This window comes from Delphinapterus leucas, chromosome 14 (genome assembly GCF_059928025.1).
Source record: "Delphinapterus leucas isolate spDelLeu-1000000601 "Yukka" chromosome 14, BTC_Dleu_Yukka2, whole genome shotgun sequence".
Classification (NCBI taxonomy): Eukaryota; Metazoa; Chordata; class Mammalia; order Artiodactyla; family Monodontidae; genus Delphinapterus; species Delphinapterus leucas.
In genome coordinates, this window is record NC_143142.1 from 79,414,028 (window position 1) to 79,558,206 (window position 144,179).

Consider the following 144,179-nt stretch of genomic DNA (forward strand, 5'->3'; position numbering starts at 1 on the left):
CATGCCGCGGAACGGCTGGGCCCATGGGCCATGGCCGCTGGGCCTGCACGTCTGGAGCCTGTGCTCCGCAGCGGAAGAGGCCACAGCAGTGAGAGGCCTGCTTACCGCAAAATAAAATAAAATAAAATAAAATAAAAAAAGTTCAGAATTCCCAAGAAGTTTCCTTTCATCTATTATTAGAATTTTTCTGCCCAGTATACCATATATTGCATATGAAGCCCATTTAGTTGACAATTTATTGGGCAATAATCTAAAAATTATTTGTTTACCATATTTCATCAACTCCATGTTACCACTCACTGTAATTTGTGTTAATATGTCATATACAAGATCGGATTATAATTATAATTCTAAGCTGTTGATTGTGAGACATTTCTTGATTACTGACATGCAAATTTGTGAAAAATATGTATGTTAATTAACATCAATATAAAATTTTTTGAGCCACCAGTCAGACAGGCGCGCTGTTCTTCAATGAAATAATGGAAAGAATTGATTTTGCGACAGATTTTTCATCATTAATTTATTGTGAATATTATATGAAATCTAAAGCTATAAGTTCAGCTGCATACTGTCATGTATCATACAGCTGGGGCTCAGGGGACCAGATTTCCAGCTGGACCTGTTGATTGGCTCTTTGGGCAATACTGTAACAATAAATACCCAGACTTCAGAGAGTTCAACTGGGCATGTAGGTTTTTTTTTTTTTATTTTTTGGCCACACCATGCAGCTTACGGAGTTTTTATTTCCCGGACCAGGGATCGAACCTGGGCCCTCAGCAGTGACAGCACGGAGTCCTAACCGCTGGACCGTCGGGGAATTCCCTGTAGGTTCATTAGCTGTGCCTCCACAATTAACTGGTCTGTAATCTCATATAGTAAATGTCCACTGCTGGCAAAAATGGATTATCAACATTTTTTTAGGAACTTCAAGTACACATTCAAAGAAAGCTAAGGAGAAGTTAACAGTACGATGTGCTTCCACTTTGATGGATGGTCCTTAGTGTAAGATACTACCTCCAAAGTGCCATGTGATTCTCTTTAAATAAAAGTTTATAAATTTGCCTGGTTTATTTGTCTTGTGCATTCAGTCACATGTAACAATAGAGTTACTCAGGGAAATCTTGGGACAATAGAGTTCCAAGGGACAGTAAAATATTTATTTACGGGCCACTGAGAAATAGCATATTTCAGTGCTATTTTTAGGGTTGGTAAGCAATCAAGTCAATATGTAATTGCTTTTAAACCCTTATGTCTGGAAGTAGAAAAACTCCAGAGTAGGGATCAGTCCATGATGAGGTGTTACCAATAAAAGTGTATTTGGGTGTAAAGTAAACATTTTTTCTGCAGAAAATGACTTCAAGTTAAAAAAGGAAATTCAAATTATTTAATTTGAATTAAACTATATAAATAAAAAATACACAAAATGTAGAATAAATCTCAAGACATTACAGTTCTGTGTAAGGGGATACCAACAAACTTTCAAACCTTAGTCAGTCTCCTGAAACATTCTCCCAGGCCCATCTGTGCACTTCCTTGTTAAATCCAGTTTTAGCAAGAACACTGCTGTCAGTTTAACCACAGCCCTCCTTACCCTGGATGTTTCCTCCTAGTAATTTTCCAACCACTTACCCCACCCTGCTCCTTGGCTATAAACTCTCACTTGCCTAGGCTCTATTTGGAATTGAACCCAGTCTTTCTCCTGCACTGTAAAACCCCACTGCACTGGTCCCTACATCTATCGCGATGGTCCTGAATAAAATCTGCCTTACCATCTTTAATAAGTAGCACTGAATTTTTTTTCTACAATACCTGCTGAGTTCTTATAGAGATATAGAAAAAAATACATATAAATGCTATCAAAAATGTAATACCTGGGATAACGAAAAGAAAAGCAAACAGTTGTTTGTCCTCATTGGCACACTTGATTTAAGTCACCGTACTCCCTCTGAGGCTCTGTGAAAGCCATGGGTATAAACCTTTGGTTGGATCATGTTCAGGTAAGAGATGCTCAGTGAAAGACACACAGAATCCCAGTTTAGAGATGTTAAAGATTCATAAACAATAATACCCTGGAGTTCTTATACCTGAAATGCGCTTGTTAGCATCTAGTAGCCAGAATCGCTCGCTCTATCTTTCTTAAATCTTAAACTAAAAATCAAAGCCCTAGACCTTTCAGAAGAACTGTACACTGAGCCAAGCCTCAACCCCATGTGCACAGCCTTCTCATCACAGCTTTCAGTGTGGTAAGTCACAGGATTCTGTTCCAGATTCATCCCTGCACACATAGACTCTTTGAGAAATAGGAGACCGAATTCTAGTTTCAGTGTAGACATGAACACACAGTATAATATGGGAGCATGGGGCATGTTTCAGCCACAGCTTCACAGATGGGCATGAATTACTTAAGTAAAAACTGTCAGAAGCCACAGTTCAGATGCCTCTTCAGTAGGAACAGTCACGGTGATTCTTTGCTTGTTCTCTATACCTATTACTGTTATAAATGTGATTGGCAAGACTTCAATCAGATATTCAGGCTGTACTGCTGGCAGATGAACACCATAAAATGCATGCACAGGCCTACTGCACATACAGGTTGATGGCACAGATAAACCAAGTGGTACAGAAAATAGGAATTTGTAAAGTCAGTTGGAGAGAAATTGGTAGCGGCAGTTTTTGCATCCTGCCCCAGAAGGTCAGACTGAACAAGAATAAACATTTGTAAACTGAGCAAAAGTGAAGGAGTAGGTGAGGACCTTGGGAGAATGACTAACATATTTGAATGCCATTTGGGAATCAAAGCCACAGAAATGCTCTTCGGGGCCATATTTGTCCATGGCCTCCACTCCAAAGTTCAAAAGCAGTTTTCAATCACTTTACTGAGCAGAGCTGAGATGCAGAGATTCTGCACAGACTGAGATGAATGACTGATCACCGTGGAGGCTGTTGGTCAAAAAAATGGAGAAGAGACAGAGTCAAAATTGATGGCCCTCAATGTGGCATTCCTAAATTATAAAGAAAAAGAATGTGGGACCAGCAGGATCAAGGAAGGAGTGTCAGATACGAGAAAGTCAATAAAACTGAAAAAATGCTTCATGAGACCTTGTTCTTCCTGGTGTCTAATACTGCAGTAGCCAGTAAAGACACCAGAAAACCCATTGTTTTAATTGATTTTATCAAGCACTCTCAAAAGATCTTCTGGAAATAAAAACTGTCAAGTTTAAATACTTTGACAATAGTGTGTGAATCAGAATCCATCTTATAACTCACTTCCACTTGTATTTCTAGAACTCAGAGCTCCTTGTTCCAGTGAGAAAATATGTATCAGCAAATGGACACTAGGCCAACTATGTTGTGAAAAATAATATTTGTTTTCAGGTCCACTCTACCTCCCTGAAATTGTCCAGGCTCTTTGTAGAAAGGGAACATACCTCTATACAAAGCAATATAGACACTCATTTCAATGTAAAGTTTGTAAAGGAATCACAAATATCTTCTGGATTCAACCCTGTTCATTCCTTCTACCATTACAGAGTACAGATACAGTACGAATAAGAAATTAAATTATAAAATATATGTTAGGTAAAAATGTGCCATTCTGTAACCTGAGGCAGTCTCCTTTGCCCTAATGAGTATGAGGGCAAACTCCCAAAAGGAAATACTCATCTGAGCTGTACAGAATCATGAGCAGGATAACACAGCAGATTATCCTTATCAATTCTCATTCTAGATAATATCCTAAGTTATCTCTCTCATAACTATGTTGCAAATTCTTGTGTAACTTGTGCATAATGTAAAATCTTATCATTCATATAGTCTGAAAAATATTTCCAGACCTCTAACTAACCTTGACTATTAGCTACGTCTTGCCAGGTGGGCCGAGTTTACACATGTCAAGGAGATGGTGGGTTATGGAATTAAACAAAACTGAACTAAAAAGATTCTTCTAGTAAGTAGTGACTTTCTGTTCAACTATATTTTTTGAGACTCTGAGCTCCAGATTGGCAGGCTCATTCTTTCCTGATGAAATCAGAATTTGCTGAATTATTTCTCTGTGCTGTATCAGCTGCCCTTATAAACATATTTGTTTAACAGCTTCTTGCTGCTTATAATTTTCCCCCAAAGCTCTATTTTCCTAGGTACAGATACCTCTAGTCAAGTAATGTGCTGACTGGCACCAAATACTGTGGGTGGCCAGACTGAGATTGCCAAAAACCAATGTTTTACATATATCATAGCGCAGAGATTGTAAGTACCAAGAATGTTAGCTTGCCCAGCCTGCCTTAAGCAGTTTCATTTTGCCTTATCATCTACCAACTTAATGAGTTCCCTAAAATCTTACTGGGTACAAATTTACTAAATTAGGCCATCTACCCTTCTGAAGATGTCCACTCACTGAGAAAAGTGTACACTGCCTTGTATTCACATATTGAATTTTCTATGTGAACTTGATCAGAACATACAGAAATCCCTGCTAGAAAAATAATCAAGCAAATAAATCAGATCCAATTGTAAATCTTCCAGGAATGTTTCTCAGCTTGACCTGGACCATTTCCAATTTAAAATACAAATAAAATTTTTGCATTTTTGCTGACAAACTAGCCCTTATCAAAAAAAAGACAGTTTTTCACCCTTATTCTCACCAGTCTATCTCTTTGGGACTAAGGTCATTTTTTTTTGCTGGATAGTCTAGTTTTTGAACAAACCAAGATCCCATGAAATAGCAGAAGATTACCAATGATAAGAAGAAAGTCCTGGTTAGTGCATAATCTTTGTGTGCATAAAATCACTTGCCAAGGGATAAAGTTGTGGGAACGTGACCCAATCATATTGACAAAATGATTGTGTTTTTGAACAACTTTCTTTCAAATGACATTTCCTACAACTTATGCCACTGAGACTTACTATTTCTCAAATAATAACTACTTCTAATATACCTTCAACATAGATATTAAGCTATTTATAATCACATTAAGTGTCGAATTGCATCCAGAAAGGTTATTCCTGTCTAAATTTCCTTTTAATGTGAAGAACCAATATGACATGATTTTGCTTACCTAACTCTATTACTCAGTTTTTGTTAAAATAACATTGCATTGAAAAGCAGCCTAAAAGTGTTCTCTCTTTTTCATTTGTCTGTGGATTGGGTAGAGAAGCTCTGTTTCAGGCCCACAGTCAGTTGGCTTTGGCTTCAGGTTCTGAGTTCCATTCAGATATGCTCCATACTTCTTTACATTATCTTTAGATCAGCAGCTAGTTAGCGTACACCCTTCTCATGGTGGGTCACCGAAGTTCAAGAGAATAGGCAGAAACAAGCGGAGCCTCTTGAAATCTTGACTCTGAACTAGTATGACTATAGTTTCTTTACCAAGTCCGCTGATCAAACAAAACCCATTGCTGAGCCAAACATCCATGCATGGGGAAATATACCGTGCACAAATCTTACCTTGCATGGTACCATGCTAGGAGGGAATAAGTAAAGAACTATAATCTGATCTGCCATAGCAAATGTAAATACTGGAAACTAGGCTTATGAAGCCTCCCTTGAACTTGCAAAGGACTCTGTACTGTGGAAAATATAGCAGAAGAAAATATCTAGTGTGGCTTCATGTGAAATCTAGGGATATGCTCTAATAGAAAAAAGAGAGGAATAACAGTCATGGTAATTAAAACGCAAACTCCCATGAGGCAAAGAGAATCATGATTCAGAATCAAGAATAAGTGAATTGAAAAAATCGACTTCACCTAAAGAACGTTTGAAGAGTAGAATCATTTCATTGCAGATTGCATGGGGAGGCTTCAACATGTTATTCATTGGAAGGAACGATCACAAAAGTTGAAAAGAAGCATGTATTATAATCAACCAAAGGAGCATTTGTTATAATCAATTCCTTGTTTCTTCATATATAAACACAAACATATTCAAAGCAATATAAACAAAATCAGTCTGCTAGAACATGTGTGAGTGTGATACGAGTCAGTTGCCAAGACTGAAACCCATGGACCCAGTAGGTAATAGAATCTCAAGTTATTGTATTTGAGAAGGAAAGGATATTTCACAGAAATGAATACTGTGATTAATGACATCTTGTGACTTTCCTTTGGGGAAGCATTGGAATTTGTTTTTCATTTATTTGCTTGTTTTTTATTAAATGGTTAGTTGTTTTATATTAGGTGAAGTTATGATATTACTCTACTTCAGAAGTTTAAATATGGCATGCTTTTGTTAATCAGTATTAACTAGTTAAAGGGTAGGTGAGAGCACATAATAATTATTGGTTTTTTCAACTCCAACTCAACCCCCTTCTCTCTGGCAGTCTAGCTCAAGGTTTGTGTTAGGCATGTCTAAATATATTTTTTCATAAGCAAACTAGAAAGCTTTTTGTTACGTGAAGCCCAATTGATGCATGTAGCAAATCATTCTGATAGATTTTCTGATATTGAGTTGTTCTTTCCTTCTATAATGTACTTTACTTGCTTATGATGACTTAATTTGTAAATACACATATATATTCACTGATCTACTATTTTCTTAAGGATATCATGTTAAAACTTAAGGTTAAAACAGCTATATATTTTATTCTCCTACACTGTTGTCATTCTTTCTTGAAATCAGTGTATCAGTCAGGGTTCTCCAGAGAAAGAGACCAATAGGATGTATATGTATATATAAAAGGAGATTTATTATGAGGAATTGGCTCACACAATTATGGAGGCTGAGAAGCCCCATGGTCTTCATTTGCAAGCTGAAGACCCAGGATAGCAGATGGAATAATTCAGTCTGAATCTAAAGGCCTGGGGATCAGGGGAGCTGATGGTATAGATTTTATGCAGATCTGAATCCCTGACAACCAGTAACATGAAGAGAAGAAAATGGATGTCCTAGCCCAAGCAATCATGGTAAATTCTTCCTTTCTCAGACATTTTATTCTATTTAGGCCCTCAATGGATTGGATGATGCCCACCCATACAGAAGAGGGCAAACTGCTTCACTGAATCCACTCATTCAAATGCTAATTTCATCTGAAAATATCTTCACAGACATGCCCAGAAATAATATGTAGCCAAATATCTGGGCACCCCGTCACACAGCGTTGACACACAAAATTAACCATCACAACAGGATTATTTTTTAACACACAAAATGACTTGGGCATCTCACTCCCTTTTTATTATTTTGAAAAAAAAATCAAAAAACAAAAAACCTTTCCTAAAAGAGAGTATCTTGGTTTCTTGACATATTTTCATTACTTCCCCATAAAGCTATCTGTCATACACACACACACACACACACACACACACACAGTATATTTAATATGGTTTAGTTAACAGTACTTCCATTTTAATGTTTATATGTTTATTAAGATTTTTCATTGATATCCAACAATTCTGAATTTTCCAAAAATCTATGACTTTCATTTAAATTTCCTAATTTATTAGTAAATAGTGGTTCATGATGGTCATTTCTACATACCTGTTTTATATATTATTACTAATCTTTCATTTTATATATTCAGACTTTTCTCCCTTTTTCTCATCAGTTTTTTCCTTTCTTTATTTATCTAAATAGATAAAATCAGTCATCACATTTATCATGTTCTAAATTCCTGTATATGTGAGTCTTTTTATTGTTTATTCTTTTTGCTGCCTATTTTTGATTTGATATTACATTGTTTTAATTATTAAAGTTTTAGAGTAGTTTTTACCTGATGGTCTAGACTCAAATGCTCTGGCTAGAATGTTCCGAGTTAAAACTCTTCATTAATATTTATTTTTAAATTTCAGAAACTTCTTGTATAATTCCAGAGGAAAAAACTCAGATGGTACTTTTATTCAAATTGCTTTAAATTTATATGTTAACTTGGAAATATTTTTATTATGTTGAGTTTCTCACTTCAGGAACACAGCATAATTTCTCATTTGTTCACACTTACATTTGAGCCTTTCACAAGTGCTTTGAGATTTCTTATTCTATTTTGGACATTTATTAAAGTAATATTTTGGAGCTCTATGTATTCTGTCTTTTATTAATATATATAAAGTCTATGTCTATATATTCATATCATAGCTTGCTATTTAGGACTTTTCTTATTGCTTACAATAGTTTTTCAGCTGATTATTTTATCTGCCACTCAACAGATACATCCAATTAAATATTAAATACTCATGATGATTATAAGCATGGCTTCTTGTTCCTGATCATACAAAGAACATGTTTACTATATTTCCAATACAGGGAAGATGGTGGATTGGGGATGTTTATGTGTATTTATAACCATAAAAAACTTGTTAAAGAGGCATCCATTCATCCTTTCCTCTATTATTCATTGTTCTCATCATATATGGAGAAATATTTCCCCTTAAAAAAGGAAGTAATTTATTAATATTTTCCCAAGTTTTGTAATATATGTACATTCTTAAATAATTTCACTTAAGTTTGATGTATTACTTTTTGATTATGACATTGGATTCTGTTTGCAAATATTTTCTTAGGAGTTCTGCAACAATATTCATGTGAGTATCTTTGATGTTTCCTTAAAGTCTGTAAGTATGACTTGTTAGAGACTTCTTTTGGTCCAAACCAAAATTTTAGTATTTATGTTATATTTACTTAATTGAAATTACATTTTTTGAAAAAAACTTTTGTATGTTATGAAATAATTCAGTTAGTTTTGAAATATTCTTTTTATTTAAGGTTTTGGAAAATTTTCCCTGTGGAACTGTCTGAGCATGGTATTTTGGGAAATGTTAGAAAACCTTCTCTATTTCATAAAGGGAAATTGATCTATTTAGACTTCTATTTTATCAGAGGATAGTTTGGTAAGTTTTATTTTAAGTAAGGTTTTTATATGCATTAGAATAGAGCTGTGCAAGGTTGAAATTTGTTATTATTTCAAAGTTTCATCTATTTTAATGTTTTTTTTTTCTCCCTTGCTATTTTTTTACTTTGTGTGTCTGTACTTTATTCCTGTGTCTCCAGATTAGATATTGAGAAATGTATTGCTTTCACTGGTTTTTGCCTATGGGCAAATTTTTACATTTACATTTATGGTCTACAGTTTTTCTGTTTTCTAACTCATTAATTATCTTTTTTTAATTTTTGTTTATTTACTTATTTACTTCTTTCTGAAACATTTTCTAGCTTCAGATGAATAATTCATGTATTCTTATAAAAAAGTATTTAAAGCTATTAATATATATGTATATACATAATGACATAAGTGTTTCAAGATGCTCATTTCTGAGCATTGCTTTAGCTCTACCCATAGAGTCTAATATGAGATATTTTCATTATTATTATTTTTTGGAAATCATGCTTCTCAGTTTGTAGTTCCCCAAGGACCTGAGGTTTTTCTCCTTGGTTTTCTGTTTGTTTTATGCAGAGCCTTCAAATTTCAAAATGAAATTAACTGTTGCTTCTAAATTTATGCTTTTTAAAATAATACAGGATAGTTTTGTATGGGGCATTTCTAGTTTGAGGGACTTACTGACAACAACAACTTACAAGGTAACAACTTACTGTTGCCTTGTGTGACATTAGCATTCCATATACCACTTGAGATGATTCTCCTAGCCACATGGGAGTGAGCGGACTAATCTCAGAGTCCAGCCACAGTGCAGACCAGATACCATGGAAAAGAAAGTAGGATGAAGATGCAGAAGTAATGACCTCTGTTATGTCTCCATTTAATTAATCATTTGGGTCCTGCATAATTTGGATAGGTCCTGAAGGATGACTGTAATCTACCTCAAGTTCAACCAAGTAGTAGGAACAACTGAAGCTATAGTATTTAACGTAGAACCTTTGTTAGAACAGATTAATATGGCCTCAGGTCCATGACTTGTGATCACTTGATTGGGCAAATGTATTTTTTTCCCTATTCTAATCAGAAAAGAGAAGCAGAAACAGATTGCACTCATATGGAACAGAAAAAACAAACACAGTTTTGCCTGATAATACTCTAACTCTCCAGCTCTGTCATAATTGTCAGAAGAGGTCATGACCATCAGGGTATCACTTGCAACACTCCATTGATTCATTATATTGAGAGCATCTTTTTGATTGAGCAGGGTGACTAAGAGGTAGCTAGCAATCTGGAGGCCTTGTTAAAAAATATATGCCCCAGAAGCTGGGAATAGCCCCTACAAACATCTAGGGACCATCCACTATGGGAATGTTTTTAGGATTCTAGTGGTCAAGTGAATGCTGGGATATCTCCCCAGCCTTTGGCTTCCCTTTCCACAAAGAAGGAAGTATGATACCACCTTAGGCTTCTTCTGTTATAAAAGTAACACACTTCACACCTAAGAATAGAGCTTCTGCCTGTACCCAAGGTGACAAGAAAACTAACCACCTTTGAGAATGACCTGGATTAGGAAAGGTCTCCACAGTAGGTCCAGGCTACATTGCAAGCAGGCCTGTTGTTTGGGATTTCTATTCTATTAGAATCATCATGTATGGGAGAAGAGGCAATGTGGAGTTTATGGCAATTCTCAGGAGGAGGCTCACAGTACAAACCTTGGGCTCTGAAGCAAGGCCATGATATCTGAAGAGGAGAATCACATGTCAGTTGATTTGTGTTATCAAAAAATGGTGGATTAGAATGCTTTTCCATGAGGCAACAAGAGATGATGTATCTAGATAGTCCATTGCAAGCTGGATTCTCTCAGTTACCCTGAATCATAAAGTCAAGTGGTCCCAGAAGCTGTCCAACATAAGATGGAAATATTCTTAGCAGGACCAGTGGGCATGAATAAGTTAAGCAGGTAGCCAAAACCCTTGAAAATTAAGCCAAAACTTCACATTTGGACTACAGCACTTCACTTAGATTATACCTAGTTTTTATGGAGGGACCTATATGACCAACTAAAATGATAGGGAGGTGCCAAGTTTTTTTTTTTTATTGAATGGATCAGCTCAACATTTGGGTGCAATCCAAAGTGGATGGTGATTTCTTTATAGATACACTAAGCAGTAGCTTTGAAAGACAGAGGGGAAAAAAATAACTTCCCAATTGGCAGAAATCTGAGCTATGCACTTTGTCATCCACTTAGTGTGGAAGGAGAAACAGCCCTAGATTAGAATATGCGTGGACTCGTAGATGGTGGAGAACAGCCTGCTTGGCTGGCTAGAGGCTGAAAAGAAGGCTGAAAGCCGCAGGCTCACCCCGCATCCGTACCCCTCCATCTCCCCGGCCTGAGTGAGCCAGAGCGCCCGAATCAGCCCCTCCTTTAACCCCATCCTGTCTGAGCAAAGAACAGATGCCCTCAGGCGACCTACACAAAGAGGCGGGGCCAAATCCAAACCTGAACCCCGGGAGCTGTGCGAACAAGGAAGAGAAATGGAAATCTCTCCCAGCAGCCTCAGGAGCAGCGGATTAAATCTCCACAACCAATTTGATGTACCCTGCAACTGTGGAATACCTGACTAGACAACAAATCATCCCAAATTGAGGAGGTGGACTTTGGGAGGAACTGTAACCTTGGGGTTTGCTTTCTGCATCTAATTTGTTTCTGGTTTTATGTTTAACTTAGTTTAGCATTTAGAGTTTATTATCACTGGTAGATTTGATTGGGTTGCTCTCTTTTTATTGGGTTGCTCTCTTTTTATTTATTGATTGGGTTGCTCTCTTCCTTTTTTTATATATATACATATATAATTTTTTTTCACTTTTCCTCTTTTTGTGAGTGTGTATGTGTATGCTTCTTTATGTGATTTTGTCTGTATAGCTTTGCTTTTACCATTTGTCCTAGGGTTCTGTCTGTCTGTTTTTTCTTTTACTATAATTTCTAGCGCTTGTTATCATTGGTTGATTTCTTTTTTGGTTTGGTTGCTCTCTTCTTTCTTTATTAGTTTTTAATTTCTTTTAATTTTCAATAATAAATTTTTTTTTATTTTAATAACTTTATTTTATTTTATTTGTTTCTTTCTTTCTATTTTTATCTCCCTTTTCTTCTGAGCCGTGTGGCTGACAGGGTTTTGGTGCTCCGGCTGGGTGTCAGGCCTGTACCTTTCAGGTGGGAGAGCCGACTTCAGGACATTGGTCCACCAGAGACCTCCCAGCTCCATGTAATATCAAACGGCGAAAGCTCTCACAGAGATCTCCATCTCAGTGCTAAGGCCCAGCTCCATTCAACAACCAGCAAGCTACAGGGCTAGATACCCTATGCCAAACGACGAGCAAGACAGGAACACAACCTCACCTATTAGCAGAGAGGCTGCCTAAAATCATAATAAGGTCACAGACACCCCAAAACACACCACCGGACGTGGTCTTGCCCACCAGAAAGATAAGATCCAGCATCATCCACCAGGACACAGGCACCAGTCCCCTCCATCAGGAAGCCTACACAAACCACTGAACCAACCTTACCCACTGGGGACAGACACCAAAAACTACAGGAACTACAAACCTGCAGCCTGTGAAAAGGAGAGCCCAAACACAGTAAGTTAAGGAAAATGAGAAGACAGAGAAACATACAGCAGATGAAGGAGCAACGCAAAAACCCACTAGACCAAACAAATGAAGAGGAAGTAGGCAGTCTACCTGAAAAAGAATTCAGAGTAATGATAGTAAAGATGATGCAAAATCTTGGAAACAGAATGGAGAAAATACAAGAAAAGTTTAACAAGGACCTAGAAGAACTAAAGAGCAAACAAACAATGATGAACACCACAATAAACGAAATTAAAAATTCTCTAGAAGGAATCAATAGCAGAATAACTGAGGCAGAAAAACAGATAAGTGACCTGGAAGATAAAACAGTGGAAATAACTACTGCAGAGCAGAATAAAGAAAAAAGAATGAAAAGAATTGAGACAGGCTTAGACACCTATAGGACAACATGAAACACAACAACATTCGAATTATAGGGGTCCCAGAGAAGAAGAGAAAAAGAAAGGGACTGGGAAAATATTTGAAGAGATTATAGTTGAAAATTTCCCTAATATGGGAAAGGAAATTGTCAAACAAGTCCAGGAACTACAGAGAGTCCCGTATAGGAAAAATGCAAAGAGATACACAACAAGACACATATTAATCAAACTATCAAAAATTAAATACAAAGAAAAAATATTAAAAGCAGCAAGGGAAAAACAACAAATAACACACAAGGAAATCCCCAAAAGGTTAACAGCTGATCTTTCAGCAGAAACTGTGCAAGCCAGAAGGGAGTGGCAGGACATAGTTAAGGTGATGAAAGGGAAAAACTTACAGTGAAGATTACTCTACCAGCAAGGATCTCATTCAGATTTGACAGAGAAATTAAAACATTTAGAGACAAGCAAAACTAAGAGAATTCAGCACCACCAAACCAGCTTTACAACAAATACTAAAGGAACTTCTCTAGGCAAGAAGCACAACAGAAGGAAAAGACCTACAATAACAAACCCAAAACAATTAAGGAAATGGTAATAGGAACATACATATCGAAAACTACCTTAAATGTAAATGGATTAAAGGCTCCAACCAAAAGACATAGACTGGCTGAATGGATACAAAAACAATACCACTATATACGCTGTCTACAACAGACCCACTTCAGATCTAGGGACACATACAGACTGAAAGTGCAGGGATGAAAAAAGATATTCCGTGCAAATGAAAATCAAGAAAAGCTGGTGCAGCAATTCTCATATCAGACAAAATAGACTTTAAAATAAAGACTATTACAAGAGACAAAGAAGGACACTACATAATGATCAAGGGATCAATCCAAAAAGAAGATATAACAATTGTAAATAATTATGCACCCAACATAGGAGCACCTCAATACATAAGGCAAATACTAAGAGCCATAAAAGGGGAATTGACAGTAACACAATCATAGTAGGGGACATTAACACCCCAATTTCACGAATGGACAGATCATCCAAAATGAAAATAAGTGAGGAAACACAAGCTTTAAATGATATATTAAACAAGATGAACTTAACTGATATTTATAGGACATTCTATCCAAAAGCAACAGAATACATTTTCTTCTCAAGTACTCATGGAACATTCTCCAGAACAGATCATATCTTGGGTCACAAATCAAGCCTTGGTAAAGTTAAGAAAATTAAAATCGTATCAAGTATCTTTTCTGACCACAACGCTATGAGACTAGATATCAACTATAGGAAAAAATCTGTAAAAAATACAAACACATGGAAGCTAAACAATACACTACTAAATAACCAAGAGCTCATGGAAGAAATCAAAGAGGAAATCAAAACATACCTAGTAACAAATTACAATGAAAACACGAAGACCCAAAACCTATGGGATGCAGCAAAGGCAGTTTTAAGAGGGAAGTTTATAGCAATACAATCCTACCTCAAGAAACAAGAAACAACTCAGAGAAACAACCTAACCTTACACGTAAAGCAATTAGAGAAAGAAGAAAAAAGAAAACACCCAGAGTTAGCAGAAGGAAAGAAATAATAAATATCAGATCAGAAATAAATGAAAAAGAAATGAAGGAAACAATAGCTAAGATCAATAAAACTAAAAGCTGGTTCTTTGAGAAGATAAACAAAATTGATAAACCATTAGCCAGACTCATCAAGAAAAAAAGGGAGAAGACTCAAATCAATAGAATTAGAAATGAAAAAGAAGTAACAACTGACACTGCAGAAGTACAAAGGATCATGAGAGATTATTACAAGCAACTCTATGCCAATAAAATGGACAACCTGGAAGAAATGGACAAATTCTTAGAAAAGCACAACCTTCAGAGACTGAACCAGGTAGAAATAGAAAATATAAACAGACCAATCATAAGCACTGAATTTGAGGCTGTGATTAAAAGTCTTCCAACAAACAAAAGCCCAGTACCACATGGCATCACAGGTGAATTCTACCAAACATTTGGAGAAGAGTTAACACCTATTCTTCTCAAACTCTTCCAAAATATAGCAGAGAGAGGAACGCCCCCAAACTCATTCTACGAGGCCACCATCACCCTGATACCAAAACCAGACAAAGATGTCACAAAGAAGAAAACTATAGGCCAATATCACTGATGAAAATAGATGCAAAATTCCTCAACAAAATACTACAAACAGAATCCAACAGAACATTAAAAGTATCATACACCATGATCAAGTGGGGTTTATCCCAGGAATGAAAGGACTCTTCAATATATGCAAATCAATCAATGTGATATACCATACTAACAAACTGAAGAATAAAAACCATATGATGATCTCAATAGATGCAGAAAAACCTTTTGACCAAATTCAACACTCATTTATGATAAAAACCCTCCAGAAAGTAGGCATAGAAGGAACTTACCCTCAACATAATAAAGGCCATATATAACAAAGCCACAGCCAACAATGTTCTCAATGGTGAAAACCTAAAACCATTTCTTCTAAGATCAGGAACAGGACAAGGTGGTCCACTCTCACCACTATTATTCAACATAGTTTTGGAAGTTTTAGCCACAGCAATCAGAGGACAAAAAGATGTAAAAGGAATCCAAATCAGAAAAGAAGAAGTAAAATTGTCACTGTTTGCAGATGACATGATACTATAGACATAGAGAATCCTAAAGATGCTACCAGGAAACTACTAGAACTAATCAATGAATTTTGTAAAGTAGCAGGATACAAAATTAATGCACAGAAATTTCTTGCATTCCTATACACTAATGATGAAAACTCTGAAAGAGGAATTAAAGAAACACTCCCATTTACGATTGCAACAAATAGAATAAAATACCTAGGAATAAACGTACTTAAGGAGAGAAAAGACTTGTATGCAGAAAACTATAAGAAACTGATGAAAGAAATTAAAGATGATACAAACAGATGGAGAGCTATACCATGTTCTTGCACTGGAAGAAAAAACATTGTGAAAATGACTACACTACCCAAAGCAATCTACAGATTGAATGCAATCCCTAGCAAACTACCAATGGCATTTTTCACAGAACTAGAACAAAAAATTTCACAATTCGTATGGAAACACAAAAGACCCTAAATGGCCAAAGTAATCTTGAGAGAGAAAACCGGATCTGGAGGAATCAGGCTCCCTGACTTCAGACTATACTACAAAGCTATAGTAATCAAGACAGTACAGTACTGGCACAGAAACACAGATCAATGGAACAGGATAGAAAACCCAGAGATAAACTTATGCACATATGGACACCTTATCTTTGATAAAGGAGGCAAGAATATACAATGGAAAAAAGACAGCCTCTTTAATAAGTGGTGCTGGGAAATCTGGACAGCTACAGGTAAAAGAATGAAATTAGAACACTCCCTAACACCATACACAAAAATAAACTCAAAATGGATTAAAGACGTAAATGTAAGGCCAGACACTATCAAATTCTTAGAGGAAAACATAGGCAGAACACTCCATGACATAAATCACAGCAAGATCCTTTTTAACCCAACTCCTAGAGAAATGGAAATAAAAACAAAAATAAACAAATGGGACCTAATGAAACTTAAAAGCTTTTGCACAGCAAAGGAAACCATAAACAAGATGAAAAGACAACCCTCAGAATGGGAGAAAATATTTGCAAATGAAGCAACTGACAAAGAATTAATCTCCAAAATTTACAAGCAGCTCATGCAGCTCAATATCAAAAAATGAAACAACCCAATCCAAAAATGGGTAGAAGACCTAAGACATTTCTCCAAAGAAGATATACAGACTGGGGCTTCCCTGGTGGTGCAGTGTTTGAGAGTCAGCCTGCCGATGCAGGGGACACGGGTTCGTGCCCTGGTCCCGGAAGATCCCACATGCCACGGAGCGGCTGGGCCTGTGAGCCATGGCCACTGAGCCTGCACGTCTGGAGCCTGTGCTCCGCAACGGGAGAGGCCACAACAGTGAGAGGCCGGCAAACCGCAAAAAAAAAAAAAAAAAAAAGATATACAGATTGCCATCAAACACATGAGAGTATGCTCAATATCACTAATCATTAGAGAAATGCAAATCAAAACTACAATGAGGTATCACCTCATACCAGTCAGAATGGCCATCATCAAAAAATCTACAAACAATAAATGCTAGAGAGGGTGTGTAGAAAAGGGAACCCTCTTGCACTGTTGGTGGGAATGTAAATTGATACAGCCACTATGCAGAACAGTATGGAGGTTCTGTAAAAAACTAAAAATAGAACTACCATACGACCCATCAATCCCACTACAGGGCATATACCCTGAGAAAACCATAATTCAAAAATAGTCATGTACCACAATGTTCATTGCAGCTCTATTTACAATAGCCAGGACATGGAAGCAACCTAAGTGTCCACTGACAGATGAATGGATGAAGAAGATGTAGTACATATATACAATGGAATATTACTCAGCTATAAAAAGAAATGAAATTGTGTTATTCGTAGTGAGGTGGATTGACCTAGAGTCTGTCATACAGAGTGAAGTAAGTCAGAAAGAGAAAAACAAATAACATATGCTAACACATATATACGGAATCTAAAAAAAAAAAAAAAAGCTTCTGAAGATCCTAGGGGCAGGACAGGAAGAAAGACGCAGACGTAGAGAATGGACTTGAGGACACGGGGAGGGGGAAGGGTAAACTGGGACGAAGTGAGAGAGTGGCCTGGACATATATACACTACCAAACGTAAAATAGATAGCTAGTGGGAAGCAGCCACATAGCACAGGGAGATCAGCTCGGTACTTTGTGACCACCTAGAGGGGTGGGATAGGGAGACTGGGAGGGAGGGAGACACAAGAGGTAGGAGATATGGGGATGTGTGTATATGTATAGCTGATTCACTTTGTTAGAAAGCAGAAACTAACACACCATTGTAAAGCAATTATACTCCAATAAAGATGTTAAAAAAATGATATCAAGCTAATTTCCACACACAAAAATTGCCAACTTTAGTACAGCAAACATCATTCGTTCTAGGAGGTATAGCAGATTGCACAGACGTCATGTGTGCTCGCGTGTGTGGCAGCAGGGAGTCCACACAGTCACGTGGAACACCACCAATGAACACATAGGACCTTTACCTACTTCCTATGGTATGTGGTGCACAGAACGTGATATAGAGGAAAATTAATAGTTATTTTTGATTGGTTTGTAAGAGAGAAGTAATAGTCACAGGAAATATCTAGGTTCAATAAGAGAAGAAGGATAGACGCTCACCCTGAGCAAGGTAAAAGAAGAAAAGATAAAGGAGAGTTTGCAAATAAGAGACTGAGTTTGACAGAGAATGGTGGAAGATTTTGGAGGATAGAGAGGCCTCTGAGATGGGGTCCCACTGATGGGTTGCCTGGCAACATGCGCAGAACAAGTCATTTGATGATGATGGACCCAATAGGCTTAGGCTTCTGCCATGACTGAGGTCAGATGATTTGTAGGGCATGATGAGATCACTTGTGAAGATGTCTCAGGGAGAACGTATGGGTGGGATCAATGTTAACTTTATGGGTTCTTTCTCTCCTCTCCACAGGGTTTCATCTTTAGTCAAAATAGAGGTGGTGTGACAGGGACGTGGGGTGCTCAGATGGACTTCCCTGAAGTCGTCCTGTAGGGGGAGTCCTGGCCAGAGACAAGCCCATGTATCCAAGCATCTGAGACCTGCAGGTGTCTTGTATACATTATTACCAGGGGTGATCCTTCTTACCAGACACACAGCTCTGCGTACCATCTTAACACCTTGCTGTTTACCCTCTTACATCTCTCGGTGGTGATATCATCAAGAGTACTAGTATTTCTCTATATTCATTTAAATGATTTTAAAAATGGAATACGGGGCTTCACTGGTGGCGCAGTGGTTGAGAGTCCGCCTGCCGATGCAGGGGACGCGGGTTCGTGCCCCAGTCTGGGAGGATCCTGCGTGCCGCGGAGCGGCTGGGCCCGTGAGCCATGGCCGCTGAGCCTGCGCGTCTGGAGCCTGTGCTCTGCAACGGGAGAGGCCACAACAGTGAGAGGCCCGCGTACCGCAAAAAAAAAAGGAACACGGGGTCTGACTCCATTTTTAGATGTTTGACTGCTGACACTTGTTAAGCCTCACCCTCCTGCTTCCTGTCTACCCCACAGCCGGACAAACTGATAAAGCCTGGGTTCTCCCCTCTTTGGTGTAGGTAAGAAATTCAAATAGAAAGTCCCTGCCTGTATGTGGGACCGCATCCCAACCCTTCCCCTTTACCATAATAAAACCCCAGACAGTGTTCTTGCTCTCAAGCCATCTCAGACGTGCTTTGGAGGCCTGCCCTGCTTTCCCCAGAGACCTCATTTATGTACACAATAACCTTTTACACATTCTCAGTGTGTGTGTCATCAGTCTGAACAGCCAAACCAAATTGTGTGTAGGGATGCTTCTGCTTTTGCAGGGTGAGGTTGACAAGCACAGGCAGACAAAAAAATGTCCTGATGATGGATGGAAAAGAACATCTGTATTTTCAACATTAAAAGGAACCATATTTTCGACTTTCAAAACTGTAATGGCTTCAATATTGATCTCAGATAACATTTCAAAAGAAGATACTTTGTCATAACGTATCAAAGTAAGTATAACAGGATACTGAGAGCGAATGTTTGTGTGGCTTTGGCAATTGGCAAGGGAACACATGGATAAGCTAAAAAAAAAAAAAAATCAATCCTACATTCTAAATAAAGCTGCAAGCACTGGGGGTTAAAAAGTCCTCCAAGGGTTATTAACTGGTAGACCAACTAACTTTGCTGCACTGCCCACAACCCCGGTGCAATATCCACTATGGAGTCTTTCCCCTGGACCCATAATAGCAGTTACTTTACAGAGAGGAGGGACTGGATAAGTAAACAGTCAGAATTAGAGGCATGCGTTATGGAAAAGTTGAGAATATTTCAACTTTTAACCTGTTCACCTGTTAAATGAAAGTGAAATGTTCCAAAAAGCCAGGTTATAAAAGAATCATGTGTAGATATTGAGGCCCTTTCAAGGGAGTTATTTATTGTATACTTATGTCCCGTAAGATATCAGTTTAGGCATTGGATCTGATGTCTCCTGCACTTCTGGGTAAGAGTAGAGACATTGAAGAAAGAAATGTTATACAGACACCAAATGATTTCATACAATTTTTCATGGTAATGATACTTTTCCTGCTTGATTCTATTCAAATCTGGAGTTGGTCACTTCTAAATAAAAACATTCAGTAACAGACAAGTATGTGACAGTCTAGACATGGCGTAGTGACACAAGTCACTTATGGTGTTGAAACAATCTTATTAATAAATCCTTTCCTGTGATCTCGTTGTGTAAATGGGAATTCCTAGATTTTATTTTTTAAATCCTTTTTACTTATTACATACCTCATTGCAAATTTCATGGTAAACTATACACTCCTTAGTGCAGGTACTGGTATTAGATGTATTTATACTTCAATCCCAATTCCTACACTGCATCTCACTAAGCAGATGTTAATTACTTATTAAAATTATTATTGTTAAAATATTTTGTTAAATAAAGGTATACTTAATTTTAAATTCATATTATGCAGCACTGAGACCTACTGAAATGCTCTAAGAAGGAAAGAAACAATTATTTCATTGCTGTTCATTCTTAGGTAAGTTATATTTCTTATTTCAGCCTTAATTTCCTTTTGAGTAAGATGATGGTCTTGTATTAAATGAGTGTGATCTGGGGACACTACCTGTGATAGTGTTTAAACCATGGGCTCAGCAGGCAAATAGCTTGGTTTTGAATTCCGACTCTGTCTTTTAATAACTGTGAATTTGATAAGTTATTTAAACTCTTTGTCATATTTATGACAGGGATACTTGAGTATTAAGTGTTAAATGCTTATGAGTGTACCTGGAATAAAAGTACATCCCTATCTATATTATTTGTTATTATGAATTATTGTGTTAATAATTAGTCCTAAAATTTTAGAAGAAATTACCTGGTAGATCACTTACCAGTTAAAGCACATACAAAATATCTTATTTCAGCATATAACATAGGAAACAGAATCTAGAATATAAAATAAACATGTATTCAACTAAGTTTTTTTTTAAGTGATTTGAAGGCACTGCAGTTACAAAATTGTTACTAAAATCTTTAGCTTTTTAAGTTTTTTCCTTAATAGATGGATTATATCCTGAAAAACTATCCATTTGGTGAAGTCAATTTCCATGCATTTTTTATAAGATCAGAACACATTTTTCTATTTAACAACAGGAAATTGGGGAAGCAGATGAAATATGAAATTGAATCTCATGAGAGACAAAGGCAACAATTACAGTAAAATCACTTTAAGGCAGTTTTAGGAGCCAATCCCTCAAACAGCATTAACAGGAATATACTTGGGAGAAGTATGAAAAGATATATTGACAAGTAACGGATGACCTCGTGTTATAATCAAAAACTTTATCTTAAGAAAGTATTTTGTATCTGTATTTCCTCGTATGAATTTAAATGGTATCCATGTGTTATGTTTCTCTTCCCACGGAGGGCTGTCAGGGCTGCTCATTATAGGTTTGTTGTTGTTGTGGGTTTTTTTTGCGGTACACGGGCCTCTCACTGCTGTGGCGTCTCCCGTTGCGGAGCACAGGTTCCGGACGCGCAGGCTCAGCGGCCATGGCTCACGGGTCCAGCCGCTCCGCGGCATGTGGGGTCTTCCCGGACCGGGGCACGAACCCGTGTCTCCTGCATCGGCAGGCGGACTCTCAACCACCGCGCCACCAGGGAAGCCCTCATTATAGTTTATGTACAAGTATATACTATATATTTTCACTTCAGTTTCCATACAAAATTCTTGTTTTCATTGCTCACTAGGGAATAAATGGGACTCTCCCATGATTTAGTATCCATGGTACTCCTATAGAACATTTTTGGACCATTTACAAAATTAAAATATCAGTGTATGATCAAGTTTGCATAAAGGACTGTGGCCGTGTGCTAGAGAAACTCTTCTTGATGCATGTTTCTGATTAATCAATCCTCTCATCTTACACTAACTTCACTCCCAGGTCTCCTGATCCAGTTTATGCAACTATTGTTTGACATATAATTATATCTTATCATTTGCTGCTTGTTTATCATATCATGTGATTTTTCTGTTGATTAACCAACTATGACATGAGATACTCAAGACAAGTTAGTGGCTTAAGAGTGTATTTCTCTCCCACGTGATGGTTCAGGGCAGATGTTCCAGGTCTGTGTGTAATTCTCCTTCATTTGTTGATTCAGACTTAGGACCCTTCCATCTGCTCACTCCACGCTCTCCAAGGGCTTACTCACCATCTACATGGTGGAGACCTGCTAGCCACGCCTAGGCTGCAGATGGCAAAACGGAAAGGGACGTGTGAAGCTAGTATGCTGCTGACTTAAAAGCCCTTGGTCAGGGCTTCCCTGGTGGCGCAGTGGTTGAGAGTCTGCCTGCCGATACAGGGGACACAGGTTCGTGCCCCGGTCCAGGAAGATCCTACATGCGGTGGAGCGGCTGGGTCCGTGAGCCATGGCCGCTGGGCCTTCGCGTCGGAGCCTGTGCTCCGCAACGGGAGAGGCCACAACAGTGAGAGGCCCGCGTACCGCAAAAAAAAAAAAAAGCCCTAGGTCAGAAACAAAACACTTCTGTCTACATCCTATGCCCTTGCCAAGTGGTCAGACACGAGTGAAAGAGTAACTGAGAAATGACGTCCAACTGTGTGCTCGTGATGAAGGGATGGTGAGGAATTTTTGAGAGACAGCCAACAGTCTCTGTCACCCCATTAATTTCCTTAACTTTTACTAAGACAAATGTTCTCATTTGGTATTTCAGGTATTATTAGGAGTACTTAGGAGGGGAAATAGAACACCCTAACAATATTTCATTACATTATTGCTTGATAACACGTCAAAATGAAGTGATGCAGGTGTTATTCCCTTGTGTATTCAGTCTGTTCTCCTCACCCAGAGGGCAGGGTATGCCTTGTAAACTCAGGATGCAGCACGGGTCTGGAATAGACTATGAATATGTTCAACACCTTGGTTATGGCGTGAAGAAATGTGGCCAGGCAAAATTAAGATGTTCTTACTACTTAAAAAGATGGAAATGCTACTATCAATTAACTGTGCTTTGATCATGACACCAGTGTTTTGTCACATATTTCTGACACTAAGTTTAAATAAGAATATGTGTAAAGAGGGTATCTGTCAACTAAAAGCAACTTACTAAATACTGACTCAGATGAAGTAGTAGTTCACTGCCATGTCATATGAAGAATGATAGCCAAACTAAGACTAATTAGCCTATAGGAAAAAAACAAAACACATGAGAATATGACAGCTGTTTCAAAGAAACATATATTGCTGTTTCCGGAGCTCTGAAGAAAATCTATATTTTTTGGTTAGAAGTTCTTAAGTTCCATTTAAATAAGTAACTTTAAGATATACCAGGAGGAGTCGACCAAGATGGTGACAGAAGGCTCGTGAGCTTCCTTCCTCCCACGAACACATTGAATGTACAACTACAGGAGGAAAAATTGCCTCTGAAAGAGATCCAGAAACTAGCTGGGACACTCCTACAGATGCAAAAAAAAAAACCATCATAGAAAGGAGTAGGAAAGGCCGAGACACAGACCCCAGGGCTGACATGGCACCATACAAATGGGAGGGACCCCCAACTCCTAGCTTCTCTCTGAGAAGTAAAGGGTTTGGACCCCACATCTAGACCCCCAACTTTTAAGACTCCCACTGGAGAGACTGGCTTCCAAAGCATCTAGTTCAACACCAGTAATCAGGGCAATGAAAGTCAAAACCACAGTCAGATCACCTTGCACCAGTTAGAATGTTTATTATCAAAAGCCCAAGAGATAACAAGTGCTGATAAGGTTGTGGGGAAAAGGGGACTTTTTTTCCCTGTTCATGGGAATGTAAATTGAAACAACCACTATGGAAAACAGTACAGAGCTTCCTCAACATTAAAAATATATCTAACATATGATCCAACAATTCTACTTCTGGGTATGTATCCAAAGAAAATGAAATCAGTATCTTTAAGAAATATTGGCATTGTCATATTTATTGCAGCGTTATTCACAACAACCAAGGTAAGCAAACTACCTAAGTATCCACCGGTGGATAAATGGATAAGGACAGGGTGGTTTGTACATGCAATGGAATATTATTCAGCCAGTAAAAAAGAGGGAAATCCTGCCATTTGGAACAACATGGGTAGAGCTTAAGGACATTATGATAAGTGAAATAAGCCAGACAAAGAAAGACAAATGTCTCATAGTATCACATTTATGTGAAATCTTAAAAAAAAGTTGAACTTATAGAAACAAAAAGTAGGAAAATGGTTGCCAGAGGTTGGGTTATAGAGGAAATGAGGAGAGGCTGGTAAAAGGGTACAAAATTTAAGTTATAAGATGAATAAGATCTGCGGATCTAATGTATTATATGGTGATTGTAGTTGATAACACCGTATTATATAATTGAAATTTACTAAGGGAGTAGAACTTAAATGTTACCGCAAAAAAAAAGAAAAATAAAAAATCCCCAGTCACTTGAAGGTGTCATAGGGCAAGTCAGATTCTGAGTGTTTCATACAGATAGCATCTATGCATTCTATTTGTGGTAGGATAACAACATCTATAACTTATGTGGAAATCTTAAAATTCTAGATCAAAGCCAATGTAAAGATTTAAATACTTTTACTCCAAAAGGGAACTTCATGGTAAAGACTGCATCAACCTAAATGTTAAGCTTTCTCAACAAGTTTTGAAAGATAAATGATATTTAAATCATTTCAAAAATATCTTTACTAATTATAATAAAAGGAATACATTGTTATTTAAAAGAACAAATAAGTTTACCTTAGTATATTAACTTCAAATGAACCAATAGCATGTTTTATTAAATATATATATAATTAATTTATTCATGTATATTTTATTGATTCCCTACAAAACATCCACATCATATTGTGGAGACTGTAAAGATAAATCATAATTCCAGAGATCAAGGGACTTATAATCATAAAATTATAGAAAAGTTGCTACAACTCTGGTTCTATTATATACACATAGTCATTTTTATAGATTCATTCCAGATTCTTGATCAAAAATGCAATTATAAAATATAACATTTGGGGAACAAAAACAAAATTTTCCACAAATTTATTTAGGGAATCTGACACATAAAATCATATTTTAATGTACACGTTTATGTTGTCAACTTTATAATATGGAAAATGTTATTTTTATTAAATTTTTATTAAAAGAACTCCATAATGACTGTCTTGGAAATGCCCAACAAAGACAGTCGTTGTGTGTACATTGTTACCAGGCACTGAGGTGCTTCTGGAGCATTCTATGTTATTTTTCTAGTCTTAGTCGTGTAAACAACCCCTTTATAACTTTTCTTCATAAAGTCACACTGTTCCTTAAGACTGAGATGTCATCAAATTTCTGGCTTTGTCCAGCTTGCAACTACCTAATTTTTACGACATGTTCCTAAGTAGCTCAGAGAATCAGATAATAACTGAATTTCCTTAAAAACATAAATATATTTCAGTAAACATTTGAAGGCATTCTCTCTTCAATTAGGTGACACTCAACAAACAGTTTTTGGTTTGCTAAATGACAGAGAAAGTAAAATCATTCAAATAAATAAGCAAAAATCATATTGCAAATGTTTTTGTAACCAGCCTCCATCAATAAATTTAATATAACAAAACTGACAAGCTATTTTGATTTTATTTACTCTTGCCTTGAATTTTAACTCTCTCAAGTTACAACAAGACAATATTAAGAAAGCCAAAATGAGTGAAGATGTATTACTGTATCACATCCATTATTGCAAGAGTTTCCATTCTCCAAAGCAATGGAGGAGTAATGCCCTTTTCAAGTGTATCAAATGATCTCCACATTTGCAGACAAGCATCTGTTAACAACATAAATAAAATGCAAGTAAAAGCATAAAATATGTAGTTACATGGGAGCAACTATAAAAAGCATTCCTCTTTAATTTTCAATAAATTGTCCATGGCTCAGCTACAGAGGGTGTCTATAATAACTCTTTGTGGAAATAAATGCAATTCATTCCACATCTGCAAAATATCTGGAAATATAATAAACATAAACATACTTAAAATATTTTTATCATTATCTTACCAGATGTAACATATTTAATTTTAGTTATCATTTGTGTGTTGATGGATTGATGGAATAGAAATTTATGAGCCTGTATCCATCATGTATCATCAATATCTATCTTAAATTGACTTCATAGCCCATAATGCATTATATTACCACACTTCCCTTCTTACTCTCTGTATTTATGCAGCAACAATTGGCATCTTTAATTTTCAAATAACTGGAAATATTAGTTCCTCTGAAAGTGACTGAATTGAAAAAATATGACACAACCTCCTTGTAAAATTCTAACAGAGTCAGTTGGCTAAGTTTCTGGCCATCTGCCTCTTCTTAGGGTTGGAGTTAAGAAGACAGTGGCTTGTAATTAAAGACTTATCTGTCCATCCTTCTACTCTTATTGCCTCTTCTGCTTGATGTTTTGTGAGACTGTATCTTGCAATTAATCACTTCAAAATGAAGTTTATAAAAATTTCCCACAAACTTTGGTCAATGTTTTCACATTTCATCAATTTCCAATGTTCATTCTAGTATTTTAATTTTCTATATCTTCATGAAAATCTACTGGGAAGCTGGGGGAGACGGTAGCAGAAACATCTAGAGGATCATGATATTGACCTTTCTCTTGGGTGGGCTCCCTAGGAAAAAGACTTGGAGATGGCATGTGCAGGAAGTTTACTGGAAAGTTCCTTTGTGATGAAGGCCTGTGGGGAAGTGAAGGAAGTAGGAGAAGAGAAATTATTGAAAAACCCAGAAGTTGCCGCAAAGACTTCAGATGATCCCACAACATCTTCTAGAACTGGGATAGCCCTTCAGAACTGTCCCACCTAAAGGCAAAGTGGGTGACCACTTATATTCCCTACATTGACTAGTCATTGGCCGCAGGCTGCTCCAAGAAGGGGGCATGAGCTTAGACAAGGCTGAGAGAAACTTCCACAGAGTGATTTGGCTAAGAGCTTGAGATGCCACTGCTTTCAGCTCCTAGAAGAAACAATGCTCTAGTCTTAAAGAAGAAATCTTGATGATGCACCATGGCATCCACAGCTATCGTACATATGACATCACTATTGGTTGAAAATATTCTTAGGGGTTACCTGTTCCTGTCAGAACCATTTATAGTGTCTCTTGAGTGGTGGTTCCAAATTCTTGCTAAGTTTTGATATGGAAAGGTGCAAACCACAGCTCAACATATATATATGTTGAGCTAAAAAATTAAACATATATATTCATTTATATCTAAATAGGTAATTGTATCTAGCCAATTAATATCTGAAATAACAAGTGAAGCTAAGCCTGAACTACATAACTATTTATGGTATACACAACATGTATATGAATGTATTTACATACATAAATACACATGCGTATTTATATATGTACATATGCTTGTGTCTATGCATGTATGTACGTATATAATTGTATATTGACTGGGTGACTCACTATGCATAAGAATGTCTCTATTAGTTCATGACGCAACCTAAAAACCCATATTTATTCTTAATATAATATAGATATTTAAATCTAATCTTTAAAATAGGAGCCAAACATGTTAGGTCTAATAATAAATCACTTTTTACTTATCATCTTTTTAAAAAATTGTAGTAAAATACATAAAATTTACCATTAACCTTTTTTTTAAGTGTACAGTTTAACAGCACTAAGTACATTCACACTGCTGTGCTACCATTACCATCATCTATCTATAGAAGTCTTGTTATCTTGCAAAACTGAAACTCTGTACCTATTCTAAGATACTCCTAATTCCCTCCTACTCCAAGCCCTTGCCAACCATTATTCTACTTTCCGTTTCTATGAATTTAATTACTCTGGGTACTTCATGTAAGTGGAATCATACAGTATTTGTTCTTTTGTGACTGGCATATTTCACGTATCATAATGTCCTTAGGGTTAATCCATCCTATAGCACATGTCAGAATTTTCTCCTTTTTTAAGGTTGAACAATATTCAATTGTATGCATATTGCACATTTTGTTTATCCATTCATCCATCAATAGATACCTGGGTTACTTCCACCTTTTGGCTACTGCAAATAATGCTGCAATAACATGGGTGTACCAAATATCTCCTTAAGATGCTGTCTTCAATTCTTTTGGGTATATACCCAGAAGTGAAATTGCTATGTCATATGGTTATTCTATATTTAATTTTTTGAGGAACTGCCATACTGTTTTTCATAGCAGCTGCACCATTTACATTCCCATCAACAGTGTACAAAATTTCCCATTTCTCCACATCTTTGCCAACACTTCTTATTTCCTATTTTTTGATAGTAGTCATACTTATGAATGTGAGGTGGTATCTCATTGTGGTTTTGATTTGCATTTCCCTAATTATTAGTGATCTTTAGCATCTTTTCTTATGTTTATTAGCCATATATATATTTTCTTTGGAGAAATGTCTATTCAAGTCCTTTTTCTCTTTTTTAAACTGAGTTTGTTCTTTTGCATGTGTTATTAAGATGTAGGAGGTCTTTATATGTTTCTGATATTAATTCCTTTACAGATTTATGATTTGCAGATATTTTCTCCCATTTTATGGGTTTCCCTTTCACTCTGGCAAAATTGTTATGTTGATGCAGTTCTTTATCTGTAGGCCTTATTTTCCTTATCTCCTTGATACATTTTTCCTCAGCAGTTAAGCTTACACACCCCAGGCATGCATCACTAAATTCCTTCAGACAATTTTTCATAAACTGTATAATAATATTCACACCTTATCTTTGCAAGTCGTGATCTACACTGTTATAATAATACTGAGCAATTCCATCAAATGTGTTTATTTTCTCTATCAGATTTGCTCTTCTGTCTTCACTGTAGATTTAATTTTAATATTGGAATGGCAGTAACTCTGTTATACTGCAGTAGGCAATCAAAACAGATATAAGCTTTTCAAGCAAGTAAAATACTTATGTAGTGGTTCTCAAGGAAAAATCTTTAATTCCTTGAAACATTTTCATCTATTCTACGCCTTAGAACACCAAATTTATTAACTTCTGATTACCATTCCATCTTTATAGTAATTATATCCACCTTGTCTCTAAAGGTTAAGTGATACAACTTGACATCTATTTTAGAATTTTATCATGCCTGTTGAAAATAGGGAGCCTAGTTTCACAACATTATCTCTACTATCAGCTGTGACTTACAGAAATGACTCATGCTGACCTAAACAACAAAAGCAGTGTGCATTTCACCAGAAAAATTCTTATGAGCCCAGTGAACAGATAGCTCTTTGGCTTTCTCAAGAAACAAAGTCAAGCAGAAACTAACACACCATTGTAAAACAATTATACCCCAATAAAGATGTTAAAAAAATTTAAAAAAAAAAGAAACAAAGTCATCCTGTGGGTTCTCTTACACATTTTGAGTTATTTGATCATTTTCTCCACACCCTGCAAAGGGATTTATTTTTTTACATTTTTATTTCAGGTGAGCCATCACATTTGCAAGTTTCCAGGATCGCTGGTTTCTGGCGTCATAGAAAAGCACTTAAATTCTAAACCAAAGAAGCGTCTCTCTATCCATAACACATTTTAGTTGATCCAGACTTAATTTCTTATTTCCTGATATTCCGTAAACTCATGGGCCACTCACAAACATGCTCTCAAAGTCTCTCATGATTAATTACTGCATGTTACTTTGATTTACCAAGGTTGCTTTGGTGTACATGCCATTGTGTACACAGCTTGCTAGTCGTACCAGCAGATTCGACCTCACGACTGGACTTATGGCCAGGAGAGGTAAGTATTGTCTTACAACTCATCTGTCTCACAATTTCAGGGTAGACGTGGTATGTCCAGTGAGGAAAACCTGGATAGGAATCAATACTGTAAAATGTCAATCCACAATTCTCCCTGAGTCCCAGTTCTACCACTTAGCAGGCATGGGAATTTTGATCATGTTATGAACCTCTCCAGGTCTCAGATTCTCAGTATGAAATGTGTATATAATACATATATGTATATATATATATATATACATAAAATATAAAATATACATTATATATATAATATATATGAGAGAGAGATAAGAATTAGTTCATTCTTGGAATTTTAGGTTTCAATCTGAATATTAGACTTGAAATAAATGCCAATCTAACATAGAATGTGTCCCAAAGAGTATGAACAGGATCGTGAGGAAAACAAATGTTTATGTATGTGAAATGAACTTTGCCTGTTGAAGGGAAAAATGGTGTGGGGGAGAAGGAGGCATGAAGATTTTCTTTAAATTATCAAAAGGGCACTCTCATAAGAAGAATTAGATGTATAGAATAAAACCCCAGAGGAGAGAAGTAAAAGTAATGGATAGAAATTATGCTGAGGAAGACTCTGTATCAAGATGATAATGTTCTGTAAACAACTACAGAAAAAAAATGGACTAAAATTTCTCTGAAATGGGCTTATTCTCACCTCTGTGGATGTGTTTAAGCAGAGTGGGATGTGCATTTGCACAATATTTTGAACAAATATATGCGCCTCACAGGGGTCAGGACAATATGGTAAGAAATTAATTTTGATTATGAGATCCTAGCCCCATGATAAGTTATAATTAATTCATGATTATATTTAATGGAATATCCACGAACAGGATTAATATACATGAGTATTAATAGACATTAATATGTATAATATGCATTTCTTTGTTATAAAGTTTTGTACCATAATACATATAACACTTTGGTTTAGGAAAAAATAAATAATTACTGACAAATTCAAAACAGCCTAGAGGTATGGATTCATTTATAAAATTATGTATGAAGTGTTGGTGTTTTCTCACACTCAGTAGTGCAGAAAGTCATGGCTAAGATATTTCATTTTATGTTTTATTTATTGTAGGTTTACTTTTCTACTGCTATTAATGTTAATGTAACTTAAATAAACTAAACCATCATTATTCATTTTGTTCTGTTTTTGTGAAACTTGGCTTTGCTAGGTGTAATAGTGATTAAAGTTTTATAGGCAGCCCAATTTCCCCTTGATAATCAAGATCAGTATCCCACCCAGTACATTAACCCCCTTCTTTGCCTAATTTAGAGGCATGAGGAGGTCAAAGTGGACAGTGGCAGTAGTAACTTCTCACCAGTGGAAACATTTTGTCTCTTGAAGGAAGCAATGCTGCCTTTGGAAGTCTCTAAACCACGACAGCCTAAGGTCATGGGGATAGGAAGAAAACGTTTTGCTAATGGATCACTAGGTATCAGTGTGAGTCAGCCACTCCCATTTCCACTCTTGATTCCTGAACTTATAAATCTTGGCTGTGGGAAAAACAGCAACATATTTGGACACTGGTTAAGATCATATACAGAATCTTGATGAGTATATCTTTAGCCCCACAAGGTATTACCACTTAGCTGACACTGAGAATCTTCAAAAGGCTATTCTATCCCTCTTGTCAAGCCAGGTGGACCAGTGAATTGCATGTGCATGGTTCCACTGATGCACTTTATTTACTGTGTAGTGAGTTCCATGATATGTAAAGATTAAGTCTGCCATTTTATTATTTGTTTCTATCTCACCAAAGGAAATAAAAAAGGAAAAGAAGAAAGAAAAAAAAAGTTCATTCTCAAGAAAATAACTCACTCTTGAAATATGTTGAGACTGTTTCAAAGAAATACTCAATAAAAAGTCAAGGGACTTCCCTGGTGGCACAGTGGTTGAGAATCCGCCTGCCAATGCAGGGGACATGGGTTCGGTCCCTGGTCCGGGAAGATCCCACATGACGCAGAACAACTAAGCCCCTGCACCACAACTACTGAGCCTGTGCTCTAGACCCTGTGAGCCACAACTACTGAGCTTGCATGCCACAACTACTGAGCCCACGCACCTAGGGCCCATGCTCCACAACAAAAGAAGCCACTGCAATGAGAAATCCGTGCACTGCAACAAAGAATAGCTCCTGCTCACCGCAACTAGAGAAAGCCCACCAACAATACTGAAGACCCAACACAGCCAAAAATAAATTAAAAAAATCTTTTTTAAAACGTTGAACAACATTCTTACATTCTTTTGTGGAATAATGTAATAATTTTTTTTTAATTCAAGATTAAGAGTATGAATACTCTTTCAAAGAAACCTGAGGTCCAGGTCTCAGATTTTTTTGTGCCTAGCAAAATTTACTTCAAAATGATATTGGAAATTTAACCATAAATTAATTTTTGTGTAAAACCATATTAGAGAAGATGAGTTTGGCTACATACTGAGTGATGTCTCAGAGAGTGCTGTAAAACTGATTTTTTAATGAATATTGTCATTTTGCCAGGCTTTTTAAAATTATAAAAACAATATAAGGTAATGAGTAAGTCCTCAATAAACATTTTTGAATGGCTGACTATATGAATGAATAAGGAGAGATCACAAATTTTATAATAAACATGTTCTTTGATATGCTTATTGACAAAATTACCTATTTTTATCACTATTTTTCATAACTTCTAATAATTGCTTACAAATATATTGAATTATCTATAATAATTTATCTTGGACAATTTTTATAATTTCTGAATAATCTGAACTGGAGAACTTGGCAAATATTAAGGATAACTATTTAGAAATTTTAAAATGTAAAATATTTGCATATGTCATTAATTCACAAAAATATAAAGCACCATAAAAAGTGAATGAAATGATTTGGAAAAAAATGAAATAACAATTACAATATGGAATAATTACCTTTATGCTGAAAATAATTATTTTAAAAATTAAAATAAAGATGAACAAACTGGACACATCCCAGCTGATCTAATACTCAACAAGGGTATTAGATTAGCTAATATCAAAAGTGTACAAATATCAAATTAAGAAAGGTCAAGAGAAACTCATAGAACAAAGACATTTAATAAAGGAGCAACAAAATATATCTCTATATATATCTGGAAACCCAGATGAAATGTATGCTTTGGAGAAAATATGGTATAGAAAAACTGCAACCGGAAGATACAGAGAGTGTAAACAATTTAAAAGAACTTCCCAGTAAAATGCCCAAGAATTGTACTTTTTTTCTGAGGGGAATTTTACCAAATCTTTAAAGATCAGAGAATAAAATCATACCTAAGCTGTTTCAGAGAATAGAAAAAAAAGGACATTTTCCAATTTGTATGGGGGCATACTGAAGTGTAATTAATGTAAATGATAAAACAATACTCTAGGTCAATATCACTTAAGAATATCAATAAAAATTATTATCAAGCAATCCCACAGAATATTAAAGATAATACATTATGACTAATTACATTTTTGAAATTCAATGATTGTATAGATTAAGAAATCCTTTAATATGATACATTCTATTTATAGAACTTAAAAGTAATAATCATTTCCATGCATACAAAAGTATATTTTAAAAAACTGAACTTCTTCAACAAATACCTGAGATAATATCAGTTTTACAAATGAAAAAATTGAGGTTCAGATGGTTTAAAGGATTTTGTTGCAGGTGACAAGCTAGCAAGTAGGGGGTATGGAGATTCCAGCCTTCACCCTCCTGATTCTAAATGTCACTGTAACCCAGCTCTCACCAGTGGGCAAGGCTTTCATTCACATGCTGGGCAATTGCTCTGTGCCAGGCACATGCTTTATTTCCATCATCCTATTTAATCCTCCCAACAGTCATATGAGATAGGTAATATAATTCTCCCTGTTCAACAAAAATGGAAACAAGCCCAGAAGGGTTAAAAAAAAAATCAAACTTCTATTAATTATAAAAAGAAGTAATAAAATAGTATGATGTGACATATGGTTATTACCTCTTTATATTATAAACTCAAGAGTCAGAATCTTATTGGTCAATGGGTACAAACTTGCAGCTATAAGATGATAAAGTTCTGAGGAGTTAATTCACAACATTGTGAATATAGTTGACCATACAGTTTTATATTTTTAAAAGCTGCTAAGAGAGTAGATCTTAAAGGTTCTCACCACAAAAAAGAAACGGCATTATGTGACATGATGGCGGTGTTAGGTAACACTACAGAGGTAATCATATTGCAATATATAAGTGTATCAAATAGACACATTGTACACATTAAACTTACACACTGTTATATGTCAATTATATCTCAGTAAAGCTTGAAAAATTGTATATAAATAGAAATAAAATTATTAAAAAGAGAGAGCTCCCACCAAGCTCTGGAGCCCTTTCTACCATGTGAGTACACAATGAGAAGTTTGTCACCTGGGAGAGGCCCCTCAGCCAACCATGCTGGCATCCTACCTGGGACTTTCAGGCTCCAGAACTGTGAGAAATAAATTTCTGTTGCTTATAAGCTACTCAGTCTGTGGTATTTTGCTATAGCAGCTCGAACGAGCTAAGACAGCACTATAATAAAAATTATTAATGCTACATCTCTGATTTCCATCAGATTTTTTTTGTTAGTCTCCACGATACCATGCATGCATAAGTGTTGTGAGAGCAGGAAAATTCTATAGAATCCATAGAATGAAACTAGAGCAGTTAATAAACCAAACGCTGTGATACACTGTTAATTTGGGTCCATGTAAACTTCAAGTACGAACGGTATTAACATTGTGAGACTGTATTTAAACAATTGTTAATTACTTATGTCTTATTTTTACCCAGATGATAGATGTGTGTATTTTTAAGGAAACAATGCTTTTTGTCTGTTTTTTTTTTTTTTTTTTTGAATAGAAAGCATGCGTTGAGAAAAACCTTTCACTCTTTTACCTGGATTTATAAATCTAGGTCTCAGCATTTGTTTTGGAGGGAAAGTGGGGAATAAGAATATCAGGTCCCAACACTTAGTATGTAATTTTCAGTAATATAACAACATTATACTGCATATTGTATTAATTAAAAATAGGACACCATGTCTACAGGGCAGACAGAGCCTTACGGGTGAAGGGGTAGGGTATAGAATCTTGTCTTAATCTGCTTTGGAAAAATGCTATTAAAAGCTCTATAAAAAGCTACCACAAACTACGTGGTTTATACACAACATTTATTTCTTATAGTTCTAGAGACTGGGAAGTCCAAGATCATGATGCCAGCAGATTCGGCGTGGTGTCGGGTGAGGACCGATTCTTGGTTTGTAGACAGTGCCGTGTGGTGGAAGGGCAAGCAAGCTCTCTGGTCTCCTTTATAAAGGGCATTAATCCCATTCATGAGGGCACTACCCTCATGACCTAATCATCTCCCCAAAGGCCCACCTGCAAATAACATCACCTCAGGACTGAGGATTTCAACACAAGACTTTTGGGAGAACACAAACATTCAGACCATAGCAAATCCCCTATCTCAGCCATTCCTTTTCTCTTCTGCAGGGTACACAGACTTCACACATGTAGGCTGTGCCCTGACAGATACTCACTCACTGCCTTCTGTGAAGTATGGTAACATTGCTCTCATTCAGTCCTGGCAGCCTCCAACCCAGAGATATTGTTTTTTCATTCTGCAAGAAAAACCCTGCTAATCTTCAGATAGGGCACAGAGAAGTGGCTTCAGGGTGCAGAATGGACACTTCCCTTACAGATATTCACCTTATCCCTGATTTATGCCACACTTTCAGCTCACATTTAGGGAAACCTGAAGCCCCTAATTCCTAAGCATTTTGAGAATTTTGTCAGGGAAATCGGGGAGCATCTTGAGTTCTCCATCAGTTTACGATTCTTCTTTCTTGCGTCTGTTAAGTCAGTTATCACCTTTACATTTGCTCTCTAGCTTTTGTACTTTGTTGTTGTTTTCTTCATTTATATTCTCCGTTTTTGTGTGGAATCATCTCTTAAAAGTCCCAGTACTGTCATTTTAGGGGGATTCTCTGAGGCAAGGGAGGTAAATCCATATACTTAGTTCAGTGATTCTATATGAAGTGACCACAGGCTTTTGAAAAGAACATGTTTATAGCATTATCTATCTTTCTGCCTACATCCTTGAGGTGTTCAACACTAAAAGAGAAAAACATAAAAGGGAAATCATGAAAGTGGATAGAAAAGCAGAAAACTGCTAGAAAATATAGGGTGACATTTCAAACACAACCTGGATGATACTACCTGCCTGAAGAAGAGGTTTCTTTCAAAACTATTTGTTTCTCCAGTCATATTCTATTACTCACACATACAAATGTCATAATGTAAATTTTAGCTCAATCCAAACATATTATCAAAGCAAAAAAAAATAGCAGAGCAAAACAAAGTCTAAAATATTTATGCTACACTAATCACCTGCTACTCCCAATATTGTCAATTTTCTCTGCACCGTATGTAGACTGTTCAAAGAAACATTGGTATGGTGTTCTGGACGTATACTAAATAAATAAACCTAATGTAATTGCCTGGCAGTTCTCAAATACATTGAAAATGACTTGCCTTGTTTTAAGATAATATTTTAAAGGGTTTTTTTCCCAGTCATTTTATGAGAAGAGGTGTAAAAGCTGAATCTTCAAGAGGCAAAATATGCTTTTTCCATAATTAATATTATAATTTGAGGGAATGTAAAACTCTGTAAGTCAATGTAGATCATATCATTTGAAGTAGTTATTCTGCTGAATAATGTTAAACTTTGCTTCCAAACAATAAACTCCGTGACTAAAATTTATACAATTTTTTATTAATATATAAACATTTCTTCAGCTTTCCATTTGTTTAGTGTGTGGGATGCAATCAAGTAGGTGTACTGAGGAACTTGTATTAGTAATTGTCTGGTAATTTTCGCGCAATTAGCCAAAGATTTTTGTTAATTTGGAGGAGAGAAGATAATATGAGAGAAAACAGAGGGATATAAGTATTGAACTAAGAATCAGAGAAACTGGCATTAGAATTTTGGGTGAAAGAAATTAACCAAGTGTACATAAAGTACTGTTATTTCACCTTTGTATACCATAAGCTAATAAATTGAAATGTCTGTTTCATGACCTGTAGAAATCAGGAAGCCTTTTTGTCACTACCAAAGGCAAACATAGACTTTGTTTAGGCTATTGGAATGCAATCACCCTGCTTGAGAAGAAAAGTAAAACTTCATAAATGTTTTCCCTTATATAGATTATCAGAAAATAGCAACACACACAAAAACAAAACACAGAATGAGCTTAATTCTGAGGAAGATAAAAAGTTGAAGTACGAAGTCAGGAAGATGAAGAATGAAGAAATATGAAACAGAGAGAGAAAAGGAAAACTCAAATTTCCTCAGTGTACACTGCATATCAATGAAACTAAAGGGATATCAAAACATGGAGAAAAATGTGGTCCTTATGCAGATTTTAAAAATTGGAAGTATATTTACTGTGGCAAGCCCAAATCAAGTGTGATACACACGTACACAGTTTCATTTATACTATTGTACCAAGTTAGATGGTGTTAAGGAACCCAAGGGACTGACTTATTGAACCAAAATCCCAAGATATCAATTTATTTCAAAGAAGATTAATTTATTAATTTAGAATGAGAGATTTTTCTGGTTTAAACTCATTGTACTATTTCCTGGAAGCAAATCCATCATGGAGATGAAAGTATAGACAAGAATTATGCTTAATGAGAAAAAAACTTAGAACAAAAAAAATGAGACCCCCAAAGGATATTTTCATGTGACAGTGATATTATGGATTGTCTTTCTAAACTAAGGCTTAATTATGCATTTAGAATACGAGCAACAACAACAACAAACATGAAGAAACTATTTCCTTTTATTATTTCCTAATAATTTCTGGACGCTACCCAAAATGACACCAACCTTTTTAAAAACATCATTATTTCTGAAAGGTTATGATTTAAAGGAATTATTATGTTAATTTAAATGCTCATTTATAATCAATTTTAGCTGTAAACATAATTGGAATATTGATAACTGTCCCTCCAAATGCTAAATTCTGCAGATGGCTAATCCCATTTCTCACATGATGATCTCTATTTGTAACATTTCAGAGGAAAAAGATGTTCTATTTGGAGTATGTCACCACCTACTCCCTGGCTATCAGTATATAGTGCACTTCCTTAGTACTGTTTAAGAAGATTTTTCTTTAAAGGCTTTAACAATATGAACGAACCACAGACAAACACAAATCATGGTGTTACTCTTCCAGGAGGAAGAGTAACATTTTTTTCAAAGAGAGAGAAAGTTGTATACAATATTAGGAAGGAAGGATAAAGGAAGGAAGGGAGGGAGGGAGGGAGGAAGGAGGGAGGGAGAGAGGAGGGAGGAGGGAGAAGGGAGGGAGGAGGGAGAAGGGAGGGAGGAGGGAAGAAAGGAAGGAACCACCATGTCAAATTGAAAATATATTCTCTTCTTAGATTATGTAATAATATGAGATCAAGCCTTTCAAGATTTACCAAACATACTAATACCTAAAAATTCATCATCGTCAGCAAGTCAAGAAATAATGGACCATGAAGGCACAAAACAACAGTTGATGCAATAAACTTGTCTTCAAAGTACAGAATTCCAAATTCTATTTATGTTTTTTAAAAATTTTGGTAGCCACACATTTTTATATCACTAGCTTGTATCAAAATTAAAATGTATTTTAGGGGGTTCCCTGGTGGCGCAGTGGTTGAGAGTCCGCCTGCCGATGCAGGGGACACGGGTTCGTGCCCCGGTCCGGGAAGATCCCACATGCCGCAGAGCGGCTGGGCCCGTGAGCCATGGCTGCTGAGCCTGGGCGTCCGGACCCTGTGCTCCGCAATGGTAGAGGCCACAGTGGTGAGGGGCCTGCGTACCGCAAAAAAAAAAAAAAAAAAAAAAAAAATGTATTTTATTTTATTAATATATTTATATTGTATTTTATTAGTAAATAATGGAAAGACAATTTGGCTCCTGGATACAAGATCGAAAACATGGTATACATTGCCAGTTGATATCGACTAAATGTTTGTGTCCCCCCAGAATTCATGCATTGAAATTCTAATCCCCAGTGCAGAAGTACATGGAAGTGGGGCCTTTGGGGGGTGATGAGGTCATGAGGGTGGAGCCCTCATGACTGGAGTTATTGCTTATATAAAAGTGGCCCCAGGAAGCTAGTCTCAGTAAGAAGATGGCTATCTAAGAAAGGTGGCTTTCACCAGACATCGAATCTACTGGCCCCTTTATCTTGGGCTTCCTAGCCTCCAGAACTGTGAAAAATACATCTCTGTCCTTTGTAAGCCACACAATCTATAGCATTTTGTTACAGAAGCCTGAACAGATCAAGATACCATTGTATATCTAATATTAATTGTTCTATACATAACATCTTAATATTATTGATCTTTTGACCCATTAACAGGGTATATCTCTTTAAATTATACAGGTCATCTTTAATTTTTCTCAGCACTATTTGTACTTTTCAGTGTGCAAGTGTTCACTCTTGTCAGAATTCTTCCTGCTTTATGTTTTCTATAATATTATACATCACTTTATTTTAATATCAATTTCTGCTTTTTATTCCTATATATATATAGAATATAGTTGATTTTTGTATATTGATCTCATATTCTGTCTTTATCAAACTTATTAGTTCCAGTAGCTTTTTTGTAGATTTCATGGAATTTTCTACATAAACTATTATGCTATTTGCAAATAAAGACAGTTTTATACTGACTGTCCTCCATTTTAACTTCAATGTAAAATCTACTTGAAAAAAGGAAACTTTGTACATTTCCAGAGGACAAGATATCTGGAGGGATTAAAAAGTATATTGATCAAAATGATAAGAAAAGTTTATGTTTAATAAATTAAGAACATTAATAGGAATGGCTCAAACACCCTCTAATTATCACCCTGTGTGGCATGTTTCTTAGGTGTGCTGCCAATAATAATAGAATATAGTGCTTTTACTTGATGTAATGCTCAAAGGAAATTGATAATAAGATCTCACTCACAAAAACTAAAATAATCTTTGTCTTCATTCACATCTTTGTATTGGAATGAAGCTGTTGCTAATTTTCTTTCCACACATGTGAGATTACACATGTGTTATATGTTTAGCTTTGTACAATACACCTTAGAAAAAGAGGACTGTAGTTCATTTATGGAGAGTCAGAGAGGGCTATCTAACACCAGTTTGTGAAAAATTATTGGAGAGTGAGAATTGCTTATTTTGCAGAAGAGAAAGCTTGATATGAGAAAACTTACACATGCTAGCTGATAATGGCTCCTAATATCTGAAGGGCCTACACATGAAAAAATTGTATTTCCATCCCACCTACTTGGCTTTATGTTCCTTTCAGCAAATCATGTGGTACTGGGTTTTATAAATTCACTTGCCTTCAAAGTTTTAACATGATGGTATTTGGCCCATTACTACCCCACTACTGAAAAATTCTAAATTCAAACTTCACACATTGGTCCTGGTGACAACGTTTTGGCTCTGTTTTTCACAGTTAGAAGAGAGATGATTATTAATATTGTTGTTTCTTGAATTTATTTTTGGTACAGTTAAAACTTTTCAAAATTTCAGCATCTTGGTGAATAAATTTGAGAAAAAGAACAATTATTACAAGTTGGCAGTGTTTGTACCATGAATTATTTACTAGTTTTTATTAGAAATACTTGAATAACACTACCAAAATTTATCACAATCAAAGGAATGGGATTTGTGCTTATCTAGACATTATTTTCATTTCAACTTTTTTTAAAAAGTTGATCTTTGTTGTCTTTATTTGATGACTTTTCTGTAAGCATAAGTTCTTAAGAAAGTTTTACATTGTATATTCTATATAACTGAAAGAAATACCTTTAGGATCTAAAAAATGAAATACCAATATTTTATCTCCTGTTTATTTGCACATCTCTCACTCAATATTATTTTCAGTAGAAACGTGACCATTAGTTTTGGTGGGGGGTTTACGTATTTTGGTACGTATTACAGATGATTAAAGCTGAGTATTCTTTCAGTGAAATTCTGCCATTCGCAGCAATGTGGATGTACCTAGAGAATATTATGCTTAGTAAGATAAATTGAAGACAGACAGCCACTGTATGATATCACTTCTTCGTGGAATCTAAAAAATAAAACAAACGAATGTATATAGCAAAATGGAAACACACTCACAGAGAGATAAAACAAACTAGTGGCTAAGAGTGGGGAGAGGGAAGCAGGAAGGGGCAAGTTAGGGGTATGGGATTAAGAGATACAAACTACTATGTATAAAATAGGTAAGCAACAACGATAAATTGTTAGCACAGGGAATTACAGCCATTATCTTGCAATAACTTTGAATGGAGTATATAATCTGTAAAAATACTGAATTACTATGCTATACAACTGAAACTAATATGATATAGTAAATCAATTATATTTCAAATAAAAAAATTAAAAATTAAAAGGGAAAAACAGTGTGCTTTCAAGTTCTTACTCTCCATTTTTATTTAGATTAAATTAATCTGATCAGGTTTATGAAATAAACACCACCACTGAATAAATCTGTGGTGTATAGTTTCTTACGCACAGCAATCAAATAACATATACAGATAAGGTAATAATATAGGTGCATTTAAACATAATTCATTTTCAAAACTACATCAAATAACTAATGCTCACGAAACACTATTTTTCCCAGGAACTGTTTGAATTGCTTAACATACATTAAGTCACTAAATTGTTGTAGGTTTATTATTAGCTCCATTCTACCTATGAGGAAACAAGCCACAGAGAGGCTCAGACCCGCTGAAGCTGGCAACAGCTCAGCTGGTTTCATAGTCAGCCTATGAGGCGCGAGAGTGTTCCCTAGAAAGTCATTTTAATTTCCATCGTGTTATAATGCTTCTTATTGGAATTAAGAAATATGTTTGTTAACTTTGTATTTTACGGAATTCATTTTATATGATTAAAATTGCGATTCGCATGCATAAAGGGTTTGAATGTGAGAGATTATAAAGATCAACTCCATGTTTTAACTGCGGCATTTTTCCATTTCGCTGCAAGCGTGAGCAACTATTTACTATTGTAAATCATTTGGGTATCCGCACTATATCAGGGTACGAAGCATCCTTGAACCCTGCTAAATAATTCAGGAAATTTTCATTAATCTTCCTTTCATGCTTGTGATAAAATTCGAACTTCAAATTGAAATCCCAATTTAAATATGAATATCCAATATTGCTGCTGTATGAACTGGGTACCACTTTTAGAGGGTTTCCAGAGTCAGACTGTTTCCAAATGCTTTGTTATGTGTACAACTGTAATGCTTAATAGAATATAGAAGGAATTTTCAAGTATCATTGAGACCACTTCATGAAATTTTAGATTAAAAGGAATAAATCTAAATTATTAGAGTAAAAGAGATAAAAGTGTGGAAGTAAGTTCATGCGTTTATTCATTTACCCAACATTCATTCAGAGCCAATTTCGAAATTCACATCCATGTTATCCATGATGATGACCCAAGATGTGGAATATTGGAAACATCAATAGAGTCCACAGTCTCCTTTTAATCTCTGTTTCATAGAAGAATCACTCTGTTATCAAAGTGTTAAGAAATGCTTTCTTCTCCCTTCCTATCTGACTTCTGCCTAAGTGCCCCCTATAAAGTAGGCTGCTTATTATCTCTCACGTTGCCCTTACACCAGGTTCATTGGTAGAGTAGAAATTTGCTTTATGTACCTCTCACTCTTTCTGTCAGTGTTGTATACCAATTTTCTGGTCATTATCCCCCATTTATCCATCTTTCTCTCTACCCAAATCTTACCTTCATTATTGATATCTAAAATCTTAATACAGATGATTCATCCTCTCCCCTTTACCTACCCACTCTCAGGATCATACCCTGAATCCTGTCCCCATAAATACTTGTTTCCTAAGTAAAAAAATAAGGGTATTTAGACATCCTGTTTTCTGAAACCACCATACAGCCTTCCTGTGATGAACACCATCAACTTTTTCCTAAGAGATTCTCAAACTAACTCATTTCCAGATATCTACTTATAAAAAGGCAGCACATTTTCTATATTACAGTTGAAATGATAGTTCTAAAAGCTAAATATGATGATGAAAATTCTTTCATCGTACCTTACTGCAACTCTAGAGAAACTGCCCCAAAGTTTTCAATATAACATAAATCTTTCATGAGCTAGCTCTGCTTTTATTCCGTAATTTTTCATCATGCCCCACCTCAAGGAACTAAGAAGTACATTTGAAATTACAAAGAACACTGTATTAGTCAAGGTTCGCCAGAGAAATAGAACCAATAGAAGTTGATAGTTAGAATGATAGATAGATAGATGATAGATAGATAGATAGATAGATAGACAAATAGATACTTTAAGGAACTTGGGCTTTGACAAGTCCAAAATCTGTAGGACAGTCTGGCAGGCTAGAAATTCAGGTCACAGTTGATGTTGCAAACTTGAGTCCAAATCCCTTCTCTGGGTAACCTCAATCTTTGTCCTTAAGACCTTCAACTGATTGGATGAGTTTGACCCATGTCACTGAAGGTAATCTGCTTTACTCAGACTCTACTGATTTAAATGTTAATCACATCTGGAAAATATCTTCACAGCAACATCTTAGTCTAGTCTTTGACAAAACTATTGATCAACATAGCATAGTCAAGGTCATACACAAAATTAATCATCAAGGACAGCAAGGAAAAACAAAAGATATAAGATGTAATGTTGAATAAAAAATTGCACACCCATACTGTGCATATTTTAATGAGTATGTATTGACTGTGATGAATGTGTGTAGTGGAAAAAACAATGACAAGTTACTCAGTGGTACAGTGTCACACCACATAGGTAGAACGCAGAATATAGCAATGCATAAAATCTGGAAATAATCTCAACATATATCCTTTATATACGTTCATATCTTTTTATACTGTACATTTACCTCTTTCAGATAAAGCCCCAGAAATGTGCTTCTAGTGCGAATGAGTAAATACATTTTTATTTTTAAAATTTAGAAAAAATATTTATCTAAAAATTACCAAGAAATAGAAAGGTAGTAGTTACAAAATCTGGTTTAAAAGAATAATAATAATTAAAATATATGTTCTGAGTGGAGAACATATATTTATATCCCTTATTGACATGGAATGAATATAATACACTTTGACATCAAGTTATTTTTGACCGTGAGACTTTAGTTGATTGGAGGTAGTTAACCTTTGATGTGAAAACATACCAACACACTCTCTAGAAAAATTAAATTAAAAAAAAGAAAAGAAAAAGTAGTTTTTGAGTCCCTATACAGACTCTTTAGAATCACAGGTTAGACTGGGCTGTGGACCACTGGGGAAACCGCCTCCAGCAAATGTCTGAACTTAGGAGAATTGAATGCAAAGAAAGAACCTAACTGAACTAATGTTTCTGGGGACACGTTGGTCCAGCACTTGCCAATAGAAGTACATTGCAAGTAAGAAATGAAGGGTAAACATGTAAACTTAATTTTCTAGTAGCTACGTTTTAAAAAGTAAAAATAAGGTTGTTATGTTGATTTTAATACCATATTTCACTTAAACCAACACATTCACTATAGTATTTCAACATGAAATCAATATAATATTATTAATGATACTATATATTCTTTGTTTTCACATTGCCTTTGAAAAGCTATGTGTATTTTACACTTATATGACATCTCAGTCCAAACTAGCCTCATTTCTCATGCTCAAAAATACATCTGGGGCTTCCCTGGTGGTGCAGTGGTTAAGAATCCACCTGCCAATTCAGGGGACACGGGCTCGAGCCCTGGTCCGGGAAGATCTCACACGCCACGGAGCAACTAAGCCCATGCACCACAACTACTGAGGCTGTGCTCTAGAGCCTGCGCACCACAACTACTGAGCCCACGCACCACAACTACAGAAGCCCGCGCGCCTAGAGCCCCGGTTCCTCAGCAAGAGAAGCCACCGCAATGAGAAGCCCGCGCACCCCAATGAAGAATAACCCCTGCTCTCCCCAACTAGAGAAAGCCTGCGTGCAGCAAGGAAGACCTAATGCAGCCAAAAATAAAATAAATAAATTTATTTTAAAAAATTATTAAAAAAACCCAATACATCTGTCTTGTCACTATCACATAGCAAATATGGCACGTGGTAAATATATAATAAATGTTAGTTATTATTACTGGCACTATTTTAAGGAGTTTGATTTTATTTTATATGCAAAGTAAGACATGAACTAGTTTAAGTAGTGGTGTGACATAATGCAATAAACATTTTAGAACAATGACTCTGCCAGCTGAGCACATTTGAGGTAGATGAATTCTTATTAGAAGTATTTACAGACCAGTTAAGAACTGTTGCAATAGTCCAGGTGAGAAAGAATGATGGCATGTAACAGGAGGATAAGAATAAACATGGAGATAAGTGAATACATTTGAGATCTGTATAACAAGTATTCAATAGAATCAACAGAACTTGATGAGGGTTTGGATATGGGTGAGTAAGAAATGGGGAAATCAACATATTTCAACTAACAACCATCCCCATCATCTTCTGGTCCTTGCTGAATTATGGACAGGAAACATTGCGAGCAAATTTCTGGTTGAGGTTACCAATGAGAAACTTTGAAAAGAAAAAAATCAAAGGCAGTTTGGAAGGCAGAAAAGAAGCAGAAACCACTGTTTCTCCTGCAGTGGTTTCAGGCATAAGCCTGTGTTTTGGCAGACATGAACTTATGTGGCTCTGCGGGTGCTCCCCTGAAAATTTCCCTGTCTGCTGTTATAGGCAGCTCCTATTATTGTCTAAAGTTTCATTGTATTTCTGCAAAACTGTTTTTCTAAAATCTAAGACTGAAATTAAGAGTTAGTAATAACTCTCCAGGCCTTGACTTCTCCAGTATTCTAACAGAATTTTAAGGATATCATTTATTGAATTAAATACCTATCTGCGGGAAAGAGAGGTTTCTATTTTTGTGTCTGATTCTGGCCAAACTGTGCCTGATGTGAGAAATGGGCTGAACCTCCCTCCCAGTCTGCTTTATTTTGGTTTTAACTCTACTGATAAGATGTAGTTTGTGAGATCTGGAAAGTGAAAGAGAAAACTAAAGGCAATTTATTCCAGTCGTGGTGGGCAGGACACATGGGCTTCTGAGGGAGTAATATATTGCAACTCCTCAGGCTTTAATATTTTTTTCCTGCAAATTTCCTGTCCTGTGCTATAGGCATCTGTGATCATTGGCATTTTCCTGCTAGTTTGATTACTCTTTGATTTCCTAAAACCTTTCCTAGGAAAGGTTCTCCTAGACTTTTGTAAATCAAATCTTCCAATAATTCTTATGCATTTAATTCCTTCAATTACTTTTTGACTTACCTAGAGTGATAATAATCAAGCTTCAATAGGTACATACTCAGTCCTATAAATTATGCTTTGCAATTACAATATTAGGATATAGAGTCAGAAAATAATGCATCTGTATTTTAACAACAAACTTGAAAGTGTTTCTTATGATATTTTACTGATACCTCTGAATAATGCAAAATCTGTAATAGTGTTTTTAGAAGACATACACATGTTAATGAGAGTATCTCACCAGAATTGATACCTTAAGGTACAATACTAATAATCTTTTGTAGATCGACGCTGAAATTTAAGCTTTCAAAATGTTTGTCCAAGACTTCAATTAAAAAATAGAAGACATTTTATCATATTATCAGATTCAGTAAAGCTGAGAGATTAAAAGAATAAATTGTATACTGTTGAAAATTCTCCTTCCTTTGTGATTTTAGCCAGTCTACTACCTAAGTTTATTTTGACATTTATCAAATCCAAATCTTTAACTTTTAAGAAGTCACAGGAGATCTTTCACCTGCTTGGTACTTTTTCCCATGTTTGACATAAGAATATATAAAAATAAAGTTGGTGTAAATTCATGCAATATAGATGCACAGCAGCATGCAGGCTGCGGCATTTCATTTAATTCTTATTAACTTGAAATTGGAAGCACCTATGACGCCAAAACAGCAATCATCTCTCCCAGCCCAGCTTTAACTATTTGCCTTTTTGGATAAGTCAATTTTGTAAGGAAGGATAATTTACACCTATCTTAAGAGCCTAATTTATTATTTCATTGATGACCTATTAAGCCGTCAGTTCTGTACTATGCCCTGTGATTATTAAAGAGATAACTTTTTGGCATGATAAATTAGGATCAATTCAGAAAGAAGTATCAGATAAGAATTTTTAAATCTAAGCTAACTAGAGATAAAAAGATAAGTGACCACTCCATCTTCCTATGTCCTGTAAAGTGTCACTCTGGGACTTTGCAAATAAAGTGACTTGCATTTAATTCCTTTTCTAAATGTACTTCTCTATGCATTTACAAGTTTCTCAAAAACTGAATGTGGATGGAGAGAGTGCTTTAAAACTATTTCAGAATATGCTCCACTTATATTAATTTCGAAATCAAGAAGGCTGATCCACATTGGACTATATTTCAGAATAAAATGCCCATAAAGATACTGTAGTTCCATTCTGATACATTCATGTTTTAGAGGAGTTTCCATAATTCTTAAGTAAAACATTAAACCCACTTCTCTGTTAAATTATATAAGAAAAAAATAATCTACAGGCTTTTGCTTTAAAGAAATGACAGGGATGGCCACTACTTAAACAAGATCTGTATCTTATAAGAAGTACTGTATATGATAATCACCTTGGGAAAAGTGTCCATTCAAAGAAATGGCTGCACTGGGAGAAGTTATGGATGAATTGTAGAGTCATATGCTGAAAATCTAGGTTATTTCAAAGTCATACAATCTTCTTTGAACCACACAGGTTAAAGCAGAGCCAAACGAAAAAACCTGTGCTACAGAAGCATATCCTTTAAGGGGTCAAAGAACCAGATAAAAAAGTAATTGCTGTTCAATTGGTTAATTGATTGGATAATGTATCAATCACTGGAATATGTCCAATTAGAAGCTTAGATAATATTTACCTGGCTATAAAGAACAGAATATGTTTACTATTCGTAATTACAATAACCTTTAAGTATCAAGTATCATATCATTTACTATATATTTTCAAATACATTTTCTAATTTGACCTTCAAAAACAGGCCAGGTAAATAAAGCAGGTGTGTTTAGTGAATTCCTACAAAGAACTGTAATAGGCATAGGGAAGTTATGACCATTTAATTTGTTTTCCTCAATTCTAGCCTCCTCTCTCATAGAGATATTACTATATTTGACTTTTCACATGAATAAACTGAAGTAGGAAATTTTAATTGCTTGCTGATATCTGACAGAATCTACATAAAGCCTGTTCTTCATAATCCAGGCAAATTCCACACCAGGTTGTTTAACTCTTAGGACATTGAAAAAACAATCATTATTTAAAGCACTGAAGTACTAACATATAGCTGTAAGTGTATTGGATTTCCAAAGACTACCTTAAAACAAGCGTTAGAAAACTATGGCCTGTGAGCCTGCTGCCTGATTTTACAAATAATGTTTTATTGGAACTTAGCTGTGCCATTAACTTATGTATCATCTGTGGCTGCTTTATACTATAAAATCAAACATGGAAAAGTTGCAATAAAGACTGTATGCACGGCAAGGCTAAATTATTTACTACCTGAGCCTTTAAAGAAAGACTTGCTGACCACTGCCTGGGATTCACAAGGGCCACAAACAATTTCAAATTACAACAAAACAGTAGGAAGAGCGCAACCCACAACAAAGAGGAAATTCAAAACCGTAGCTTCTCCCAGAGAAGCGAATGGTTCTAACTCCACACTGAGCACCCAACCTGCTCATCTGGCTGGGCACCCACTGAAACACCTGAAAGATGAACCCCCAAAACATCCAACTTTGAAAAGCAACATGGCTCGAGGCTCGCGACCACAATACCCGGCAGCGAACTGAGAAACCGCTCCTAAAAGGCTTACCCCAGGGCCCAGCACAGAAGCAGCACTTTGAAAAGCACCAAAACTTTATATGAAAGAAGCCAGTTTGCTAACCTTAAGGCGTTGGTCTGAGGGTCAGCGGCTGCTGAGATGAACTCCGGGGACAGACTGGCGGGCGTAGTCTTTTTTTATGTTTGTTTGTTTGTTTTCCGGTACGCGGGCCTCTCACTGTTCCGGCCTCTCCCATTGCGGAGCACAGGTTCCGGACGCGCATGCTCAGCGGCCATGGCTCACGGGCGCAGCCGCTCCGGGGCACGTGGGATTTTCCCGGACCGAGGTACGAACCTGCGTCCCCTGCATCGGCAGGCGGACTGTCAACCACTGTGCCACCAGGGAAGCACGGGCGTAGCCTTTTTTTTTTTTTTTTTTCCTCTTTCCAGATAGTGCCACCTTTGTGCTCCCCTCTGCCTTGCCCCAGCTGGTGGGCTCCATCTTCATGGTTTCCTTCTGCCTTGCTTAAATTTTGAGGAGAGATTTCTGGCACAAGCAACGACAGATAAAGAGCTTGGAAGACGTCACCCCCCATTCTTACAATAATAACAGCAAAAGCTGAACAAACTGAAATTCACTGACTTTTCTTAAACCCGTCAGATAACTGATATTGCAGCTTATTATTGGAAGGCAGACTGCCACGCTGAACTTTGGAAAGACAGGTGAATCCAGTCAGTCTCAGCTCCTGGACCCATTAACTGGTAGTTTGAACAAATTGCTGGGGACTGAGTGTGGTCTAGCGTGACAGTGAGAAACTCCTAAAAGCTGCAGTCTTTGGTGGATTTCCCCTCTGGAATTCCAGAAGCTTTTAAGAAAAAGAGCCCCCGGGTCCTCCAAAACAAACAGGAAAGAAAATGGAGAAGGGAGAAAGGAGGGAAGAAGAAAAGAAAGAAGGAAGGAAAGAGAAGGTAACAAAGAAAGGTTCCTTGTGTTTCTGGCAGTGGGGAAAGAAAAATAATCTTTGTGAAAATACGCCCCGAATATTCTTGGTAGACCTGTAGAACAGGGTTATCGCCGTGGCCTACCCTCCAGGGAAACAGACCTTTCCAGAGACAAACCCACCTAGAGACAAGGGCATTTATCTAAGTCTAGCTCCCACTACCGTTCTGCCTCACGTAAGCGGTGGGGGGAAGAAAGAAATACTTGTGAAGGTCACAGCACTGGGACAGAGGGCCACTAAGAGAGATTAATCATAAGCTGAGATTTAATCATAATGTTATAGGATGCTTCCCCTCCCCCCCCACATTATTACCACCTCATCAGAGCTCCAGTAAATAAGAATGGATTGTAAATGAAATAACCGCAACCCAAGGACTCCATGTAAGGAGACAAACAGAAGGACACTAGGTGAATTTGAAGATATATACATGTAATCACTTTAAATATGAATGGTATAATCATTAAAAAAAAAAGAGACTGTAAGAGTGGATATAAAAATAACCCACTATGAGTTGGGTATATGAAATGCACTTTAAATGTAAAAAGTCAAATAAGTTTAAAAGTAAAGGGATGAGAAAAATGTACCATGTAAATATTAATTTAAAAAAACCTCGAATCTGTATATAAATTTCCGAAAAAGTAGACTTCAGGACAGAGAAAAGTATCAGGTATAAAGAGGGATATTATATAGATCATAGACATAGACATAGGAATAGATATAGGCAATTCTCCATGAAAATATAACAGATAACGGTCCTTAATGTGTATGCATCTAACAAAAGAGCACCAACATATGAGACAAAAACTTAAAGAACTAAAGGATACATAAACAAATCCATTCTTAGTTTGACACTTCAACACCCTCTTTCAGTAACTGACAGTTCAAGCACACAGAAAATCAATAATAATATAATTACCTGACCAACATTGTCATTCAATCGAATTGACATTTATAGAATACTCCATCTAAACACAGCTGAATAGACACATACAAAGTTTCATCCCAAAGGGGTACTTGTTAACAATTCTGATACTGCTATAGATGTATATTAGAATTGAATAATTAAGTAGATGGATGGCAGATATTAGAAACCACGTTTCTCACTGTTGGAGCATAGTCTAGATAATAGCAAGTGTAGAAGGCTAGAATGACCCATTAGCTAATGGATTAGTGTTGGAAACATAAGTATAAGCTCAGATTTTGCTTAATACAGATGCAGATGGTTGCATATGGAAATATTTATGATATGATTAAGATATGTGTATCTACACATGACAGTAAACACATGTATATTTCCCTGCTCTTACGGCTGAGAGCCTAAAAGGAGGAAAAATAAAAAAAAAGAAAAACCAATACCCGAGTAGCAATAAACACTCTTATTGCCCAAATCTTGGTTTCTAACATCATTCACCAGTAGAAGTTCCCAGAGCTCATTGGAGAAATGGCTGCTTCTGGGAGTGAAGCAGGAAATATACAAAATAAACCTAGAACATCTTATCGTGCCAGAAAGTAAGAAAGTGCTGTGCACAGACACATACACATACACAGAGTCATGGGGCGGGAGGGTGTCAAAATGACACAAAATCCAAATATAAGAACTCCTAATGGCCAAAGCTGGAACAATCTGAGCAACAAAATAAAATAATATTGGATAATAACCCAAAGTATAAAGTAAATATCCATGAGTATATACTGATATAAATAACTGAGTGAATACATAATCAGGAGACCTCTCTCCCATGCATAAGAATCTCTAAAAGTATGCACTTACTCTGCCCTCAATGAGGGGAAGCATAATTCCCCATGTCCTAGATGTGGGCTGTACGTAGGCACTTGCTTCCAAAAAATATAGTATGAAAAGGGAGAAAAAAAGAGTAACTTAATTGTGGAGAAAAGTGATAGACACTACCCCAACCAGGCAAAGCCAACAACAGCAACAACAAATCATATGGAAAGTATGTACCCTTGATTTGGTATGATTAAAATGGCACCTCAGTGATCTTCCCCCCAAAACACACAACCCCAGTCGAAACACTAGGAAGACATTAGTCAAATTAAATTAGAGGGACGTTCAACAAAATTCCTGACCAGAGATATTCAAAGCAGTCAGGTTCATCAGAAACAGTGAAAGCCTGAGAAACTGTCACAGCCAAGAGGGGCCTAAGGAGCAGTGAAAACGAAATGTGTTGTATCCTGAATAGGACCCTGGAACAAAGGAGATATTAGTTAATATCTAAGGAAATTTTAATAACTTGTGGACTTTATTTAATAATAATATATCATTCTTGGTTCATTAATTGTAATAAGTGTACTATACTAATGTAGAATGTTGATACTGGGGAGACTGGGTATGTGATATATGGGAAGTCTGTACTATCAACACAAATGTAAATCTAAAATGCAACATAACAAACATAAATCTAGAATTGTTTGAAAAATAAAGTATATTCACAATTTTCTTGGGAGAGAGACATTTGTGGCCAGAGTTGCCTCATGAGTCAAATCCTATTGCAACACTGATTGCAAATGAATGGCACCCCTAAGAGTTTCCTTATGCATGGTTATGCCCTCTACCTAGCTGTCTGCATTTGCACAAAAACTGGCATTCACTACTTGTATATTTGGGGCAAGCCTAGCTTTGAGGTAATTCTTATGTACCTGCAAGCTAAACGGTGTAACCAGAAGGTTCTGTCTAATTTCTAAAGAAATTCCACTGTGTGGTAGGTAAATGTGTATGAGGTACAGTATTGTATCCACAAAAATCATGTGAACAACCATCTCCTTATCAATCTTCTGCAAACCCAGCTCAAATATCACCAGTTTATGGAGTGTTTTCTCACCACACCTCTCTGCCCTTTCCCCTACTGGGCACTGCTAGCTTTGGGATTATGAGAAATGTATCGTTGCACACCTGTCTCTCATTTAGAGTATATTTTGGGTATTAAGAGACCTTGTAGTATTCTCTTTGATTTTCTCAGCATCTACTAAAGTGCTTGCCATGTAATCGGTGCTCAATAAGTATTTATTGATTGGGGTTTTAAAGGGAGAATTGAATAAATAATAAATATGCTACATGTCCTTAGAAAGAACCAGGGATGAGAACATAGCAGAATAGATTCTCACTATCTTATGATGTGACTTCTGCCTCTTATGATATATGTTACTATGAGTTGTTATATATACATAATGGTATTTTTCATTGCACAACTCTATAGGTACTTAGTAAACTAGAACCAAATCACCTTTAAAAATGCAACAATATAGGATCACGTAGCTATCACATTTTAAAGATATTTAATAGTATTATTCAAATGGATCTTTTGAAGAAAATAATTGCTTAACTAACAAAATATCATCTAAAATTTGCATTTTCAACTTTTCTTGCTGCTTTTAGTAGGTGAAGGACACTTTAAGGACATTGTGTCTTACAAGTAGTTTAACAGTGGTTTACCTGTATGAAATTTAACTTTTGAAAAGATTGACAATGTTTACTCACATTATATTTCCTCAAAGAATATCTACTAAATACTTGAGTATTCCAAAGCAAATTGCTTGACTCTTCTATTACTAATGCGAAGCAGTATGGGTATGATATTTAAAAATTCATTGTTATTCTGATCCTCTCTCATCTGGGGCAATGTGTTAAGTCAAAAGCTAATTGTAAAAGCCACATCTCAGATAATTTCTGCTTGAATAAAGGAACTGTCTGGAAGAAGAGAGGCATCTTGAATTGCTTTATAAAGGTGTGATGTTGTTGAGATTCCCAGTCTCTCAGTGGGAAAGTTGCCATGTTTAACATATTTAATACATTTAACTATCCTACCTTTCAGAAAAGCAATTAGAGGTCATAATGGAATACTCTGATTAACTTAATGTTATATACAGGATGAAAATCAATGGAAGTGATTAGGGAAGGGAAAATATGGGCTGAAACCTTCCTCAGAGATTAGCATACATGCCACAAAAAAGTAGCATTTGGCTTTTGGAAGTGTAAGGCGTGTGGCAAAGCAAGAGTCAGCTTGGAAATGAATAGCTCTGCCCCCACAATGCATTTGAGTTCAAATCCCAAGGTCCCATAAGCTTTGTGCAACCAATTTAATTAGAAAAAAGAATACGTTATAAGGTAGCAAATAATTTACAAGGGCAGAAACCCTTCTGCAATCTGGAATGTTAAATACAATACGATGACTCATTCCTAAAAGCTTCAGCTATGACTTTCAGTTGTAGTTATCTATACATTTTAATAAATCTAGTAGTTTTTATTAATGTTGCAAACCAAAATTTTTTTAAAGGCTGAAAACCATAAGAAATTCAGGATTTTAATGTAATATAAAATTCTGTGTGGGTTGGTGCTACTTCCTCATACATATTCAGTTATATTCTCTTACTCTGAGCTGATAATGGTAATGTTTGCTTTGACACAAAATACAGAAAGGTCCATAGTCTTCTCTCTAAGTAAAAATGGGTAGAATGCACCCCCTGCAGGGGCAGATTATATGGGTGTCTTGTCTACCTTGCCTTTCCCAGATCAGAGTCAAGCTTCATTTCATCAATAGTAACAAGGCATTTTAATTACTTGGTTAGGAACACAGTAATGATTCAATGCTAATAACTGCCCACCATGTTTTAATATTCACTCTACAAATATTAAGAGGAAGGATTTTAGGTTACATTCTTTCCACACGGAGAATAGAAAGAGAGCATGGAGAATAGTCACTTGAATACATTTCCTTTGCAAATTGCTCTAGGTATGTGGCTCCTGAGTTATTCTCTTTCTTCTTTTCATCCTTTCCAGGTTTATTATATTAAAGATTTGCATGGTTTTTGGCCCGAAAGTTTATCAGAAGACAATTTTAAACAAAGAATTTCAAGTTAAAAACTTGAAATTTTTAAAGTCAAATTAAATTGACTTGTATCATTCTATGTTGACCACCTTAAAAATTAAGACCAGAGGGCTTCCCTGGTGGCGCAGTGGTTAAGAATCCGCCTGCTAATGCAGGGGACACGGGTTTGAGCCCTGGTCTGGGAAGATCCCACATGCCGCGGAGCAACTAAACCCGCGAGCCACAACTACTGAGCCCACGTGCCACAATTACTGAGCCCACGTGCCACAACTACTGAAGCCCGCACACCTAGAGCCCGTGCTCCACAACAACAGAAGCCACTGCAATGAGAAGCCCGTGCACCACAACGAAGAGTAGACCCTGCTCGCCACGACTAGAGAAAGCCCGCGCACAGCAACAAAGACCCAGTGCAGCCAAAAATAAATAGATAGATAGATAAATAGATAAATAAATAAAGACCATATTTGAGTATGTATGTAGAAAGATCAAAAATAAAAACAATTACAATTCAGATGTGCAAAAAATCAGTTGATTGATATGCTTCTCAGTGTGTTAATTTTATATGATGACCATATATCCCAATATACAATCACACATTGCTGTGGACGAAATAGAAACTTCTATTTTGTTTTCATCCTGAGTGAAGAGGATGTGTGCTGGCGAAACCAATAGATGACCTGGTGCTCAGTAGTGATGGTGGCTATTATCTTGGTATTTCAGGTGGTTTCTTGGTCAGTTGCTGTCTCCTTTATTCAAAGAGTACTACAGTCTTTAATATGATTCAGACCATGAACTCTGATATCAGTAGAGGAAAGCTAAAGGAACATGCCAGGCTTATTATCATGCTTTTATTCCTAAGGCATAGATCATTGCTGAAAAATACATCAGGGAATCATGTGTGTTTATTTACGAAAGCTTACTTTGTGCTGCCCAACCACATCAGAATAATTCAACAATCCTGTGAGTCTTGGTGTTCAGTTCTCTGTTTCTATGAATCTCAAAAGTCATTGCTTAAAAATAGCTAATCCTTGTCTCTGACTGAGGATTAAATTATGAAAAATAAATCAAGCGCATTCTAAGATACAGAAAATGCTCAAATAGAAAAAAAAAAAACAGCAAAGAAAGAACCAGGGGGAGGTGACAAAAGCAATGTAAATGAATGGTAGTTGCTCTGAATTCCCAATGTGAATTTAGTGGTTTTTTCATATTCTTGCCTAATCTTCTTTCTTTTGCTCATTATTTATTTGCTATTCATGACAACATATACACAAGTATTTATTTTATTCCCTTTATGGGGGGATTATTACTAAGGAGAGGGAAAAATCTAAGTCATATTAAGTAAATTAATATACTGGATTTTTATGCCATTATCTAATATAACAATAATTTGAGTATCCTTAAATAATCAATCTTCTTTCTGTTCTCAAATATGTTTTGAGGGTGTCATTTCTATGGCTGATTAGTAGCAATAAGGAATGGTATGTAATAATAATGGGAAAAGTAAAATGTTCAACACTTCATTTTGATAGAAACAGTTTCAGTAATAATAATATAAAAATAGCTCAGTATGTTTTGAAAAAAGAATACTAATCAACTCTTTATCCTATCTATATGTATATATAATTTATATGCTACCATAACATCTAAAGTAACAAAAAAAATCACTGGTAACCAAATGAATAAAGCCCCTACATTAATAACATAAGGAGGTGATGCAAATTAGAAGCCGGTATGGTATGATGGGTGAAAGCCTGGAATCTAGAACTAACTTGCCTGGGTTTACATTATCACCACTTATTACATGTATGACTTCAGGCAAATTACTCAGTCTTTCTTTGTCCCAGTTTCCTTATTAGTATGCTAGGAGTAACATCAGTACTTTTCTCTTATAATAGAGATTTAAATAACACTTAAAACAACACTTAGAATAACACCTGGAAATGCAACTGCATTAAAAAAAAAAAAAAAGTGAGAGAGATTTAAAGGAACAGCTTTATTTATTTTCTTTTTTCATATCTTTATTGGAGTATAATTGCTTTACAATGGTGTGTTAGTTTCTGCTTTATAACAAAGTGAATCAGCTATACATATACATATATCCCCATATCTCCTCCCTCTTGTGTCTCCCTCCCTCTCACCCTCCCTATCCCACCCCTCTAGGTGGTCACAAAGCACCGAACTGATCTCCCTGTGCTATGAGGCTGCTTCCCACTAGCTATCTGTTTTACGTTTGGTAGTATATGTATGTCCATGCCACTCTCTCACTTCGTCCCAGCTTACCCTTCCCCTCCCCGTGTCCTCAAGTCCATTCTCTATGTCTGCGTAAAGGAACAGCTTTGTTTGACATATTCAGAAACATCTGAAAGAATACAAATCTCATCATTAATACTTTCCTGTTTGGGGACAGTAGCGTAACTGAATGAAGAGTAGTAAGAGGCAGTGACTCCTTTGCAAAGCACAGGGGGGAGCTGAACTCAACACCGAATCTCACCTTAGCGCCAGCTCTCACCCTGGTCACAGTCTCTCACTCCACCTCCATTTGTTCCTCATCATAATTTTTCCAGCGAGGATGCAGATATAGCATTTGTTAGGATTCCAATCAGGGTTCATTATGCAGTACTCAACTTGGAGATGCTCAGTAGGTGATTCTAGTGGATAAAATCTTTGATGTTTGTATTTACTTATGGTGGATAGGTGAACACAAGTGTGAGAAATACGTAGGATTTTCACAGTTCACACTTTTTGCTAGTATGTCCTTTGGTACAGATTTCATTTTCAAGCATTTATGTAAAAAAATAAAGTAACATGACTGTAGACTATTTTATAAAGTGGGAGAAATTTTTGCTCTTAAAAACTATGTTATTGGGACAAATTATTTTAACAATGTGTGATAATGGTAAGGTAGTATGAATAAATATACCATATGATTTATCAGCTTCTAATTTTATTTATATAATCGCTAAAACTTAAAACATTTTCAATTGATCAGTTGAAATTCTATGTAAATTGAATTTGTCATGTGCAGGTATGTTTTAAGTTTTAAAGAGAGTTAAAATTAGCTCCGCAGAGGAGTAATACGGAGGTCAGCTGGGATAAGAAAGGAGTTTCTGAAAACTGAGGTGGCATTATGAGCTGGATAATTGCCTAGAAGTTGCCTGAGTCCTAAGATTGGATAGATGAAAAGAAGATGATAAAAATGTACTCATCAGAGAACATACGGCAACAGGTCCTTAATTTTTTGTTTTTAAAACGAGAAAGGACAGGGAAATGTAGATAGAAGCCAAAGTGCAGCTTTTCGTTTTGTATCTTCAGAGTTGCTGAGAACAATCTGCTTTGTAATTTAATTTTAAATTCTTAACATAAAATTAGAACTGTGGGTATCAGACCTTAGATATTACAACTGGTATGAAAGCTTTCTCTTGGAGCCATTAGCATGTGAACGTCACGTTTTCCATGTAGTTCTAATAAAGCATAGAAATAACTTCATTTCTCCATTAGTTACAAAAGTGAGCAAAACCAACCCTTTCTTTTTTGATAGTTTTAGTTTGTTTCTAAAATATTTATACCTAGAAAAAGTTGCCAGCAAATGTTGTTACTACTTAACTTAGCAGGTCTTTTTCCAAATAAATGTCACAGAGGAGCGACTTTCAATCAGAACATCTCATACATAATGTATAACTTGAGCAATTAATTTTTTCCTTTGGTAATAATGGCACATTACCCTGGAAGGGTGAAGGTGTGCAGGCAGGAAGTAACAGCAAGTTAATTATTGTCCTGAATTAATTCATTTTCTTCTCTCCATTTTTTTTGTATTATTAACCACAGTCAGCACACTGTACATTACATCCCCAGGATTTATTTATTTTATAACTGGAAGTTTGTACCTTTTAGCCATCTTTGCCCATTTCCACTTCATTTTCTTTTTGGCCATAATATTTCAAGAGTAAGGAGATAAGTCTATGAGCATTCCTAAAGTTAAACTTAATATAATTATAATAATTATTATTTTAAGAATCACAACAGGTAAAAATGTCATGTTTGCTATACATTAAGCCCAGTTAATTATTTATATGTATTATTTCAGTTAATTCCTCCAATGATATGATGAGTTATATATCCTTAATATCCCTATTGTACAGATGAATTCCATATATAATCTCTATTCCCTTTCCTAGGACAAAATATTCTATAGATTTGTACCTCTATGTAATCATGAATATATGGTCATTTCCATGTCCAGCCTTATTTCTAGCTGAGATAAACCACTTAGCACTGCAGAAGCCAAAAGAACATATCACATTTTAACTATTAAAATGAATAAGCACAAAGAAATAGCATGAAATAAAGTTGTATAAACTATTGTAACAGGCTTTCAGATGTCCTAAGAACACTATAAATTATATTTACTTTTTTTGTATTTTGCTAATGTTTTCTACTAGTAAGGTGAAATTTAAATTATTCAAACTATATGAAATGCCAAATTGATTTGATATGTTAATGTATCCACTTTATCGATTAGTTTGTAACTTGAAAGAAACATCATGAAAATGTTTCATTTTATTCCGTTTTTAAGAAACACTTGCCTTGATCTTTCTTATGCCCACTTTGGCCAAGGTGGTTGTCTCTCTCCCTGTTCCACTTACTCTGCTGCATCTGGACCTCTGGTTTCTGGGTGGGGATGGAGGGATGAGAGATAAAGGGCATATAAACAAGGCTGGCTCTATCATAATTTCACAGCCAAAGTTCTGTGTGACGACAGGCATCTGACTGCTGGCACTCTATTCTGGAGCTCGTGCATTGGGTGTTTGGAGACATTTTAAGGACCAGAGGTCCCTGTTTTTCCTTAGCCTGTGTGACACAGTCTTTGGATGACTGATTTAAGCTCCTTTCAGCTTCTACATTCTGTGCAAAATTTCTACACCTGGAACCACTTAACCTATGGGAAATTCATGCAGTTTTGCCTTGCCAAAGGCTAGGAACTGCATTTTTCCCAGTTTTAGCCCTCTCTGTTTCCCTGCCATTTCATATCAGGCAGCTTCCCATCCTTAGAGCTCTCTAGGAAAAAAAGACAGCAAGAAATACTAACGTGTCTCAAGGATCTAATCTGTGATTGAGATGCTAGTCTCTAATGTAATTGTGAAATTATAGTTTCCTGGAAGAGGGGATATAGTAGAAAGGAGATAGTTGATAGATGGATATGTGGATGGGAGGATGGTTGGAGGGGTACATAGATATATAAGACAGACGTAATTGGATATGTAAAAGCCACATAATCCTTTTCTACATTTATTTCCAGCTTTTAATGTACTTGATATCTAATGCCTATTTATATCATATAAAAGAACATGAAGCTACCTTGTAGGTTTTGTGTAGCCCTGTGAGCTTAACAATGCATTTGTTACCAAATTGTGTTCTAAAATATGAAGCATAGAATTCTCATGCATCACAAATGTTTTCCTATTCATCACACTTCAAGGGAACTTATTCATATGAGAACTTCTACAGCAATCATCAAAGGATGTGTTTTGACTAAACAGTATAACATTATTACCTTTCTCCACAGCAGGAAATGATATCAGTAAGTACAAACAAGTTAAAATACCAAATTCATATAATTTCTAGAAAGATTTTGAAAAATCTTATTGTAACCCAGAGCTACCCAGTGCTAACCTGGTTAGAAAAATACATTAATTTCACATTAATATTCAACAATGTCAATACGGCTTCTATAGAGGACCAAGTAAAATAGATTGGGACTCATTATTACATTCATTTAAGAAATATTTATTGGTCACATACCATCTGCTAGAAACAATTTTAGACAAGAACAAATGAAAAAGTCCTACAATCCCTTGCTCAATTAGAGTTTACATTCTAATAAAGGATAAAGGCAATAACAAGTAACATATATATAATGTACTTGCTACAAAGTAGCTGAGTGATTTGATGCAAAGAAAGGCAGAGCAAGGGACACAGTGGGAGAGAGTGGTCCGGTACGCCTTTCTGAGGAAGTTGCAATTGATCACGGACTTGAATGAAGTGAGGGAATGAAAAATAGAAATGTTTGGAGGAAGATTGCTTCAGGCCTAGAGCATGGCATTAGAAGAGGTCAGGGCACACAGAGATAAGCAGACACAGGATAATATATGACCTTGTATGTCAGGTCAGAAAACTGATTTATATTTCAAATGCGCTGTGAAGCCCTTGGGATCACTCAGGGCTAGAAAAGAAAGGGATCTGTGCATTCCAGCAGAATAAGGTCAGCTGTTACGATGCTGGGCTGATATTTATTGAACTCTTGCGTTTTGTCTGGTACTACGTGTGCTTCCTGTTTTACTTATTCTTCACAACAATCGTGTGAAATACATACATTAGACCTCGTTTTACCGATCACAACCTCAGATACGGAAAGATTAGACAGTTCGATAAAGTTCACGCAATTATTTAAATAAAAGTGAACTAATTCAAACTCAGATCTGATAGGCTCAAGCTATGTGCTTAGTGAACAACTATTATTGCTAACATTTTCTGATCCCTATAAAGGATTTCAATATTTTCCTGTTTCAACCACTAGTAATTTAAGACTTACACATAAACCTGTAAGTTAATGAAGGGTGCTGTTTAAGTAGTGCAGGTATTAATGCGAAGCTGTGCTATTTCATAAATATCCTCGCATTGATTTACCTTTATTAAAATTTACAAAAATGAGACCTTAATGTCATGTCTTTAGCTTAGGATACAGCTGTGTTCTTGCAACAGCTGTGTGACTAGATAAAAAGGTTAAAATAGTTATTGAAATATTACCAAGTATAACTTCTAGAAAATTGCAACTTCTCTACTAGAATCAGATAGTATTTTCTTGATATAGTTTAAAAGGACACTTTCTAGACTAGCAAATAGGTATCCAGCCCTGAATCTCTTTTCCTATGTACCCTATGATTGAAAATCCTATCATTAACTAAACCAGAATTTATTTTAACACATCTTCTTAGTGCCACTGGACTCAAACACTAAACTTAGTGATGCAGATACTGCATTTATATAAGGTGTTCATCCAAGTTGATAAGTTGTTTGTAAGGCTTTCATTCATGACTGAACTAACTGCAAGCCTCAGAAGACCCTATTTCTTTTTTTCTAATCTATTTTCCATGGATCGCTTCATCTGCTGTTTATCATACATTCCAGTTCAACCAAGATCATATAGCACTATTTTCTAAATACAGGGTACAGCCATTCATGGAATAATTCATGAAAATTTCCCTAACTATACTCTTTCAATTTTTATGTCCATATGATAGGAATATAAATGTTCTCTCAACCCATACATTTTTTTACCTGCAAGTTTTTACTTTATTTTTGAATTTTCTTTTGTTTACTGTTCGTACTTTTCCCTAAGTAAATAATGATATGAATATACCAGGAGTTACTACAGCTTATGTCCTCTCTACTACATTTAATATCTTCCTAAATTGTTGTATTTCAAGTCTGATTTTCTCAGGCTTTTGTAAAATGGTGATATCTGTGTTGCTGACATAATGGTACCTGATTGATACTGATGAAAAAATTCTCTTCTATTACATGGTATGGATGGTATTGTCTTAAAGTACAGAGAAAAAATATATTGTAGCTATTGAACTACTCCAACTTTATCTCAAGATTATTTGAAGTACTTGATTAGAACATATATGGTCAATTTGGTTCAGCTCAGTTTCACATGCTATTAATAAAAAATGAACACATAAAGCTATTTTGAGGACACAGTATTCACTACTTTCTTTCTGTTCAACCTGTGAATTTTGAATTCCACTTTGATTTGGATAGAATAATTGAGAATCATTCTTACAAGGTTGATTAAAATTAAAGTGTTTTATTATCTTACTATCTAATGTTACCTTAAAGCTTTATGTCCAGCAGCTTAGCATACTTCCTTCATAATGGTACCATAAAGGTAACTATTGTACCTAATTTTATATTCCATAATAAAAAAAATGACACAGAAGAATCAGTTATAGTCTAATCTCTTAATAAAAAAGGAAATGCTGAGAATTTTATCATGTTTTATTTTGTGCATGGTAAGAGCAAGGCAGCTGATCGTAACATTTAGGATGAATAATAACTCCAGTTTGAATCCAGTATTCCTTTCATTTATATTATTTTTAGTAGCAATAAAATTAGAAATCAAAAACTAAAATTAAAAAAATTTCACACTTCCTACCATTTTCTTAAAGTTCAAATTTAATGTTCAGTAAATGTTGATATGTGTTTTATCATAGTATTGTGACATGATAAAGATGTATTTTGGATACATAAGAAAATAACATATGAAAATCTCCTAAACAAAGTCTATGTCCCTTTTTTTATATAAAGCTGTAATATCAAAGAGAATACAAATTTACACTATATCTTTGAGTAATTAACAGATACAAAGCATCTGTCTAAATTTGAAATCAGTTTTAAAATGTGGTCTTGATGACATTTTTAAAATATCAAACTAGAATGAATCATAGACTCTCAGTCAGACGCTTGCTTATTCATAGAGAAGAAACAGTTTTTAAAAGATGTGTATAACCACCGAGATTCTCCTAGGTGTTTATCTCTGTAGAGTATCGGGAACTTAACACACATAAACTCTTCACTCTTACTTTGTAAGATTTTAAAAATGGATAAATGAAATAATATTAAGACAATCTAGATCAGGGCCCTTTTCACATTAAACTTTCAAAAATTTTGAGAATTTGTATTGGATGGTATTGGAAAAATGTCAGAGGAGTATTTCAGGGGCACACTAGAGCTGGCCTGCCTTGGCACCCGAGAGCTGACTGTTAGCTTCACTTCCCCATACCTGCAGTCAGTGACAATGGATGGGTAGCTTGAAATAACCATGGGATACTTACCCCAAGAATATCAGAAAACATTATAAATTGGGTCTTTTCCTTTTTCCCAAGAACCGGAGTATACAACTCTTTACCAAGAGACTACCAGTTTGCGCAAATACACATTAGCATTTAAAAAAATTATTAATAAAAAAGCCCTAATTATTTGACTGCATAGCCGAACCAAACATGCATGCTAATCTTTTAAAGCGAGGTCCCAATTCATTAAGGTAATCATAGTTTTCATCCTGATCAAAGACTGCTGACCCTAAAGAGCTCAGGGATCCAGCTAAGGACCCTGTCCCCTCAAAAGCATAGGTCTGGAGGGAGTCAAAAGGAGGGGCACAGGGATCAGTGTTAGCCTCTTCGAGCTTTTCTAGAATGAATTTCCTGAATACGGCACTATCTGGGCCAACCTGCAAAGACTGCCTGTACAGACTCCGAATTTCTACCCTGGTGGCTCTCCGAGTCTTGCGTTCCCGCATGACTGTGCCACCCTGCAGCTCTACTATGTCAAATGCCTCTGTATCCTCCTCTCCGCCACCTTCATCATCATATCTGAATATATTCTCTCTGAAATCTTCACCTTTCTCAGGAAATAGAGTCTGTTTCCTTCGTTGTTTCAGACCTAGGTTCAAAAAAATAAACCCTGTCAAAGAGAGCATACAAGAACATTAATTAACACAAATATAATACAATATTATATATTATAAATACATATGCTTCATATTACCCATAATATTACTATTATATTATAAATATATAATATATAATAAATATCATATATTAATATGTTATCATATATTTATACTAAACACATTATTAAATATTGTATGCTACAATATTTTATATTATAGATTATACACAAATATATAATGTACTATTTAATAAATATTATGTCATAATATATTATATAAGATATTGTTAAATATTGTTATTTATAATAAACTATATAATTCTTGCTTCTGTTACAAGCTCAAGACATAAGCTTCGATTTTCTGATTATAAGACAAAAAGATATATTTGCTATTGAAAATTTACTGAAGGGACTTGCAGAATGACAAGGAAGTATAACAATCTTTCTGGCTGATGGTTTAAAGTAGAAAAACATCATAAAAATATAGCGAATTGGGCTTCCCTGGTGGCGCAGTGGTTGAGAGTCCACCTGCCGGTGCCGGGGGCGCGGGTTCATGCCCCGGTACGGGAGGATCCCGCGTGCCACAGAGCGGCTGGGCCCGTGAGCTGTGGCCGCTGGGCCTGCGCGTCCGGAGCCTGTGCTCTGCGACGGGAGAGGCCGCGGCGGTGAGAGGCCCGTGTACCGCAAAAAAAAAAAAAAAAAAAAAAAATATATATATATATATATATAGTGAATTGTTTATGATGATCAATTTAAGATTAAAAATTTTATATTTTTCTTATATATTGAAAATGGAACAAAGCAGAATCTATATGCATCTGCCAATCTCAGTAACCAATGATCCATGTTAGTGGAAGTTAAGTACACAGAACTGATTTGTTTTTCGCCATTGAGACAAATTCTGTGGCATAATTATTTTCTAAGTTAATATTTATTGACTACAAAGTATGTACCAGTCATTTTTCGGAAAGCTTTACATTTATTCATTGATTAGTTATAATACCCGTATTTTATTATAATTCTCTATTAAAGATAAGGAAACTGAAGTGCAGAGAGATTAAGTCACATACCCAGAGTCACACAGCTAGGAAACAAAAAGCTGGCATTCAAAACCAGAAAGTTGGTTCAGAATCCGTGCTTTGTTATACCATATTAATTTCAGAAATTCCAAACCTATCAGGTTTCTGAACCATAACACTGGTATGTCCACATCGATCAATTATATAAGATAATTTTAGGATTTTGTAGAAACAGAACAATTTCAGAATGCTTTTTTAAATATTTAAATTTTAAAGAAAAGTGCGTGTGTATATGTGTGTGTTTGTGTGTGTTTCATGGATAGCCAATCCTTACACAATCTTGGATCTTATGTAGCTGTTCAGCATTTCATCTATAAGAATTGAAACAGGAAGTAATGTTATTAATATTATCACAAAGAGAAATACATTAGGCCATATTTTATACAAATTTTACATTTAAAGAAATTGAAATAGTGTTCTTGAAATAAGGCCATCGTGTTTGAATCCTGGCACTGTACTTTAATACAGCAGAGGTATATGGTTGAAATAGAAAGGGATCTAATAAATAATTTTTCAATCTATGAAAATTGAAGAGCGTATTCTTGAAACTTTCACAGGAAACTGATGACTACTGGTTTACCCTGATTTCCCACCTTCTCAGTATTACTCGTGCCCTTGACAGTGAGGCTGCCCTTGGTATTTACTTGCAGGGTTTCGGGACTAGGTTTAGTTCTGTACCAGTGAGTAACTTAGTACTTGCATTCTGCAAACATTATACTGTTTTTACTACTTCTTGCTTCTGATATCTAGCTATGTAGCTCTAAATTCAGTTTCATGATCAAAGATCATTAAAAATAATTTTGAAAAACTGAAGCTAGGTAGAAATGAAGGGTAACTTTGAATGGTAAAAGAGGAATGGTAAAAGAGGAAAGCTTTGAGACAGACGAGAAGAGTGAAGGCAAAGCAAATTCTGAAACATTTTGTATGTCCCTTTGAGCAGTGAGTTTGGGATTCCAGAACCCATGGCTGATACCATTGCTGTCAACACTCTGTAAAGTTGTGTTGGCTTCGATATGAAGTTATGAGGGAAAGCAAGAGAAGGGTTTAGATTATATATACTGGTATGTTAAAGAAAGGGAAAATGTTTTGCTAGATGCATGTAGTTTTGAAAGCCTGGCTAAAACATTTGGGGCCTCATTTGCCTCATCCGTAAAATGAGAATAACTTATCTCCTTGTGAAAACAACAGCAGCAACAAAAACAGACAAAAACAGGTGGAGCTATTTTACTATTTCTTTTGTGTTTAGCACTTTAAGTAAGACCCTCTCTTTTACATTTTTTCATCTTAACATTTACTTCCTCAATGCTCCTAGGCTTCAGTGAGCTGCAGTATCATGTTGGATAGAGGTGTGTTATGGAATATTAGCACTTCATTTACTAGCTGCATGACTCTTTGTAAACCATATAACTCTTGGAATTTCACTTTCTTCATCTATGCAATGAAGGTGATAATAGTCTCCACTTCTTAAGGTTATTTTGAGGATCAAACTGCATAATTTCTGTAAAGCACTTAGGACACTCTCCTGGAGTATAATAAGCACTCAATGGAATCTCATCATTATTATTACTAATTTTTATATTGCTACATATGTTGCAATGTGTGTGTCCAAAACACTCTTAAAAGGATGGGCACAGGTATACTCATATACTCATAGAATTCAAGGATCATCTATTTTCAACCTGAAGTGCATATTCACTCTATTTTTCATTCACTCCACTTGATTTTAGAATTGTAACACATTAAGAAGGGCAATTAAATGCAGACACACACACAAGACCACACATACCATTATAATGGAATTAACTCTTTTCTATATTTATCATGTTACTGTCAATAAATGAAGATATGCTCAGTTCACACAACTTACCACATATTATCATAATGCATATCAGAATAGCAATTATGACTTCTGTCCTGAATCCCATGGAAAGCATAAGATCTTTATTACTGCAGGTCTGCGTGCTACCAGTGTCATCACAGGCACAGACGTGTATGGTAAGGGTGTTTGTGCTTGTAAGTGATGGGATTCCATTGTCAGCAATTAGGATGGATATGTAGAAGACAGGCTCTTCTTGAAGGCTGAAACCAGTTCTATTAGTCAAAATTACAGCTGTGTTATCTAAAACAAAAATCCATGTGCATGATTTTTTCAATAATACAAAAGAAATTCATACCAGTTAAATGTACTAGAGGCAGCAGTGTAGAGATCAAATAAGTTCAAATAGGGAAGAGCAAATTTCTGATAAAAAAGATAAGAGATCAACTCAAAAAGTCATTATTGATTTTGACATTGCCTAAATCCCAATTTAAAAATTAGATAAAGTATATGAATCAGTTCCAAAATGTTTTTTGATAAATATATGAAATGTACATGTGGAACACAGAAAAGAAAACAGCATTTTAATTAGATATAATAGTAAATAGGGGGTATTAGCATTAACTTTATAATGACAGTATCAGTTTCATTCAGGTTAAATACTCATGACAGTGCTTTTTCTAGTAGAAACTCATTATTTTCACAAATACCATTAAATACACAAGGTTTTCAAGTCATCTCCCTATCACAGCAAGTGATCTCAAATAATGTATTTACTAATAAGACAAAAGAATTCATTTTACTTGGCGTAAAAGATTCTATTAGAATGTTTCATTTTGCTTTGACATTATTAACCCATTTTCTACTTAAATTTCAGAGAATCGTTAAGCCTTGGTAGTACTGATTAATTCACCTAGACAGAACATTCAAAAAATTAACAAAAATAAACAATATATACTTCAACACATTTGAAATTGCTTCTCCCTCAATCCCAAAATATTCTAAATAGTCTTTTCCAGTGCAGTTTATTGTGTCTCAGTACTAGTGTTTCCCCCCGACTTGACTTTGATTTTTGGTAGTGGCATTCCCTGAAATATTTTCTGTGGCAATCAAACAAATTTTAGAAGACACAAACAAATAAATGGAAACATATAAATGGAAGACTTTGAAATAGGCAAATGCAAATAAATGGAAGTCTTTTGAAATGTATGCCTACTTATGACTTTTCCCAAATCACCTTTTAAAAACTAATTCTCCATCATGCTCTTGAAGTCTATAAAACTCTTGTAATTTTATTCACTAGGCAGATTGAAGAGGTGAGAGAGTTTATATATTTTTGGTATGTATTGCATTAAATTCCTTGTAACTGCAAACATTAAACCAAATCAATTATTCTCTTTACGTTCAATATATTTATTTTGTCCCACTAACTTATTTTATATTTACATAAACAAATCTAACCCACAGCTTATTTCTTATATTAATATTTGCATTTTTTAAAATCCTAAATCTATTTGAGTTTCCTTCACTGGGGAATTTGACAAAGGCAAAAGGAAAAGAACGTGTCTGCATTTATTCTCCCATAACAGATCTCCCCTTATATGGAGCTTAAACTCAGTTGTAAGGAAGGACAGCTGCAGGTGTTTGGTTATAGATGCTTGAGTAATGAATCCTACGGTGTTTCATATCTTTGAGATATGAAGCAAAATTAGAATAGAAATCCATGTAATGACAAAAAAATATTTTACTGAAGTGAAGGAAAAAAGAACAGAGTGGCTTTGTAAAAAGTTATTCCCCTTCTATATGGGAGGAAAAGGAATTCTGTCCCTCTGTACAAAATCCTTTAGAACATTTTGTTCTCAGGCTGATATAATCACTTCGTTTTGAAGGAAAAAGCATAGTCTTAAGCCAATTCCAAATACTTATAGCTCCTAATTAATGACTCCAAATATCTTTCAATCAATCAAGCTAACATGATTATATATAATCATGTTATATATATATAACATGATTATATGATTCAATCAATCAAGCTAACATCATTTTCTTCCCCAGACATGGGTTGAAGTTTGAGTTATGTGAAGACGTGAAAGGAACCATGATGTCAGAACTGCAATTATATTTGCAAGGTCATTCAGACTTTACAGGGGCCTATAGCCAAAGATGACTTGAAAAAGTGCTTCTAATTTAAAGAAATCCAGTGGGAAATGGGGAAATGATATTCCTAGGACACTACTTTGAGTTTTGTTTCCAATTTCCATTGTCACTCCTTGCTTTATTTCTCAACATTATCATATTTAAGGTATAGTATAAAAAGTAATTTTACAAATTTCCTTAAAATTAAACAAGATTCTCGAAGAAGAATGGATAGAAAGTTATTATGAGTGAATGGCATTACCTTGATTATCTATGATTGTAAAACTTGAGTTATTTTCTACCACAGATACATTAAAGTAAAAGTGGTGATCTTCTATGGATTCATCTCTATCCACTGCACTGATGGTCTGAATCACCTAGAAAAAAATAGGGGATAAGTTTTTTATATTATTATTCAGAAAAATGATCATTATCATTATTATATTCTTCTTATTATTAGCTTTTATTAAAATTGCTCTACCAAAATCTTTATGGATATTGCAGAGGATATCTCAAACTGGTGGAGAATATGAAAATATTTTTTCAGGTTAAAAATATGTTTACTTGGGGCTTCCCTGGTGGCGCAGTGATTGAGAGTCCGCCTGCCGATGCAGGGGACATGGGTTCGTGCCCCGGTCCGGGAAGACCCCACACGCCACGGAGCGGCTAGGCCTGTGAGCCATGGCCGCTGAGCCTGCGCGTCAACGTGAGAGGCCACAGCAGTGAGAGGCCCGCGTACAGAAAAAAAAAAAAAAATATATATATATATATATATATGTTTACTTGCTCCTTTCAAAAGAACATTTTAATATTACATAATAAATAAACTCTTGTTAACAGAGGAGAAGATTTCCATAAGCTAAGTTCGTTAGAAAACATCCTCCCATCCTTCCTGCCTGGATTTCTCCCTTCCTTCCTTTTTTCCTTCTCCCTTTCTTATCTGAATACCAACCATTATGATTTGCTGAAGTTATATATTTCCTGCTTATATTGACAGCATAGCTGTGGTAAGCTTATTGTCTTACTAGAGTATTTGCTAAAGTAATGAGCTTTTAAATTGATTTGAGGAAGTAATGCATTTAAAGCTTAGGGGCAATGTACATGATTTCCTTGACCCACAAAGATTATAGGAAAAGTGTTCCATGTCAAATAAATCCCTCTCTCTATCTCAGATCATAAAAAAGTGAAATAATGCAACTATGAACAAACGACAATTAGTTCTTTGCTTTCAAGACATGAAAGTGTCAGTCAAGTAGTTAATTATTGTCAAAAAAGAGATGTGCTGTCAAGATCAAATAATGAGATTGTGATTAATTCTGGAAATTAAAGTAAATTGACTATAGAAGTTATTGTTTTGAATTTTCTAGAATGAAAGTGCTTTTAACAATGTGTCAAACAAAAATATCCTTAGTTACAAGATGACAGACCCATAATTTATAATGTTACACTTCAAAGGGTATCTCCCCACATGCATAAAGAACCTTGTGAAACTAATGCAATTTGTACATTATTTCTCTACATTGATTTATCTTTTCCCTCATAACACATTCTTAATTAAATCATAATCATGTAGTGTTAATTAAATAATCTAATAAAAGAAAACATTTTTATTCAATTCATGCCTACAATAATAAATGTTCATCGTATGAGGATAATTATTTTATTCTGGGTTATTATAAGATTTTGTATAGCCAGGGCAAAGAGCAAGGACCTGGAAGTCTGATACTCTGAATTCTGCCTTTACCACTTAATTTTCTAAGCTTAAAAACTGGAGATACTTTTTTTTTTTTAACTTTTTAATTTTTTTGGCCGCATCACACGTCTTGCTTGTGGGATCTTAGATCCCTAACTAGGGATCAAGCCTGTGCCCCCTCCACTGGAAGCACGAATTCTTAACCACTGGACCGCCAGACGATTCACTTTGCTGTACACCTGAAACTAACACAACATTGTAAATCAACTATGCTCCAATAACATTTTTTTTTAAATGGAGATACTAATACTTAACTTTTAGGATTCATTTTTAGGATTCAACGTCTTAGCTTGTCAAAGTGCTTGTCATATAAGCAGTACACATTTTTACGTGTTTTTTTCGGGAAAACATTGTCTTGTTGGGATTTGCATAGGATGGTGTCCTGAATACTGTGAGTAATCCTGTTATGTATATATTTGCTCAATTAAGATGGATAGCAAATTGTAAAAAAAAATCACGTTTATCTTGTTGGCATGTGCAGCCTTGATGTTTAGACAAGGAATAATTTATCTTACTACCTGACTTTCTGTTTTAGACACATGCCTCTGACTAAATGTTGAAAATGTTTTCCCTTCCTGTATGAAGGCTCAAGAACACTAGAGAGATTTTGACTTTGTATATATTTTTAAATACTTTAAAAACCAAACTACCAGGGTGAGCTGTGACAAAGCGAGAGAGAGGCATGGACATATATACACTACCAAACGTAAGGTAGATAGCTAGTGGGAAGCAGCCGCATAGCACAAGGAGATCAGCTCGGTGCTTTGTGACCGCCTGGAGGGGTGGGATAGGGAGGGTGGGAGGGAGGGAGACCCAAGAGGGAAGAGATATGGGAACATATGTATATGTATAACTGATTCACTTTCTTATAAAGCAGAAACTAACACACCATTGTAAAGCAATTATACCCCAATAAAGATGTTAAAAACCAAACTACCCTATACATATGTATAGGTAAATGGAATATGTACAGGTTTCTCCTGCCTTTTTCAGTGAACATACCTCCACTTATAAATTGCTTTGTAAACTGGGTTTCCATATGTTTTATTGGGTTCCACCACTTTACAAAAATAGGAACCCACTGACATAATAGAATCAGTCACATAGTGGGTATCATTAATTCTACTGAATCAACCTCGAACACGTATATTTTTCTTGAAAACGCAAATCTCTAAAAAGGGGTCAACATTAATATACCTTCAAGTCTTTTTTTTTTTTTTTTTTTTTTTTTTGCGGTACACGAGCCTCTCACTGCTGTGGCCTCTCCTCCCGTTGTGGAGCACAGGCTCTGGACGCACAGGCTTAGCAGCCATGGCTCACGGGCCCAGCCACTCCGTGGCATGTGGGATCTTCCCGGACCGGGGCATGAACCCATGTCCCCTGCATCGGCAGGCGGACTCTCAACCACTGCGCCATCAGGGAAGCCCTACCTTCAAGTCTTGAGTGAGGATATTGATTTTTTATTTTAATATAACAATGGAAAGTTTTTCATTTTAATTTTCAAATAAATTTCTAAGAAAAATCCCTATTTGTTGCATTGGATAGATTTCTAAACTATATACTTATATCTACTTACCTGGAGCCTATCTCTGGCCTTATACATTTATGAGAGAAGCAAAGAAATCAAAATGTAAAGCTCATACAAAGAACAGCTGTGTTTGACAAATTCTGAAACTGTAGCTTTTTCATTTCTCTTTGCTCTCTGGGCAGAATTTTGTCCAATTTCCCTCTGACACAGTACATGTGATTTCCTGTCTATACTACTTTGAAGTCTACAATGGAAATATATTTTGTAAGCATAGAGAACCTAACAATAACCACCTTTTACTGAGAACTTACCTATTGGCCGGGGTTTGTTCTATATATTACCATAGCTGATCTTTGCAACAATCTTGTGGGATAAAACTTATCATCGTCCCAACTTCATATTTTCTTATATTAAGCTTCAAGTCAGTTATATATCTTAGGTAGGTAAAATTGCAGGGTCAGAATTTGAATGTAAGCTGATGCAACAGCTGGTGTGAAATATGAGTAGTATATGTGCCCCCCAGAGCTTTTTTTCAACTTTATTTAGATATAATTGACAAATAAAATTGTAAGATAAAGATAATCAAGGAAGACATATAATCATTTTCCTTCTATTAATTACCTTTCATTATGGCTTTTTTTTTTTAAAGAGGCACCCATGGACCAGCTTACTAGAATGTCATTCCCAGATTAAATAGCCTGATTTTAAATCAGTCCAATACTGATTTCTCCACAAACTATAGGTATGGCCTTTGTTAAACATGCAATTTTTTGAAAGCTAGTCAATAAGCAAGTGTTATATACTGTGATTTGGAGCAAACAACTCAATTGAGTCTGTTTCCTTACCTCTAATAGCAGATATCAGTGAAACCTACTTCCAAGGTTAGTTGAGGAACACATTTTTGAATTATTATGAACTATAAATTGAATTATAAACTATAAATCAATACACAGGTACTGAGTATCAATTGATGTAAATTATTAATTCCTTGAAATGTGCTTAATAAATAATTTCTCTCAATGCAAGCTATATTAATTAACCAAAAAGTAGGAATTGCAGTAAATGAATATGTGGAAGGATTTTTAAAATCTTATCAAAATTGCTTATCTAGTTAAGACTGTCACTTCTTATAGTACTTCCAAATCAGATTCCAAATCAGATCTGTTTGACAAAATAAATCTATAGAATTCAAAAAGGTTGTTGAACACCTGTTCAAAAGGTCAAAGTGCTAATTAATAACATAATAGAGCGACAAGATAATTGAGTCTGTAGTCTGTTTTCTTTCTTTGTTTAGAATGTTTTTAGGGGAAAAATGTTGAGATGCTCATGATATTCTAATATTTTGGTCCTAGGCAGGGGCAGAGCTACTCTGTTTTAAAAAAATAAGTTTTCACAAAATTTTACTAGATGTATATAAAAGCCGTAGATATTGCAATGTTTTGCCATTAACTTGTAGAAATCTACCCATATTCTGTTACAAATTATACATTATCAGATTTTTATCTCAACATATTTATTTTTTATTTTCCTTTGACAAATTAAATTTTAATCAGTCTTTATAAGTTCACATAACATCATCATATATAAATTTAAAATTAAATTATGAAAATATCTAATTAATATCCCAAATGTATCCATTTAACAAATATTTCATTGACACTTGGAACATGCCACGTCATCTCAGGTCTGGGTGTCCCATGGTGGCTGGGGTCAAGAGTGTCTCTCTCGCCACTGTTTACATTCTAGTGGAATAGAGGTAGAAGCAGGACTGCAGACTTAGAGTGTTGAGTAAGGACCTAATACCTAAAGTACAGAATAAAAGCGTATAATAAAACACCTAAAGTACATAATACTTAAACTTTTGGTGTCAGAGGACCTGGCATCTAAACTGAAATTAGATTTTACTTCAGAGTTGATTGGTGGCCACACAAACATTTATTTAAGGAGGGCATTTTACAGAGTTTGGACTTCACACCAATGGCCACTCACAAGTTTTAAACTGGGAAAGACAAAAGTATTTTTATTTAGAATCCCAAATTATTGGGGGAAGTTTTGCATTTTAAAAGGCTCATTCTATGGGCATCCTTAGTGTGGGTATGAAAATAGAAGACCTAGTTAGCAAGCTTGGGAGCAACCGGTTGGTAAACAAAACTCCTGGATGTGCTATACAAAAAGACAGCAACAATCAGTGATAGGATGTAAGTTATTTTAAATGGGAAAGTACATATAAATTACTGAAGTGTTTGCATAAACTGAAGATGGTACAACATGCTTCCAGATGGAGATACAGTTTCCCAGGTCCCCAATTTTCTCTAAGGGTAGGTCGATGTCACCAAAGTAAGGTCTTTTTATCATTTCTAAGAAGGCACACAATATATTCTTCTGACCATTGCCGCAAAACTTAAAACTGACTGTCATAGAAACGGTTTACGTGCCTACAGGCTTACCTAACGATAACTAATGAACAACCGTAGTATATCTCTGCATGTCGGCTGTGAGATCGGGTAATTCAACATTTGATTTTACAGGAATGTCCCTCAGCAGAACTAAGGTTCACTGCGCAAGTGTTGCTGGCCCTTGAGAGCTTAGTAAGAGTGGGGATAGGGTACGATGACAGATTACAGAAAAATTTAGGAGATGGAATCAACTGAACTTAATGATTGATTGGATATAAAGAATAAAAGCCTAGAAAGAATTAACGATAATATCCATTTGTCTTTCTTGCACGACTTGGTGAACTGTAGTCATTTTGCTGGGGACACTAAAAAAAAGGCGGGCTTGGGAACAAATCTGGTGTGACCATAGGACACCCGAGTAAGTATTTTATCTAATTAGTTGGACCTATAGCTTAAAATACAAGAGAAAGAACTGGCATAAAGATCTAGAAGTCACTTGAATATGAACTGTATTTAAGACATATTTGTGGAGGATAGCAGGAAGAGAGTCTGAAAAAAATGAAAAGTATAGGACACAAGAGAGAAAGGAAGATGAAGAGAAACCAGGGATCACACTGTGGGATCACAGAAATTTAGTCAAAAGAATACTTTTACATGGAGACAATGTCAATGTCTTTACATTAGACAGTGTATTGGTATGAAAGAATCTAAAAATCACTGCTATTACACTTTACTTCTGGAAAAGAGATTTGGTATAAGTCAAGATAATGGGAATCATTAATTTGAAAAATAACTATTTACACCAAACAGAAAAGACAAATTGCCCTAATGTCAGCTCATTTATTATATTCACATTTTGCAAACCAATGAAAAATTTTCTCCTTCCTCTCCTCCCCATTCTGGCCATTTACACACTAAGAAGAGAAATAAAACTTCTGTTTACCCACATAGGCCATTAAGGAAATGTCTGATTTCCTCCAGAATACAGTGCAGCTATTCTGCTATTTTGATCTTCTATAATGAATGTTATTATCTACCCAAAGCAGATAGATATAGGAGACCTTTTAACTTGTCATCTTGTCCAGCTGTTTGAGCCTGTGGGAAGTGGGATGGGAGTGATTTTCATAGTATGAGAAAACATATAAAAAATATCCCTTTTGATTTTTAATTCATTACATGTGAAAATCACAATATTCTGTATATATTGTGTCAAATAAACATTAAAATTAATTTCATCAGTTTCTCTTTGACATACTAAAAACTTTGTGATAAGAGCACTTGACATGAGATCGACCCTCTTAACACATTTTTAAGTATCGTTAACTATAGAGACAATGTCGCATGCAGATTTCTAGAGCTTATTCACCCAGCTTAATGGAAACCTTATGCCTGTTGGATAGCAACCTCTCCTCTTTTAAAAATATTTTTAAATGTGCCTTTAAGAAAATTTAAAATTCTGTCATATTTATTTGTCAGTATTTTACTAGATAATCTTATCTTCTCAAATAAATTTTCTTCTTTCCAGTAACTCTGTTTTGTATGTATTTTATATATTATTGTGTGGACCTAAGCTTCAGAACACTTTGCATTGATAGTGTGGAAAGCAGGAATTCCTTTCTCATTACTGTTTTAAATTATGCTACCATGTGTGTTTCAGTATTAAGTGAGATTTTGACTATTGATTTGAGTACATTATTTCATTCTTACTATTTATATTATGTGTGCATTTTGACTCATTTTATTTGTAATCCAAAATTTAAGTTTTGTCAAAGGACTTCTTAGCATCAAATGAAAAGTTTACACATATTTTTACATTATGTGTATATTATATCACTATATCTAAGGAAAATATTAATAGGTTTTAAAATATTGTTTTGTTATTCTCCTAAAAATACTGAATATGTTTTCTCTTATGGATTGGGCTTTTGGTGACATATTTAAGAACTCTTTGCCTAGCCATAGAAGAGAATTTCTTCTCCTCGCTTCTAAAAGTTTTGTTGCTTTAGGTTGACATTTAAATATATGATACATTTTGAAATAATCTTTGTATAAGGTGTGAGGTTAAGGTAGAGTTTTCCATTTCCTCCCTATGAATACCCATTTGCAACAGCAAAATTTGTTGAAAAGACTTGAGAATTTAAATGTATTTGTGTATCTTCTCCCCAATACTGCTCATATCATCCAGATTTCAAATTATTAGAACACACAAATATCATATTATAAAACAGGGATTTAATTTTTACTCCTGTTTATCTAATTATTCTTTCTTTTTCTTGATTTGCATTCTCAAAGGTATCATTTCATTGTCTTTCAAACAATAGTTTTGAAATAAAATAATTTGGTAAACAAATATTAACTTAAAGGAAGAAAAATGATAAATGCAATTTATTGAATTATTGCTCCAGAGATTTAAAAAAAGCTTAATGTTTCAAACCAATCAAAATAAATCAAGAATCTGACCAAAAAAATGCCAATAAAAAAAAAACCCAACATCAATAATATGTTTATATTGGTTTTTGTAACTTTCAATTTTTATTTTATAAGTAATGGTTTCCTTTAAGCATTGAATGAGAGACATTAACCTGCTTCCACCCTCATCTGCATACACAGTGACAGTGTTGTTTCTATGCACTATCCAGCGTACACAGACGACTCATAGCTCATCAGAATCTCTTTAGAAGGGTATGGGCCCCATGTTAAGAACTTGTAATGTATGACACTACTCTTAAATGTTTGCTGCTGTTAGTATTTACAAAATTACTTTAAATAAATTTCAATTCTACCAATTTTCTCATTTAATAGTATTTTTAAAGTATTTTATCTTTACTAACCCTTTTGTAGAGCAAAAGTTGTATCATTCTTTTTCTTATGAGAAGAATGGTATTCAGCATGGTTAGATTATCACTGAATTCAGTTAGTGTGGATGAGTTTAGTCAAGTTCTCTTGCTATTACGCCAGGCAATCTTTCTATTATTGCTGCTTAACTGTCGTTATTGATGTTTCATTCCCACAGGAGGGGAAACATATTTGAATTACATAACTGATTTTTAGACAATAAAAAATACCAATCAGTCCATACCATGCCCCAAATTAACACTAGAAAACAAACGTTCATTGCAATCCTCTCTAAAGGACCACTTTGTCTCTCAAAAACATGAAACAAAAGAAGACACAACAAATAAAAAACAAAGGACAACAGGTAGAGAATAAAGGGAAGAAAAATTATTTTGCTATCCTTTTCATTTTTTCTCAAATGCTAAGAGAAGCAAATCCATCAAACTTACACAAATACACCAAGTTATCATTGGAAAGCTGTGTACATGTATTGCTTAAGACTAAATTAAAAGTGTAGTAGAGGGCTTCCCTGGTGGCGCAGTGGTTGGGAGTCCGCCGGCCGGTGCGGGGAACGTGGGTTCCTGCCCCGGTCCGGGAGGATCTCACATGCCGCGGAGCGGCTGGGCCCGTGGGCCTCTGGGCCTGCGCGTCCGGAGCCCGGAGAGGCCGCAGCGGTGAGAGGCCCGCGTACCGAAAAAAAAAAAAAGTGTAGTAGACAATGCCACTCAAAAAAAAGAAAAAAAAACTACAGAAGCCTGAGTTAATAAATACTTTTTTTTTGAGTCTGTGGTCACTTTGATGCCAAGAACGATAATTAGCTAGAAAGAAAATGGCTTGTTGTTTAGTTTTCTGACGTTCTAGCACAGTTAAGCAATCTTCAGTATCTCAATAAATTCATCATTAACAAATTACCAATGTTTGTAAAACAATCAAATCCCGATTTGAAATAATCAAGAAAATATTGTATATATAATAGAACATGGTTTTAAGATATAGATATATTTGTTTATAAAATTTTTAATAATTTTAAAATGCGATACTTTTGCCCTTCCTACTTATTCATAGATCTGCACTATAAAAAGCGAACCAGCAAAGCTCATGGAAAATCTCATGAATTCTTATACACATAGTCACATTATAAGCTTTAAAAAACAAGTTTCACAATTCAAAGCATTTTTCCCTAATTGTTTTTGAACCCAAGTTTTAAAAATTTGATAATCTTGATGTCAAAATAAAGGTAAGGGAAAATGTTGCTTTTATAGGATGACATTGATTGTTCTGGAATCTAACTGTTTCAAATTGTGCTACTTCAAGACTCATTAGTCTGGTTGTTCTAATAATCTAGGAGCTAATTAGAAAGACTGCTTTTCTTTTATTGGTTTTAAGGTGATTTATTAGGTAATTGGTATTCCAAAACATCTTTTATTTTGTTTGTTTTTCCTAAATTAAGTAAAATTATCTATATGCTTAAATTATATTTTATACTCATTTTTATATACTCACTTGGTATTTCTATAGTCATAAGTAATTTACAAACATGTTTTCTATAAATCAATTCATTAAAAATGTTCACTTCCTATGAATATTAGCAGTAGATTCTATTATAAAAGACTATACAGTAAAATGTGGTTTTGATAAAAATGAAAAATAGATTAATTTATAGTAATACATATTATAGAAAATGATTTGGATAAACTTCAATAGGACCACTATATTCTAGGGAAAACATTCACATTGACAAATCATTAACATGTCATCTGTAATGGATACAAAGTACCTGTATATTTATTTATTGACAAATTTATTCATAGTATTTCCAAAAGACAGTTACTACATCAGTATCAAGGAACCAGCTTTTAATAAGATGATTTCTTATCAATCAGCATGCCCTCTTATATGTTAATAACAGAAGCACTTTTTCTTTCAGTTTTTGCAAATAATTATTTTCCCTCTATCTTTTGCCTTTATTTTAAATTAAAATTTATTGATATACCAAAAATGTATAGGATTTGTGAATATATTTACTTATAATGGAAAACATTTACTAAATTTGACACTGTTTTCAATCATTTTATTTTTTAAATAGAATTTGCTTCTTCATCCTTTGTCTTTTAAGTTTCTGAGAGTGTGTGATATGTAAAATTGATTTTTTATCTTTTGGGTATCATCACCTTATAATATTTTTCATATTAATTCTATTACATTTAAGAATAGAGAGTCTTGTACTAGTCCTAGGATTCAAGTCTCTATTAGACATTTAGATGAAGTATTATGGTCAAAAAGCCCATGTCATTTGCCATAGCTGTGTACGTATATATTGTACACACATTTATGGCAGAACTATCCTAACTAATGCTGAAATATAAGTGGGATTATCTTTTGCAATTTGAGAAAAAATTATTTACCTCTAAATATTTATAAATGTTCTAATTAAAGAGGACCTCTGAAAATTATCATACCTATCTTTCTCTAAAATATATTAATTGTATATAACTGAAGAAAATAAAGAAACTTGCAAAGAAATAACAAAATGAGATGGAGTTTTCCTTACAGTGGTCTTCAATATTATTAAAAATATGAGAGAGAGAGAAGAAGAGAGCTAAGATAGTAGGGTAAGAGAAAGAGAGAGCAGGGTTTTCCTTGGTTTACATGGACAGATATCCCAATTTTATTTACTGATATTGCATCTACATTTTCTATAATTCTCCACTAAAAATATCACAGAATCTTGGAAAAATAACTGATTTGAGATCTTGAACAGTAAATATAAAATGATCCTATGTATCAGTCTGGTTCCAATTGAGAGAGACAGTAATTAAAATGAAGGAAGTTTAATATAAAGAATTATTAAGCTATAATAGGGGAGTAACTATAAAGATGTAATGAGAACTCCAAAGGGCACTCTGGGGTTCAGTGAAATCATCTAAGGACAGACAAATGTGGAAGGGAGACAAACTTCAGATGTCCTTGGAGGAGGTGTGGTTGCGGCATCTTGCACGCAGGGCAAAGGAATTTACTGGGCTAGAACCAGTCTACATTCTCCAGGCAAACACGGATAGTCCTCCAGGGTACAAGTGGGCTGGCGGTTGGAAATGCAGAGGGAATTGGGAGACCACTGCAGGTGCAAGGCCTGGAGCACACAGTGACGACACTGGCAGGGCTGTAAGACCTCCCCTGGCCTGGGCTGGAGTCCTACGGTCGCCAAGCGAATGTACATTTGGGACTTTGGGAACTGTGCTTGTGGTTAGGCAAAGCAATACATATATTTCCACACATCCAGCTAGCTGGTCAACCGTTCAGCATGAGAAAGGGAAAAGCAAAAATGCTACACACATAGAACCAGGAAGAGGAGCCCTTTTCCTCCTGCAATGTGCATTCAGTGCCTTTTATTGACAAGACTCAACCTTGCACTCACAATAAAAGATGCTCTAATGGGCCAATCCATTATCATAGTTTCACAGTGCCAGTTCTTTTTAAGCAGGTACTGATGGATGAATGTGCAGCTAGGAAGCAATAAATTGGTAAGTGGCAGAGCCTAGAACATATTGCTGTACCAAAAACGATGAAAGCAATCAAAGACTAATAGGTCGTGTCTAAAGTACACAGAAACGGATACAAATTCTGAAGACATATTTTTCTTAACATTGCCCATTTATAAATCTGTGATGTAGATTGTTTACATTCTTTTCTTTTGTTTTTACTTGAGTGTATGTATGTGTACCCATGCAAACGCACATGTATTTATTATTATTATTTTTTTTTTGCGGTACGCGGGCCTCTCACCGTTGTGGCCTCTCCCGTTGCGGAGCACAGGCTCCGGACGCGCAGGCTCAGCGGCCATGGCTCACGGGCTCAGCCGCTCCGCGGCATGTGGGATCTTCCGGGACCGGGGCACGAACCCGTGTCCCCTGCATCGGCAGGCAGACTCTCAACCACTGCGCCACCAGGGAAGCCCACAGGTATTTATTTTTTAAACGCATGGCTCTGGGTTTTTTGAACATCAAAGAGGACTTCTCTTTGTGTGTGTGGTGTGGGGAAGGAGAGTGTGTGGGAGAAAAAAGAGTGAACTTCACTTTGGGATTCTTAGTATAAACAAATTCACACCAAGTCCATTGTCCTTGGCACAAAGTCTCTCCTCAGATTTTACTATTAAGAAGTTTTATGTTTCTTACTCCAATATTTTCTAAATTACATATTCTCTATATTTTATTCTTAGCAATTAACTTTGGGGAACCTCAGGCTGAGAGGTGTATTGCAAAAGGTTCCTCTTTCTCATTATATTCCCTTTCTCATCTGCAATCAAAAGGTGAGATTCTTTCCTCTCTGCTTTCACCACCCAAATTTCCTGTTTGCCATCTGGGGAAGTATATGCTGTTTCTTCATCTTCTCTTGGCTTAAGCCAGAATTTACACTATGTGACATGTATAGTTCTCATTTTATGTTTTGATGGTGTAGCCACTTCCTTATTTTATTGATTATTTATTCTTTATTTTTAATAAAAATAAATTCCCTCTGAAAAATTTTAAACAGAATGCTCTTAACAATATTTCACTTATCAGCACCATTTGGTTTTGTTGTCAAGATTATGATAAACAAGTAACTTTTACTACCCTTTGTAATATTTTTATGAAACTTATTTATATAGATATAAAACTTAAAATAATTATGGTTTCTGCATAAAAACCATTCAGTTACACAAGATATGCTTTATTATCTTTTAAAGCAAATATTTTCTGAGAGCTTAATCCATTAAGTTTTAACGTTCACACATTACTATCAAACATTTAGGAATGAGTAAGAAATTAACAGCACTTTTGAAAGTTTGTATTGGCACCCTGGGAGGTATGTATTAATATTTGGTGCTTTGTTTTAGTTGTACTTGAAGGAAGCTTACCCAGTAAATTTCAGACCAGAAATATGAGTGTAAGTTAGTCTGATTCCACATGTAACATCTAAGAAAACATGGGGGAAACCGTGACAATCCAGGAGCCATGATAGCCCTAACGCCCATATTATTTTTTCTTTTTCCATGTTATTAAAATAAGGTCATTGCCATGTGCTAGGAAGAAAGTATGTATGGTAACGTTGCACATATTGGCAGAACTCAAATCGTCCGTCCATTGAATTGATTTCAATTCATAAATCATAGTGTATGTAGCAGTGCCAGTGGGAATTTTGAATTCCCATTGAATTTGAATTTGAGTGGAAAACCATTACAGGTAGCCATGCTATGTACCATTCTTTCAGGTACATATAGACCTGGGAAAAACTCCTTGGTTTGATAGTGACATCTATGAGCCCTCTAAGAACTATTTGATGATTTCTGGCCTTCCTCCTTAAAGGAAACTGATTGTAATATAGGGCTGATCAATGTGACTTATTCTGAATTTGAGCAGTACACATTCCGGGAAGGAGGTGAGGATCAGCTGTACTGACCTTATTTTAATTTTTGTCCTTAAAATTGTAAATGTAATTACTTATGAGTACAGAAAGAGAAAAACCTCTTTCCTATTTCTCTTTGGATTGAGCAAGTAATCTAAGGATAGCTAGTCTTTATGATTAGAAGGGCATAGATAAAATGAGCATCATTCTTGGAGACAGATATAAATGATAATTCCTGCTTAACCACTTATAATCTATATGATGCTGAAAAAGTTACCTAAATTTTTGAAGCATAATATACACATCTGTAAAATTATAAAAATATAGAATTTCATAGATTTTCAATGTTGGTTTACATTTAAACTCTTAGCAAGTCACAAGAGAACTCTATGCCACTGCATCCAATGGACATTTTTCTTCCACAGCAGAGTTTAACTCTCAGTATAGTTTTAGAGTTCATTGCACCAAAAATCAGTATTTGTGTTACTTTTTGAGCAGTTATACTTATTTCTAAACATTGGTATTTCATTGTTTTTACTTCTTAGAAGTGTCCAAATAATAAAGAAATATCAATTTATCTTTAAATAAATAAATTAACCCTATCTTCAATTACTGAATGGTCACACTGGATACTTTTATAGATCTAGGATACATTATAAGAACTTAGTGATATGATTCTTTTTATGCCTATTTCATCATCCTACAAATTTCATCATTACTTATAAAGTTTTCCCAATGTGCTTTTTAAAACTTATATAAAACTTGTATGATGAATGGTCTAGAAGGTTGATGCAACAATAAAATAAATTTTCCCATTGCATCATTCTCTTCTTTGTAAATGTATTGCTCAAAGTATTGCATCATCTTTCAAAAAAGATATAAAAGCAATGATACACTAACTTTTTAGTCTGATATTGTTCTTCATTAAAAACAGTAGAAAATTCAAATTTAAAATTTTACATCCATAATGACAAAGAAACTAAAATTGCCAGAGGAAGATATTTCACAGTTCTTAGGTGAATTAGAAGATGAACACCAAAAGCAGAAGCCAGCACTATAGACTCAAGATGGTGAAACTGATCATGTGAGCAAAGCTTTAGACTGTGAGTCCTCAGATGAAGATAGAACACATGAATATTTTCAAAATCAAGAATCAATGAGTGAACGATATGATTCTAAGGATAAAGAGAAAATATAGTAATCATCCTTTTAGTCATTCAATAGGAAGGATTTCCTTACAGAATATTTTTAAATGAGAATCTGGGCTGTTCTGTTTTGCTAAAATTAAATGTGACAGTGTTTTTTCATCTATTATAAAATTTTTGCAGCAAAATCTATTTGATTTATCCTGAAAATTGGTGAAGACAGAATGTATCCAAATGTAACTGGAAGGAAAAGGATGCAACAGAATATTTCTTCTTAAGTAGATTGATTATGCTATTTGCTTTTTATAAATCTAAAGATTAAATGCTCTGCAATCATGGAACAAAGAAGATAGCCATTCTCCAGCAAAAATATGAGTTGTAAAAGATTTTTTAAAACTTCTCAAAGTATTATATATTGACAAATATGTATTTGCCATGTTTGCATTTTATTAACATTTGATCAGGAGGGCCATAACATTCCCCTCAGCTTGACTCAGTTTCAGACAAATTTCTTCCTGACTAGAGACTCCTGATGTACATTTTCTTAGAACAATTACACTAGAAAACTTCTAATCACAAAATCTTTCTCTGCCCCTTTGGAATAGAGATAAATCTTCTCCCAGCCTTTTCCCATTTTATAATGCCGCATGGTCTTTCTCAAGGACCTGGAAACCATTCCTCTGAAATGTAATCATCAAGAAAGACAGGGCCCCTATCTCCTGGTCTCTATGGGAGATTGGGAGCCTAGCTTCTGCTAGAGTCAATCGGCAAACGTAGATGGTCTAATCACATTGACCAACCTCTCCGCTGATGTGCCCTCCAGGACGTTTTCACTAGCTCACACCAGTGTTTAAAAACTCTCCTGCTTTTGGTTTCAATAGATTTAAGTTCTCTCTCCCCTATTGCAATAGTCTCGACCTTTTGTAATAATCTTGGATAACATCTTCCTTGGCATCCTTAACAAGCGTCCGGTGCAATTTTGGTTTGCCACATTTTAATAAAGTTGTTTGGCACTGTCTCTTTATATAGCTGTGAATTGTTTATAAAATATATATTTTTAAGTAAATGACCGAATGGTGAACTGTGAGAACTGTTTTTTCCCCTGAAATAGTGGGAATGGAGGCTATTGATACTTCTTCCTTCAAAAACTATCACCTCTATGCATGTCCACATCAAAAATCTTTTTGTTCCCTTTTTACCTCACTGGTCACACCTACTTTGTATCTTTTGCAGGCTTCTCTTCCTTTAGCAAATCCTTAAATATTGCTATTCCCAAAGGCTCTGCCCTATGTTCTTTCATATTCTCACTTTATATTTTCTTCCTGGGTGACATCATATACTTTCTTACCTACAAATATTCTAGTAAGTCCCAAATTGTTGAATTTGAATGGACCTCTTCTTTTCTGCTTTTACCTGACCTGTAAGCAGTAAATAAAAAAGGTAATAACTCCCTCCCCCTTGGAACACTTTCTTTATTTGGTTTCTAGGCTCCCACACTCTCCTGGTTTGCTCCTTACAACTCCCAGTACTTACTACCGAGTATCTGGGTCTCAGTCTTTAGACTTAGTCTTTTCTCTGTCTACTCTCTCTCCTTAAGGGGTCTTATCACACTAAAGGTTTTAAATATCACATATAGGCTAATAAATACAAATGTATATCTACAGAGAATTGTAGAGAAAAATACCCTATCATTGTTTCGAGAAACATAGTCTTCATGCTCTGTTCATTTATTCAGCTAATTATTATTATCAAGAATATCAAAATAAACTCACTCATTTATCACAAATATCTTATAATCTAGAAAACATGCAAAACTAGAGACAACTCGTTTGACAAATGTATAAGATCTATTCAAACTAGGTATAGATAGGGAGCAAAAACATGATGGTGAAATGCATGGATTCTGATGCCAGCACTTAGGATAAAATATGTCTCTGTTTTTTCTTAGGAAGTAACTTCTCTGGGCCTCAGTTTCTTCACCTGGAAAATGAGGCATGTAATATATTTTCCTCATATATTTCTAGAGAATTAAATGGGTTAATGCTATAGTGTTTGCTAGAATCATGTGTGGGACATTGTCAACATTATTTATTTGTTTAAAATTGATTAGATTACTTATGGTAAATTTGAGTTCAGTTTGCAATATAGTTAAAATTTAAACAGAATTAGATAAAGACATTTCAGAAAGGAGAGTTGATATGAACAAAACTACAAATTAGAAAGTGTTATCTATGTTTTAAAAAACAAGCAGTTCAGAGTATGAACAAGATTTTTTTTTTTAAATCAAGGTAGATAAAATTGTGACCAAATCAAAGACAGTGATAAATATGAGGCCAGGGAGTTTTGCACTTTTATGTGCTAGTTTTGGAAAAACCACTGAAGTTTTTTTTAACACTGAAGTCAGAAAACTGTACTGTAGGAAATTTCATCTGCTCTGCCTTCTGCTATTATTTCCTCTGTACCTAATGTCCAAAGACTCTTATGATCATGCTTTCACTGTCAGTGAGCAGTGAGTAGAAAAAACAAACACTTATTTCTCAAAAAAGGTGATTATTCTGCTATATTATAAATGTACTGACTTCTGAGTTCTTGCCTAAGAGTCAGGGTCTGTGAAAAGAATGAAAGGTCCACTGAGTCAGTAAAGATATGAATGGATTCTAACGCAATTGTGAAGGGAGCTAGCTCCTACTAGGAATGTATATCTCCATCTTGCCACATGATGCAAAAGTTGCAAAAGGTTATTATAAACATTTTAAATTATGATTGTTATTATAAATGACAATTGAGGAGTTAGGATAAAAGGTCCAGTGTAGTCATTGGACATAGGTAGCATTATTCTAGAAGCATTTATCACCATGAGCTAGAGCTCTGGTCTAAGTCTTTTACTGTGCAAATCATGTTGCATTCCCAAATCTTCTGCCCAACTCAGCCTGGTCAAGACCACTGAACATGCAATTTTGTTGGGTAAGTGGACCTACCACCAAGAACATTTACAGAAAGAAATGTATAGCGTATGAAGTAAATTAAGCCTATTTTTTTTTAAGTTTGAGTCTACATTGTCCCATCAATGGGGTACTCTGAATACATTCATATTTACGTAAAGTATGTAAAACAACAAACCACACTAGTTTTATACTTTAAATTTGACATATATAACTATAAAATATAGTACTACTTATAATAATTGTAAAAATATAATTTACCTGACATATGTAAATATGTATAGGTTAGAAAATTGTAAGATAAATTGATTATTCCCCAAATTATGTGACTTTGAAGGAAACTGACTTACTACATTTAAAGTATCATTTATTAGATTTACATGCATTATTTACGTGATTTTTTAAAAAGTTGCCTATTTGTTGATGTGTCCAGGTAACCAGGTATGTTTGAAATGCTTGAGAAACTTAGATATATCAAATTTTTAAGCATAGATCTATTTGTAACACCAAGTTTAAAGAGATGTCTAAGCCCAGTGTCTATAGAAGCGATGGGTCCCAGTTCACTTGCATTCTGTTTTTGAATCTTTCTATCCTATGTTGTATGTTCACAGGTTTCTAAATCAGTTTGCTTTTGGATCTAGAGGACAGTGTGCTGCATTGTGGAGAGTCTCTGAAAGTTTTATGTTAACCTTTCACTTTATCAAAAACCCTGGGTACAAATCCATTTAAAATAGATATTTTAAGTTTAAATTCATTTGTATATTTATAATCATTTTTTATTATTTTTAAAAATATTTAGGAAATACTTATAGGCAAGATTTGAAAATTCTTTCCAGAATAAAATATATTCTAGCATAAACTTAGCTGAATAAATTTCACAAGACATTTTAAGACTCATGTAAAATCCAAATTGTCTCCAGCTTGCTTTATCGATAAATTCAAGCCTACTTAGAATAATTGATTTTTATAGTATATATACTTATTCGGTATTTTGAAAACTAGTTTATAAGTTTTTAAAATGTTTTATGACATTTAATAGGATACCTAAAAAAATGTAAAGTTATTGTGTACTGGAACTGAGACACTCAAAGAAGAATCTAATTTAAACTCTACATTTTACAAATGAAAAAAGGTAAGCTCCACATGAGAAAATGTGTGGAAAAAAATTATGAAGTAATGATAATTTATTTCAAAATGCGTATGCTTTCATAAGTCTTTACATACTTAGTAATTCATTTGAAATTGAGTTTCACTTGTGTTGATGTCTGATATATTTTATATATCATTTTATCTTTATCTTCATGATGAATGGAAAAATAAAAGTTAATTAAAATTATTTATTCTATGGAATCACAAAAAATAATTTTTCTTTATTGAACTGACAAAGTACAAAGGATTTACTCTTGAATCCTGAGTGTTAGCAGATTTTTCAAACATTTGAGGAATTTGGAAGTAGAAAATGTGACGTTTACATATTTTTTTAAAAGAAAGAAATTTAAATTATACAGAATTTACAGCATTAAAGCATGAAATTAATATAGCTAAATAACGCTTATTTTTATCATTTCAAAGTGGGAGGAATACATAGCAAAAGTTATTCTATATAATACAAGGCAATGTTTCGACGTCGGCAATTTATTATGGATTCTTACCTGGCCAGAGACTGCATTTTCACAAACGTAAGTCTCATAGTATTCGGAGAACTCAGGAGCATGATCATTGATATCGAGAACTTGCACATACACAGGGACTGCAGAACTCTGTTCTATACTGTCTGCAAATTGAATAAACAGAATGAAAATAAAGAATGCTAATGCTGTCTTTAGGGGAAAAATGGTCATGAAAACTGCATTAGAGGCTATGTGGTACATTTTTACTTTACTTGAATAAAAGCTGAGGACAGGATAGGTATATAATTCATCTATTTATCAACAATACAGCCTAGAAAAAATGTTCTCAACACATTCAGCTCAACCAGCGTTAATCCAGTGCCTTGTATCTGCCATGGACTGTAGGAGCTGTTGAGGGAAAGTAGTAAAAGTAAAGGAGATAGTCAGGTACATGAGCACCCTCCACTCTAGTTGTGATGATCTAAATTGTCTTCAGACATGGTCAAATGTACTAGGAGGCAAAAATGCCTGCAGTTGAGATGTGTTGCTCTATCATAACTTTCACAAAGGCGCTTGCTCACCAGAAATGAGGAGAATGATGATTTAGTCCTTGTGTTAAATATGAAACACAGAGCCAGTGATGGCGGAAGGATGAAAAATAGCGGGATGTTAGCCCCTTCTAGAACCTGATCTGGAAATGGATAGTAAAAGTTAAACTACACATATTTTTGACCCAGTCATTAGTTTGGGAAACATATGCTACAGTCCAAGGCACCAATATATAAGAGTATGTAATCCAATTTATTTATTCCAGAATTGTTTGCATCCCAACCAAACAACTGGAAGTAACCCAAAAGGGATTGGGGAAATAAATTACCACCAAACTATGAAACTGTGTATGCTTATTAAAAATGAATGCATCAATGTAACACATGTAGTAATATCATGAACTTTAAAAATGTATTTTAATCTTGGTTCTCAATTTGAGAAAAATGCTTACCACTCTTTGTCTCAGTTGGTTTTCTGTAAAATGGAAATGATACTAGTAACAAGCTTATAGAGCTGTTATAAAGATTAAATGAATTAATACATATGAAACATTTAGAAGATCACTTATATAAATAAGCAATAAACACTAAATACTATTATTTTATTTATCTACTAACCAGAAGTGATATACACGATGTTTTGTGAAGTGCTAAAAAACAATTTGCAGCATAAGGTATTGTATATTTGTATATCATTATTTTAAATCTTTCTTTTTTATTTTAAAAAGCCATGGGAAGGTACATACATTGAAGAGTGGGGAGAGGGAGTTTCTTTTGTTTGTCTCAGTGTTTTTATTTATAATCTTACACGCTCTTTCTTTTATAATCACAAAGCATTATATTTGCAATTGTAATTCATAAGGGCAAATACAAATTAAAAAAAAAAAGGCTTAACTCTACCTGTTGAAAATTAGGGAAAAGTCTTTCCTTCCTTCCTCTTCTTAGAGAAGAGGACACAATATTTGTGTCTAACAATACAAATAACACATTTTAAAGACTCTGCTTTTTAATAACTTAAATTGTAGTACTTCTAATTTAACAGAAGTTAATGATATAGTCTTACAAAAAATTCCCCTTATATATAAAATAAGATTACAGTAGCTGATTATTTACATAAATTCATTAAAACATGCTCTTTCAATAGTTGAAGGCTACTTTACATAGAAACACCTTTTTCAAAGATGTCCAGTCCTCCTTTGAACTGATTTGAATTCTTTTCTCAGCAGTCTTGTAAGTAATGATATAAATAATTTGTTCTCAGAAATATGCAATGAATAAAAGTTTCTTGCTTTTAGACAAACATCTTTGTGTTTTCTGACACCAAAAGCCTTGGCGTTTCTTCCGTGCAGCAGGCATTTACTCCCCTGCAACATTTGCTCCCCATCATTTATCGTTTAGTTAAACAGAAAATTCAAAACCCAGACCCAGTCCTTCTGCAGTTTCCAAAGAGCTATTCAATGTATGACAAAAAGTATGCAAGAGATGCTTTGTACTCCACCATCTCATCAGCCTACTGCTCAATAAGGTGAGTAGTAAGATATATGTTCAAAGACTTTCAAACAACAAGCCAAGAAAGTAAACATGATTAATAAAATTCTATGCAAAATCAGTTTTGAAAGGACGCAATCTAAAACATTGAAAACTCACAAATTGAATCCTTTACTGTACTATATTAAAACCATTGACTAAGTAATAGGGAAGATTTTGATAATCCTTTCCATTGTGTTCTATCCATTCTTTTGAGCCTGAATGAATATGGTTGATGTAATTCTGATTGAGAATTCTGAAGACACAATCTAAGTGGTAAACTGGGATGATTTTATCTACGTTTTGCAACCTGAAAATGGAATCATCTGCTTCTCTGTGAAAAAAAACTGGTCACTGCTGATTATTAAAGACGTGACTATCAGCACTGCTGACACAATGAGTTTAATTTGAACACATTTTACTGGGCAATATTTTATATGCCCAGTTTGAAAAAACTTACAAAATTTATATTCAATTTAAAAAAATTGAGTTAAAAATGCATTCATGAAAAATATGGTAAGAACATATAATTATATAATTAAAAGTTCTTAGAATTTCAAGGGATTTTTTTGTTTATTTCTTGTGTTTTTCTGAATTTTCCATGATTTATTTCTTGCATTAAACATTATTTATTGCCATAATAAAAATGAAGATATTTAGTGGTAAGTATATAAATAAGCTGTAGTAAGACTGTGCAGACATTTTGAATTTAAAATAATAAATTAAATGAACATGTATGAATTGACATATAAAATACCATTTAATTCTAATTTCAGCAACACTTTAGCTTTTGTCTCTATGTTTAGAGATTACTGAATGGTTTAAAAAATATGGGGAACCAATATATGGTTCCCAAATGAGTACTTACATTTTTCTGTGGCTGTAACACTTAGGTTATACCAAGCACTAATCTCTCGATCAAGAGAGTTAGTTGTGAAGACTGTACCATTGTCATCAATACTGAACACTTTGCTTCTGGTAATAGAATACCTGCGCACACACAAATAATTCCTTAATTTTATTATTTTCTCCACATAATACTCTTTAAAGAGTGTATAATACTCTTTTTAAGCAATAAAATATTATCAGGTCCACACTCTACACAGCTAATGCAATGCTGAACAATTTTCAATAAGGTAAATTCTACATTTAAGATTCAACTCAATGGAGACAGGAAAAACAAAACAAAACACCAAAAACCTAAAACAGTTCTAGATTTCAATTGACACATGTGAAATCTAGACACATGTCACTCATTCTTATTCCCAGAAGAGAATTTTCATAAGTGAATGACTTGGTTAAAAAGAAATGGCAAATGTCTTTTGCAAAATGAAGAGAAGTACAAATAAACAGGGGTAAAAATGAAAGCTTGTGAACCTTTTTTTTCCTTTGAAGCAATGTAAAACAAATTGTCAGTTTAGGCTGCTGAGTCTCCTTGTTACACCACATAGTTACTTTCTAAATCTGTGCATCATATTATAGTTACTTGATTGCTGACATATGAGAAATGTTTGTTTTTATTTAAGGAAATAATTAGATAATATCTAATAAAAATAAAGTATGTATTTATTACATGTATTTATATATGTATATATGTGTGTGTATACACATATAAGCATATCTATATATATACATAGATAAACATATATACATATATAAACATATCTCCTAAAAGTGAGGAAGTAAGGATAGTAGGTGTAATGTGCTATTATTAAATCATGCATGGAGAAAGCCAGATAATAAAATTCTCTCATGCAAAAGCCCGGAAAATAATCTCAAATTCCACAATGAAAGAAGACTTTGAAGTACTCAGCATGTCTTATCTGCTTGCAAATGATCAATAATTAAAATTAAAGAAGAGTAATAACTAGGGTTCAGTGATGCCTTCTCATTGCATATATATTCCTAAAGATTTTGATAAGACATCAATGAGATTTACCATAATTATGTGGCAAAAGATGATAATATTTTAATCTTGAATTGACAGTTCTCTAAAAATATCACACTAATTTGTAGGTTGGTTTTGAGGGGAAAATTAAAACAGAAACTACAAAGAATTAAGCTTTAAAAGAATTCAGTTTTAGCTCTACTCATTTTTAAACCTTTATAAGCAATTTGCTTACATATCCACAAGTGGTCACATTTCCTACTTAGATTTGTTGACAAAACGAAACAGTAGTTTAATATTTTGTAGTAAGCGTACAGAATATCCTGTTTCTATAATACACCATTCCAAATAAAACCAACCAAAAGTTTGAGATTATTTCCTTATAAAAGTTTTTAAAAATTATGACCCTGAGTCATCAGTAACATTTTAAATAATAGTGAATACACACCATTTAAGAAAGGAAAGAAGTGTTTAACACATATTAGAAAGAGCTTGAACTAAAAACCTTAAAATATAAAGTTTTAATCTTTGGTTTGCTTCACAGTTCCTTTTTTAAAGACTCTTCATTCCTCTAAAAATGCTGAGTGAATAGAATGTGGCTATGTAATGTTTTCTCACTGCTAAGAGCTCTTGACAGAATGATAGAAACAAATGATTCTTGCATACATATAAGGATGTCTTTATAGCGGGTTCTTAATCTTTGTACGCCTCTACTATTCCCACTTCCCAGAAGAAAAACTGAGGCACATAATAGCCAGGCCCATATACAAAGCCTAGAGATTCCCAAGTAGGTGCAACTCCACCAGATCATTCAAGAATTTTAAAGTACTTTTTTAATGCACAGGTGAAAGATGTTTAAAGACAGCCTCTTCCACTGGTGAAAGACGCCATGATACTATACATAGAGAATCCTAAAGATGCCACCAGAAAACTACTAGAGCTAATCAATGAATTTGGTAAAGTTGCAGGATACAAAATTAATGCACAGAAATCTCTTGCATTCCTACACACTAATGATGAAAAATCTGAAAGAGAAATTAAGGAAACACTCCCATTTACCATTGCAATAAAAAGAATCAAATACCTAGGAATAAACCTACCTAGGGAGACAAAAGACCTGTATGCAGAAAACTATAAGACACTGATGAAAGAAATTAAAGATGATACAAACAGATGGAGAGATATATCATGTTCTTGGATTGGAAGAATCAATATTGTGAAAATGACTATACTACCCAAAGCAATCTACAGATTCAATGTTATCCCTATCAAATTACCAATGGTATATTTTACAGAACTAGAACAAAAAATCTTAAAATCTGTATGTAGACACAAAAGACCCTGAAAAGCAAAAGCTGTATTGAGGGAAGAAAACGGAGCTGGAGGAATCAGACTCCTTGACTTCAGACTATACTACAAATCTACATTAATCAAGACAATATGGTACTGGCACAAAAACAGAAACATAGATCAATAGAACACGATAGAAAGCCAAGAGGTAAACCCACGCACCTATGGTCAACTAATCTATGACAAAGGAGGCAAGGATATACAGTGGAGAAAAGACAGTCTGTTCAGTAAGTGGTGCTGGGAAAACTGGACAGCTACATGTAAAAGAATGAAATTAGAACATTCCCTAACACCATACACAAAAATAAACTCAAAATGGATTAGAGACCTAAATGTGAGATCAGACACTATAAAACTCTTAGAGGAAAACATAGGAAGAACACTCTTTGACATAAATCACAGCAAGATCTTTTTTCATCCACCTCCTAGAGTAATGGAAATAAAAACAAAAATAAACAAATGGGACCTAAAGAAACTTCAAAGCTTCTGCACAGCAAAGGAAACCGTAAATAAGACAAAAAGACAACCCTCAGAATTGGAGAAAATATTTGCAAATGAATCAACAGACAAAGGATTAATCTCCAAAATATATAAACAGTTCATGCAGCTCAATATTAAAAAAACAAACAACCCATTCCATAAATGGGCAGAAGACCTAAATAGACATTTCTCCAAAGAAGACATACAGATGGCCAAGAAGCACATGAAAAGCTGCTCAACATCACTAATTATTAGAGAAATGCAAATCAAAACTCCAATGAGGTATCACCTCACACCAGTTAGAATGGGCATCATCAGAAAATCTACAAACAACAAATGCTGGAGAGGGTGTGGAGAAAAGGGAACCCTCTTACACTGTTGGTGGGAATGTAAATTGATACAGCCAGTATGGAGAACAGTAAGGAGGTTCCTTAAAAAACTGAAAATAGAATTACCGTATGACCCAGCAATACCACTACTGGGTATATACCCAGAGAAAACCATAATTCAAAAAGACACATGCACCCCAATGTTCATTGCAGCACTATTTACAATAGCCAGGTCATGGAAGCAACCTAAATGTCCATCGACAGACGAATGGATAAAGGAGTTGTGGTACATATATACAATGGAATATTATTCAGCCATAAAAAGGAACGAAACTGGGTCATTTGTAGAGACACGGATGGACCTAGAGACTGTCATACAGAGTGAAGTAAGTCAGAAAGAGAAAAACAAATATCGTATATTAACGCATGTATGTGGAACCTAGAAAAATGGTACAGATGAACCAGTTTGCAGGGCAGAAATTGAGACACAGATGTAGAGAACAAACATATGGACACCAAGGAGGGAAAGCCATGGGCAGGTGGGTGTGGTGGTGTGATGAATTGGGAGATTGGGATTGACACGTATATACTGATGTGTATAAAATTGATGATTAATAAGAATCTGCTGTATAAAAAATAAATAAAATTAAATTTAACAAAAAACAAAAAACACAACCTCTGTTAATATTTGGGTGTGCTCACTTATTTTTCTCATTTATTTTACATAATATTTTACTTGTAGTAAACATACGACTCTAATGATTTTGTATTATTATTATTTTTTTGATTTTGTATTATTTTTAAAGAATCATGCCATGTCTTTATGTTCATAAGCATCATTAGAAAGCATTCATCATTCATTGCCTTATTTACACCACTGAGATTAGATATTTAAATTGTTTCTACAATTTTATTATTATAAAGAATAATATAATGAAAGCTTTAATCATGAAAGCATTTTTTAAAATTATGTATTCTTTAGTATTGTCAGAAAAACAAATAGGTTAATATACTCTTTAAAACCTAAACAATTAATTTACTGACTTGTATATACACACACATATATACTTATATTCATTATTAAAGTTCATGCTAATAAATAGGAACTGTATCTACATATTAGAAGGCAGCATTTTATGATTAGGAATTACAGTGGAAAAGTGGGAGCATCGTCTCTCTCAGAAATTTAAAGAAGCTCTTTGTGTCCGTAGCCCTTCCAAAGAGCAAAGCAGTACCCAGCACCTTAATAAATATATGGAAGTTTGTGTAAGTCCCTGGACTGTAAAGTATGGAAAATGGATGAGCAAGGGAAGGTGGTGGAAGGAAACATGTAAAAGGTTTTGCTTTTATTTTTAACCAGAACTATGATGCAAATACAAAAAAAAAACAGAAAGAAAATATACTACCTGAATATAACAGACTAATTTAATAGATGGTAAATATTGTTTAATTGCAACACAGAAATTTATTTCTAATTGATTGGACTTACTTCATTTTTACTCCTTTAGCAGTACCCTATAAAAGCTTAGTTTATTTTTGAATATCATTTTAATTAAACAGTGTTTAGATGAACCACATTGTGATCAGCTTTGTTTCTGCTCTGATTTGGCATAATCAAGGGTTTCTTTTCCCTCACCTTCTTACCCCAATTAATAGAGAGTTGACTGCATCTAATTTTAGTTGGTGATTGCCTCTTTCTTGCACGTTTTCAAGTTCTTATTTCACTGCATCTTAACCAATAGTGAGGCTTCCTGTTTCAACTTGTTTAAACTGTTGCAAATTTTATAAGTACCTTAGAGAGAAATACAGATCTAGATATATCCTTGTTACATTAATATAAAATTTTATTTTCAAGCTAATCTGTGTTCCCTCATTTACTAATGCAAAGCTGGCCTTCCAGACATACCTGATAGGAGATTTCCTCTGATCTGGATCTGTGGCAGAGACGGTGCCTACAAATGATCCGTACGGGCTTCCTTCAAAGATTTCAAATATGTAATACGGGAGGAGGAAAACAGGAGGTTCCTCAACATCTTCCACCTGGATCTTGATGACAGTGGTGGAAGCTTCAGTATGGTATTTCCTGAGCTGCTCATCAACTCGGCGGTTTTTAACTTTTGCTCTAATACGATAGTGGTTCTGGTGTTCAAAGTCTACTTTCTGCAAAGAAATGCAGTGTACACAGAAAACTGGTATCAGTGACTTGAGGAATTACTTAAGAAAAAAAAGGTTTTGTTGTTAAATTAAGTCTCAGTTGCTTTCCAGTTAGGTTTTACTATTTATGTTCTTGGATCCCTCTGATATTTTCATTAAGTAGTTGTGTAGCAAATCCCTATGTGTATTTTGTTATTTATGTCTATTATAAAATGTTTTGGGTTAATAATTATATTTTTTATCTAGGATTAAAAGTATACTTTTCTGAGTATAAATATGGAGTTGAGAATTAATTTCCTGTTATTTAAGATAATTTCAAAAAGTTTCTCCTGTGTATTAAAATCTTTTAAAAAAACTACTCTACAATATAATTCAAAGATCTCGGTAACAATTAACTCTCTCATCAATTATATTTGAAATATATAGATATAAAATATAAATAACTGAGCTTTTTTCTTTATTTTTTCAGAAGTATCTTGCATAAAACTGATAATTAGCTATTTGTATATTATTATTTGTAATTAATACTAAAATGTAGGTAATAATCATATATGTTAATATTCTAAAAAATGAAATATCTTAGAATTTTTTATAAAAGCACATATATCTTTTCTTTTGCTCCCTAAACTAAATCACAGGGTCTTATTTTAATTACGTAACAAAGCAAAAACTAACTGGTTACACAAAATATATATGTATTTCTGATTTGATTTTGCATTATTATGCAAAACAAATAATTTTAATGCATCTACCTTTTTTAATATAATTATTCCTTCTTGGGTCTCGTTATTAGTAATGACATCGAACGTTTTTGAATCATCTTCTATGCTGTAATCCATTTCTGCATTCTCTTCTATGTCATTATCATATGCCATGATTTTTCCAATCGACATCCCAACAGATGCAGATTCAGAGACAGTCAACCGATATAAACCTTTAAAAACAAAATTCAGGATATTCTGCACAGATAATTAACGTAAAAAAACTCCTAAATATAGCACTCTCCCTTTATTATGGGCTGTCGGAAAAACCATACCCACCCTTTTCACCAATTACTTGTTCTAAATACCTCTCTCTGTTGCTCTCTCTCTCCCTTTATTTTTTTGCAATCTGAACATTTCCCTCATATCTTTTTGAGTACCTATTATTTTCTCTTAAATATATCTTAGGAAGTCGTTTCACCAGTACATATAATTTCCAAATTTCTATTCATATGTATACCTTCTCAATATTCTTAGGTTTATTTTTATTGTATCCTTCCACCATGCCAAATTAAATTTAATAAAAATAGTTTTTCAATTTCACTCAAGAATTCTCTGATACCTAAAATAACCAATAAATATTGAGTTGGCCAAAAGGTTCATTTGGGTTTTTCCATAAGATGTTACAAAAGTCTGAACGAACTTTTTGGCCAACCCAATATAAGTATGAATTAAAGATGGTAGAGTCCAAAAACAAATAGTTGAGTTCTAAGGGTAACAGTTTGACTTTGAGAATCTGAGCCTGGATTGCATTAATTCCATTCCATTAGTGGAAGTGGAAAAGAAAGATATGGAATATTATGCAACCATAAAAAGAATGAAATAATGCCATTTGCAGCAACATGGATGAACCTAGAGATTATCATACTAACTGAAGTAACTCAGAAAGAGAAAGACAAATACCATATCACTTATATGTGGAATTTAAAATGTGACACAAATGAACTTACCTATGAAACAGAAACAGACTCAGAGACATAGAGAACAGACTTGTGGTTGTCAGGAGGATGGGGGTGGGGGAGGGATGGATTGGGAGTTTGAGGCTAGCTGATGCAAACTATTGTATATAGAATGGATAAATAACAATGTCCTACTGAATAGTACAGGGAACTATATTCAATATCCTCTGATAAACCATAAAGGAAAAGAATATCAAAAAGAATTATATATATGTATAACTCAATCACTTTTCTGTACAGTAGAAATTAACACAACATTGTAAATCGACTGTATCTCAATAAAATAAATTTTAAAAAGAAGAAAAAGAGAGAGAAAGATGAAGTCAGATGACCCCATTGTTTTGGTCACAAGAAAACAATGGCAGTTATATTTGAAATACATAGATATAAATATAAATAAGGTTTTTTCTCTTTACTTTTCAGAAGTAACTTGCATAAAACTTACAAAGAACTAGTCATTCATATATCATTTGTAATTTATGCTAAAATGTACAAAATAATCACAGGTGTTAATATCCTAAAGAATAAATCTTTTTAGAATTAAAAAAGGAGCATGTTCAGTATAATTTTTTTTTAAAGGGATTCTTGACTTCCTTAGTAGCATATAGCAGGTCATTCCACAGACTGCTTTGTGAGATTTTCCTTTTTTAAGTGGGAGAAATGTTACTTTAAAGTTGGTAATATTTTGCTGTTTTCAGGAAGTAATAGTTTAACTGTGCTACTGTGTCTCTTTCATTGTGGGAAAATTAAAAGAACCGTTTATTTGATTGTACAAACAAAAAATTGCCAACAAGTTAATCTGGAGGAAAGAGTGACACTACCCTAAATCTGAAAGCAGATGCTTTAAGCATTTTGCTAAATCAAGACTTAGTTTGTGTTATTTCCCATACTTTCAAAAATTATTTATTAGAATCCTTTTTACTTACTGTCTTTAAATATAGGCTTATTGTCATTAACATCAGAAAGTTTGATTAATACACTTGTTGTTCCAGACAGTGCTCCAGGCAGACCAATCATGTCTTTGGCTTGAATAATCACCCAATACTCATCTTGCAGTTCTCTATCCATTTTAGAAGATATTCTTATGACTCCTTTAAAGACATAATAAACTATAATTATTATTTCATTATTAACCATGGCATCTTCCTAGTTAATTTCTTAAGAATTCAAGCATAAAATCATTCTTTTGACACATTTTGAACCACTACAATGTGCTAGATGCTGCCCTGGAGAAAAAAATACAACAATAATAAGTCAATCACCACCTCTGCCTAAAGTTTAGAGTGGCCATCACAGTACTAATAGCAGTGGAATCTTAATAAAATACTATGTTAAGATAAACCACAGGGAGAGAAGAAGAATGTATTATTTTTAACTCAACTTATTTTCTGCTTTCTTCTCTAACATAATATTAGGGCTCTACAGTTAACTTTTCCCCTAAACTTAGAAGAAGTTAGTTTATTATGGATACATGTAAAACTATAATACCAAATTTATGCAAAAATATTGTGCACCTGTGATGTTAAATTTATTTTGAGTCATAATATATGAAGAAGAGCTGATTTTTGACTCACAGTTATTCATAATCCACCAACAGAGATATTCATATCCATATTGGACCATGGAAATGTTGTAATAAGTGGCCACTTTCTATAAAATTATTTAGTAAAAAGTTAATCATCACTGAAAACAACCTAGGAAAAATTTAAGGTGGTGAATAGAAGGGTTGTAATCCTAAAGATTTGGGAAACACATAATACAAATATAAGAAAGAGAATGGCTAATCTTCAAATATGTCTGGGGAAAAAGTGTTAATTAAAAAATTGTGATACCTGTAAAAAAATAAAAGAAGGACAAATTGAACCACATTATGATGAGATTTTAATTGTGGACTGAAGTGTTTCACAACTATACTCTATTATATGAATCAGTATGGAAACCATGGAATATATGAAACAGATGCTCCTAATATCTCCCTGTGTGTGACTCAACAGAGAATTGTATTTCCTATTAGCAAAGGAGAATAGTATTAGAGTATTAGGTATAGAGATTAGTCAGCAAGTGAGACGAACACAGAGGCCTTCACTTCCCATGTATGGAGGCTTCAATTAACTTTGCTGACTTTATTTTCAACCTGTCTTCTTACCTTCAGAATGGATAAAGGACATATATCCCTAGATCCTCTTACACACTTGAAAACTTACCACTTCTGTGCTTTGGCTTCCAATTGTCTTGCTGTTGGCTCTACTGCTCCTCCATTAATACAATTAATTGATTTAGCTAATCTGCTCAATATATTTAAGAAGTCAGTGAGGGCTGGAGGAACAGACAGTGCTCAAAATGGTTGTAAAGATCCAGTGTCACCCAGCACACATCTACTACACAGATAGCCCATTTTCTATTCTCCTCCTCGGTGCTTTTTCACATTGGTGTCTAGTTAGTCTATGAGCTTAAACACTCTCCTTTCTCAGGAATTTCCTATACATTCTTCCCATAACCTAGAATGCCTTCCATGCTCTCCTCACCTTGGTCACGTCTCAGCTCAGCATTCTGGTTTCAGTGTATTCTGCCTTGGTCACACAATATGAAGGAGTTCTTACTTTCTTCTATTGAACCTTGTTTATTTCACTTCATAATAGTCACAAACTTACTGCATGTATTTATTAATACACAAATGTTTAATATTTATTTGTAAGTTCCAAGAGAAAAGAGTCCTTGTTGCTTTCCTTTTATTATTATTATTATTTGTTTTTGTTTTTGTTTTTTGCGGTACGCGGGCCTCTCACTGTTGTGGCCTCTCCCATTGCGGAGCACAGGCTCCGGACGCGCAGGCTCAGCGGCCATGGCCCACGGGCCCAGCCGCTCCGCGGTACGTGGGATCTTCTCGGACCGGGGCACGAACCCGTGTCCCCTGCATCGGCAGGCGGACTCTCAACCACTGCGCCACCAGGGAAGCCCTATTATTATTTTTTAATGTTGCAATGGTGTCCTGCTGTAAACCTAGTATACTGTACAATGCCTGTTGCATATTCAATCCTTCTCGACCAAAATTGTGTAAGGGAATGTCTTAAGGCATCCATTGCATGTATTAAAATAACTTTAACCTGTACTTTAAGAATAATAGTAACTAGGTATTATCCTGGGGAGAATTAAGAATATAGTCACTCAAATCATATTTTTCAGATTCTGATTCTCAAAAGAAACTTGATTGATAAAGGCTGACCTATTTAATACTTGCTAAATGAATGAATCAATAACAAATGCTTAAAGACCCAACACGTGCTTTAATTTTTTAAAGCTTTTCATGTCATCAAGATGGAAATAATATTTGTCTCATTAACAATCACAGAATTTTATTGCTTTTGGAACTTGCCACATTCTTGGTTGGTTAGTCAGGTTGTTTTTTTTTTTTTCTCATCTTTAGATACTATAAGCTCATTTATATGGGTTTAATCTTTGTAGTGACCAAAGCAATCAATATTTGTTCAATCAATCAATGTCACATAATTCTTAACTGTTTAATAGATGTAAATAAATAAGAGCAATTTTAAAATTTATTTTATAAAGTATTCAATTGATTAACAGAAATTGGAGAAGGACAGAAAAAGCAAATGTTGTATTCATGTGAATCAAAAAGACATAAAATACAGAACTATTTTTTTTTAAGTTCCTACACCCAGCCATAAACTCAGCTTAATCTCATTCTGGCTGGGTGTACAGGTGGAACTCTGTGATTTTAATTTGCATTTCCATGATGACTAATGAGGCTGAGCAATTTTAATATGCTTGCAGGCTTTTTGTTTGTCGATTTTTTGTCAATTGCTTGTAAATGTCTTTTCCCCATATATTTAAATTGGGTTGTCTGTAATTAATTTGTAATAATCCTTAAGTATGTTTTATATCCCATACACAAATCATTTGTGGTATGGGGGTGAAAAATCCAATCTCCCAACCTTAGAAAAACCAGCTAAAAGATTAAAAATAATTAAATGCTTAACATTACAACCCATTTATTGAAACATCAGGTCTACTTTACAACATGTTTGTAGGCAGAGAACTTTTGCTCTGACTTTGCCTTAGAATCATGTTGAATTGCACTTTGTTTCTTCCAGGAATACCTGTTGTTGGTTCAATGGAGAAATATGGTTGGCCTTGTCGTAAGCTGTACAGGAGACGAGCATTATTGCCACTTGAAGGGTCATCAGCATCACTTGCTGTCACCTGGATGACAAATGTTCCTGAAGAGAAAATACATAGTTACAAGAAATTAAGCCTATGGTCTTCTTGAAAAACGGATTCCAGTTCTGTAAGGTATTCTTTCTTTAGCAAGGAGGATGATGATATGCAATAAAAGACTAGGCCTCCCTGTTCTGAATTATAAAACAAGCATCTTTCTGTATAGACAAGAAAATATAACCTTATACAAAATAACCCTAATTTCCATACACCATATAGAGTTTTAAATATGTGAATCCATGATCTAATGAAATATAGCTATTAAACAACCCGTTACAATATGTAATTAAGGATCATTTAAAGATGTGTTATTAGCAGAGGAATCAAAGGGAAATTAGAAACAGTTTTCTTCAAAAAACTATGTTGTGACCTGTACCTAAAAAAATTACAGAATATTAGTAAAATATTAATAAAGATTATTGAAATGATCTCGACATAGTGTGAAGATAAGCATAATTATTTGGCTTGCTTCATCCCCTTCTGTAAAATGCCTACTTTCTTTAAAGATTTTTTTTAAAGTGCAAAACAAAATCTATCAGATTGATAAGGTAAGTATTCTCATTAAAATTCAGTAACAATAAAACTCATGGGAAATACGTCTTTGTATGTTTAAAATTAATGGTCAAATTAAAAATATTTCTTTAATGAGCTTTTAAATTATTTTTATGTAAACATGGAATCTAGCATTATGGGTCTTGTTGGAAATCCACATCTTTTGAAACACTATGTTCTATGTCAATAAGAATGGCAACACAAATGGCACTAAATCAAATAGGCTTGTGATTTTATATGAAATTAGCATTATGAAGTTTTTCATTACAATCTGATTTTATAAACTGACACATTCTAACATGAAGCCATTCTATGCTTCAGTAATAAAAATGTTGAAACTTTTACTGTGGTCCTCAATTGCATGTATTGATAGTATTTGCTGTTTTGTTTTAGAGTTGTTATGTTAGTCATTTAACGCTTGTTTTATACTGTCCTCCACTCAACATGTAGACACTCATTAGTTTCAGGTGTTTTAAATACATTCCTGCCATTTGAGACAACATGGTTGGACCTTGAGGGCATTATGCTAAGTCAAAGGCAGAGTATGCAATGAATTATATGAGGAATCTTAAAAAAAAAAAAAAAAAGCAGAACTTACAGAGATAGTGGATTACTGGTTACCAGGGTCTTGGTTGTAGGGGAAATGGGATGTTTGTCAAAGGGTACAAACTTACAGTTAGAATATGAATAAGCTCTGGGGAGATTATGTACCTTATAGTGATTATAGTCAGCAATACTGTATTATATACTTCAAAGTTGCTAAGAGACTAGATCTGAAATGTTTTCACCACGGAAATGATAATCATGTGACATGATGGAAATGATAGCTAAGGCTATAGTGGTAACCACATTGCAATATATAAATGTATGAAATCAGCACATTGTATGACTTAAACTTACACAATATTATCAATTATATCACAATAATACAAATGCTAAATAAATCAATAGATAGATATATCCCTGTAGGAATCGTAAAGAATTATTCCAACAAAAGGCTTCTTAGGGACCATTTCTATCAGTTTGTAATAGGTAAGTCTTGTTCTTTTAACTATGCTTCTATGCACTCATCCATTTCCTTCCCTTACATTTCCTCATGATATCTCCATTTCATTTATTTCTATCAGGGTTTCCTGTCTCTAGTTTGCAGAACTAGACCACCTGTATTTGGCCTCAGGAACAATAGTCAAAATCATTGTACTGTTAGTTGTTGACCAAGAGAAATTTTTAATTAAGACTTTAGATTTCTTAGTACCATACAAATGAGAATCAAGAAGACCAAGAAAATGCACTGACTCATAGACCACCCATACTTCATTTCTAGAGACAAGAGCTATGGAGTTAGGTTGTTTTTCCCAGTTCAGTTTATTTTAAAGCCCATTTTAATCGATGCTTCATTTACTTCTAACCAAAACATACCTCTTCAATGTCCTAATATGTCATGACCTTTTTCTCTACTAAATGGAAAACTTAATGTAATATATTAATGTCACAAAAAATAATTTCTTTGCGTGTGTGGGGTAAATCCAAAAAAGTCAAACTCAGAAAATTTAGTGGATAAAAATATGATTTATAAATATTCAGAATAACTCTCTCATGTGAATTTGTTAGGGAGTTCAATTTCTAGGAAAATAATTATTGTTCTCCCTTATAAGACTCACTGCACTTTTAAATTAAAAGTAGCAATCCTACAGAACTGGCATAATTCTACAGTGTTTCAATGTTTCAAACAGTGCTTGATAATGAACCATTGATGACTAACCAGTGATTCACTTTTTATGTTTGTGAGTGAGTGAGTGTGTGTGTGTGCGTGTGCGTGTGTGTGTGTGTGTGAAATCATGTGTCTGTGAATCTTACTATAAACTTACCACGGAAAAAAGAAATGTAAAATAAATTAAGATGATACAAATATGCAGCAGAATTTCCAAAAGTTCATTGCGTAAAGTCTTGCTTTATTCTTACTCATAATTTGTAAATGTCGTCTATTAAATTCAGAAGGACTTTAGCAAGGTTCAATTCTTACATCACTCTGATAATCTGATTTTATTTTCTTCAGTTGTTTCAGTCTTTCCTTTTTTCCTGTTTCAGTTTTATTGACATTACAATTCATTAAATACAGATTAAGCAACTTTAAACCCTCTAAATATTTTCTAAATGTTTTTTCTAAAAAAGTCAATAGAGAGAAGTTATCCTGTATAATTTCCTAATCAGTAATTTAAATACTGTAGAAATCTTCAAAAAATAGTCAAACATAAATAAATAGTAATAATAAATAAACATCAAAGCAATTAAGGAATACAAAAATATTTGATAATATTTTGTATATTTATGTTTTCCATGAGGACTTGTCATGTGTAAGAGGAATTGTGCATTCACTCGCAGTTAGGTATGCTCTACTATAGTGCATACAAAGTTGAAAAAATCACTATGAGGCCAATAATGTGTCTTTCATGGAAATAATCAATAATTGTTTCACAGTTCCCCCTTCCTTGTGTCACCAGTTAAATATAGGCAACAGACACTTTGTTGAGTATCATCTTTAATGTGCATTACTGACTCGATCAATGTATGAAGCATGGTACATGTCACATATATAATCTAACCTGTTTAGTCTCTCTTTATTCATTTTACTGTGCTCTCACTAAAAGTGACAACGTTGGGTTTATTACATTAATGGATCAAAAATTAAATTCTCTCTAAATTATATTAGAAATAAATGTATTTCTAAAGGATAAATGGTCTATATGTACATTAATGAAAGATATCTTATGCAGACTATTTTAACCTGAAATATATTATCAGAAGGATATTCTTCATACATATTTACATTATTTAATAGGTTTCTTAGCTTAACTGTGTTTTATCATATAGTGTACTGGGTTATAACTAGCCCTCTTTCAGATTTAATCATGTCTTAAAACAACTTTATTCACTGCCCACATGTCTCACACACTTTTCCTCACACACCATGAAAGAAGCTGCAAGTAAAAAAAGTAGATGTCTACCAAATTAACTCTGGCTTGTTGTAATGCAGGTACTAATAAAATTTTTGAAAAATTAAAAATCAGGGACAAATGCTTCTAGGACAAGATGCCAGAAAAAAAAAATAGGGTTTAGTAGGGCTGTCATAGGTAGAACTGGAAATCTGATCGCCCTACTTTAGAACACCGGTGACAATGCAAAATGATCACAATGATTATATGTAAAGGGAAGGGCCAATAACCCAGAACGAATATGTGTATACTGAATCCTCTCACCCTTAACTCCTATTATTCCACCTTAAGACACCATCCTGTAATTAGAATTGAATAACTGATGGCAACTCTTAAAAATTTAAATTGACTAGATTCACGAAATTGAATTAGCAAGGAATGTAGACCAGAGAGTGGGAAAAGCCTTCTCTTGGTGACTAAAGGATCCAAAGGTCATTGTGAGCCTCTGAGTTGAGTCAGCATAGCTTGATCACAGATGGCCAAACTATTTGGAAATGCAAAGAGCCAATGATGGACTCTTGCAGCCTGAAGATCTCTTAAATCAGTTGGTATCTACCCTGTTAAGTGAACAAAAGTTTAATTCTAAAAAATTATTGTCTCAGAATCAGATTTTAATAAAAGTAGTTTCTCAGTTTACTTGTTCCTATAATAAACTTCAACATAATATGTTGTAATATATCAATTCTGCATTCTATCCATTACATTGATAGTTGATATTGTTTGCCTATATTACCCTTAAGAGATTTTCTTCAAACATGCAAAATTTAAATCAGTTGTGTCTTTCTAGATAGCTTTCTAGAATCTTAAATCTAGTTTTTGCAAAGGACTTTATAAAAATAAATTTAAGACGATATTTGACTATGCCCACTTTATCAGACATATCATATTGCAAAAACTTATTTTACATAGGTGATGCAGCATGTAAACTTGTACCAAATGCTTGAGAAATAATAACGTTGATTTTATTCAACCTCAAAGCAGCTTCCACAGAGTTGGAGGATCTCTTCTTGTGCAACGTCTCTCCGCGTGTCTTTCTTTTCTTACATGACTGACCAATCTCATTGATTCTAATTCAGCAGTCAACTAAGTTCTAACAGTTCGGTCACCCTGTATGCTTGCCTTTTCTCTACCTAAATTCTCTACTAAGGGGATCTCATCCTTTGTCATGCCCTCCATGCCAGCAATATGCCAATAACTCCAATACTGATATATGCAATTCTCCTCATCCTGCAATGGAATTTTTTTTTTCCCAGAACATGGCACGGCTGGCCCCTTTGTATCATTTCCTTCAAATGTCACCTCCTAAATGTCCCCGTTTCCTCCAGTCAATTAATCATCATCATACTTTACCCATACTTAACACTTTAATAACATACAATGTCAAATATTACCTGACTTATTTAAAAGACTTATTTACTGTTCGTGTGCTATAACTCAAATATAAGTTCCATACTAGCCGTTACTTCATATATTTCCTTTACAACTGAATCCCCAGTCTTACAAAAAGTTCCTAGAACATGTGAGGCCCATAACATATGCTAGTTGAAGAAGAAGGAGGAAGAGGAGGAGAGAAAGGAGGAGGAGGAGAAGAATGGAAAGGGGAAAAAGAAATATCACTGCCGGACTTCCCTGTGGCTCAGTGGTTAAGAACCGCCTGCCAATGCAGGGGACACGGGTTCAAGCCCTGGTCCGGGAAGATCCCACATGCCGCAGAGCAACTAAGCACGTGTGCCACAACTACTGAGCCTGTGCTCTAGAACCCGCGAGCCACAACTACTGAGGCTGCGTGCCACAACTACTGAAGCCCATGCACCTAGAGCCTGTGCTCCGCAACAAGAGACGCCACCGCAATGAGAAACCTGCACACCCCAATGAAGAACGGTCCCCGCTTGCCACAACTAGAGAAAGCCTGCGCACAGCAAAGAAGACCAAGTGCAGCCAAAAATAAATAAATAAATAAAAAAACAAATAAATAAATTTATTTTAAAAAAGAAATATATCACTGCCTAGCTATCAAATAGGACAATATTAATGTGCCAATTATATCTAAGGACAGTTGGTCTTGATACATGCTACACAGCTAAATTTGTTTAGGCTGTTGTTAAAAACCTATGTTCTGAATACATGTAGAAATAAGTCGTTAAATTGTTACCTGGAATGTTAAAAAAAATGAAGAATCAGGAAAATATATAATGGAATATACATTTTTAGACTTCCTGGCTAATGAATCAAATGTTTAGGTAAGGCAGTTTTAAAGCACATTAGCATAATTTAAAAATGACAATTATTAAATCACATTGAAGTTTATCATACTTAAGTAAATTTTGTGAATTAAATTTTACTATCTGTTGTATTATTAAACTTTTCTGACAAAGAATGAGTGGCCAAATTTTGTATAACCATACCATGATTTTCCCCCTATTGGAAAGACATGTCTGATTTCCAAGGCAGTCAATTATTACATTTCATGGAAAGCATTCTCTTCTACAAGTATTATATTTAGAATATTTATTAAAGTGACATTGGGTTTGAAAAAGAACTTAAAAATGGATATGGCTAAACAGAGGTCTTCAGCCATTTTGTTTTGTTTTTAATTTTCATGTTCCGTTGTTTGGATGCATCTAGGATTCTAGTCTTATAAATTGGTTTCTCCTGTTTTTATGTGTGACTCTTTCAGGATGATCTTATGTATTTTTTGAGATACAAAAGAATAGTTTGTTTTGGAAAGTAAATTCTTTTATTGAAGAAACCAATAAGTGAACAAGCTAAAGAATTTTATGTATACTCAAGTAAACGTTTCTTTCTATTGAAGACTGAAATTATATTTTAACAAGACAAATTATTTATTAATATATAGTATGATTATTTACAAGATTTTACTCATTAGTCTAATTTTTCAAATATTTTACTTAACACATTTGCAGAAGGAAGTACCCGTGTAGAACGGTAAATAATTCACTTCCAAAACGTATGTTCGAAATTTTAAATCTGCTTTCATTGTTAATAGGTACATCTTTGATGTAAATTAATATGCAATACCTTCTGGAGACATCTCTGGTACAATGGCCTCATAAGGTTCATCTAGGAATTTTGGTTCATTGTCATTGATATCCGACACTCTGATGACAAACTCAGACTCAGGTTCCATAGCCCTTCCAGTAGTGGTGTCTATTACCTGGGCTCTTAGAGTGTAGAGGGACCGTTCCTCTCTATCAAGCTTCTGTACAGCATATATGTCACCTGTTCTTTCATCAATGACAAAAATACTTCCAGCTCCAGCTCCCAAAAGCTTGTACTGGAAAGAGTTGTTTCCATTGTCTAAATCAGATCTTAGCTGCAAGTGCAAAGAGAGATAATTTACTTTCCAAACATGGTAAGACAAATTTTAATCATTGCATCTTCATGTCTGTTAATTATTCCCTAAGTTAAAAATTCCATATAATTCCCATATTATATTAAGTGAGGTAAAATGTTAAGTTTAAGATTAAAATCTATCACCAGGCAGAGAAGTCTTTGAATTTTCAATGTAAAGCGCTATACAAATTTCATTACTCTAAACAGATGATTCTAATTAGAAACTATAATGATTGAAAAACAAAGCCCCTTTTATACATTATGCACAAAAAATTTGGTTCGTGTTTACTCTATATGATTACATTTTTAGTCACTAAAACCATACTCTCAAATATTTATATTAGATGGGGGCCTAGAGACAGAGAGATAATGATCTAAAATAAATTTAAACAGTGATGTTCTATCTCTAGGCTAAAAACACATAGAAAACATGGAAATATTAGTAAGAAAATTAGGGAGCATGTTGAGAAGATGATAATAATCTCAATCATCCATAAAATCTACAAATTGCTTTATATTAGTTTTCTCAATTAATCGTCATGCATTCATTGTAAAATACACATAATTGATATAATAAATTCTTTCAATAGAGAAGGAAAATGAGAGTGAAAATTTTAAAAACTTTCACAGCATCACATGGTTTTGGGGTAGAATTATGATTTACACCAAAAGGCCGGTTTGATCTCAGATCCTCCCCTGCAAACCACTACCTAACATGGTCTTTTAGTCCTTGAGTTTTAGCCAAATTAACTCTAACTCTTCCTTTCCAACATAGGTCACTCAGTTCTCAAATGTACTTCTTTTGTCCTCACTATTTTATTTATTTAAGAGCAAAGTAAATTTGTTCATTATTCATAGTGTGAATGGAATTTTGAATTTTATATGTAAAAAAGATGTTATGATATAGGTAACATTGTAAGATTTTTCATATCCAACTTATTTTTACATAAAGAAAGGAAGCATTAGAGAATAATCTCTTAATTATTGTGAATCCATGGTTTCCTTGATTCACCATTTATGAATATACCCTTCTGAAAAGTAAGAGCTTCTCTGAAAATTTACAAAGTTAGCCAAAAAATACAACCTTAATTTCATAATTTTTCTGATAGCTTGAAGTACAATATATTATTCTGGACTAATTAATAATTTTTTCTATGTGATTGTGGAGAATATCTAAAGATATCTAAAACAACTAATTTTAATAATGTGTTGAACATCACTGCTCTACAATGAAAGAACCAAATTAGAGATAATAAAAAGATAATAAAAAAGAGTTACAGCTTTTAAAATTTGAAAGTCCTTCATTACTCATAAAAGTGAAATCCCCATGCCCCAGTGATAAGAAATTGTGGAAAACAAATGTATTCTCCAATAAGTATACCAAATGAAAGCAATGCATAGCCCCTGGTTTCCAAATATTGTTTCAATGTAGTTTGAAAATTTGAATGTTAGAATGAAGACAAGTCAAATTCAGTCATGAATAAATGTATTTCAAGTATATTCATGTTAATTTTCATAGATCAGTGAGCTTGATCTTTTTAAGAACCCATATTTAATTTTTTAAAAAATTGAACATCTTCCTCTTGTTGTCACTAAATGCATAAGTTAAACACATTTCAATTTTGTGGATTCTAGTGTTATAAAATTTTCTGTATTTCCATTCAAAAATATTTTTTCAATTACATAGTTACTATCAATTTGGCAAATCAATATGACTAAATTTTTACCTAATTGTGCTTTCCAAATTTAATCTCTTTTAACAAACAGATCAAAAAGAAAGTTATTTTGGACACATCAACTACATTTTATTTTTACCAGCTCTGTTATTATAAGCATGTACGTATTCATTATTACTCTATTTTAAACCAGTTACCTGCATGTGGTTTAAGCTTAATGAGGCTGTTTAGAGGAAAAGATATCTGTTAGAATATTTTCATAAATATTTTTACAGAATGAAAAAGAAGCAAAATAAACCACTATATGAAAGGAGGAAATGGGAGATATGTGTAGGGAGCAGAAAAACAAAACCCAGAAAATGTGAGTTATTCAGTGACTAGTCCCTGTTCTGACTGCATTGATGCACTTCCCTGTAGAGCCTTACCACTAACATTCGCCTGCCAATAGTAGCATGTCTCCTTATTCAGTGGTGGGAGAGCCTATGGGGGTCTGTGGAGTCCACTGTAAATATGGCTAGAGACTCAGGTAACTAGCAGACACTTAACAACGGACCTCACACTGTTCTGCCTGTGCTTTACCTGGAGTTATCTTAGAAAATAAAAAGGGACGAGAAGTATTACTTATAGCAGGCAGGCACGCGCGCGCGCACGCACACACACACACACACACACACACACACACACACACACACGATTGAAATCTGTTTGCCTAAAACCCTAATCTAGGCCTTTGGACGAACGTACTCATATATTTGGCTGATGGGACAGATGAACCCATATGGAATCCAGACAACACGCTAACACTGCAGCTCTCCTAAAAGGGCTAGAAAAAGAGAGTTAATAAATTTTGAGTGTTTCACACTTTGGACCCAATTAAATTTTAGTGTCAGTTAATTAGTGGTTAAACTTATTTCAGTACATTCATCCAGAGAAAGAGCCTTACAGAGAAGGACATGATATTATAACTACCTCTGTTTGAAGAAAATCAAATAATAGCAAAACACAAAAACATAAATAGGAAATGTTTTGTCTCATGAAGGAAATTTTCTTAAAATGTATTCTTATAAGAAAATGAAATAATTATTTGTTTTACTTCAACTTCACTAATCAAATGAAGTGTGTAGGCTCTTGAAGCTGCATAACTGTAAAAGGACTTGGTATTAAACTGCTTCATTAAAAATTAATGAGGGGTAAATCAACACCTGCTTAGCATAATGGAAAATCAGGCTAAATACCGTTGGTAAACATTACTGTTCTCCGTGTGGTGGCTTTGATCCATTACCAAAAATAACACCATCACATTTCCAGATGTTGATAAATGCTGCAATTTTGTATGAGGTTAAAGTGAAATTTAAAAACCAGAGCTTTCCCTCTTCTTCAAGTTTTTGCGACTATTTTAGGTGCTTGCAAATATAACAATCAACTATGCTGGTGTTTGAAGCTTTCTAATGTTTCCAGTAAGAAAAACGGAGAATTCATCAAATACCAAAGCCTCCTCCACTCTTTCGATCAGATTTACAAGGTTATTTCCTGTAGCACTTTCAGAAAATCAGTACCTGGCCAATGTGATGTCTAGTCTTATTCATTTCTTCTGGTACAAAAAATTGGTTCCACATCCAGCCCCGCCTCACTCTCAAATGAGATCCCGCTGGGTGCTTAACTTCCTCTGTTTTAGAGTTTTCTGTTGCTATAAGACAAGGCAATAGGAGAGGAATTCCCAACATAAAAGGCAGCAATAAGCAGCAATTCATTCTGATCTTGATTCCAACTGGTACTCTTCAGAGAAACAGTATGTTGCAAACAAAAATCTTATGTTCCCTTGTAATATTTTTAACTCTTAGGTATCTTTCATATTCCTAGAGAACAAAAAACAAAACAAAATTCTCGACATTTAAAAAATAACATTTTCTTGCATAATTGTTAAAGACATGATACAACTTTTGCATCTGTAAAAATGGAACAGAAATACACACTCATCTTCCAGTTAAGCTACTTAATTATGTTTTGTAACTCAGCAATAATTTGAATGGTACAATTACAAATTTCTGCTCAGTCATTGTAGTCATAAATTTGCCTGAAGGTTGAAAAGTTGCTCTAGCAATCTCCTTGATTGATAACTGACACTGAGATATTTTTAAAAATTTAACCTGCTTACTTCTTCCTTTCTATCTCAGTAAAATTCAAACTATCCAATTAAATCAACCATCAAGCCAGGGAAAAATGTGACATTTTCCCTCTTTTTCAATAGATACGCTTTGTCATCCAGTTTCCCATGTTATGGTATTTTACATAGCTAATTAAATAGACAAAATGGCAATTCAACTTAAAATCTGGGGGATTTAAACATTTACACCAATTTATACTGATGTTATAAAACATCATGTGAATAGAAATCCTGTTAAGATATTTTTATATTGCAAAAGATATGAAAGAAATGTTTTTCATCTTAACAAAGAAATAAAGCCATTTTTAAAAAAATAAATGAAAAATTACAGTGCTTGGGTAAAATGGCTGAATGTTTATAATATGTAAAATGGAGATGAAAGGTATCTTTTAGTATGTAAATATTAAGACAAAAAAACTCAAGCTACTGACTTTTCCATTTAAAATTTTCCATTTACCTGATACTGATCATACCAGCTCTCCATGATATGATTGGTAATTCTCACCCTTATATGAAACTGAATAACTTTGCAATTTCCACATCTATATAGAGCCTCCGTATAACCAAATTGGATTTGTTTGTTTGGGATTAATGAAGAAAAATAATTTTGTCCAATCTACAATGCCATAATCAGCAGAAAAGTCATAGAATCTCTTTCTGCTAGGAGTTTTTCATATGACCTTGTTTTGAATTTTCTCCACATATTTTTGATTGTCCCTGACAGGTTTTTTAGGTCTTTGGCTCGTTAGGAAGAGTTGTTAAAAACACCTAATTAAGAAAGAACACATTGTCATAAACGGGGATCCTGTGGTCCCACTGTAATTCTTTCAAGCAGATGTATTCTTTGTTATAAGTTTACTTAATGAAAGTCATGAAGAAATTCAGCTGAGGTGAAAATTAAAGATGAATTTCACCCTATGTTAAATATTTGAAATTCTTATGTCTGTTGCTTAGAAATAGCTAAAATATATATTTTGATAGCTAGTGAATAATGAAGACATTTGGAACAAGTACAGTTTTCTTTATGAGAAGATATTTTGTATAAATTTGTAAAACTATCACTAACAGTGATATGAATTATGCTTAAAATGTTGGGTAAATAACATCTATGTTAACTTTATATTATGGTATCTTCATACATCTAAACAGAGTATAATGAACACCTATATACCATTACTTAGGTTCAAAATTATCAAAACACGGTCAGTCTTGTTTAATCTATATACATATCCACTTCCTGATATTAAAACAAATTTTAAATGTCGTTATCAATTTAACCATTCATTACACACACACACACAAACACACTTGGGCACAAATGCTATATGACCTTTTTAAAGATCAAAATTAAATACTAAAAATTAAGAGTAAGTCTTCAGTATAATCAAATATCCAACCAATACTCAAATTAAAATTCTTTAAACATCTTTGAGTCAGGATTCAGCTATGTCCACACAATGCAGTTTGTTGAGACATTTGTTAAGTCTCAGTTAATCCACAAGATTCATGACTCTAAATTTAATTTTTCTTTCCATTTATGTCTTGAACAAACAAGGTCATTGATCCTATAGAGTTTCCCACATTATGGATTTTTCTGACTGCATGCCCATAGTGTGTTTTAATATAGTTCTTTATTCCCTTTAAATTAGTAGAGTCTTGATTAGATGCAATTTTAAATATTTGTCAACAGTTCTCATAGCTGATGCTGTATCTTTTATATTCCATGATATCTGGAGGCACAAAATACTTAGTTTTGTCACATTTTGTTTCCTGTCCTGAAGTTGTTGGTCTTGTTCCTAAGATTCATTAGGAATTCATTCATTCATCTCTGTCATTTGAATCATTTATTATGAATTTCTTAGTCACCCTTTCTTTTAAAGTTTTACCAGTTATTGATGACAATTGTCTAAATCAAATATTTCAGTGACCATGTGATGAAACACAGCAAAAAAAGAAAAACTCAAAAAATGAAACTCCTAGAACTGAATGATATAATATCTGAAATCCAAAATTGTTTTATCAAAAGATTGAACATTAAAGAAGAAAATGTCATTGGCTTAAAGATTGCTTTATGGAAATGATTCAAATTAAAGTAGAAAGATAACATCGACAGTAGAAAAAATTATTTTTAAAAATAGAGAGAATTTCAATAATTATGGGACAATCTCAAATAGTATAACATATATATATAACTGGAGTCCCAAAAAGAAAGAAGAGAAAATAATAGTGGCCAATGGTTTTTCAAACGTGCAGAACAATATCCCACCCAAAAAGACACTCAACAAACACTAAGCAAGAATAAAACAAAACAAACAAAAATCATGTTATTGTAAAATTACTAAAAATAAAATATAAAGAGAAAATATTAAACACTAACCAGAGGAAAAAGGGAAATAATAAGAATATCCATTAAATGTTCATTAGAAATAATGTAAGACTGATGGCAATAGAATGACATGCATAAAGTTCTGAGACAAAAACTTTTAACATGTAATTACATATCCTTCAAAACAAGAGTAATATAAAGCAAATTAGAAGAATTAATCAATAGCACAATTGCACTATAAAAATATTAAGTAGAAACTCTTCAGAATGAAGGACATATGAACCAACATAAAGTAATGAAATTAGAAGGCAATATTAAATATATAGATAAATATAAAAGGCTTTTTTATTAATATTTTAAAAATACTTTACTATTTATAAATTAATAACAATATTATGGGATATATAACATGCATAATATAATGGCACAAATAATGGGATGTGGGAAATTAAACTATCTGGTGGTCAGCCTCTTACATTATAGTTAAAGTGATATAGCAATTATTCAAGTAGACTGCTGTGAGAAGTGAAGGATGCACATCGAAATCACTAGAGCACTCACTGAAAACAAACAAAAGGCCATATTAAGTGACTAAGAAAGGGAAAAAAGATTCCAAAAATTACCTTCTATTAGTACAATAATAAACAGGAGAATAAGGGGAAAGAAGTAAACTCAAGAGTGTATAGCAAATTTAACCAAATGAATCATTGCATTAAAAAGAGATTAATAAAACACAACAACTAATATGCACTGTTTGTCAGTTTTGGATTTAAAAACTTAACCCAACTAGGTACTAAAGAAATCATTTAATTATAAATACACAGATAGGTTGTAAGGACAAGGATGAGAAAAGATATACCATAAAATAATAATCATAAGTTAGCTGAAATGCTGTATTAATATCTCAGAAACAAGACCTCAAGACAAGAAGTATTACCTGCCATAACAAGTACATTTATAAAGATAAAAAAGTAAATTAATCAAAAAGGCCTAACAGTCCTATGTGACTGAAGTTAATATCAGAGCTTTAGAATACATGAAATAAATATCAACAGTGCTAAGGAGAAGTAGACAGTTATAATCGTGGAGTAGGTAACACTGGTCTCCCCTATTGAAATGCCAATAGGACAAAAAAAATTCACTGACGTATAAAAAATGTTAAAAGTACCATCAATCAACATAAAATAATTAAGACTATAGATTGCTGCACCAAATGGAATATAGTTTCTTTTCATGCACTGCTGGTGGGAATGGAACCCGGCACAACAATTGTAGAAAACAGATGCGGAGTTTGTTAAAAACTTAAACATACGCTGACCGTATGATCCAGCCATTCTGTTCTCAGATATTTGCCCCAGAGAAATAAAATTATTTGCCCATACAAAGACGTTTACAAGAATGTTTAAAGCAACTTTATTTATAATAGCCCAAACTGGATACAAATCAAATACCCACCAACAAGTTAATGTATTAACAAAGTGTGGTATGTCCATGTGGTGTAATAATGCTCAGTAGTAAAAAGAAATGAGCTATTGATGCACAAAGTGACATCTCCAACAGTTATGCTGAGTGAAAGAAGCTTGACAAAAAGTAGTGCAGATTGCATGTTTCCGTTTATATATAATTCTAGAAAATTCAAAGCTATTACAGTGACAGAAAACAGATAAGTTCTTGAGAGAGAATAGAGATGGAGAGGAATAGGAAGAAGGTATTACCAAGGGTCCCAAGAGAAAATTTGGGGGTGATGGCTATGTTCATTATCTTGATTGTGATGATGGTCTTACAGAAGTATAAATATGTCCAAAAAATGAAACCAAAATAATCAAACAAGTCCAAATTGTTAATCTTTCTATGGATTTTCTACCCACCTTGTGATCTGTGGAACAGCAGCATCTTATTAAAAATGCTGAATCTTGAGCTACTCCAGATATACTGACACTGAGTCTGCATTTATCACACTATGTGTGAGATCGTATACACAATGAATTTTAAATAGCATTTGTCTATCAAAAAACTGATATAATTTCTTCATGTCAGTAGTTTGAGAAAAAAAGTGAGGGGTTTTAAAGAAGATAATATACTAGATTAAAAGATGTTTAAGACACAAAACAAGTGTAAAATGGAGATATTATCTAGATCTTGATTTGTATAAGCCTGTTTTTATCTTTACATTTTTATGAATCTGTAATATTTAATATAAGTTGGTTATTAGATGATAAAGAGAAAATATTGTTAATTTTATTAGTTATAAAAGTTTCTTTCTGGTCATACTGGTAATTAATATCCTTGAAACTGGTTAATAAGTATTTGCACAGCTATTTTTTTTATTCTTCACTTGTGTTTAAAACATATATATTCAACAATAACAAAAATAAAAATGATTTATTTTTCATTTTTAAAATCACTATGATGGACCAAAATTATTAAATATTTTAGTACCAGCCATTGATGAAAATATACAGAAAATAGAACTCCTATACAATGTTAATGAAGCTGAAAATTTGGACAATAATTGTGGAGATCATTTGTCCAAATTTAGTATATTTAAAAGTTAGCTTAATCTATAAACTAAGAGCTTCTTTTTTACTGCTTTACACCTAGAAAAATTTGTCCACTTAGAGGTAAATGTCAATTGGATTAACTAGAAAAAAAGTATAAAAAAAAAGTTCAAATTAGGGCACCATGTGATACCAGATAAAAATGTTTCAAAGTTGTAAGATGATGCCATATGAGACTATTCTCATAAGTTGATTTTGTAAAATAAGCTTAGGAAAAGAAAAACAACACACAAAATTTATTATGGTAATTAACATGATAGGAGAAAGAGAAACTGGTTTAAAGTTTGAAGTTTATAAGTATCTGTCACATTTTCCTCCCTCTAAAATAATCTAAAGGTGTCAAATCATAATATTCATTAAACCTGGGTAATTTTTCTACCATATGTTATTTTTTTTCAGTTTAAGTGTATGATTGAAATATTTAAAAATTAAACTATCACTATTTCATATTCCTATATCATAACAAAACAGATATGAATACCCTTTCATTTGAACCTCAATATAAAAATAGAGGAATGAAACGGTGGCAGTAAGCATGCCCAAATGATGAACTATTGTGACTTCGTTTACACTCTTGCATATTCCAAATATTCTATAATGGTCATACATTTCAGGGGAAGGGAAAAACGTTTCAAATAATAGTCCACTTCTGACTGAAGAGTGTTGACAGCTGTCAGCAGTGCCAGGCTGAGAAATATTCAGGGCTGAGTTCAGGCTAATAAGGAAAACTGTTATCAGTTAGTATGTCTGAAATGGGCCCTAGAGAAACTATTCAGAAATTTTAAGTGACCTGCATAGTACCAAATAGAGGTAGGACTGGAAATCTAATTTTAAGGGCATGGGGTGTACAATATACATTGTGCTTTACTGAATGGAAGAAAGAAAATGCATAGATATCTAACACTGTGTATGACATCTTTCGCTGATAGTTCACGTTATTGAAGTTGAATAAAGATCTATAAATTGCATTTTAACATTTGGACCAGTCTTGAAACTAGATATAATAAAATGTTTTCTATTATCTCCTTTTGGACCGTCATTTTCTCTCTTACTCTAAAGATTCTTGGGGTCACAAAAAGAAAACAAAGGGAAAGAATAAGTCAGAATGATGGATTTGGTGGCTGTGTGTGGGGAGATAAAAGTTGGAGCTGGGGAAATGTGGATGGGATAAATATAGAAACTTAATCCTATTTGTGATCTCAAAAATCAAGGGAAAGCTTGGCAGTCTCTTAGAGTGACATTATAAATAAAGGCTTTTACATGGCTTTCTCAGAACTGCTAATAAGAATATAACAAGAAATTAGTGGATATAGCTTGCAGATATAAGTGAGAAGGAAGAAAGACAATTTTTGAACCAAGAATTATAACTAACCATGTGCTAGTTCTTTATTAATAAATCTAGAATGTTAAAGACCTTTTCTTTGTCCCATTTATAAACTCTCGTTAGACTTACATTTTGAGTATTTACTGTGGAATTAAAAGTGTATGCCACACATGAAGTAACATAGTGTCAGAACACCTGTATGAGAATCTCCTAAGCCCTCTTTGAACTTACAGCCTTCCCCATTCACTATGTGTGTAGTGTCCTAAAATATGGAGTCATTCCATTCCTGGTCTGGCTGTTGTGAACTCTGTTCTGGAGTAGTGGGGAGGGCTGTGGATTAATGAGCCCCATATTTGGAGTGCTATGTGTTGACAAGATTGAACCTGACCATGCAAAATATTCTAGAATGAGAAGAGACAGATTCCAGTTGATGAAATACACACTGGCAAAATCTCATTTTTTAAAGTCTCATATTCTACCTTTTATTCCCCTTCCACAAGCTACCAAAATATGATTTATTCTTATAATTTCAAGGCTAAATCTTGGTATGCTTCTGAGCTGAAGATTGGCCTAAACTACTTTTGGACTATATTCCTCACTACATGTTGCCAATGCAATTAATATGTAAAGAACTTAATTATGTCTTTACTATTTTTGTAATCTAATTTTAATTTAGCCATTGCATGTCCATAGGCTATTTCTCACACTTATTTTCTTGTGTGACTGCTGTGAAAATACTTTCTTTTTTTGAAATCTTTTAATGTTCTTGTGAAAGTATATAACATGGACAAATAAAACAGTGTTTTATTTCTAACACCTAAAAAGGTATTCTAATATACTATTTCTGGAGGTAAACCCATATGTATTTGTCTATATTTTTCTATCATTGTATAATTTTAGAACACTGGAAAATCACTGAATACCCTATATATCATTTGGAGAAGATATACAAAATTGCTCTCAGAGTTGACAAAGAAACAATTGAATAAAAACAAATTTCAAAGTTCATGTTAACATAATGTTATTCAGCTATTATGTTGCTGTAAATGTTGTGCTGTAAAGTCATTTAATGAAACAGAAATATGCTGCTACACTTTGTTAGGTGAAAGAAAGAAATTAAATACACAGAAAATGATTCCATTAATTTGACAATAAATGTAGACAAATTCAAAGAAGAAAGCCTGGAAGACTATGCCCTCAAATGCAGATAGAAATCATCTGTGAATTGAGGAATTATAAATGGAGTAAAATTAATATGTATTTCTATTTTTTAGTTTTAATATTTATTTCATTAATACATATATACACAGAGCTTTATAATGAATTATATAACTATTTTACATAGATTAAGGTTATGTAGCACCATAATGAAGATCAAGAGTTTACTATTTACTGACTGAAGTTATTCTCCCAAATATGTTGAAATGAAATGTTCTAAAGGCTGCTTGATGGAGTGAAGAGCGCCACCTGTGGGGCAAGGATGACTATTACTAGACCAGCCCTACCAGCCAATAGCTGTGTGACTTTGGCCAACTGGCTTAACCTATGGGTGTCTCAGTTTTGTCACATGAAAAATGAGGATGATAATAGGGCCTATCCCTTTAGGTTGTTATCTTGATTATATGAGTTGATGTACCCAGAATATTATCTGACACATTGTATGTGCTATGTATTTTATTTATTTATTTTTAAAAATTTTTTCCATGACATTAAAATTTTATTTTTTTAACTTTTTATTTTATATTGGAGTATAGTTGATTAACACCGTTGTGATAATTTCAGGTGTACAGCAAAGTGATTCAGTTATACATATATATATATATTTCAAATTATTTTCCCATTTAGGTTGTTACATAATATTGAGCAGAGTTCCCTGTGCTATATGTGTTATGTAAGTATTTTAAACTAGCTCTATAAGAATAGCTACCTATACATGGGTAATAAAGATCTAATGATTTCTTTATTTCTAAACTTTGAAGTAGTCAGCTATTGTGATTTCTGCAAACTTCATGCACATATAAAAATTTTATATATGACTATTGCAAACATAGTGTAGGATACATTGTCCCTAATGTATATGTTCTGCATGTATTTTCAAAGGATTTGAATGTCATTATATTTTTTCCAAGCATGCTAAGTGACTATGACAAATAAACATTGTCATGCTTGAAGAAATATGTGATATAGCATGGACATATATAGGCTGAAAATGATCCCAGTGTGACTCAAAACAATTATGTTTTCAAAGAAGACTAATTATGACTTAAGGGGTGAAAAATACTATAATCTATGCACTTACACAGTTTGTAACTGAATTTAATTAGAAATTGTCTTTTCTATGACCTCTTCTTGGTTACATAAAGATAATTATTCCATCTGTGAAAACTTATAAAAATACAATGTATTCTGAAAGGCTTGTGGAAGGCTGAAACTAAGCTCAACTAAGCCAGCTTCTCATAGAGAAAAGCAGATGGCAGTTAATATAATGTCTCTGTCTTCAGAAAACCATTGAGTAGGCTTGGCAAAATAATATATCAAAAGACACATTTTGCAATGATCAGGAAGTTCCAAAGCTCAAAAAAATCTGAAAATCATGGTTTCTAAAATACTACTATAAAAATAAGATAAAATGTTTCTCTTTATCAGTTTAAAGAAGCATGTCTAACTTCTTATACTGGGATCTAAATGTTTGAAAAAAGTAAATTTTATAAAACCTCAGTGTGAAACTAATAGTAAAATGAGGCTCTTGGGGCTGTGAGTGGTAACATTACCACAGAAGAAGTAGTTAGAGATTATTTTCCTTTTTCTATTTTAATTTGACTGATTATTTGTGAAAGAAAAGAAAATGAATGCCTCTTAACAGTCCCCCTTATTCCATAAGCATCTTTATAATTCTTTATAGAATAGTAACATAGGTGGTTGGGGGAAGGTTATGGACTGCACCTTGAAGTTTACTTTTTTAATGTTGTATACCCTGCCTCAACATTCATTTCAAAAAAGATACTCTATATTTGTGTGAATCTATTTAAAACCTTATCTAACTTACTTAAATGCAGAAGCAAGGATATTAATAATAGAAAAATGTTAAGTTCTTGAACAGTTCTAGCTGAACTATCTTGGGGACTCTGTATCGCTTACATTTCCCATCTCAATGTCTACCTTCATATTTCATTTATATTTATTTTTATTTTAAACATTAGTTAATATGATGTTAGTTTTCAATGAAATAATTTGAATTTTCTAATCAGTGCTAAAAAAGCATCTGCAATTCCAGGACTTTGAAATGGTTGTTCTGTTTCTCCCAACTATTGTAACAGTTTATTGCCCACTTGAAGGTTCCAGTGCATCCCAGCACTCAGATTAATCACGGTGCCCAGAAAGGGATACTATGAGTAACAGCAGCAATGAATAATATGGAAACAGAATTGACAAAACTTGATGGCTAATTGGATTTCAAGAGAGATTTCCTGTGTAGGGGATGTCAAAGGTAGGTTTGGAAATACTGAGGTTGAGATACCTGCAAAAATTACAGGCGAAGATTCCAAGTGGGCACTTGGTGATTCCAGACTCAGCAAAACCTGTAATTGTTATCATGGTATCTTCCCTTCCACCCAACTGCTCTAAGAAAAGCCTAGCTTTAATTCTGTAGGATTTCATTAACTATCTCTAACTTCTGGATAATTAGTAAGCTGAAATGACTGTGACTGGGATATAACATAAGAGAGTAAAAAAGGAACTAAAATCTTTTGACCACTGTGGTAGACATATCATGGTTTACCAATAACCCTACTACAATTGGGAAGGGTTATGAGATTAATTTCTTTAATGAAATATAAGTAAAAGTTATATGCCTATTTTTTCAGACCAGAAGCAGTAAAAGACCTGTGAATAATTCTTTTACCTTTCTTTTTTTAGGCAACCAGATGCTGTAGTTATGAGATGGTGGAGTCTCAATCAAGCTTGAGTCACTGAGGGACTGCATCCCCACTGACTCTTAAGTATTTGTGGTATGAGATTGCTGAGAATTTGGTTCATAGATTAGCACCCTGATAAAATCACCAAATTTATTCTTGACACTATAGTATGTCGTCCATATATTTTCCTGTTAATCTTCCTTGTAATTCAAGGAGATACTAATTATTAACTTCCATTTAAAAAAAGAAGAAAGATCAAAGTGAGCTTATATAAACTAATGAGAGAAAGGGGATCACAAAGCCCAGCTATAGATAATAGCTGAAATAAAGACTTGTCAGAGTAATAGAAGAGATAAAAATGCCTAACCTGAAAGAATACAAGAAGTCGAATAGGGTCAGAGTTGGGGAGAAATATGATGTGCCCAAGGACAAGTACATTTGCATATTAATTTCAAAAACATTATTTCAAACAGCTGCCCAAGTTAAGTATTTTCAAGTTAAGATATGAAGCATGGTTTAATAGGCTACAAATCTCTGTAGCTTGTATAATTCAGTTAACTTTTTCTTGTGTATATGTCAAGTCTTGGTTTCTCTAGTTCAATTCAGTTCTGATTTTTCTGGGATATTTTCTCCACAATATTAGGTACTGAATTATTTCTTCTGCCATTTTTGCAGTATTTTTTAAAGCAAATGTTTAAAATCTTTTATCTTGAGTTTTATTTTTCTTTGTGATTTCCCCATTTGTTGGGTACATTCAATTTTGGATACATTTCTCAAGCATTTAATACCAGGATATTTTACATGCATGTCAACAATCTATGAAATACTAAAATCAGTTTTGGATACGACACTAAAAATAAAAACTTGAAAGAAATCTTCATTTCATCAGAGTTATAACGAACAACTTTTATTTATTTATTTTTAAAATTATAATAGAGATTTATTTAAAGTAATACATTTACAGCCCAGATAGTTCTACATTGTACATTTCAGGTTTAACCAACTTCATAAAAATACTTTAGGATAGCTGCATCCAGATTTAGACTACATGATTATTTATTTGCCCATTCTTCTCTCTCTTTTCTTTCCCGAATAACCTCTTTCAGATGTGGTTCAAGGTAGAATTTATCCTCCTCATATTTTGTCCACTGCTCTTTAGGCAAGATCTGCTGCCTCATGGTCACGTCCAGGGCTCTCTTAATGCGAAACACCCTGTCATTACAAAGGTTCTCAGGAAGCCTTCTTATGGCTTCTTTTACATCGTAATTCTCATATACTGTATCATCTCGCATTAAGCCCAGTATATTGAACCCGGCAGCATTGTAATACCATTTTCGAATACCCTCCAGCCATTTGCTTGATGCTGCAACAGCAGGCCCACCCACCATTTTAACCTGAGACAGAAGCGTTGCCTGCTGGGTAAGTCCTAGAGGTCACACAAGGCACAGTGCGCAGGTGTGTTACGTCAACGTTGCGAGGAGGGGCGGGGGTTGGAGAGAGAGAAACAGAGAGAGAGAGAGAGAGAGAGGGTGCACGTGCAGGCGCAGTTCTGGCGGCCGGCATGAACAACTTTTAAAATTAAGGTTAGCTGGGATAATGAATTTCCTGGAAAATAACCGATTTTAATCCATTCCCCCCCCCAAGGTGCATAACCTATTTCTTTTCTTTCTCAGGTAATTAGTTAAGGTATTAATTTTTTTGTTTGGAGTTATGCTTGAATATAGATAGATAGACCTCCAATCTGGTAGCATTCCCATGACTTGAGGTGGCAAGCATAAAATATTTTTATGTTAGCTGCTTTTAGTCTGTGGTGTTATTTAACATTTAAAACAATAGCACTTAATAGTTCGAAAAAAGAAAAGTAGATGTTAAATTTTTACTGTAAATAAAGAAATGCTTTACTATTTTTTTATCCAAATTATTTTATTTATTTTTTAACATTTTTATTGGAGTATAATAGCTTTACAATGGTGTGTTGGTTTCTGCTTTATAACAAAGTGAATCAGTTATACATATACATATGTTACCATATCTCTTCCCTCTCGCGTCTCCCTCCCTCCCACCCTCCCTATACCACCCCTCTAGGTGGTCACAAAGCACCGAGCTGATCTCCCTGTGCTATGCGGCTGCTTCCCACTAGCTATCTATTTTACGTTTGGTAGTGTATATATGTCCATGCCACTCTCTCACTTTGTCACAGCTTACCCTTCCCCCTCCCCATATCCTCAAGTCCATTCTCTAGTAGTTCTGTGTCTTTATTCCCGTCTTACCCCTAGGTTCTTCATGACATTTTATTTTGCTTAGATTCCATATATATGTGTTAGCATACGGTATTTGTCTTTCTCTTTCTGACTTACTTCACTCTGTATGACAGACTCTAGATCCATCCACCTCACTACAAATGACTCAGTTTCGTTTCTTTATATGGCTGAGTAATATTCCATTGTATATATGTGCCACATCTTCTTTATCCATTCATCCGATGATGGACACTTAGGTTGTTTCCATCTTCAGGCTATTGTAAATAGAACTGCAATGAACATTTTGGTACATGACTCTTTTTGAATTATGGTTTGCTCAGGGTATATGCCCAGTAGTGGGATTGCTGGGTCATATGGTAGTTCTATTTGTAGTTTTTTAAGGAACCTCCATACTGTTCTCCACAGTGGCTGTATCAATTTACATTCCCACCAACAGTGCAAGAGGGTTCCCTTTTCTCCACACCCTCTCCAGCATTTATTATTTCTAGATTTTTTGATGATGGCCACTCTGACTGGTGTGAGATGATATCTCATTGTAGTTTTGATTTGCATTTCTCTAATGATTAATGATGTTGAGCATTCTTTCATGTGTTTGTTGGCAATCTGTATATCTTCTTTGGAGAAATGTCTATTTAGGTCTTCTGCCCATTTTTGGATTGGGTTGTTTGATTTTTTGCAATTGAGCTGCATGAGCAGCACATAAATTTTGGAGATTAATCCTTTGTCAGTTGCTTCATTTACAAATATTTTCTCCCATTCTGAGGGTTGTCTTTTGGTCTTGTTTATGGTTTCCTTTGCTGTGCAAAAGATTTGAAGCTTCGAAGCTTCATCAGGTACCATTTGTTTATTTTTGTTTTTATTTCCATTTCTCTAGGAGGTAGGTCAAAAAGGATCTTGCTGTGATTTATGTCATCGTGTTCTGCCTATGTTTTCCTCTAAGAGTTTGATAGTTTCTGGCCTTACATTTAGGTTTTAATCCATTTTGAGCTTATTTTTGTATATGGTGTTAGGGAGTGTTCTAATCTCATACTTTTACATGTACTTGTCCAGTTTTCCCAGTACCACTTATTGAAGAGGCTGTCTTTTCTCCACTGTGTATTCTTGCCTCCTTTATCAAAGACAAGGTGACCATATGTGCGTGAGTTTACCTCTGGGCTTTCTATCCTGTTCCACTGATCTATATTTCTGTTTTTGTGCCAGTACCATACTGTCTTGATTACTGTAGCTTTGTAGTATAGTCTGAAGTCAGGGAGCCTGATTCCTCCAGCTCCGTTTTTCGTTCTCAAAATTGCTTTGGCTATTCGGGGTCTTTTGTGTTTCCATACAAATTGTGAAATATTTGGTTCTAGTCCTGTGAAAAATGCCAGTGGTAGTTTGATAGGGATTGCATTGAATCTGTACATTGCTTTGGGTAGTAGAGTCATTTTCACAATGTTGATTCTTCCAATCCAAGAACATGGTATATCTCTCCATCTATTTGTATCATCTTTAGTTTCTTTCATCAGTGTCTTATAATTTTCTGCATACAGGTCTTTTGTCTCCTTAGGTAGGTTTATTCCTAGATATTTTATTCTTTTTGTTGCAGTGGTAAATGGGAGTGTTTTCTTGATTTCACTTTCAGATTTTTCATCATTAGTGTGTAGGAATGCCAGAGATTTCTGTGCATTAATTTTGTATCCTGCTACTTTACCAAATTCATTGATTAGCTCTAGTAGTTTTCTGGTAGCATCCTTAGGATTCTCTATGTATAGTATCACGTCATCTGCAAACAGTGACAGCTTTACTTCTTTTCTGATTTGGATTCCTTTTATTTCCTTTTCTTCTCTGATTGCTGTGGCTAAAACTTCCAAAACTATGTTGAATAAGAGTGGTGAGAGTGGGCAACCTTGTCTTGTTCCTGATCTTAGTGGAAATGCTTTCAGTTTTTCACCATTGAGGATGATGCTGGCTATGTGTTTGTCATATATGGCCTTTATTATGTTGAGGAAAGTTCCCTCTATACCTACTTTCTGAAGGGCTTTTATCATAAACGGGTGTTGAATTTTGTCAAAAGCTTTCTCTGCATCTATTGAGATGATCATATGGTTTTTCTCCTTCAATTTGTTAATATGGTATATCTCATTGATTGATTTGCATATATTGAAGAATCCTTGCATCCCTGAATAAACCCCAGTTGGTCATGGTGTATGATTCTTTTAATGTGCTGTTGGATTCTGTTTGCTAGTATTTTGTTGAGGATTTCTGCATCTATGTTTATCAGTGATACTGGCCTATAGTTTTCTTTCTTTGTGACACCTTTGTCTGGTTTTGGTATCAGGGTGACAGTGGCCTCGTAGAATGAATTTGGGAATGTTCCTCCCCTGCTATATTTTGCAAGAGTTTGAAAAGGATATGTGTTAGCCCTTCTCTAAATGTTTGATAGAATTCGCCTGTGAAGCCATCTGGTCCTGGGCTTTTGTTTGTTGGAAGATTTTTAATCACAGTTTCAATTTCAGTGCTTGGATTGGTCTGTTCATATTTTCTATTTCTTCCTGATTCAGTCTTGGCAGGTTGTGCATTTCTAAGAATTTGTCCATTTCTTCCAGGTTGTCCATTATATTGGCATAGAGTTGCTTGTAGTAATCCCTCGTGATATTTTGTATTTCTCCAGTGTCAGTAGTTACTTCTCCTTTTTCATTTCTCATTCTATTGATTTGAGTCTTCTCCCTTTTTTTTCTTGATGTGTCTGACTAATGGTTTATCCATTTTGTTTATCTTCTCAAAGAACCAGCTTTTAGTTTTATTGATCTTTGCTATCGTTTCCTTCATTTCTTTTTCATTTATTTCTGATCTGATCTTTATGATTTCTTTCCTTTTGCTGACTTTGGGGTTTTTTTATTCTTCTTTCTCTAATTGCTTTAGATGCAAGGTTAGGTTGTTTATTCGAGATGTTTCCTGTTTCTTAAGGTAGGATTGTATTGCTATAAAATTCCCTCTTAGAACTGCTTTTGCTGCATCCCATAGGTTTTGGGTCATCGTGTCTCCATTGTCATTTGTTTCTAGGTATTTTTTGATTTCCTCTTTGATTTCTTCAGTGATCACTTATTATTAAGTAGTGTATTGTTTAGCCTCCATGTGTTTGTATTTTTTACAGATCTTTTCCTGTAATTGATATCTAGTCTCATGGTGTTGTGGTCAGAAAAGATACTTGATAAAATTCAATTTTCTTAAATTTACCAAGGTTGATTTGTGACCCAAGATATGATCTACCCTGGAGAATGTTCCATGAGCACTTGAGAAAAATGTGTGTTCTGTTGTTTTTGGATGGAATGTCTTATAAATATCAATTAAGTCCACCTTGTTTTTAATGTATCATTTAAAGTTTGTGTTTCCTTATTTATTTTCATTTTGGATCATCTGTCCATTGGTGAAAGTGGGGTGTTAAAGTCCCCTACTATGAATGTGTTACCCTTTTTTTTTTTTTTGCTTTACACGGGCCACTCACACTTGTGGCCTCTCCCGTTGTGGAACACAGGCTCTGGATGCGCAGGATCAGTGGCCATGGCTCACTGGCCCAGCTACTCCGCGGCATGTGGGATCTTCCCAGACTGGGGCACGAGCCCGTGTCCCCTGCATCGGCAGGCGGACTCTCAACCACTGCGCCACCAGGGAAGCCCTGTGTTACCCTTTTTTGGTCTATTTCCCCTTTTATGGCTGTTATTTCCTCTTTTATGGCTGTTAGTATTTGCCATATCTATCTATATATATATATGTATATATATATTTTTTTGCGGTGTGCAGGCCTCTCACTGTTGTGTCCTCTCCCGTTGTGGAACACAGGATCTGGACACGCAGGCTCAGCGGCCATGGCTCACAGGCTCAGCGGCCATGGCTCACAGGCCCAGCCGCTCCGCGGCATGTGGGATCCTTCCGGACCGGGGCAGGAATCTGTGTCCCTGGCTTTAGCAGGCGTGCTCTCAACCACTGCACCACCAGGGAAGCCCCTGCCTTATATATTGAGGTGCTCCTATGTTGGGTGCATAAATATTTACAATTGTTATATCTTCTTGGATCGATCCCTTGATCATTATGTAGTGTCCTTCTTTGTCTCTTGTAATAGTCTATTTTAAAGTCTATTTCATCTGATATAAGAATTGCTATTCCAGCTTCCTTTTGATTTCCATTTGCATGGAATATCTTTTTCCATCCCGTCACTTCAGTCTGTATGTGTCCCTAGGTCTGAAGTGGGTGTCTCGTGCACAGCATATATATGGGTCTTGTTTTTGTATCCATTCAGCCAGTCTGTGTCTTTTATGGGAGCATTTAATCCATTTACATTTAAGGTAGTTTTTGATATGTATGTTCCTATTCCCATTTTCTTAATTGTTTTGGGTTCGTTATTGTAGGTCTTTTCCTTCTCTTGTGTTTCTTGCCTAGAGAAGTTCCTTTAGCACTTGTTGTAAAGCTGGTTTGTTGGTGCTGAACTCTCTCAGCTTTTGCTTGTCTGTAAAGGTTTTAATTTCTCCATCAAATCTGAATGGGATCCTGCTGGGTAGATTAATCTTGGTTGTAGGTTTTCTCCTTCATCACTTTAAATATGTCCTGTCAGTCCCTTCTAGCTTGCAGAGTTTCTGCTGAAGGATCAGCTGTTAACCTTATGGGGATTCCCTTGTGTGTCATTTGCTGTTTTTCCCTTGCTGCTTTTAATATGTTTTCTTTGTATTTAACTTTTGATAGTTTGAGTAATATGTGTCTTGGTGTATTTCTCCTTGGATTTATCCTGTATGGGACTCTCTATGCTTCCCGGACTTGATTAACTATTTCCTTTCCCATATTAGGAAAGTTTTCAACTATAATCTCTTCAAATATTTTCTCAGTCCCTTTCTTTTTCTCTTCTTCTTCTTCTGGGACCCCTATAATTCTAATGGTGGTGTGTTTAATGTCTCAGAGGTCTCTGAGACTGTCCTCAGTTCTTTTCATTCTTTTTTCTTTATTCTGCCCTGCAGTAGTTATTTCCACTCTTTTATCTTCCAGGTCACTTATCTGTTCTTCTGCCTTAGTTATTCTGCTATTGATCCCTTCTAGAGTATTTTTAATTTCATTTATTGTGTTGCTCATAGTTGCTTGTTTCCTCTTTAGTTCTTCTAGGTCCTTGTTAAATGTTTCTTGCATTTTGTCTATTCTATTTCCAAGATTTTGGATCATCTTTACTATCATTATTCTGAATTCTTGGCGGCTCGCAGGCTCTAGAACGCAGGCTCAGTAGTTGTGGCGCAGGGGCTTAGTTGCTCCGCAGCATGTGGAATCTTCCCAGACCAGGCCTTGAGCCTGTGTCCCCTGCTTTGGCAGGTGGATTCTTAACCACTGCACCAGCAGGGAAGTCCCAACCTCATTTATTTTTGCTAAATTTTAATTGCTTGTCTTTTTCTAACTGATTTTTAAGCATTATTTACAGAAGCTAAAAAAAATTTAAAAATTGCTGGTTAGGCACATACATTTAAGATTTCTTCCAATTTAGGGATGTTTTTCACTTTCTTTATGGTGCTTTTTCTCATGCAGAAAATATTTGAATTTTTACAAGAGTCTAAATTATCAGGTTTTTCCTTATCAGTTGCCATTTCTATGCTATTTTAAAAAATCCTTTTCTACTCAAACATTTTAAACATTTTCTACTCTATGTTTCTGAAAAAATTTCCTGTTTTGTGTCTCACACTTAGTACTTTTCATTAATTCACATGAAAATGTTTATTTTTGTTTTATTTGAGTTAAGGAATCCACTTTACCTTTGATCATATAAATGGTAATTCTCAGAACATTATTTTGGATAGCCCATAATTGCCTAATAAATTTATAATGTCACATTTGTTATGGACTAAGTTAAAGGCTCTCTTTTCTTTGTAGACTAATGACACTTTTAAATATTATATTTATATGTATTACTATATTATATCTATCTAGATCTACTGGTACTAATATTTTGTTTTCTTCAAATGGTTCTTTAGCATTTTGTATACACTTTAAAATTAGCTTCTAAAGTTATATGAAAAAATCTGAATATGTGGTTGAAATTTTCTTGATTTTATAGATTCATTAAGGAAAAGTTTGTCTCTATCTTTAACATGTTGAATATTTTCTCCATTTTTAAGCATCTCATCATTTATTCAGGTTTTTAAAATATATTTCAATATGGTTTTTCTTTTATATTTTTCCATTAAGACTTTGACCATTTATATGATAGTCATTCCTTAATACTTTAGAGTTTCTTTTGCCATTTAGGTTACACCAATTTAACAATTAACCTTTTTTGCCTGATGATAATATTTTTCTTCTTTTGAATCTAGCATATTTTTTGAACTCTCCTATTAGTTTTAATTGTTCTTTTATTCTGTATGAGTAATAGTAATTCTATTTCTTCCTTTCTAACCACACTTCCTCTGAGCACTAACCCAACTCCTAAATCATAACCTCCTAATGATTACCTTACTGATGGATTCAATTCAGCTTATTTGGTTCAAAAAGAATGAGTAGAATTATTATGAATGGACACTTGTATGTTCAGTCCTATAGATTTCCACTTCCAATTTCAATCCCAGAGCCTGTAACCACATGCTTAAGTTGAGTGCAGGAGAGGAAAATTTAAAAAATTAGGGCCACACAGGATGCATTGGGCAGCAAATGCTCACCTATTTCAACAATGCCAAATAACAAATAATTTAAAAGTATGTAACATGCATGCGTACACACAGACACAAAATTCTCACTTTTTTCCCTGTCTTCACATGGGAAAGCTGTTAGTGTTTAAACATTAAGTGGCTATATGTTGTCGAGTTTGTTGTATATATCTTAGTAGGCTAAATAAGTTACTTTCCATTTTTACTTTTCAAAGAAATTTTGTTATGAATATGCATCTTTTTAAAATTGAGATTATGAATTGAGATTAACACATGGTTTCTTTCTTTTAGTCTGATCTGATAATTCACAGAACAAATAGATTCAGTAATATTGAGGCACTCTTGTATCGCTAATATATACAAACAACTTTGTATATATATGTGTATATTTACAATATATATAGAAAGCAATATGTAATGTAAATATGTATTATATAAAATATTATACATGACAATATGATGTAGTGTAGGTAGTATAAATATTTTATATAGAATATACATTAAAAGATATATAGGATATATAGCATATGATATTTTCCAGGTAATATCATATGCAAAATTATTCTATTTCTTCTCTAGACAGTCCTGGTTTGGTATTGGAATATCTTATCTATATAAATTGAGGAACTCTTATGATTTGGATGACTATCTTAGATTGTTTGAGAGTGGACTTGTTAATTGGTCCCAAGTAGACACTCTCTTTACAATTCATTGGATGTAACTGATTTTTCATTTTTATGACTAGAACTAATCAAAGTTGCATTGCGCACACACACACACAAATTGTATCTAAACAAATAGAATGTTGTGTTTATTGCCAGGCTCCAGCTGTGTGTGTGTGTGGGGGTGTGTGTGTGTGTGTGTGTGTGTCTGCATGTGTGTATGGAATTTATACAGGGTGAAAACTAAAGTGTAATTCATGCAGATAAACCACTGAAATATTGATTAGAAAATATAACATATATTCCAGGTTTCCTTTATTATCTAATCCTAATGAATTCACAGCTTTCAGATAGTATATAACTAACAAAGAATGATTTTCAATGCTAAGAAAAACTAAAAGACAAATTTAGAAAAGTAAAAATTTTGAACAACAATTGATGAATAAGGTACACTTTTGAAGATTTCATGAACCATGAAATAAATCATAGCAGTTTTACAAAACCATCAGTTAACATATATTTTGAATCAAAAATTCCACAATCTTAGAATGATGCAAAGTTATTGTTTTAGGCATTTTTCACCTAAAACATTGTTTTGCAAGATTATAAAACATTATCAGTTAATTATTTTCATCACATAAATAATATCTGTTGAATTGAACATATATGTCACTATAAAGACAAGACAAAGGAAAAAAATATTTTTCTTCTTACGAACAATATATTCTACTCTCCGAAGAATTTGTTACAGTTATTTATTTTGTCCTCAATTTCCATTATAAAGATATTAGTTTGGTTTTCACTTGTTGAAAATCTTTTTAGTCACTTCTTATTATAGTATTGTAAATAAAGACACAGTTGTACTCTATTTGACAATTTTTGCTGATGTTGTATTAGTAGCTCAATAAAGCCTAGTCAAATATATCCAAAAAATGTTCCTTTCTCCAATTATCAATTGTTTTCAGTACACCTTTACAACTACAATATCTATAAATTTATTCTACCATCAAAAGCAATACTTCGTAAGCACCACTTCTAAATGGTATGGAAAATATGATTCTGTTATTGAAAAAGGCATAATATAAACATGATTTTTTTAAAGGCCCAAATCATAATGATGAAAAAAAACAGTTTAAAGTCATATACCCTGTATTTTGCTTGTGTGAGTGTGTCTGTGTGTGTCTGTGTGTGTATAGGATCAATGCAAAATTTTAAAATTCATAAAATAGTATCACAGAATCATATAGTATCAGACTCAGAGGAACTGGGTGAAATATTAAAAGCATTTCAGCAAAAACACTTTTTTGACAATAGTAGTAATAATTATTAGTTTAAACTCTGAACACGTGACAATACTGTTATTATTTTATGTTGGAGCTGATTACATTTTTTCTACTTTAAAATTTTTACTATGCATGAAGAGAATCCCTTGATCCTTAAATGCTTGGTTAGTTCCATCCCTCTATTTGTGGGAAATGATTTACACATCTTATTCTACTCTGGATAAAATGTAGATTTTCCACTCCATAGCTTCTGATTCACCAGTTAGGTATTTTTAACAAGCACTATAGGTGATTCTAAGGCAAATAGTCTGAGGACACTACCATCATCATTATCATCATCGTCATCATCAGCATCATCTTGTCTAACAAGTATTGAGGGCTTACTCCATGATTATAACTATACGAAGAGTATGCCATTCTTCAATTAATTTGTCTTACGACAATTCTATGGTATATTTTCTTTTAATGTTGCTATTTTATAAATGCAGACAATGAACATATGTAGGTTAACTAGCTTTGCTTAGCCATGTAATAATTGGTGGGATTGGAGTTAAATCCAGAGAGCTTGTTTCTTTCTGAGTGGGTACATTTAACCAATGTGGTTGCAGGATTCTGGAATATGGATGCTATTTTGGAAATGAAATATGTGTGCAGATATTGGCCAAGGTTTATTTTTAGAGCAGTGGTTTCTGAACTTTCATATTTTATACTCCTATCAGAAAAAAAATGCTGAAGGTGTACTGCAATATTTGTTGTATATTTATATACTAATCATTTACTTCTACAACTTTTACCACTATATAGGTATTTTATAAATCACACTGAAACTTGAAATGCAAAAGAATGAGATAAAACATCAATACAAATAGAATTTCTTATATTTTCCCACAGCTCAGCTGACGGTCTTGTGTATGCCCTATGTTACATAAACACCTATTTGGAGACTGTTCTGCAAGGTAGAGGAGCACCAGATGGCCATGTTGGATGTTCCAAATCCACATCCCCCACTTTATCCTGCTTCCCTTCTCTTCAAGAGAATAGTCTGCTCTGGTTCTCAGACTGACTTTTACCGTAAAGCCCTGATCATGTAGTAGTAACTTTCTGGTTGCCAAATTATATCTAGAATGGATGGTTATTATAAATAATAAAGGTTGAGAATACATAATAGTAGATAAAGGTATGACATGAAGTAAAGAATTAAATCAAATAAACCATATAATATCCATCTGGTTCTTTTTCTTAATTACATTACTTATTTAAGTCTTCATTTAATATTAAATTAATGCTAACTATTAAGGAAAATCTGTATAAAATGTAAAGATTTGTACATATATAGATACAAGAGTTGCATGGTACTAATCAGGGTGCTTAAACACTCTCAGATTGAGTTTCTCCAATTGTAAAATGAGATAACATACCTGACTTATATGTATGTTGTGATGTCATTTAAAAAGAACTGGAACTGCACCTGGAACATATTAAATATGCAATAAAAGTAGTTATTATTATGCCATAAACATGGCATTTATTTAAATGTTTATAATCACAGATTTCTTCGTAACCCTCTAATTAATCCATCCTTAGGGTGCATAAGAGAATCACTAGTAAGTCCCCATTACCACAGGAATAAAAAATCAAAGGAGTAACTGTCAACATTAATGTTGTTTAAATCATAGAGGAAAGAATTCCTTTCAAGACAGGGCAACAAAAAATAGGAAATATTTGCTGCAGACTGTATACAAATGATTTCAGGTTTATACACCCAAAGCTAACGTATGCAGTTTCTATTATGTGAAAAGTCAGGTTTTGAAGTAGAAACGTACTATAAATAGTGACAAGACCTAAGACACTTTAGAGATAGAATCAGAAGGCTAAAACCATCACCTTATAGTGCCATTGTCACATCTAAATATAGATTTAGAAAAGTTGATTCCATGAACTTGTAAACTGAAATCTATCTACTTGCCTATCAACTTTCTTTAATAAAGAAACATATATCCTCAAGTACAAAGCTGTAATGATAGTTGGGGATATCTAAATCAATCACCTGAGTCATTGCCAAAAAAATCTAGTGAAATCCAATTTCATGACTAGTTTTTTAAAAGGTGGAGGGTGGTTAAAAGATAAATTTGAGAAAATCTCTTAGGAAGTAGAATAACAAGGCATAGATCTAGAAACTTGGATAGAAAAGATCAGGAAATTAGAGGGTTAATTCAAAAGGCACAGCATTCACAAGTAAATCTCAAAGAAAGTGGAGGGGAAATACTATTACAGGATAAATGTCCATTTACTGTCTTCATGGTCTCTCATTCAGTCTACAGAAAAATGCAGTCTGTTTTTTTCCACCAGTACTACTGTACAATGCAACCAATCCATTGAGGTCAAAAGGGATCCCCTGTATTTCTTTCTATAAATTTAATAAATACTTTTATTTTTTTTAAATTAACTTCACAGTGGCATGGCACATTGTTGCCTGCACCATAACCACATATCCTTTTCAAAAATCTCCCTTTTTTGGTTTGCAAAACTCCATACACGTTTGTGGTTCTCTTTTGTCTGAGGAATCTCTATTTCATTTTACTGTCCTATTTCTTAAATTATGGAGTTGCATTCTTAAGGAATTTTTTGTTCATTCGATTCATGTTTATCTCCTGGTTTTACAGCTTCAATTAATATTTATATCCTGAAGCATCACAAAGCAATCTCAATAGTCCATATATATCACTTTCCTGATCTACAAACCTATTTTCCAAGAGGCATTTCAATGTCCATGTCTCACACAGAAATAATTATCTTTTATCCCCCATTCCACATAATCACTATGTTGTTTCTTTCACTGAATGAAACCAGGTTCCACTCAGAAACTCTCAGTTGAATAAAAATTCCCCTTTAATATTTTCTTCACTTTACCTCTCATATATATTCAGGCTTCGTCTATGGTCAATTCTACCTCTTAATTCTTTCAAAGATATGCACTAATCTCCTACAATCTCTAAATTCCTAAACCACAATTTCTTGTTATTAGTTGCTTCTCACACCAGCAAAATAACTTGGAATGATATTTTGAAATTAGAAAATATCTTTCAGGAGTGTTAAAGATTTCAGACCATTTAATCTACAAAACTCAGGTCTGAAACTCTATCCTACAGAAAGAAACTGACATTTAGAAAATTCTGGTGCAATGCATTTGTTTATTATGTGAAGAATTTGGAAACCTAATTGTTGAAGCTAGTTGAGTAATTTTTGACATCTACACTCAGTCAAATGTTTAAAGAGGTTGGACAGAATTATGACAATGACAGTGCATAGTTTTGTAGTAGAAAAACTATATGCTATCAGGAAAGTAGAGTTTGATAGTGAGTTGTATTTAATTAGAAAAATCAGTATTAACAAATGAGCATGAAAAATAGATATCTTTCCTAAAGTGCCACTAAAAGAGACCATCACAATATCAGCAAAAATTTACCTATTACCAGCATTAATATGCACCCTAAGTGTCCAGATTTTGTTTCTTATACCATTCGTTAATTAAAAACAAAAACTGGTGCATCTTGATGAATAGCTCAAGAGAAGTTTTACAAGTGATTCTCAACAGTTAGAAAAGAGTGGATTGAAGAGTGACTAAAGGTCAATAATTGAGTCCCAAGAGTAGATGTGTCTCTCAGAGTAGTTGCAAATAGAAGGAAAGCAGAGATATGTCTCTGCCCTAGGGGGCTTAGAGTTAATGAAGGGTTTTTTAAGATAGAAATTACAGTGTTTGAGAGCCCATTTGTAGGACAATTAAATGAGCAATAATAAGCAAAGATGCTGCAAAGAAAAAAATAAGCCAAGCACCAAAGTAACCACTCAATAAATTCTGTTTATTATTAAGAATGATAATATATAAGTAAATAATGATAATGTAATTACCACTGTTTATGCTTTGCTATGACTTTAGAGTTAAACAATAAATTCAGGAACTTCAAATAATCTCTCAGAATATTCCATGTGTTAAGATAACACTTACTCAAATCAACTTCAAAACTGAAATAAAAAAGTTTATAAAGAGTTTACCATTACAATATTTACTCACAAAAAGTTGGATTAAAATTATAAGAAATTTTGGGTCCTAATATGGAATGTACATTTCAAAGGACATGTTTTTAAAGGAAGTGAGAATATATCTCTATTTTAGTACAAAATATTTTTAAACAAACACTCCTTCGAGATAAGTAATAGATGTTTTAAAATATATAAAACAGTAAATGTACCTCCAAGAGATGGAATGTGTTAAAAATACATAGACTTAAGGAAGGAAAATCATTATGAATATAGTTCATTTGAGACACAAAATTGATTTTAAAAGTAAGATAGGATATTTTAAAATTTTTATTCCTTTGTAATTGATACCAGGGAAGATAAAGATGCTTTTTTTTTAGTGCTTAATGTAGAAGTATTCTGTATAACTTTTTTTTTACCATTTTTTTATGTGGACCATTTTAAAAGTCTTTATTGAATTTGTTACAATATTGCTTCTGTTTTGGTTTTTTGGCTGCAAGACATGTGGGATCTTAGCTCCCCAGCCAGGGATTGAACCCACAACCCCTGCATTGGAAGGCAAAGTCTTAACCACTGGACTGCCAGGGAATTCCCTCATTCAGTATAATATTAATGTAGAAGCTGAATGACTGAATTATTGAGGGAATAAGTGTCTCTGTTTTCCCTAAAAATTTAAGTTATGTGCACTATGAGACACTCCAACTTGTCAACGGGTAGGGAGAGTTCATATATTCTGTGGAAAGGGATGATGTTCTTACATGAAATAATTCCTTACCTAATTTTTTAAAAACTCTGGCAACCCTTATAATTGTTTTGTAATATGTAGAAAGGAGCTAATTAATATCTTACTAAGATTTGTAATATTTAACTCATATACATATAGCCTTAAACATGTATTGCTTGTCCTTTTTTCCCTACAAAACAAAAGCTTAGTGGTATCATTATAATACAATGTCACATACCTCATGAAAATTATTCTTATGAGTTAAGAACTGTGTGTTTTAAACGTTGGTTTAAAAAAATCCTATGTATATATGGAATATACATATATGCACACGTGTATACACACACAATGACAGCACTGTTTCACACCTTTAAAATAATTTAAATTTGCAACAACATGGATGGACTTGGAGAACATTATGCTAAGTGAAATAAGTCAGGCAGAGAAAGACAATTACTGTATGATATCATTTATATGTGAAATCTAAAAAATATACACAACTAGTGAAATTAACAAAAAAGAAGCAGACTCACAGATATAGAGAACAAACTAGTAGTTACCACTGGGGAGAGGGAAGGGGGGAGGGAAAATAGGGGCAGGAGATTAAATGGTACAAACTATTAGGCATAAAATAAGCTCTAAGGATATATTGTACAACATGGGGAATATAGCCAATATTTTATAATAACTATAAATGGAGTATAACCTTTAAAAGTTGTGAATCGCTATATTGTACACCTGTAACTTGCACAGAAACTATATTTTATATATATTATAATTTTATATAATTTTATATATTGCACAGAAACTATAATTTTAAAAGCCAGTTTAAATTTCATATAAGTGACTTTATTGAATCTGCACTCTAACGGGGCACAGTATTTTAACAAATAATTTGTGTGGGCTTAAAGTTATTAAATGAGTATATATGTAAATTTGAAATTTGACCATAGATAAATATATATACACACATATGTGTGTATATGTATATATGTGTATGCATGTATAGAAACACATATGCTTATTTATTATTAACCAATAAATTTGGAGTCAAATTCTGATATGCCTGTAGAATTGGCATAGTTAGTAGACATTGGTTAAGGACAGAAAATGACCAAAGAGCAACCGATGTTTTAAAAAGCCCCAAGACAAAAGTCCGAATTAGAAGAAGGGGATTTACATCCAATTAAAAAATTACAGCGTGGCCCTTTTATTTTTCATCTAACACTTTGGGGAAAGAGTTATATTTTGCTTCACTAATTCAAGAGCAACTCCAAGAACTGTCAAGAAGTATTTGCTTAATGACAAAAAATACCATTAAAATTTCAAACAGAAGATTCATCCCTATCTTTTTCTTTTCTATCTTTTTTAGTGTTCTAGTTATAGTTTATATCTGTGTCTGAATTTGGTGGTATTATCTCTTTATCAAAGGAGGTCATACAAATACCATATGATATCACTTACATGTGGCATCTAAAATATGACACAAATGAACTTATCTACAAAACAGAAACAGACTCAAAGATACAGAGAGCAGACTTGTTGCCAAGGGGGAGGATTGGTCCGGGAGGGATGGATTGGGAATTTGGGATTAGCAGATGCAAACTATTATATAGAGAATAGCTAAACAACAAGGTCCTACTGTATAGCACAGAGAACTATATTCAATATCCTGTGATAAACCATAAAGGAAAATAATATGAAAAAGAGTGAATCACTTTGCAGTACTTCAATAAAAAAATTTTTTTATAAAAGGAGGTCATAGATACTCCATTTGAGATTTTTAAAAATAAAATAGATGGCAAACTCTCGAAAACAATTTAGCTTTAATCCAACTTAAAGGCAGAAAAATGGTGGCATTTTCCGTTCCCATGATTTATGCATAATTTTCTCATTTCCACAGGAACATTTCTAAATTTTGCACTTAGAGAAAATTACCTAGGTTATTTTTAGCCATAACTAATATGTCAAAATTACTCCCACTTTAATATATTACCCTGCTAATTTACAAAATTCATTTATCATGTAAGTTCTTAGAAGGAAGGAACAGATAAAATGTAAATGTACTGATCTTGTATGTTGATAAGTCACTGTTCTAAAATAACATCTCAAACTTGACTTCATATGCCAAAGCAGAGTCCCTGAAAAATTATGTTTTGCTTTAAGACATTTTTTGATGATTCTGAATGTCTTTTATTGAGTACTAATTAATGCGACAAATTTCTGACAAAAACATTTCTACTTTACTAATTCTAGAGGCGTTTTTAATGTGAGACAAGAGTTGTCTTACTGAATCACATCAGAATATTCAAGAGGACATGCAACATTTCAAAAAGAAATTGATTTGCTATAAGTTGTGAAAAGGTGGGTTTTAGAGCATTTTAGCTGAATTCTTTTAATTGAGTGGTGGCAACAAAACTCTCTAGTGGTATAGGTCTTTAGAAAAAGGGTCAAACATGTTTCTTGTCACTATGGAAAAAGTAACTCATTCATTTCTCAAATTTGTGAGCTGTCACCAGCACGGCAAGAAAGAAAGGATTCATATGCTTTATTAAGTTCCATATTTGTTTATGTTTCATCCTTCATCTGTTATGCCAAAGCAAAGATACAGGTATTCGAAGATCATGGTTATTAAAGAAAGTCATCATGACAACAAAATATAAAAGTTCCATTTTCCCATGTTCATCAGCATGGTTCTCAAATATTAGGTCAGTAGCAATAAATCCCAATCTAAATAAAGGTATATGAAAAGCTCAATATGTTCTTTTAAACTGTGTAATACATTTATTCCTATTGTATTAGTATTCAATAACATGTTAAATACTATACTATAAGACTTTAAATATAACATACTATTTAAAGGGTACATGTTAAGAGCATGACTGGCAAAAAATTTACTACCAATTTATATTTAGTTACTGATTATTATTTATCAAATTATATGCACTACATTATGAAAAATTTCTGAAAGATGGGTCAGGTTTCTTAAGAATGCATGGGAGGAATTTGTGCACATCATTTTAAAACATCTTCAACTTATGATAATTTAATTGAATTTTTTTTTAAATTTCCTGGAGATAAGTACCTTAGAAATATTTCAAAGGGGGAAACAAAATAAAACAAAAAATATACTTAGGTAATATATGCTTTAAGACTTCTACAAATTGTGTGAAAGAGTGTGTGTGGGTTTAAGCATAAAAGGGCACAAGTAAAGAAAATACTAAAATTGAAACCATAGTACTTCCCTGGACGTCCAGTAGTTAAGACTCTGTGCTTCCACTGCCGGGGATATGGGTTCAGTCCCTGGTGGGGGAACTAAGATCCCACAGGCCATGCAGTGCAGCCAAAAAAAAAAAAAATTGAAAACATAGAAGGAAGATATAATTTACAGAATAATCTGATTCATTTCAGTCATTGTTAAACACTGTTGGTAAAGTAGAAAACACATATAAAAAATAAGAGGTCAAATGATTTCTAGATTTCACAAACTGGCTATTTTAAAAGATTAAATAATTCTAGACTTCTAATTTTGTAATGTTTATTCCTTTTTGGAAATATTTTTACTGGTTACAAAATTTGGTAAACAGAAATGTTCAGATTATATTGAAATTGAAATATTTTCAAATTAAAAATTTTAAGTATATATATTTGCATGCTAGTGATATTTAGACATTAAAGTATTTAGAACTTGAAATAAACAATATTATATAAATGTATATTATTTTATTACATTACTTCATATTGCAAATACATCCAAAATATAAATATATATTAATATATAAATTTTTATATATTATAGTTATATAAAGTTGCAAATATTTTAAATAAATAATGTTTTCTCTCTGGGTATATTAATTAAAAAATAAACTTATAGAGCTAAACTATAAATTTATATAATCTAAAGAAAAATTTGCCATTCTATTTATGTATCTTTGTTGTTAATCTCTTCAGGTGTTATTTCATATGCTAGTTACTGATTTACTAAATCCCTTTGGCAAATTTACATTGAAATATTTTATTAAAATTAGTAACCCAATTAAAATTATTTGTAATGAATTAGAATTGAAACAATAATAAATGCCTTTCACAGTTTGCATTGCTTAATTTATAGTTTTGTGTAATTTCATATTTGATGAATTAGCCTTCTTATTTCATGTAATAGATATAATAGATTACAAATTAATATGTGTACATGTAATAGATATAATAGATCACAAATTAATGTGTTTGTATTCATAATATGCTCAATAGTTTACTTTTTTTAGTAGTATTTTTGTAACATTCTTAATTACTTAAGCTTTTTCACTCTAAGAAATTTTGAAAGTCAATAGAAAGTTTGATAGCCAAAAAAACCTGGCAAAGAAAATAAAATAATTATGTCAACTTTAATAGTAGATTGTCCTTCAAAGAAACATATAGTTTTATTGACATATGTGAAAAGCTCCATACAGAATATCATTTACTAAGAAATAAATAATTTATTATTTTAAAAATATTTACTCTGTAAATAAATATTTTTCTCATATCTTTAAGGTTGATAACTTTACTGCTCATAGCATCTGACAGTAGAGAGGTAAATACAAAAAAAACTTAAGAAACAAAATCCTGGAGAAAGAAAAAAAAGCAGTAATGCTACATTCCTCCCAAGAAACTTGTTTTAAATTTTCTAGATATAAGTAACTTTTATTTTCCTCAATCTGAACTGTAGAGATGGCAAACTGATTTTTGTTTTAGAGAATGTT

The 144,179-nt window shown here is 34.1% G+C and overlaps 1 protein-coding gene and 1 pseudogene across 1 annotated transcript; both read right to left on the bottom strand.

Moving 5' to 3' along the window:
• Nucleotides 1–57,452: 57,452 nt before the first annotated feature.
• Nucleotides 57,453–118,110, bottom strand: CDH19 (cadherin 19). Its single transcript, XM_022584310.2, has 11 exons — nt 113,090–118,110; nt 109,543–109,837; nt 102,841–102,960; nt 99,649–99,813; nt 97,755–97,936; nt 96,755–97,008; nt 91,670–91,791; nt 88,769–88,890; nt 69,398–69,512; nt 67,051–67,302; nt 57,453–64,116 (listed from the first exon to the last, which is right to left on the bottom strand). The coding sequence occupies exons 1-11, from the start codon at nt 113,282–113,284 to the stop codon at nt 63,626–63,628; spliced, it is 2,313 nt and encodes a 770-aa protein (XP_022440018.2). The 5' UTR covers nt 113,285–118,110; the 3' UTR covers nt 57,453–63,625.
• Nucleotides 118,111–122,083: 3,973 nt separating this feature from the next.
• On the bottom strand, nt 122,084–127,450 carry LOC149747656 (cytochrome b-c1 complex subunit 7 pseudogene; annotated as a pseudogene).
• Nucleotides 127,451–144,179: the final 16,729 nt, after the last annotated feature.

What these genes read in the sequence shown, in the direction of transcription:
- CDH19 (XM_022584310.2), bottom strand. Translation starts at nt 113,284, where the DNA reads ATGAATTGCTGCTTATTGCTGCCTTTTATGTTGGGAATTCCTCTCCTA. An exon ending in CTCCATTGAACCAACAACAG is followed by an intron (nt 99,814 to 102,840) that starts GTATTCCTGGAA and finishes ATGTCTTTAAAG; the next exon opens with GAGTCATAAGAATATCTTCT. An exon ending in GAATAATTATATTAAAAAAG is followed by an intron (nt 97,009 to 97,754) that starts GTAGATGCATTA and finishes ATTTCTTTGCAG; the next exon opens with AAAGTAGACTTTGAACACCA.